Source organism: Trifolium pratense, linkage group LG2 (genome assembly GCF_020283565.1).
Source record: "Trifolium pratense cultivar HEN17-A07 linkage group LG2, ARS_RC_1.1, whole genome shotgun sequence".
NCBI lineage: Eukaryota > Viridiplantae > Streptophyta > Magnoliopsida > Fabales > Fabaceae > Trifolium > Trifolium pratense.
This window is the reverse complement of record NC_060060.1, coordinates 17,728,451-17,872,629: the sequence shown is the minus strand read 5'-3', so window position 1 is coordinate 17,872,629 and position 144,179 is coordinate 17,728,451. Positions and strand designations below refer to the sequence as shown.

The 144,179-nt window shown below is 31.7% G+C and overlaps 10 protein-coding genes and 1 non-coding gene across 31 annotated transcripts; 8 read left to right on the top strand and 3 right to left on the bottom strand.

Annotated features, from left to right (window-relative positions):
• Positions 1-16,121: 16,121 nt before the first annotated feature.
• LOC123904295 lies at positions 16,122-17,870 on the bottom strand. Its single transcript, XM_045953979.1, has 4 exons — positions 17,334-17,870; positions 16,720-16,828; positions 16,185-16,559; positions 16,122-16,138 (listed from the first exon to the last, which is right to left on the bottom strand). Exons 1-4 carry the CDS (start codon positions 17,868-17,870, stop codon positions 16,122-16,124), a joined length of 1,038 nt encoding a protein of 345 aa, XP_045809935.1.
• Positions 17,871-22,693: 4,823 nt separating this feature from the next.
• LOC123903738 (E3 ubiquitin-protein ligase WAVH1-like) lies at positions 22,694-25,519 on the top strand. Of its 2 annotated transcripts, XM_045953334.1 has the most exons (3): positions 22,710-23,250; positions 23,293-23,379; positions 23,490-25,519. In XM_045953334.1, the coding sequence occupies exons 1-3, from the start codon at positions 22,999-23,001 to the stop codon at positions 25,221-25,223; spliced, it is 2,073 nt and encodes a 690-aa protein (XP_045809290.1). In that variant the 5' UTR covers positions 22,710-22,998; the 3' UTR covers positions 25,224-25,519. The 2 variants fall into 2 exon arrangements, with proteins under 2 accessions (XP_045809289.1, XP_045809290.1); XM_045953333.1 differs by having other exon boundaries at positions 22,694-23,379.
• Positions 25,520-34,753: 9,234 nt separating this feature from the next.
• On the bottom strand, positions 34,754-41,779 carry LOC123903737 (protein argonaute 5-like). Of its 17 annotated transcripts, XM_045953322.1 has the most exons (18): positions 41,086-41,411; positions 40,627-40,676; positions 40,492-40,535; positions 40,366-40,390; positions 40,177-40,285; positions 39,517-39,627; positions 39,253-39,421; positions 39,057-39,178; positions 38,834-38,966; positions 38,575-38,716; positions 38,335-38,395; positions 38,123-38,241; positions 37,774-37,959; positions 37,467-37,671; positions 37,317-37,373; positions 36,742-36,851; positions 36,264-36,513; positions 34,754-35,221 (listed from the first exon to the last, which is right to left on the bottom strand). In XM_045953322.1, exons 1-9 carry the CDS (start codon positions 41,338-41,340, stop codon positions 38,889-38,891), a joined length of 963 nt encoding a protein of 320 aa, XP_045809278.1. In that variant the 5' UTR covers positions 41,341-41,411; the 3' UTR covers positions 34,754-35,221; positions 36,264-36,513; positions 36,742-36,851; positions 37,317-37,373; positions 37,467-37,671; positions 37,774-37,959; positions 38,123-38,241; positions 38,335-38,395; positions 38,575-38,716; positions 38,834-38,888. The 17 variants fall into 17 exon arrangements, with proteins under 17 accessions (XP_045809278.1, XP_045809288.1, XP_045809280.1 ...); XM_045953332.1 differs by lacking the exon at positions 37,467-37,671 and having other exon boundaries at positions 38,091-38,241; positions 40,177-40,228; positions 41,086-41,779; XM_045953324.1 differs by lacking the exon at positions 37,467-37,671 and having other exon boundaries at positions 38,575-38,707; positions 41,086-41,414.
• Positions 41,780-52,414: 10,635 nt separating this feature from the next.
• On the top strand, positions 52,415-60,528 carry LOC123903736 (phosphoenolpyruvate carboxykinase (ATP) 1-like). Its single transcript, XM_045953314.1, has 13 exons — positions 52,415-52,834; positions 53,381-53,650; positions 55,382-55,554; positions 55,761-55,914; positions 56,044-56,128; positions 57,456-57,556; positions 57,788-58,086; positions 58,260-58,433; positions 58,554-58,619; positions 59,248-59,426; positions 59,629-59,798; positions 59,888-60,056; positions 60,151-60,528. Exons 2-13 carry the CDS (start codon positions 53,403-53,405, stop codon positions 60,295-60,297), a joined length of 1,965 nt encoding a protein of 654 aa, XP_045809270.1. The 5' UTR covers positions 52,415-52,834; positions 53,381-53,402; the 3' UTR covers positions 60,298-60,528.
• Positions 60,529-63,746: 3,218 nt separating this feature from the next.
• On the top strand, positions 63,747-69,130 carry LOC123903735 (protein spt2-like). The gene is made up of 10 exons (XM_045953312.1): positions 63,747-63,934; positions 64,564-64,633; positions 64,774-65,012; positions 65,435-65,552; positions 66,654-66,728; positions 66,812-66,935; positions 67,037-67,485; positions 67,605-67,744; positions 67,930-68,016; positions 68,750-69,130. The coding sequence occupies exons 2-10, from the start codon at positions 64,583-64,585 to the stop codon at positions 68,850-68,852; spliced, it is 1,386 nt and encodes a 461-aa protein (XP_045809268.1). The 5' UTR covers positions 63,747-63,934; positions 64,564-64,582; the 3' UTR covers positions 68,853-69,130.
• Positions 69,131-76,652: 7,522 nt separating this feature from the next.
• On the top strand, positions 76,653-90,419 carry LOC123904935 (probable starch synthase 4, chloroplastic/amyloplastic). 3 transcript variants are annotated; one of them, XM_045954537.1, is made up of 20 exons: positions 76,653-76,985; positions 77,390-77,425; positions 77,515-77,548; positions 77,867-77,936; positions 78,021-78,143; positions 78,324-78,528; positions 78,663-78,797; positions 79,007-79,111; positions 79,325-79,423; positions 80,005-80,134; positions 80,789-80,839; positions 81,068-81,178; positions 81,304-81,413; positions 81,812-81,980; positions 82,076-82,159; positions 84,436-84,507; positions 88,924-89,040; positions 89,206-89,267; positions 89,345-89,459; positions 89,649-90,419. In XM_045954537.1, exons 1-20 carry the CDS (start codon positions 76,906-76,908, stop codon positions 89,766-89,768), a joined length of 2,028 nt encoding a protein of 675 aa, XP_045810493.1. In that variant the 5' UTR covers positions 76,653-76,905; the 3' UTR covers positions 89,769-90,419. The 3 variants fall into 3 exon arrangements, with proteins under 3 accessions (XP_045810493.1, XP_045810494.1, XP_045810495.1); XM_045954538.1 differs by lacking the exon at positions 76,653-76,985 and adding an exon at positions 76,988-77,119; XM_045954539.1 differs by lacking the exons at positions 76,653-76,985; positions 77,867-77,936 and adding an exon at positions 76,995-77,119.
• Positions 83,428-83,507, bottom strand: TRNAL-UAG. The gene has a single exon. It is a non-coding gene; the product is annotated as a tRNA-Leu (tRNA).
• A 621-nt stretch (positions 90,420-91,040) lies between the features above and the next one.
• LOC123904936 (probable sphingolipid transporter spinster homolog 2) lies at positions 91,041-100,572 on the top strand. 2 transcript variants are annotated; one of them, XM_045954540.1, is made up of 16 exons: positions 91,041-91,287; positions 91,394-91,525; positions 91,643-91,744; positions 91,997-92,101; positions 92,197-92,272; positions 92,375-92,449; positions 93,502-93,604; positions 93,726-93,791; positions 94,617-94,662; positions 95,519-95,610; positions 95,830-95,906; positions 96,175-96,288; positions 98,042-98,161; positions 98,928-99,056; positions 99,630-99,708; positions 100,067-100,572. In XM_045954540.1, the coding sequence occupies exons 1-16, from the start codon at positions 91,235-91,237 to the stop codon at positions 100,186-100,188; spliced, it is 1,491 nt and encodes a 496-aa protein (XP_045810496.1). In that variant the 5' UTR covers positions 91,041-91,234; the 3' UTR covers positions 100,189-100,572. The 2 variants fall into 2 exon arrangements, with proteins under 2 accessions (XP_045810496.1, XP_045810497.1); XM_045954541.1 differs by lacking the exons at positions 98,042-98,161; positions 98,928-99,056; positions 99,630-99,708; positions 100,067-100,572 and adding an exon at positions 97,835-98,035 and having other exon boundaries at positions 91,109-91,287.
• Positions 100,573-103,328: 2,756 nt separating this feature from the next.
• On the top strand, positions 103,329-107,784 carry LOC123910279 (mitochondrial carnitine/acylcarnitine carrier-like protein). Its single transcript, XM_045961377.1, has 3 exons — positions 103,329-103,553; positions 105,364-105,755; positions 107,084-107,784. The coding sequence occupies exons 2-3, from the start codon at positions 105,364-105,366 to the stop codon at positions 107,583-107,585; spliced, it is 894 nt and encodes a 297-aa protein (XP_045817333.1). The 5' UTR covers positions 103,329-103,553; the 3' UTR covers positions 107,586-107,784.
• Positions 107,785-109,155: 1,371 nt separating this feature from the next.
• On the top strand, positions 109,156-111,924 carry LOC123904294. Its single transcript, XM_045953978.1, has 4 exons — positions 109,156-109,233; positions 109,340-109,471; positions 110,257-110,451; positions 111,754-111,924. The coding sequence occupies exons 1-4, from the start codon at positions 109,156-109,158 to the stop codon at positions 111,922-111,924; spliced, it is 576 nt and encodes a 191-aa protein (XP_045809934.1).
• An 11,239-nt stretch (positions 111,925-123,163) lies between these two features.
• On the top strand, positions 123,164-124,375 carry LOC123910871 (abscisic acid receptor PYL1). The gene has a single exon (XM_045962153.1). It carries the CDS (start codon positions 123,383-123,385, stop codon positions 124,022-124,024), a length of 642 nt encoding a protein of 213 aa, XP_045818109.1. The 5' UTR covers positions 123,164-123,382; the 3' UTR covers positions 124,025-124,375.
• The last annotated feature ends 19,804 nt before the right edge of the window (positions 124,376-144,179 follow it).

The following is a 144,179-nucleotide window of genomic DNA, read 5'->3' as shown; positions in this document are numbered from 1 at the left end:
TTTAAACAGGAAAGAATAGAGGACATGACTTTGTTTAAGGATCAATTTTAAAATTACATATAAATATACATTTGAAGAATTTGTATAAAAGTCAGAGATAATAATATAATTTTGATACAAGAAGAATGAGAATGGTTCCGAAACTATTTTTTCTTGGATTATCATGATATTGATATGAAATTTTCACCGACGTTAGCAATAACTAATCTTCGTGGGGTATACAAGGTGGGTTCTACCCTCTCAACCAAATTTTTTCCAGACGCATGAGCCAGAAATCAAATCTCTGACCACATGCTTAAGAAAACCAAGATCCTTATCATTTGTACTAATTCATTGTTGGTGGTTCCAAATGACTATTAGTATCCCCATTAACCATATTATGTTAACATTGGGAAAAATCGTAACCTAAATTCAATCAATTAATATTTTCCTTGTCAAAATTGAACCGGGTTGGGGTGGTACCCACATGTACAAATTTAGCCTGAAATAAATCTTTAAGACTTATGCTCTGTTTGAAAGAAAAAAAATAACAAATGACCAAGAAGTTAATTTATAGTGAATAACTTTTGCCTAATTTGTATTTGCGGTGCTCGCTAAAAAAATTATATTTAATTTTTTTAAGTAAGATAATTGAGGTAGAATTGAAAGTAAAAATTCATAAGTTATAAGCTAGTAAGTTAAATGCCAAATTTATGATTTGTATAAGTTAATTTACTAGTCTACTTTCTTCACATTATTATTTATCTCTCTTGTTGTGGTTTGGTTAAAGTTAAAAACTCCTATTCACCATTATGGTGTTATCTTATTTATTTGTTTGGAGAGAAAGTGCGTTTAGACCTTGGAGTAGTAGTGCCTAAGAGATATAATTATCCAAATCAAGAATCTTAAAAGAGAATTTAGAGATACAATCCAGAATCTTAAAATGAAAGTGTTGGTTGGTTTAATTGCAATCATTACCTAATATAGTGGAGAAAAGCTGTATTGGAGGTTAAGTGTCAATTATATAATTGATTCATGGAAGTTGGACTTGGATACAAAGTTACAAAGTTTCATGTTTTACCAAGTTTCGTGTTTCTTGGTATATATGACTATTTAACCCTGATTTAATATATCCCTATATTTTTTTCCCACCAAATGTTTATTACTCCTTTTTAGAATGTCAATGGGGCAGGAATAAGCGGGAAGTATTTTACCAAATAATTTTCTACCATTTAAAATAATTTCTATTTCTGTCCTTATTCTCCGTTTTAGAAAGTATTTTTCTTTCATCCCCATTTCTACAGATATTCACAGTTTTCGCAGGAATCTATCAACATTAAAAAAAAGTGTTAAATTGTATTATTTTCGATCAAACTGGTTATAATTTTTTTTATCATAAAATAAATAAAAAAATTAAGATATTATTGTGAGTTGTAAGTTGTAACAATAATAAACATCGCGTAATTGTTCTACTATTCCATTTAAAAATAATTGTTGATTTGGCCTATAAAAATGTATCAAAATAAGTATTATTTTGCTTTTTTAAATGTTACATCAATAATAACTTATTTTTTCACCAATTTCTTTTTTACTATTTTATTTATATATTATAACAATTATTAATAAAAATAAAAAGTTTGCACCCCTGACTTAGGGTCCTGGATCCGTCACTGGTTGTAACAATAATAAACATCACATAAAAATAAATTTATGTACACATTTGGAGAAAATATAAATAAATATAACATATAAAATACTTAAATATACACATATAAAAATTATTTTGATAAAGTGTTCGGAGACAGAGTCTACACGGAACGGGGGGATAAAATCTCATCCTCATTCCCAAACCTCCTTTTGGGGGACTTTTTCCTTTGTCTCCATCTCCACAGAAAAAAATTCTCCATCTTCGAATCTCCAAACAGAGCAATCCCTACGAAATTTTTTATTTACAGATCAAATTGACAAATCTACTCTTCAATTTTTGACTTTTTATATGAGATATATGGTCAATAAAATTTAATATATTAGTTTATATCGAATACAACAATTTTTATTGATGCATATATATATAAAAGACTAGAGCTAGCTAGTAAAAATTTAAGACTAACAAAAATAATAAGGACTAATCAAAATCCATATGCACATAATCATGAGTTGCACTACAAAATGAGATGCAGGTAATGCTTAGTTTTTTATTAACCTTGATGTGATAAGATAGTGTGGAGACTTCAATGTGTGGATGATAATAACATATGACCAAACCATATGTAATTATACTTCGTGAAGAAATTTGAATTTTGTCAATGATATGATATGGAATAGAATTCATCTAAGAAAAAGAAAATATATATAATATTATTTTCCATTACATACAATTCACTTCCTATAATAGGAGTTTCAACTCAGAAGGTGTTTGAGATCCATATATAGTGAGTGACAAATTCAGTGGCAATCAATGTTCATATACTATTTTAATTTGAAAAGTTAATAAGTTGGATTTAATTAATGACACAAGATTTTGTTTCCTTACATATATTCAAAAGCATCATAATTTTGATATTAAAAAAAAAAAAAAAAACAGCATAATTTAATAGCAGCACTTTGTACCTGTCGGAAAGTGATGGCCTTATGCAAAATGTTAGAAACAAAGAATTTTTAACAACAAAATCATTAATTCCAGGAATAAACTATCTTGTGTAAATCACACAATGAATTATGCTAAGCGACACTAATAAATTAGGAGTACTATGAATTGTTAACAAATAGGCTCGGGTTCGGACCTAAATGTGCTAATTGCTAAAGTAACAAAATTACGATGTTACATGCATTAATCACTTTTGACCGTTGATTTAAGGTAATACAGTTTATATTATACTTTTATATACATTAAAACAATTTTGACCATTCAATTTTATAAAATCAACGTGTAAGACCATTAGAACTATTTTCAGTTATAAATTCATGTTCAGACTTTATCTTGTTTAATACAAAATTCTTAACACACTTCCTAACATGTAAAAACGAACATTTGAAACATGATCTAAGTGGCTTAACTGCGGTCACCTTATAGCCGATAACCCTAATACCATAACATGCATGTAGATGAGATCATAACATCAATATCATAAAATGTTTCATTCTTATGGCCTACGTTGCCACATTGCACAAACAAATTAATTGATGCAACAACCGTTAATTAAGCTAAGGCAGCAAATATATCTTTCCCTACCATACCTTTAAATTCTTCAATAATTATTGTACGCGTTTCTTCAACCACTCCCCATGGAATGTCATGTATATATTTGAAGCACATGTCACTTCTACACAGTCACCATTATAAAAAATTAAATACATGTACACAACAATATTCATTGTTTTGATGTAGTAGATCAAATTCAATGGATTGAATCAATGTCATATAGTTTAATTGAAGAGAACCCGTTCTTATTGTTTACATATATGAGTACATGGTACATATACTATCTCTATCGAAATATATAGGATAGGACTTACACATATAAAAGGATATTGGCACGTAATAAGTAATAATTCGGAAATTCAATTTTGACACCATAGTAGTAATTAATTAGTAAATGGGGGGGAAGAGCAAATTGAAGGAACCAAATGGCTTTCAAATGCTTTTTGGCCCATTTTTGTGTGTATAAAATTGGCTATACATCAAGTGTCTAGAAGATTTATTCATCAACCCACATAGGGTTATATAAGTAACAAAAACTCACAAGAATTTTGTATATTAATCTGAACTCAAAATTTACTATATCAACCCACAGTTTGTTTAAGCTTTTTAATCAAAAAATACATGCGAGGTATTTTTTATATCTTAAATTGTAAGTCACTTTGTTAATTTTACACAAATAAAAAAATGATAGTTAATATATATATATATATATATATATATATATATATATATATATATATATATATATATATATATAGTATAAAGAGTAATAGAAATTGAATGATCCTTCTATAGAAAATATAATATTAATATTATTTCATTGATGTTATCAAATAATTTATAATTTTTTTTTGGGTTATGCTAACCGGTGCCCCCGGAGCACTGGTTACGAAAACCAAAAAAGGAAATTTTAAAATTGAAAATAATATTTTTTAGACTTTCAAGGCGTTGAGTGCACAAAGTTCAATGTCATATTACTATATTTACTTCCTTAAACAATGCTCCGGAGGTACTGTTTAGCATTTTCCTTTTTTTTTACAATAAAATAATTTAGAATGAGAGGAGTACTGTATAATTCATGACGGCACATGGCAATATATCCCTTGAATGGTCAATTATAAGCAATTTGAGATTAATTAATTAATTGGTTGGCAAGGATCCTAGCATTTATGAGTCATGGCCTGTACCCCAATAATGGTGGCCACACAACCAATCATCATCCTTTAATATGGTATCTATCTACAATGAAAAGAAATGAGAGTAAAGGAAATTATGTAAATCAATGTATGAATTTAGACTAATGAGCCTTAAAGAAATCTTTTCATTGTACAAATATTAAAATTTTATTTTGCCCTCAGGATATTCAGTGCAACCTAGCTAACTAGCCATGTTCTTTCACCCTCCCTATATTTTAATTTCAATTTTAAACCTCTTATATTTAAGAAAATATTAGACTCTGATAATTTAAAAATAATCAACAAAAGTAAATAAAATTCGAACAATAAATATTTTAAAGTCATATTAAAGACATTAATTGACCTCTACCAAAAAAAGACATTAATTATCTTATAAAAAAAGACATTAATTAACCATATAAAAATATTTAAAAAAAAATTATGTTGAAAATAATTAATTTTTTAAAAATCGGATACACCACTTTTTTAAGTTAATTTTTTTATTGCTTCAATAGAAGAATAATTTTTTTATATTTACTTTCTTAACACTCAATCTTGTACATGTATCATGTATGAATTCATATTAGTAGATAACAATTAATTGACAGTTTATGGGAATATTAATACTAATTTTTTATATTAAGTTATTAACAACACTAACTGTTAATTATGTGCACTCTAATTGAAACAAAATAAATTGATTGTCCCCATAAATATAGCTCAAATGATAGTTATCAGAGACATTATTGGAGTGGTCGTTATTCGAATCTTAAATTCTACATTTCTCCACGTTTAAATGTGTGAGTCTAGCCTTTTGACTACTTGATAAAATAAAATAAATAATAACAGTTAAATGAAAGTTTATAGAAATATTAGTACTAATTTATATTAGCAACACTAACCGTTAATCATGTGCACTCTAATGGAAACAAAATAAAAGGGTCAAGGGAAGAACAATAGTATTATGTATCTCTCGTATGTTAATTAGTTAGACATGTCAGGTCAAGCAATTTGTTTGGTCCTATCATTGGTGTCTGTCGTTTTTGGAGGTATCTCTTGGACGGTACAACCAATATTGTATTGTATGAATGAATGATTGGATTGATGGATTCCTTTAAATTTTTCACTCTTATAATGGTGCCAAAATGCTTTCAACATGCAAGTTTTTTTTTTTTTGACAGTAACATGCAAGTTGAAACATAATGACAATGTAAATTAAACAAACTTTGACATTTTTCTCTTTGTGTATAAAGAAAAGCAAATGCTAAATAGTGCATCAGGGGCACTTGTTAAGGATTCAAATTTAGAAAATTTTACTTAAAAATAGTGTAGTCAATACAATAAAAGTCTATATTTTGATATTTTACATGCATAACTTTTATTTTATTTCTTCTTTTGGTTTCTTAACTAATGTCCCGGTGGCACTGGTTAGCAAGATTCATAAAGAAAATATATGAAGATTTTGTTGTGTTAATTAGATTTTGAGGTTCCTAATTGTCCTTAAAATATAATTTAATAATGAAAGTCTATAAGGGGTGGAAATATGCTTCATCCTTTGTGAATACCTCTTAGTCATATAGCAAAAGATCGTTTACTCAAGTCTTGCAAAGATTCAATGAAATTACAGAAAAAAATCTTGGTCTTCTAAAAATAATATTCAACGGGTTAGTCATACATATGAGGTTGTCCCACTTTTCTTAATGGAAGAAGGTTTTCCTTGTCATTATTAAAATAAATAAATGCTAATCCTCATGTCATGTTCTTGGGTTTAAGTGTGATTGACTATGAATATATTAAATATTAGATACACAAAAAGAAAATAAAAAATCAGACACTCAATCTTATGGTTTGTTTGGTTGGAAGGAGAAAAAATGGAAAGGAAAGAAAATACGAAAACTGAGCATTGAATTTAAACTAAATTTCACAAATATATATAATATATTGTCCGATTTTCGTGTTTTACTTCCTTGACCCTTTTTTTTTTCATTTAAATCAAACGGACCCTTAAATTTTTTTTATTTTTTTTGCATTAGTTCTATGGTTCTTATGGTTTCATGTGTATTTACCTGGGTCTCAGTAATTCAGAGTTCAACCTCAATGTTTTAGAGTGTATTTAAATGATGAATTCTTTGTAGAAGTGTGACTTTAGAGGGAATACACAAATACGTCATGTAAATTTTATTATTCAAAATGAAAATAAAATAAAATTGTGAGGTATTCGAGTGAAGCAATATCAGAAAAAGGTTTTTAATCCATTGCTAGCAATGTCTCCCTGTTATAAGAGATAATCATATATTTTATGAAAATGGAAGAAGTGTGTCCTCCTAGTATTTTTGTAATCCCATGGAAATGATAATCATATATTGTTAGCGGATTAACATATTATAATTAATTTATTGAAATTGATGTAAGGTGTGCTGTGAAATTATGTCGATAACTAAAGAGCTTTTGGAGAAAATCAGATGTGATTTTCGATATGTTGAAATTTTTAGAGTGATTTAGTTTCAAATGAAATATACTCATATATAACAGTTGTTTTAAACTATGAATTGTCATTATCGACAAAAAAAAAAAACTATGAATTGTCGATCTAGATAATGGAGCAAAAGACGTATGAATTTCAATCAAGGTGAAGAGCGATAAATGAAATGAATTAATTTTGAGAGTTGTAAGTACAATTCATGTTTTTGGATAAATATAATCTATTCTTGCCAATGTGCATGGGAATATCGTTAATTAGCCAATGAGCTACTATAGGATAAATAATTGAATGACATATATTTTAGAGGCTCAAGTTCTTCACTTAAGACCTTTTTAACATATGAAACCCTAGCATGCATGAAAAGTGTAATTGGAGTTTTCCCTCAAGTTATGAACCTTTTCCACACAAAATATCTGCGATACAAGAAATTATTTTTTTAATGAAGAAGATTTGACAAACTACAAGTCTACAACATAAGAACATTTGGTACAGTTGGTCATCTTAACATCCAAACTACATTCACCCAAAATTCAATCAAGCCAAAAAAAAATGTTAGATTTTCATAGCTCTAATAATACAGAGTATGAGAAGAACAAATATGATTTGTGAGATTTTTTTTCATCAAAGCACAATATGGTGGGACTATATATGTTCAAAAATAATTGGCACACGATTTTTTTTTTTTGTATAATAAAAAATAATTCATCTTTGAAATAACAATATTTCTTTTTTAAGAAAATCCCCCAACTCTATAAATTTCAATGTGTTTCTTCATTTTAGTAAACTATTATAATAACACCAAAATTGTCATTAACAAGGACAAAGTTCAGGCCACATATCAGATTAGTAAAAGCTTACACTGCTTGGAAGGTCTTAGCCCCACCATAAGCATACCAATTATTATAGGCCTAAGCTAAATAGCTAAGGCATTCATTTTTTACCTTAAAAACAATCGATAGATTTGAATAATTAATTAAAGACATCTCAATATAACTGACCCTATATGCTGGTTGATTACCCTCAAAGTCCTTTTCACTCATTATGAGATTTTTTGGCCACATACCTTTACCGATTCTTAGGGGGTGTAATCCTATAAATAAACATGTATTTATATCAAAGAAAGAGTAGTAACTTTAGAGAATATTTGTTTTGAGGGGAAAAATAAGTAAAAGAAAAGAAAATTTTTACTTACAAGTTACAACCCTTTTTAAACCCCCAAATATAGTAGTAGAAGATATATATGGTGAACAAATTAAGATGCATTGCACATAATTGAATGGAATAGAGGATTTGACAAAGACACATATCCGGTTAAGCTAGTTCAAGAACATGTATGTGATTCTATGTATCATAAATTCTCTTTATCTATAAAGAAAAGTTTAGGTAAGTTGTGTCATGTGACTCATCAGAATCGAACAATTTATAAGAAATTTACATATTTGATTATCCTTCAATAAAAAAATTGCACCGATAAAGGGAGTTAATTAATTCTGGTTTTCACTCTTATCTTCTTCTCAAAGCCGCCACCCCCTCCTCCCTCAATCCTAATTTTTTTCTTTTGTTCATTTACCAAGGAGATGTGGTTTTAGGATCAATTTTTTATCCAAAATCACCCCTCTAAATTGTTTTTTCTTTCCTTTTCATTCAAATAAGTGATTATCCACACAGATTTGCTTTTTCTTTTTTGTTTCTTAAGTTTGTCATCGTCTTGTGTGGTGTTGTGTTTGGCGTCCACTTGTGCGGCATTGTGTTTGGCGTCGTCTTGTGCGGCGTTGTGTATGGCGTCGTCTTGTGCGAGTGTTTGTTGGTGGTTCATTTTAGTACGATATTTCGTTGATTTAAATTGACATATCTACTTCAACTCATTACAAATCTGATGAAGACTTGGACGTCAACGTTGCAGATCCGGAAGTATGAAGATTCCGGTTACTTTTATGTTGTCATATTTGTAGGTACTTTCATGATGTTGTTGTACGCTATTAACCTAGGTACTGCAAGATTGTTTGTAAATTCACCTTTTTTAGTTTTTAGCAATTTTGAATTTGTAATTATCGATGTAATTTCAATTTGAGTGAATGAATCCATATTTTTTAGTAAAAAAAATAAAAAATCTTTAATCGCTGTTTGACATATTTATAGGCAGATATATATGCCAATTCTTTTTTATTTATAAAATATAATTTTCAAATACAAATACCTTAACTTTATATATCATGCTGATTTGTTTATCGAAAGGGTTTAATCTTTCACATTACGAACCAAATTTTTTTCAAATAGCCCTAAAACAAAAAAATACTCCACTTTCTAAGAATATTACTGAACTATCCTACTTTATGGTGGGACAAGGTTTTGATATAACTCTTAACAACCGACTTGTTTTACCTACAATTCTTTTGGCCTAACACTCGAACAAAGCGAAGACGCAAATGGTCGGAATTGGATCAAACTTAAGGGGTTGTAGTTTTTACCAATTTGACGATTTTTGACCTGAAATCGACAAAGATTGACTGATGCTTAGACCTAAAATTTGCTAATTTCTTGCAGATTTTGCCACTCTTAAGCAATTTTATGTGAATCATGCTTGTTCAAGAATTCTCGCAAGTAACTTTTACTTTTGTTGAGACATTTTTTGTGGAATCTTTTTTATATTACTTGCAGAATTACCTGGGGTTTTGTTTTTAAATTTACTTCATAAACTTTTTTGCTTAATTTTGAATTCAAACCTGGCTTTGGCTAACATGCACAAATGCATCATATGGTGCATGATACACAAGTTAGCAATTCCATTATAACGAATACGAATTTTAAAAAATCCACCGTTGGATTGAAATTTTATATAATATAGATCATTCATAAAAAAATTTAAAAAAATTAAAAATCATTTGATATGTTATTGAGACTTATAAAGATTAACGGTATTTTAAAAAAATTATAAACCGTTAATTTTGCGATAACATGTCAAATGATTTTCAATTTTTTCAAAAAAAATTATAGATGATCTATATGATATAAACTTTCAATCAAACGGTAGATTTTGTAAAATTCGTATTCGTTATAATGGAACTTGTGCATCATGCATCATTTGGTGCACTTTTGCATGTTAGAACTTACCAACAAACATTATGATTAAGATTAAAAAAATATTAAAATTAAAATAGTTTATTAAACTTTCTTTTCTTTCCTTCCAACCAAATTATTTTCACGTGAAAGAATCATGAATCGAACCTCTAATCAACCGGTTAATTAAGGGCCTAAAACCCCTTGCCACTTCGTCAATTCATTGTTAGTTTTATAAAAACAATATGTTATTAGCTATAATTATTATCTGCTGAAATTATTTTATGCGAATTATTTTATAAAAACAATATGTTATCAGCTGAATGCACAAATTTCTTGAGAGTTTTTTTTTTCAATGAAAAATAATTTCAAGCATGAAGGTATTTGGACACCAAAATCTGAAAAACAATCCTCATGAAGGTTTATTCTACCAAATTTTCACTAAAATTCGCAAGAAATTAGCAAATTTCTAGTTAGCAGCCACTTTCCACAAACCATAAATTCCTGAAAAACTATCAGTTATCTAAATTCAACAGACATGTAAATAAATAAACATAGCTTATTAAAAAATAATCAACACAAAATAGTTTATGAATAATCAAAATGGTTATGATCATCCCTACTAATTAAAAATAGTGTCTGGTGTATAAATCCTAGTTGGTATATAAATTCTAGCTTAACTGACAAAATTGTTAAGTCGACATCATGACTTGAGTTCGATGTGACAACATCATTACTCACATTAATATACAGCTTCACATTGACCTTTTTTTTCCACAATAGGTCTATCCACTTTGACCTTCGTCATACGGTTCCCTTTCTTGGGTTGAAGTTTGTTATAGACGACAATCGATGACCAATGTTAAAACAATTGGTGCAGAAATCAGGTAAACACTCATAAACTAAGTCAACATAAAATGCATACTTGTATCATTCTACTAAAACCTCGTAAAATATATGTGCTAAAGTGAATTCATAATAACCGCGTCCAAGGGGGGCAATCTTCCATGGATCAAAATTCTGTCACAATACTTGCAACTTGAGCGATAAATCGTGAGTGGTAAGTGGCTTTATCTGTTGGGATTAATTGTAATGTAAGTCCCACATTGCTAATGAAGGAAAAAATGTCAAGAAAATTATATTTGAGAAGTCTCACATTGCTTAAAAAAGTGAAGAGTGGAGAAGTTCAATGCTATATATAGAGACCTCAAGTTCCTTATTTCAACACACCAAGCAGTAACACTTATAAACATTTTAAGTTTATATTTGTGTCTTTTTCTTTTCTCTTATATTCTTGTTTAAAAGTATTTGAAATGTAGTTCAAATATTTACTTTGAAGAGTGTGGATGTACTGGACATGAAGTGATTGAGAGTGAAATCTTTTTTTATAAATTTGTGATTTTAGGATTAATTAGGAACACTTTGGAGCACTTGTTAGTAATGAAGTCTCTTATCTTTAAGGTAAATTTTTTTTTTTTTGGGTAAAAGGTAAAATTTTAACTATTTATATACTTGACAAACAAGATAAAAAAAAATAACATAGTTGACTCATTGTCAAATTAAGGTCCAATTATACCGTCCAAAGAAAAATCAAGGTCCAATTAATCAACTTTATTGTTATTATATTTATATGTATGATTTTTTTTAAACTAAAGTATTTTCCACGCGTAACTATAGAGACTAATCCTCTCGAGGTAATTGTCTATTTAAAGGGTTAACCTCCCCCAACAAATGTTTCTCAATGCACATCTGTCGGGAATCGAACTCAAACCAAATGGTTAAGAAACTCAAGTATTTACTCTACCATTTGTGTCACACTATATTGGTTATGTACGATGTCTTAATCACAGAGATTATGTTTTTTTTTTTAAACTATATTTTTACCTTTTATGTTTTCTTTATTATATTTTTGTTTACTTGTTCCAAAATATAAGTGTTGTTTCAATTTTTGTAAATGCAAAATTCATTAATTAATTCCAATTTTACTCTCAATTTATACTGTCTTTACATCACATTAATCCCTGTTTTTTTTTTTTAATGAGATCATAAACTTCTTTTTATAAATCTGAGACCTTATCTGGTGCCTACATATAGCTTATCTTGTTCTGCTTATGATCAGACATCATTTTTGTATTTATATATAGAAGTTGAAAGACAATAGCATAAATTTAAATCAAATCACAAAAGAAAAAGTTTGATGGTGATGGAAACTTTACAGAGAAATCAGAGTTCAAAATTTACACAGTGATGCAAGGCCTGCCCTCATAGGTAAGTCAGCATTTCCTAAAATGTACTCAGCATTTCCTAAAATGTACTCAGCATTTCCTCAATTAACATTCAGACTTCCATAGCAGTGATAGCACCATCTTGGTGAAAGGTCAATATTTCATTGTTCCTAAAAATATTGGATTGAACTATTGAAGTTTTATATATTATCCTATTAAAATCATATATTATTTTTATTCCAAAAGAATTTTGATGACAATTGTAAAATACTTTATCTGTTTTTTTGGACAAATGTTTTAATATAAATGTTGTTTAAGATTTTAGGAAATAAATTAAGAAACACATAATATAATATTGTTAAAAAAATATAACAATTTTACTTTTTTTTTTTTTACGGAAAATTTTTACTTAACTAACCATTTTCCATTATTTTTTGGGATAAATGAGGGCCTAAGCTAATCCCAAAGAAGAGAGACTACAATGGAATTATTTGAAGCCTAGCGTACACTTACTTATTATTATTATTGGTGTAAAATTTTAAAAGTAATGCACAAAATTAATTGGAAAGTACAATTGAAACTTAAGAAGTATAAATGCCATTTATTTTAAAATATATTTTTTCATTAAAGTGACATTTATTTTAAAATAATACTTTTTAAGGTAGAACTTAAAAGTTATTTAACAATTTTTAATGTTGTATGATGTTCGGTGGATATAATACTTTAATTTTTGTTAAAGTAATAATACACAATATAAATATTAAGGGTTTGTTCGTACGTACATTTCTGACATTTGTCGTTGTACGATATGAACTATCAATTTATCATAATGTGATCGTTGTTTCGAGATAAACCTGAATTCGAATATAGGTTGATGTATAGTGTGCTCCACAAACGATTATTCTTTTGTCGGATGTATTGTTGTGAATTCGATTAAATCTCACCAATAACCTTGATGTGTGGAGCAAATACGATTAAGTAATCAAATAAGCGAATGACAATAATAGTCACAATATAATCGATAAACGGCGAGAAAGAAAATGACATAATCACTGACGGAACTAGGGGTGGCTGAGGTGGGCCACGGCCCACCCCCACTCTAGAAAAATATATTTTTTTATAAGTATAAAGTATTAGTTTAAGTGTATTATTAATGATTTTAATTTATTCGGTATATATATATATATATTAGTACAAATATTAATGAAAATATCAGTTCAGAGTTTATTATTGATTATTGTAAGTCATTCGGTACACATATTAGTTCAAGTGCAAGTGAAAATATTAGTTCATAAGCTATATATAAACTAGTAAGCTATAAGTTCATGAAAAAATGTTACAATTTTATTTATTTTTTCAATACGAACTTATAAACTATAAGCCATAAATTTTTTAGCGGCCCACCCAGTAAACTTTTCTTGGTTCCGCCACTGGACATAATAAAATTGTTTACCTAGTTCGGTCAATGTGACCTACTCTGGGACATCAGAGAGCAGCTCTTCAATCCACTATCAAACTTGAAGTACTTGTCAAAAAGAAATTCTCCAAAAGAGTTACAAGAATTAGTCTTGATCCTAATTCTACCCTAAGCCCGAATTTCTTCCTGTGTCCAAGAAATTCAATATGAAAGTGTTTCCCAAGGTGATAGAATGATTACTCAACCCTAGAGTCTTCACAAGATGTTTCTCTTATAACCCTAGTCTATATATTGGCCTCAGAAACCCTAAAAACTTCTTGCAAACAACAGAAAATGTGACACATATATATATATTTCTGTGTGTTTTTCCGCCCGAGGCGCCATTTCTTCCGCCTGGGGCGCCAATATAGTAAGTCAGGCCTGTTCTGCTAAAAAGTTGTGCCTGGGGCGCCATTCCTTCCGCCTAGGACGCCAAAACAGAAACTTCTGTCTTCCTCTTTTTCAAGGCAATTTCCGACATGTATTGTGGTTGGCCTAAAAGAATGATAGAAGTCTTCAATATATATTTGCTTCATATGATGAAATGTTGACTTTGACTTCCTATTTCCTAATTATCTTTGTTGTCTAGTTATGGTTGATCATCTGTCTAGATGATGACTTGAGAAATGGTCACACGAACATAATCTTCTACTTATCTTCAATTGATGTCTAGATGATGGATAAAGCGAATACTTAGACTTTGACTTTGTTGGGTGGATTTGATGGTGATCCTGAACCATCACTGCATGCATGTCTTTCTTTTGTGGAAGTATTAGAGTGTAATTAAAATTATCAACAAAACGTTAACCTTTTTTTATATATAAGCAAAGAAAATTGAATTATAAGGGGTACTCAACCCTTACAATTCAAAAAAACACCATTATGTGCTCTCGATACAAGCTATAAGTGAAGGAGAATAGCGTGTATAAAAGAGATTAAAACGCAGCGGAATTAAAATTTCCTTCACTGAATCCTTGCGAATGGGCATGATCAGGGTTAAACGTTATACCTTTGTAGAACTGAAACAACAAACTCTTTGCTTCTCTTATTGATCACAAGCACCACACGACGGCAGCACCTCTAGCTAGTCCACATGAACAGGTTTTCAACTTTCAGTGCTAGCTGCTACAAGATGAAGGCTTAGGAAGTGCGGTTAGGGTTTCAGAGTTTTAGGGTTTCTCTGAAAACGAATTGTGAAAAAGCAAAAAACAAATTGAACTACACAAGCTTCTATTTATAGAGTTTCTTGTGTGGTCAGTTGGGTCAAACGGTGTTTGGTCTTCTTAAGCCCAAAACTGTTTTTCACTAATCGCACCCTCAAAACAAGTCTTACTTATTTCTTCCATATCGACTGTCCTTATGTGTGTGACCCTGTAGGTTCTTATGACGTTGGCAATAATATTAATCTTAATATTATAAACAGTGAGCGGTATCTAGCAACACATCACTGCTACCCAAGTCACAAGAATGTCACGTGATCTGACAAACCTTTCCGTGATAAAACTCATGTGTATAATTACCCTTTTACCCTTATGTCTATATTGAACACAAGGCATAGTACGTCACCCTTGTTAAGTTCAATATTGGGCCCATAGACATATCTCCTGTTATGTAGGAGGGGTAAATTCCATCTAGGTCACTCATGTCCCTTAGCATGATTCGTGGAATACCCATAAACCAACTTTATAGTCATCCTGTTATGGATAACTTTGAATGGCGACAAAGTACTACACTCCTACATCTAGGGAACATAGTGGTTTCAGGTCGAAGGGTGGAATACACCACTTATCACTATGAGAATATCTTATGACATTTCATAACATACTATGTAGTATTCTCATGGTGGGTCAATCCGATATAAATATTACTCTTAATATTTATATCTATGTGAAGACTTGATAACCGTTTATCTATGATCCGTGAGATGTGATCATCAGTCTACCAACATAATAGTCTCTATGTTTTGATGTTATCCCAATTCACAGTAAAGCTCGACTACGGATGTTTTAAGAATAGTGTTCTCATGTGTAATGAATTCTCACGATTAAGTCACACTTAACGTTTCATTCAATGAACTTACTATTCTAGGGACTCTATTATTATTTAACACATAAACATAATAAAGAAAAACCTTTATTTAATAAGTAAATTATCCAATACAAGTATCATGCAATTATAAATAATTGGCCTATAGGGCTTACACCAACAATAAGATCACTGCACCAATCAACAAATATAAAAGATGTTGATTTCCTACTACGACCAATAAGCCAAAACCAGGAAATATATTTTATTTGGTCCACAATGTCAGAAATCCCGATAATCTCTCCTCTAAAAATAATTTTATTCCTTGATCTTCAAATACTCCAATTAGTTGCTAGCCAAATTAAATGTTTAATGCTATCAAATTTCTTAGTCTTTACCAAAGCTCCAAAAGATAAGAAATGATTGCATATGGTGTCGAACGGAATAAAATTCACCTTCAACCATTTGAAAATGCTCTGCCAAACGTGAGTAGAGAATCGACAATTGAAAAATAAATGCTTCATTTCTTCATGCTCCCTAAAACAAATAACGCAGCATAAGTCATGAGGGCTAACAAGAATACCTTTCTTAGCCAACGCCGCTCTCGTGGGGAGTCTTGCTAGTAAGAATTTCCATCCAAATATGCTAATCTTCGACGGAACATTATTCCTCCAAAGCCTCCAAATTGCATCAACTAAAAACTCATCATTAATCCTCCTTTTGCCACGACTCAGCAATGACGAATATGCCGAATTGACCGAGAATTCGCCGGATTGATTAGGAATCCACCTCCTCCCATCAGGCTTGTTCTTAGGCTGCACATCAAATAACAAAAGCTGCAAGTCTGCAGCTGCTTGTTGCTGCTCTATTGGTAATTCTTCGGACCATAAAAAATTCCACACCCATCTTTCATTTAGCCAAAATCCCATGTCAGCAATGGAACCATTAGGATATAGAGCTAAAGTAAATAATTCTGGGTATACAAATTACATAGCCTCCGTTCCCAACCATTTATCATGCCAGAAGCTCAAATTTACACCATTGCCTAATATATTGCTAACATTTGATTGAAACCAACCATCATTCTCGTCATTACCGATTGACAATATATTGCTAACATTTGTTTGTGTCCCAAGTTACCAAACAATTTTTCTTCGAATCTGAACCTCCACCCCATAAAACTTTTTTTTGTATAGCCACCAAATCTTGTAATACACATTTAGGTGCCTTGAAAAAAGAAAATAAAAATAAAGGGGTAAGCTAGAAAGTACCGAATTTATGAGTGTGACACGTCCTCCAATAGAGAAATTGTGACCATTCCACTTATTGAGACGATTCTTTTGGGAAGACAAATTGTGTCCCAACTTACCCAACAATTTTTCTTCGAATCTGAACCTCCACCCCATAATTTTATTTTTTTTGTATAGCCACCAAATCTTGTAATACACATTTAGGTGCCTTGAAAAAAGAAAATAAAAATAAAGGGGTAAGCTAGAAAGTACCGAATTTATGAGTGTGACACGTCCTCCAATAGAGAAATTGTGACCATTCCACCTATTGAGACGATTCTTTTGGGAAGACAAATTGTGTCCCAACTTACCCAACAATTTTTCTTCGAATCCGAACCTCCACCCCATAAATTTTTTTTTTTTTGTATAGCCACCAAATCTTGTAATACACATTTAGGTGCCTTGAAAAAAGAAAAAAAATAAAGGGGTAAGCTAGAAAGTACCGAATTTATGAGTGTGACACGTCCTCCAATAGAGAAATTGTGACCATTCCACCTATTGAGACGATTCTTCATAGATTCCAATATGGGTGACCACGTCGACCTTCTTCTAGGATTTGCACCAACTAGGATACCAAGAAATCGGAACGGAATAATATCCACCTCACAGTGAAGGAAGGCAGAGGCAGTAGACAAGAAACTATCATCTAAATTGATGCCGTAAAGTTTGCTTTTGAAAAAATTGATATTCAACCCTGATACTATTTCGAAACTCTGCAAAACCGTTTTTAAGGCCCACAAATTGTCCCAATTCCCCTCTCCTACAATAACAGTATCATCCGCAAATTGGAGAGTATGAAAATGCAAATCATTAGTGACCTTGAAACCAGTGAATCTGCCGATATCAACTGCCTTCCTCATCAGACGAGATAACCCTTTGACCACTAGCAGGAATAAGAATGGGGACAATGGATCACCTTGTCTCAAGCCTTTACCAATAACAAAGTCCTCTGTGGGACTGCCGTTTACTAGCATTGACATGGAGCTGTTAAAAATGCAAACGCGCGTCCATTTTAACCAATTATTTGCGAAACCCATTCGCCTCATCATATAATCCAAAAAATTTCAATTAACCGTATCATACGCTCTTTCAAAGTCCACCTTCAATATCATACAATTGTCCTTACGTCTCTTTGATAAGTCTATAAGTTCAATACAAAACGTTAACCTTGATTTCATTCTCCTCTTTCGTGTTAGTTTAGATAATTAAAGTTTTCCATAGCTTAATTATATTGTGTTAAGGATCATGAGAACTTATGAACATTTCTACTACCCTTGTTTCTCATACCACATTTAAATTTACATGCCGTTAAATAAATTGTTTCTTTTCATAAATTAAATATTTGTCATTATCGTAATTTTTAATGAACGATATTACTTGGAACTTATTTTGTCTCAACACAATTGTGAAGGATGAAGTATACTAAGTACTACAGTATCTAAATTTGGAGGAAGTTATGAGTCCCATTAAATAAAAGCTGCGGAGTCAAATAAGAAATTAAATAAAAGCTGCACAGAATACGACTGCGTTATTGTGTCATCAATATCCCTAGGTGTAATTTTCAACAATAACCAGTCTAAAAAGTAGCTTATGTGCTGCAACAGTGGCCTCAACAATTTCATAATCTCCCTCATGAATTAATTTTGACGTTAAAAATACGATGGAGTAGTATAGGGTAAGACAAAAATATTATAGTTACAACTTGCAAGTGTTTTAAAAGTAAGTGGGAATAACATCTAAAAAATATTATATTTATTTTATTATAAAAGAAATTAAAAATTATTGTCAAAATGCATTATTTTTTATTCATTTTATAATATTTGAGCACTACTAGCATTTTTTTCAACAAGAAATAAGGTCAATTTTATTGTTTTTGTTTTGTAAAATAAGGTCAATTTACTAGTACCGCAGAGAGAGATAGACACAAGAAAAAAATAGTGGGGTCCACAAATTAGTGAGACTCACTTTTAATGGGTCCCATTAGTTCTTAATGTGTCTATCTCTCTTCAAATGAAGAATAAATAAAGGGATAATAAATGGAGAAAACCCAAACTCCGCGTTTAGTACATCTCCTAGGGATCGATGTGCAATTAGAAAACACCAAAAAACACCCATCTTATGGCCGTTATTCTATTCAATTAATCTCGACGACTAAAACACAAATATCAATAATTTTATTCTCGTAGTAAATGAATTGCAGATATGAAATCACCATTACACCCTTCCCGTGAGAAGAACTAGTCTAGTACTACTATCCGGTTAGTAAAATTTCTGAACATTACTACAAGTTCCCACATAACTTTGTTTTTTTAGACTTATTATATCCGGTTAGTGACGACTAATATGAAGGACATGGTAAGTTAATTGGAGTTTTTTTTTTAAAAAATTAGTTTAGTAGCTAACAATTTCATCCTTAAAGTGAATGAGTGAGATGACCGAAGTTCGAATCACGATCCCCTATGATAGAAAGATAAATCATATCAAGCTAAGAAACTAGAGTTCTACATTAAACTAAGTAAACTAAGTAAAAGACATTAAAAATTACTCTAAGAAAATAAAAGACAACAAAAGATAATAATTCTTCATTTTTCATTAATCTGTTTAATGTGAAAGACAAAGGGTGCGTCCGTTACTTGGTTTGGTTGGCAACCACTTGAAACATATGAAAGCTTCGTAATCTAGTTATTTTCAAAGGAGTAATTCCGGATGCATCGTCGGTTGTAGATGCAATCAAGCTTTCTTCTTGGGTGTGGTTTACTAATCGTTATGGTCGTAAATCTTGTTATCCATTTTCTACTTGGTGTTTAGATCCTTTGTCTTATATTCAAAACTCTTGATTTTGTGTGTTTTATTGTAAGGATTTGAGTACCCCCTTGTACTCCCTTATAATATATTTTGCTTATAAAAAAAAAAAAACTACAAATATATAGTGCTAACAGTGAATAGTAACTTAAATGAGTCAAATGGTTAAAAGCCTAACAATTAAAATAAAACCTAAAATATAAATATCAATATTATTGACTTAGTTCTATTAATCTCCATGATCCTATCATCCTGCATATATAAAATAATATCCCTATCAATTGAACTAATCGCATAGGACAATTAAAGACTCATTTAAAATGATAATTTTGTTAAATGTGTCTTAGGAACAAAATTTAAGAATATAAATATAATAACATTCTAAAAAATTGTGTATTATTCGATAAATATTAAATTACTGTATAATATCATTAAATACAATTTTTTTTTATTTAAAAGGCATAATGTTAACATAACCTTGTTTTATGTATAGACCTACCTAAAATATAATGTAGCCATAGCATCATAATTTGAACTTAAAAGCTTAAAAAAAAAAAATTAATTTCTAGTCTTCACTTCTAATTCTAAACCAACCCATGTCAATTTTCCAAATAATATGATGACAATTGGCAACGAAATGGAGCCCACTTACGAACGAAGCATGTCATAGGTATCAAAATTTGGCTGAGCTAGAAATGCTAGTAGTACCATCACACAGTACAATTACCTTACATACAGCTCATTGAAATTTCAATTTTGGTCAGTCATGTATGCAGGTTTTCCCATCAATCAATTTAATTACTAGTACCATAAATTTTGAAATTAAATTAAAAATATTATATTACTAGAGGAAAGAATCTGAATCATAATCCTTGATGTTGATTTTTGCTTAGTGGGAAAAAGGAAAACTGACGAAGATTAAGGCGAAAGGGATGAATCATGGTGTAAGGTAAACTTAAACTATGTAGTAGTATGATCTAAAAATAAAAAAGATGAATTTGAAGATGTTATGTTATGTGTTACTAGTTACTACTACTACTTGCATGGGTCGGTGGTGACCATAACGTGGGAATAGGATAGTGATGTCTAATTCCAAGACAAAAGAGCGTTGACTTGTTATTATTTTACTTTTATGACCTCCATTTGCCAGTTACTTATGTTAATCCCAATGTTCATATTTTCACTTTACCCGGATACTAATATTGCCAACTTGTATTGGGTAAAAGGATGGTGTTTTCTAGATTTTAACAATGCTTATTGTTGTTAATTATACACAAGATAAATTGTCTTCATTATTTTTGTCTAAACCAGATTCTCATTGCACAATTATTGAGACCAACTCTTCTTCTTAAGTTGAAGGAGTAGAAGTACATAGATGGCAAATCTCTCTTTAAGTAGTATGTGTTCATGGTGGTAAACATTGACTTTGTAAATTAATTTATAATCCCTAATTAAAATGGGATAGAATGTAAAGAATTAATTTGCTTTAAAATACATAATACTTCTAATCTTATTTTGACCGGAACGGACGTGGTGGATGATGCTCCTCTCCGCTAGAGTTGTGTGAAGAAAGTCGTAGCTACAGATATTTTGACGTTCAAGTCATTATTTGTATGAAGTTGAGGTTTTAGATTAAAAATAAGAATGATTATTATATGATTTTTATGCATGAGAAAGATATATATAGTTTTCAACATGGAACAAGACAAATATGAGAAATATGACTTTGTCAAAATAATAGCTGAAAAAATTATAATTGATAGATAGTAACTATCAATTATTTCAACGTCGGCCGTTACACAAGTGTTAGCTTCGTCATTTGAGTAGAGTCACGTGGCTTCGGGTTAGTGTACTTTTGGGATGAGCTCAATGCCGAATTGAACGTACATCCAATCCAAAACAACTTCAAAAAAGTGAATTAAACTATAGTACTATGATTGTGTTAGGTTAAATTTTGTATTTGGAGAAATCGTGATGCTTAGTGCTACAACATCATAGTAGTTCATTGTGAAAAATTTAGAAGTGAAGAATCCATATGAAATGTTTCAATTTACTATGTATTGTGTTTAATTTTGGGTCCAAATTAATGTTTCAATCCATATGAAATCTTCATCATCTTATGAATGATGCTTGTATTATTAATTAATGAAATGAGAGGATAATTTGTGGGCTGAAAACTACAAACTATCCTCACATTTTCCTCTGCCATATTTGTAAGGAACTTAGAGCAATTCTAGCTCTGTTGATCAAAGAGATGAAGTTGATGCTTCTAATTATGGTTGCTCGTGCATACCATAATGTGACGTGTTTGCAAGTTCAAGACAAAAATTCTAATTGACAGTAGGTGTGGAAAATTGAATCCCTTGATAATAATGCTTGCTAGTTTGTACAATTGCATCAATTATGTGGAGACATCTTATTGAATCGAATTATTGGGGTAGCTTTTTAGTCACCCCTATTACTCAATGGATTGAGCTTATTTTTCATAAGCATATTGGACATTGCAAGGAGTTGAGCATTTTGGTTTGGTTAGACTTGATATCATGAACATGGATTCTTGTAGTCACAAATCAATGACTACATTCGATTAATAAATTTAAGGCAGTTTAATCAAGATAAGACGATCGTGATTTATAATTAAAATTTAATATTGAACCAAAAATAGAAAATTGTCTTTTAATTTTTTTTTTACGGAAAAATGGCCTTTATGTAAGAACCATCCGATTTGAATTTTATGATCATGATAAACTGACTGCAATCGATTGCATCGACTACACTTAATTAGAATTTTTGTTATCACCTGGAATGGATTTTGTGCAAACTACAAAGTATAATTTTACAAAATTAAATTATTTTTGTAAAACTAACCATGTGATACCAAATTAATTCTAGTGTATATTTTTAAAATCAATAAATTAAAAAATACCTACCATTTCATCCAATGGTGTGGCCTTGGCCTAGGGGTAAAGTGTTAAATTTGGAAGCAACCCAAAAGGCTTTTTTCATTGGGGTAGTGTTTTTGGGGGTCTCAAAACAGAAATATAGAAAAATAGACCTAAGTCAAGACATAGATAAATAGATGGTAGGGAACTGAAATAGAAAGAAGAAAAAGAGAAACATGAAAAGCCTCTCTCAATCTAATCCATTTCTTCTCATCACCCTCCTTATAACTACTCTCTAAACCATTATATCATCATCTCTTCACCTTCAATATCCAAAATCCCAAATTTCTCTTAAAACTCCAAAACTTCAAAACAAAACAAAACAAAACCCATTTGAAATTAATCACTTTAGAGTGGAGTGAAAATGGTTGTTGGGTGGAGAAAAGCATTTTGCACATCAATTCCAAGAGACAAAAATACTGAACCAAAAACAATAACAGAGAAAAAAAAACAACCACATTGTGAAAATTCATCAACCAATCATAGTCCTAGAATCAGTTCCAAGTTTGGTTTTTTCTCAAATCCATCAACACCAAGATGTCAATCTCAACCTTCTTCAACCGGTTCATCTACTCTTCGTTGTAAAACCTCAATAGCAACAACAACTTGTTCTGTTCCCACTAGTCCAAAACTCCAATGCAACAATAACCTCAAAACACCCAAATCATTCAGCCTCTCTAATCCCTCTTCACCAAAATCACCTTCCAGCTTCTCATTTCTCAAAGCCACTTTGCGCTTATCCAAAGTACGCAAAACTTAAATCCTAATTCTATCTTAATCTTAAATTAAATTAATCGTACCATATTTATTAACTTATGATAACTTATGATACTAATTAATTTTTTGATTATGCAGAATCGATGTGGAATATGTACACAGAGTGTGAAAAGTGGACAAGGAACTGCAATTTTTACTGCAGAATGCTCCCATACTTTTCATTTTCCTTGCATATCAACTCACGTGACGAAGCAACCGTTGCACGTGTGTCCAGTTTGTGGTACGAACTGGAAGCAACTTCCGGTGCTTGCGAAGAAAACTGAAAACAGAGATTCAAGAAATTTCAAAGTATACAACGATGATGAACCTCTTCTTTCACCTGCTTCACTCTCTCGATTCAATCCTATTCCTGAATCGGAGAATGAAACTGAAGATGAAGATGAAAATGAAAGTGTTGTTGAATTTCAAGGATTTAATGTTAATCCTGTTCGAAGCGTTTCGTCTTCTCCGGCGGTGATTAGGAGGAACCTTGAAGTGTCTTTGTTGCCGGAAACTGCTGTTGTTGCTGCTAATAGGAATTATGAGACGTATGTTGTTGTTTTGAAGTTGAAGCCTCCGGCGCCGGTACCGGCACCGGTGGCGGTGTCTCAGAAGGTTTCGCGGCGTCCTCCGGTGGATGTTGTTATTGTTCTTGACGTCGGTGGTGCTATGTCCGGTCAGAAGCTACGTTTGATGAAGAATGCTATGAGACTTGTGATTTCATCGATGAATGCTACCGATCGTCTCTCAATTGTAGCATTCTCCGGTGGATCGAAGAGGTTGTTACCGTTGAAGAGAATGACCGGCGGTGGTCAGAGATCTGCGCGTCGGATTGTGGAAGCACTTGCCGCGATTGATCAATCAAGAGAAGGCGTTCCGGCGAAGAACGATGCATTGAAAAAATCAGCAAAAGTTCTTGAGGATCGCCGTGAAAAAAATTCCGTCGCCTGTATCGTTGTTCTATCTGACATCGTCGATTCACGCGCCGTCAGTGCTTCGTTTCAGAAAATCTCTCTGGTTTCATCCACTCGTCTTTCAAACCTCGAAGTTCCAATTCACGCGGTTCGTTTTCCTAAAGATAGCGAGTGTAACAACGCGCCGCCTGATGAGTTACTGGCAAAATCAATTAACAGTTTATTAACCGTGGTAGCTCAAGATGTCAGGATTCAGTTAAAAATAGTTTCACGCGCGCGCCCGGTTGAGATTGCAGCAGTGTACTCACTCGCGGGTCGACCTGCACCACTCGGATCCGGTTCGATCCGAATAGGAGATTTATACGCTGAAGAAGAAAGAGAATTATTATTGGAGCTGAAAGTGCCAGCTGTTTCAGCTGGGTCCCATCATGTTTTAACTGTTTTATCTTCTTACCGTGACACAGTTACAAGTGAGATTCTGAATCCAGTTGAGCAGGCAATGCTAATTCCTCGGCCCCACACCGTTCGATCATCGAAAATCGAAGGGTTGAGAAACCTCCATGTCACCGTTCGAGCGGTAGCTGAGTCCTACCGGCTCGCTGATCATAGTGATATTGCGGGAGCACATCATTTACTTTCCTCGGCCCGAGCTCTTCTCTTGCAATCTAGCAAGCCGGTCGAGGAAGAGTATTTGCGTTGGCTTGAAGCCGAGCAAGCTGAGCTTCAGAAGCGCCGGCAGCAACAACGGGCCCAAAGTCAAAATCAAAGGCCGAGAACTACTTGCGCCGAAGAGAAATTGGAGCCACTTACGCCGACTTCGGCTTGGAGAGCAGCTGAGAGATTAGCTAAAGTTGCCATAATGAGAAAATCTATGAATAGAGTTAGTGATTTACATGGCTTTGAAAATGCAAGATTTTAGAATTAGAAGAAACTAATTGTAATTTTTATTTTTTTAATCTTGTGGATAGGAAAAAATATTATTAATAGAGAATTTTCTTATTTTTTAGATGAACCAACTCAATTTTCTATAATAGCGACAAGAGGTAGGAGACGGTTATACCCTTTTTCTCTGTATAGGATTAATGAGTGATGGCAGAGTGAACCCACATGAAGTTGATTGGGGCTATGAGATTTTGTTTTTTTCTCTTTTGTCCTTTTAGTATTTTGCTTTTATAATTTACGAAAAATCCCAGAATTTATTATGCTATTAATTAATTTATAGATCAATCCAAAGAGTATTCTGTTCAAAGAATAGGTAGATATATTAAATTGGGAATCCTAAGTTGATTTTTTGTACTAAAATATCAAATAATAATACTGGCTGCTGTTCATGGGTCTAAATCAATGACTGTGATTGTGAATAAAAAATGGGTGTTTGATTAGTTAAGTTAAGAAGACGGTTAGATTAGTTATAAACACAAAATTAATGACAATTGCTAAGGTTTAATATTATTTTAAGGATTTAGGGTGGAAGGGGGCAATTTTTCTTTCTTTCTTATCTTATCCAAGGACAATGCATGTGAAATTCTGGTTTTGGGTTTTAATCTGACACCACATCAATATTATCCTATCATAAGGTTAAGAATAATGGTCAATGAAGAGGTTGTCTAGATTTACATATAGTGTTCTTCATTTGTAGAGAGCACTTAGCACTATAAAGTGGGGTTGGGGTTGGGTTTGCTTCCATGGTGTTAAACAAGAACAATTGTCATGTTTGAAAAGTAGGATTATGCCAAAAAGAACTTCCAAAATGCTAAAGTTGTATAGTGAGATGATGATGATGAGTGCTAAAAAGTAAAATAAACTACCCTACTAATGTTGAATCCAAAGAGAATAGTATAATATTTATGAAATACAAGCAATTATTAATCATTGTTTTAATGTCTATGAAAAGTTTAAGGAAGTTTTATTTCATGATAGGAAAAATGAATTTATTTAACCAAATGTTAGTTGGTTTAGTGGTGATTGACACTGAATTTGGTAGAGAGGATCACGGTTCGATCCCCGCAACTGCATTTGGAATGGACTGAAACCACTTGATGCCAGAACTCGCCCCGAACTCTGGACTACTAGGACCTCCTTCTCCTAGGAACCAGAGAGAAAACAAAAAAAAAAGAATTTATTTAAAATAAAATAGTAGATCACATATCTAAAGTAGACACGAGACGTTGAACTCCGACTATGTTATCCGATCTAACAATTTCGACATTATTTTCAGTTGAGTCTATAAAAAATAATAACAAAAGTCGACTTACTGAATTATTTGTACAACATATTTTTCTTTAATAATGATGAATTCCCTTGTTTTCTTATGTAAATTCATTCATGTAATGTAACATAACTTTCAATGTAAAGTCATCAAGTTTGGATTTATGTTGGGTTGTGGCACAAGTAGAATATCCTATTTTAGAGAAAGGAGTAAAAGTGTATGTAACAAACAAAATAGTGAGATGGTGCGTCCAATCATCGATGCTATGCTGTCCGTAACGAATTTTTGTTGGTGAACTCATGGCTTTTCTGGATACATGCATATAGTTGACAAAAAACTTTCTCAGATGGTGCTAAAGTATACAATAACATTTTTAGGAGAAATGATATCAAAGATATGATATTTAATAATGTTTTTTAAGGGCTATTAAAAGTATTTAATCATTAAAAGTTTTTTTAACCACTATTATAATTTTTTAAAAAAAATCGGTATCCAATTCAAAGACCGATTAATATGAGTGAACCAATTAATCTCGCCGTCCACTTTATTGTCTAATATGGATTTGTGAGATTGTGACTCCTAGAATATAGAGTTGGGTCTAACTCATCCTTACAAAACCGGCTTTGTAATGATGAGCTAGACTCAACTTCCAATTCTAAGATCTACGATCCGTTAGGTCACCTGTTATCAGGTTTTCACGATCGGACCACCCACCGTTTATATCCACGCCCCAAACCCAATATTGTTGGGCGTGAGAGGGTGTGTTTAGAGTCTCACGTCGATTGCGAGATGACCTGAATGTGAGTTTATAAGCAAGAGACAATCTTCATCTTACAAGTTGGTTTTGTATGAATGAATTAGGTCAAACTCCCGATTCTAAGAGTTACTATGGAATAAAATAAGTTCTTCAAAATTTTTAGGCCAAATGCATTATGAGATTTTTAAGTTCGCCTTTGTAACAGATAAGTTTTTTAAGTAACACATAAAATCTTTAAGTTTTTTTTTGGTTTTCACCCTCTGGTTTCTAGGGGAACGAGATCCTAGTAGTTCAGAGTTCGGGGTGAGTTATGACATCAAGTGGTTCCAATTCTCTCCCAAGTGCAGTTGCGAGGGATCAAACAGCGGTCCTCCTTACCAAGTTCAGCGCCAATCACCACTGAACCAACTAGCATTTGTTAAATCTTTAAGTTTTTTGGTAACAAAAAGATCTTTAAGTTTTACATTTCTAGCATTGTTACCCTTCCAGCTTTCGTTCCAAAAGCATAGACATAACTATTAACTTAGTGAGGTGGTACTGAACGCTACTTCTTGTTATTTGAAAGTCAAAACACAGTGTTCACTATCACCTCACTACGTTACTTCTGCATTTTTGAAACGGAAAATAACTTAAAAGGTAACGGTGCAATAAATTAAAAACTTACGAGATTTATATGTTATAAATGTAAAATTTAAAGAATATCTGAATCTATTTAACCAATTTTTTTATTATGGATACTATTTATTTTTTAAGGGAAGGACCACAATTAGTTAGACCAACAAATAATGGTCCACAAAGGACTATCACGTTAAATTAGTTCTTATCTTGTTTTCAAATACATAATAATTAGTGGACTTAGGATTGATAGTCTATCTTTCTAAAAAATTTCATTCGTAAGATTTAGGATTCTGACCAAAAACTTTTGATTAAAAATTAAGGGAAACACTAAATGAGATAAATAAAATTTTAATAGAGATAAAATAAAAATAAACAAACTTTCTCTATTTTTTTTATAGACGAACAAAATCATTAACAACTCACACACATAAGATGAAGGGACCGAATTTGAACCTCGGTCATGACGTCCAATATTAACAATTTTTTGAACTAGGATTTATGGACATTTCTCTTTCATTTTTTACCATACATCAAAGTATCTTTTGTTTTTTACGGTCAATATAAGCATTTTCCATTTGTAACAAAAAAAAACAGTCAATAAGCAATTCCTTTCTCATTTTACGTAGTATAATCATTTTATTTTGGAAAATCAAAATATTCTCCGCATGCAAATGAATGATTAAAATCTCAAAGTAATAAAGGTCCCAATGAAGATAGAAGAAAAAAGAGAGAAGAAAGAAAAATACGAAAACAAATAAAGAATTTAGATTAAAATTAGTCCAAATTCATTAATTGATTTTCATAATTTTTCTTTCTTTTTACTTTCTTTCCCTCAAACCAGATACACCTTAAAAAATTAACTTATTCCTATAAATATTTCACTATATACACCTATAAAGGATAGAACTCACCAAATGGTTAAAAGATCTAAAGTCTAAACATTTATAAGTTGTGTCACATGTGATTGATAACATAAACAACTTTGTATCTTCTATTTTTTGTTGTAGATCTTATCACCATTTTTTTTCTATAAGAAGATCTTATAACCACTTAAATAGTAAATATAATAAAACTTTTGTACATTTATATTTATATTATCTACATTTCAAACTCCATTATTATATTTTTTTTTAATGGAAAAACTCCATTATTATATAGAAGTGTGCTCTAGTACTGGCCTCTACATTAAATGTGAGAAATCCATTTATACACTAGAGACAATGGATTTGAAAAGTATAGATCTACAATATAAATTGATGTGTTTATTTATTATATACTTATTATATATCATTTAACGGCCATCATATGTGTGTTCTTGTGGGTCAAAGTTGTGTGTTTCTTTAATTGCACTTTTATTTTTTATTTTTTTTTATAATAATTACACTTTTATTTTAAAAGATAACAGTCCACCTATGAATCATTTCTGAATAGGGTTTGGACTCAATAATTCGGAGCTTAGTTCTTTTTGACGCACTTTTGGAGCTTAGTTTTCGGTTAGGAAGTTAAAAAGAGATAAAAAAAAAAGGAAAAAAAATTAAAAAAAAAAAAAAGAAGGTTCAAATTGCGTCATTCTTAGAAGATCTTGAAAGTTTTTTTTGGAGGAGAAGCATGAGTCAATAAGTCGGCATCTGAGGAGGCTCCAAATTTAGCAAAAAAATCTGCACATTAATTCTCTTCTTTAAGTATGTGATAAAGAAAAATTTTCTATTAAAAAGAACATTTTTTATATTTTTAAAAGATGAAATACACAAATTCAAAAATCATTTTACTATATTCAACTTCTTAACTAGAGGAACACTAGTTGAATTTATTTTTTTTTGGTACATAAAGCGGCAATGTCCCATATGCATAGTTGGTATTTTTTATTTTTTTTGGAAAATCCTTAATTTTAGGATTTTTTATTTTTTTTTATAAACAGATCACTCATAACAATATGGATGAAGTAGTAAAATAGATTTCAACTCAACATTATTCACCTTGTAGTCATGACCCTGCTCAACATGCTCATCATTAGTTCTGGCTTCCCAATGCTACCAAAACTACTGGTCCTAACAAATACTATACACAGCTGAAAATTAAAACAAACAAATAAATAAATAAAATAAAGCAAACTCTTGATACAACCAAGATTTTAGCACATTTTAGGCTTTTGAATAATTTACTATACAATATTTCTAATAACATACTACTTGTTCTAAACATAATTCATAGTTCGAGAAGTACTTATAATGATGATAGATCGACGGAAGGAATGCACCGTGAATAAAAGTGAAAGACGAAATTTAAGATAAAAATAACAGCGATAGAGACACGTGTACTTGCAAATACTCTAAGATCCAAGTCACTATAAGTTTCACATGAAAGAGAGATTAAAAATGAAGCATACCTAAAACCATGTTTATATTAGTGGTATTGTGCCTATAAACGTGACATTAAATTTGGTCCAACCTATCTCGTGAGCTTAGCTCAATTGGTTGGACATTGCATTATATATGCATGGGAGGTTCGAGCTCCAGTCATCCCACTTATCTACTTTAAGGGTGGAATTTTTATCCATTAGGTTACTTGACAAAAAAAATTGATCCAACCTAAAATACTAATTCAAACACTACTATATTCGATTATTACTTAACAATATACCCTTAACACACTCTTATTGAAATTCAACCACAATGTAGTGGTATTATATTTTTATTACTACTAGTAATAGTGAAATTTGTGAAAGATAGAGAAAATATACTATTTAGCAAGATATGGAGGCAATATCTGCATGAAATAGAGAAAAAGGAATATTGAGAAATTGACAATGAACTTTTTAAGCCACGAAGAGGTCCCATTGAACACAGTCATAATTTTAATCTTTTTGGCTGGACCAAAGGCCATTTCTTTCACTTTTGAGGAATATTGAGGAATTTCCCCTAATTTGCTCCCACTTTTAGAACCCTTTTGGTTGGTGCTGCTCATAAGTGTGGAACTACTTTTTCTTTTCAATAAAAATATTAAATTTTATAATTTGTAAATCCCAATAATAAAGACAAATTCATTCTAAAGCATCTACATCTTCATCTAAGCATAAATGTATTGCCACGAGGGTGGTCCAAATGTGAGAGTATGATAGATTGTTTCTTGTTATGCAAATAAATTTAATTTGGTCTAACTTTTAGTAGACAAAATTCATGCATGTTCATCCCGTGAGATCCAAAAAATGAAAAAGAGAACTTGGCTTAAGTTTGCATGGATGAAATGCTTGTAAATTTTTCAAGAGAATACTTAATAAACAAATTATAGTAGATGAGAGCATGAGGGAAATATGATTGTGTTTTCTTCATTCATATGCTCATTTATTTTAATGTAAGATCTCTCTCAAGTTTCATGCCTCCATTACTCAAGCTAGATTAGGCTTTCAATCTGTAAGGTCTCCACGGATTTGTTTTCTCTACCTTTGATCTATACTTTTCCTAAAGTCCAATGCATTGTATTTGCATGTTTTGAATTTCGAACACAATCCTAGACACATTGTAACTTCAATCTAAGCGGGTTGACCAATTTTGTGGTGCATAAATGGCTAGAATTTAACCTTCTATAATCAATGTCAGTGAGCCTAATAAGATTTGAAATTTGATTCCTACATATTATATGGAATATTTCTACCAATTTAACTATATTTACGGAAGATTGATACAAAACTATTTCACTTGTATAATTGTACTAGTCAAAACTATTGTGGTTGGTTATTTCTCCTTTCCACCTTATGTTTTCACCATTATGCTAGAGAACTTCTTTTCCACACCACTTACACTTTGAAAACATACATTAAGAAAATCAGTTGTTATGCCTTTCGCCATAGAGCTTATTTGAATTGACTTATTTTTAATTACATTGTATTTACTTTACTTTCTGGTGTAATTTTGCTTCTTGTAAAATACCTACCATTCTAAAATCAAAATACACTTCAATTTCTAGAAATTCACATTTTAGTGGGGCACGAGAGGATTGTGTGTGTGTGTGTGTGGGGGGGGGGGGGGGGGGGGGGATCCTCTATGTTTCCTATTCATTCTATTTCCTTCATTATTATATAGTTTTAAAAATATAAAATAAATATAAAAGTGTGACACTCCAAAATATTTAAAAAGTGACACTTATTCATCTTGTGCAGCTCTATCAGATCCCTTTGGAACTTAGTTCGTGCGTGGATTGACATTCCACCGGTGGATTCTACTACCTTGCGTGATTGCTTTATCTAGTTTACACCTTCGTTAGGTGGACCTCGAGGGCGCCGATATTTTTTACAGCTCATTTGGTTTACTTGCGTTTGAGTTGTGTGGCCGGAAAGAAATCATTGACTGTTCAGAGGCTCAACATGCACTACCCATAATTTGTTGGACAAGATCAAGCTATTTTCATACAGGTGGTTGAAGACGACGAGTGTTACTTTAGCTTCAAACTACCATAGTTGGTGGTCTAGTCCTTTGTTGTGTTTGAGCCTTGTATGACTTGTTTTTTATTCTTTTTCCCTGACTCTTTGTAAACTTTGTAGTCGACCTCGGTGCGTCTTGTGCTGGGGAGGCTATTTCAGTTAATATATCTTATTTTGACTTGTTAAAAAAAAAGAAATGGAAAGAATAGGAATAGAGATCCTAACTCGGGGAGGAGGGTGGGTGGGGGTGGGGGGCATCTGGATAGAAATATTTTTATTCATTTATTGGTTTTGCCTTTGATCTATTAGCCCATAATTAATAGGCTCGGGTTCAAGCTCGGTGATATGGGCTACAAATGTAGGCTAAACTAAACCACCATAAATAAGGTTTACATTTTGAAAAAATGAAAAATGAAAAAAATTTGGAAATAATTTCATTTTTTATTTCAATTATCTTAAATTATATTATTATTATTTATAAAATTAATATATTTTAATTAAAAATATTATTATTGAAGTGAGTGACTGAAGTTAAAAAAAAAATTGTCAAATAGTTTTACAGTTAAAAATTCACCATTAAAAAGTTGACTCCACAATTTTTGTAGCAAATATTTCAACATTTTATTTCTTAGCAGGTGAGATCTGTAGTTATTTTGTCCTTCTCCTATGTGACCTAGCTATTTTCACTCCTTATTGGAGCTTTAAGGAAATAGACAGTGTGAGCAGGTTTTTTTTTTTCCTTCTGTCCAAATAAAAACGAATTAGGCTTCAAATAATCGGTGTGTTATCCTCGTTAACAATGTTGCTAAATTGATTGATGAGAATCTTAGATTTTGTGAAAGAAAAAAAAAAACTTTAGCTAACAACTGGGTACTAACTTTAGATGCTTCAAAAATAAGGGAAATTCTACTATGGGCACAAGCCTAAATAAATTTAGTTTAGACACACTCACAATCAAGATTAAAAATTAAAGTTAAAATAATTAAATTGATATTAATTGATGTGACAATTCTACTATTACCTTTGTGACTATAAAAGAATACCTCTTGCTCACGAGTACTCTCAAACCTGCTAGGACATTGGCCTTATGTACTGTCCTTCATCAACACTAGCTTCACCTGATGGGAAATGCAACCTAACTTGAACTTGGAGTTAACATCATCAACTCCCTCTCTAATTCTACCTCTTTCGGTGATCTCAAAACCGTATCAGACAATTGCAAGTTTATATCCCAAAGTATCTAAGCAATGCACATCAATTAGTATCAAGCAATATATTTGAGAAGTTTTGGGATTTTTCAAAATTTGATAAACTAGCGGCTGCCCGTGCGTTGCACGGGTTCGCCGGAACGTGATTTATATACCAATCATGGTTGCTATGTGCTGAGATAATTAGTCATGAGCATATGTAAATTCCTTAGGAGGTATCATTTATATACCAATCATGGATACTATTAGCCGAAAAAGTTAGTCATGAACATGCGGAAATTATCAAAGGGGGACATCATTTACGTCGCAATTGGAATAGTATCATGTCGCAATTAAAACAAAGTAAATGAAGTACAGATTCATATCAGAAAACAACAAAAACAAATTAAAGGTCAATTGGATCACAAAAAACTGGGACCAACACGGGCACTCTTCTTGCGGTGGACAATTTGGTCGTGCATTAGTTTATTGTACTTGGCTTGTTGAATAGCAATATATGACCCCCAAACAATAGCTTCTTGTGAACAATGTTGTTTCCATTGAACACACATTGGAGGTATCGGACAACCATCCTTCAACTTGACATAGACATAATGACCGGGAATAGCTCCAACACAAATAACCAGCGAATAAGTGTCGGATGATGGAACACCGCGCAATGGAAAAAATGTCTCGGATGCTCCTTGTTTCGTCAACTCCACTTTACCCAAAATAGAAGCTACAATGTGTCCCATATCCGGAAAGGTTAACCATTTGTCGATCAATGCAACACCGCGTCTCCTAGACTTTCTCTTTGATGGCAAGAGTGCATCTGTGAATGTGATGTAAGCCAAACGCTTCTCACACCCATATATTTCCAAATAGTCATGCTTATGGAGCCGCAGCTCATCAAGACCACTCTAAAGATAGGATACTTAACCTCCTCACTACATATATACTTATACTTCAAGCATCTCTATTAAACCCGTAGTTTTAGCGATTATCTTAAAAATTTAGAACCTGTTATTAAAGCCTAATATTTAAGTGCTCGGTAGAAATTGATAATTTTTTCAAGATTTAAGTGCTGGTTTTATCTTTTGTCAAAAAAAAAAATGTGCTAGTTACAGGATAGTAAATCATTCCATGGTCTTTCTTAAATTAACTTCACCATGACAGAAGGTATTATGGGAACATCAAACATCATATCCATTCAACATTACTATCAAAATAAAATATGACACTACTATCAAAAGTCACGTAATAACGAAGAGCAAAAGCCATCTTGCAAAAGTTTAACCAAGTACATAGCTTAACCATTCAACATTACTATCAAAATAAAACATGACACTACCATCAAAATTCACATAATAAACCATGAATTCATACATATGAATCAAAAAAGACAACATAACTCCGAACAATTCAAATCATGGTGTGACCGCAAAGAATTGTGCCACGACCATAGAAGGAACAAACTTTCCATCTATCACTTGCTGCACCAAAGTAGCTCGCATGGAAAAATCAGTAGCAACCTTAACATAAATAACTTGGTAGTCAAGGCGTTTGGTGCATCCCTTCAACCAATCTACGTGTTCTACAAAAAGCAACCCATCCACCATTGTAGGCATTCATAGTAGCAGTGTCCACTAACATCAGGTTCACTAACATCAGATGATACCTTCTTGTTCTGCTTACTGTACATGCTTTAAAAGCTCAGCACGTTGTTCAGCTGTCATTAAATGATTAGATGCCCATGACCGGAAGCGGAAAACATAACAAAGTTAAAAGAAAAATAATTATCTTCAAAGTGATCCTTAGAGTGTAGACTAACATCACATAACCAAAACACTAATGCAAGATATAGGTCAGTAAAGTATATTTTCCATAGTTAACTGGCTTGAAGACTTCAACCACTAAAAAAGGCCGTGGAAAGGCCCCATATATATTTGTGTATTATTACCATATTTTTCCGATACACCAAAAAGTCTCGCATTACTTAGGAATAAAGACTAAGAATAGTTTATAAACACTCACTCTTTTCAACTCACTGAGGCACCTTTTACCTAATGACAAAACCGTGAGAACTCAAATAAAATCCAAAGCGGACAATATGTCAGAAAAGCAATGCAGCCGACTTGAGGTCAGAACACGTATCAGCTTCCTATGTCATGCTCTTATGTAATCATAAAAAGCAGGCTTGGTAATGAAATGCAGCCAACTTTCTTTCTGTTTTTCACTTGTTTCATTGGCTCACTCACTTCTAATTCTCTCAAACAGTATCAATAAACTTAAAAATACAACATTGAACTAAAAAGTCTAATATCAAATGAGATATGTTTCAATCAACTTCTCCCAATCCCTCCCACACCAATGTACCCTAACAATTTCTAAATTGAAACTATAAACATCATCCTACTGAATTATACCAACAGAATGAGATTTCATAACTCACCTTTACAATGTCACCAGGACCACGAAGAATATTAGAAACTTAATAGAACATTCATATTGCCCAGCCCTCTAAAATAAAAAAAAAATATAACTTGCAGGGGGAATTATTTTGATTCAGTTCACATTCAGCAATACCTTCACCAGTTTGTGCCAAAGGAACTTCAACTATGTTCCCCACAAGAATATCCAAAACAGATTGAGCAGAAAATCATAAACTAAAGTATTTCCACAAATCATGAGTAAACCAAAAATAATGAAAAATTGAAAAGATCCACATTATTTCTGGAAGCATAACAGTTCTATACATTTAAATTAGGTACCTCAATTTATACTTGGAAGCATAGGAATATATGAAAGATCCACTGATTGTTCCTTCTCCTCTTGCTTTCCTTTGCTCCAAATATGCCTAAGAAACTCCCGATTTGATCCTTTACTTGAAACTGATATGTCCAATTCCATTTAGGAGGAATCGGACAATTAGTACCAAGAATTCCGTCTTGCCACAAGTTTCTCCGCATTTGAATACCAGGCATACCACAAAATTCTTTGTCAAGTCTGTTAGATTGCAAACTATACGAACAATAACTATGTTATTTGAACATTAAAATACATTGTAGCTGACACGTAAGTGTTTATATCCATCTCGCTTACTTTTTATACAGCTTATACACATTTCAAAAATACATAAAAATCAAAGAAATTGCATTAGACATCATAATTTCAATTTCAAAAAATCATTTTTCAATGAACAATGTAAAAATACAGCAAAACATTGCAATGTAACAGTGATATACTAACCATGTAATGAAAAGATCTTCATCCAACTTATTGAACACATTCAAAGTTAGATGGTTATTGGTTGTAACATTGATCAAAGGTCCTGGAAATTGTCCATTAATAGCTATAACCTGCAATCAGATTTAAGACAAATTATCATCTAAATCAACAATATACTATAGGAACCTTTCAAACTTATAATTATACAGTTATTATTATATTATCATTAAATCACATTTGTGAAGAAAATAAGCTTCAATTAAAAAATTTAGGGCACATCAAACTACTAAAAAATTAGTTAAAAAGGTATTTATACTATACTATATATAAACTGTTACTCATTTCCTATATAGATATACGATATACTCTTTTTAGTCTGGAAAAAAGGAAATTAAGAAACAATGTTGCACGCCAAAGTAATTTTAGTGAAATAATACAAATCCTCTATACTTCCCCTCAAGTTGACAAAATAAATGTTTATCATTCTTAGCTTATGTGTATAATGTTCGAGATAATTAGTTCACTGTCTAGCTTTTCTTTGATAAAATGTTGGTCAATCTATATAAAATATGATTAGCATAATAAGAATAACTTACAAGCTCTGATTTGACAGGGTGATCATTTGGTTGAACCCCAATTGCACCTCAATTTCACTGCAAAAAATGAATAATAGTAAATTAAGTTGGAATGAATAATTAAACATGAAGTTGCAATTGCAATTAGATAATGATGATGATGATGATTACATGTGAGGAGGGTGGAAGTGATTTTGGAGAGGAGGAAGAGAGATTGAGCACGTTGAAGAGGTGGAATTTGGGAGAGAATTTGAGGGTTTATGAGGTAAAAATTGTTCAAAATTTGAACGCAATTCATGAAAATTGGAGAGTGTGGTGTTGACTGAATCCATAACTGATTCAGTTCTAGTTTTAATCATGTTTTGAGTATTTTGCACTTCACTTCATAATATTTAATATCAAATTAATCAAACCAAAACATGGCATAATAATATAAAGTATGCTCAAATAATTAATATTATGTTTATGCATTTTATACCTGTATCATTGTCTAAGGAGAGATATCACACCTGTCCATCTGTAGAGGTAGTAAAATGTTCCTGGGACAACATTATGCTGAAATTATCTTCAAAAGATCCTTTAGACATAGCTGCTTCAGCTGAATGATAATAAGCAGTTATGATTGCTGCAATGAAAAGAAGAATGGAAAATGAAGGATAGGACCCTACATTCATTTTGATTTTGGTTAGGAAGAGAATGAAGGGTGGAAAAAAAAAGGCTAGAATAAAACATACAAAGCAGAAAACAACAGGAAAAAAATCAAATAAATAGAGTATAGAAAGTAACATATCGAACCAGAGTAAAGAAGGAGAAAAAGGTTTCATCACCTCCATCGCCAAGCACCGCGATGTCACTGCGAACTGCCACCGCAACTCTCTCGGTAGGAACTCTCTTCCTCGCCGGTATAAATACTATATACATGTTATTACATTTTTTTCAATCAAACCTGTAAATCAAACCAGTAGCCAATAGTAAGTAATCTGAACTGTAAATCTAAAAACCAAATTAGAGATATAAAGAGATGCAAGAAGAGAACTACCTCTTATAACAGATGATCAAAACCTTCAATCTAGATCAAAATCCACCCCCTCTGGTGTATCCTAAATTCCACAACATACAGTCATTTCAATCATCTTAAGGGCTTGTTTAAATCATTAATTAGTTCAATTATAGAGTTATCCTAATTAATCCTAAAATCATATGTTGACATGTATCATGAATTTGGGGGAAAGCTAATAAAGCTACTCTATTAAGTGAGAGTTTACCTAATGGAACCCACCTGATTTAATAGCAGAGGACGTTATTCCGCAAGCCTAAAACCATTTGTTTGTGCCGCTTGAGTACCCAAACTCGTAGTCCTCAAAACACCATTTTTACAGCTTCAGTACCTCAACTTCAGAAGCGTCCCCAGACTTCATTTCCTAACCAAAAATTATGAAATTGGTGTCACAATGACCGGAATTGAGTTAGCTAACCACAGAAACAAACGGCATTTCAATTAGACATTTCAATTAGAGTTAGGAGGAGTGAGAATTTACCTTTTTAGTGCAGCCCTGTCCTAGAACACGGGTTTAACCCACACTTCTTCAAAAATCACATTGACCAATTAGCAATTACAAGTGGAATTCTTCTCTCAAATGCATCATTCAGCAGAGTGTTACGACCACCAACCTAGCCAAACAACGAAAGATATGTTTAAAACCTAAGAGCAATCAGATCAAAATATTGAAACAAATAGAATATTTATTGTATAACTTGGACCTTGACATTAATCTTCAAAGCCAGATTTTCAAGATACTGCTTATTCAACTTTTGCGCTTGCCTTGGCTGACAATATTGAGAAACAATTCCCAGTTCAGTTTCACAGACACGCTTTATTTTATCTGCAAAACAAAACAACTCAATTCAATAAATTAAAACCAAAACTTAAGAATTTTGGACTTGATAGAAAACTTACCATAAGTCCTCACAACCTTGAAATCAGGCATAATTATTATCAGCAATTGAAGCATCTGCTGTTTGCTTTCAAGTATTGCCTTGCACTTCTTGTTAAAATTCTCAAGCTCTCTCTCAATATGAGTAGGATTGCTTTGGGAAAGAGGTACCACAGGATCTCGGTTGAAAATCTGGGATAAGCACCAAAGAAAGAGGTAAAAGAAGTTGTCAAAAACTACAAGGGGCAGATAATTATTTCAAGAAATGGTTCAAACATACACCATACCAGTCCATTGGCTTGACACATAGTAACCAACTCTTGGCAAAACAGAGTTGGGTCCATTCTTGCAAAGCAAAGGCAACCCCAAAATTGAACCTTGCCACCATCAACCATTTTCTACAAAATATGAGGTTTACACTACTCAGAAATCTAACCATTAGCAGGGGAAAGAAAACTATCTATCAATCTTTTATGCCGAAGCTTATGAAATTTAAGTTTTGGTCAAAGCTTGTAGAATAGGATTGCAAAGCAGCTTTTGGTTTTTCACCAAAATGGAATGGTGCAAAGATGGAGAAAGAAAGCAACAACGTGTGGGAAGGAAAATAAAAGAAGGAAACCACGCTGCTTTGGAATAACAAATAAAACAAATTAAAATTGAAGCAAATCAAATAAAAAAAAATACAAAATCTAAAAAAAGAAAATCTAAAATTTAACAAAAACAAATCAGTCATATTGTATTTGAGAAAACCATCTAAATCCCACTAACAACTCCTAAAAAGTAGTGATTATTATTAACTAAAACATAGAAACAAATCCTAATAAATATGACAACTAAGCAACAATAATTTCAAAACAAAAAAATTAAAAATAGAGAGAGGATTATAAAATCAGATATAAGAAACACAATTGAAGAAAAATAGGGAATTCAAATAAAAAAAGACATACCTTTTTCTTCAAATTCATGAACAACAATCTCTGATAATTGATTTCTGAAACACTATATTCCATTTTCTGATAATCAAAACAAACCCAAGTTTTCTGATAAAATTGAATTCTGAAACTAAAACTTACTCAAATCCCAAACATCAGCTAAATATTACTCAAATACAATCAAATAAAGTTTAGAAAACTTACACAATCAAACCGTAATTTTGTGAACCTGAACAAACAATAAAATTCGCAAAAAAGAAATCAGAATATGAAATGAAATATATGAAATAAGGAAGGGATTTCAATTATATCTTCATGGGTTTCACATACCTTGCTTTTTGAGAAGCTCTTTAAACATTCCTTTATGAGGATACCTGCATGTCAATTGACCAAAGAAAACACAGAACTCATTAAACACAACAATGGTGTGAAACCCATGAAATCCAAAGCCAAGAAAAACAATACCTTAATTCCAAATCTTCATCGATCTCTTTGTAGTTGCTGGGTTTGTAAATCTGAACAAACAATAATTTCATGTATCAAATGCATTTCAAGAGAAAATAGATATATAAATGCACATGTGTGTGCTAAGCCTGACCCTGCTGTACCTTCTACCATAAAATCATGAGTAGTTTGTCGGTATGAACCATGAAACCATTTACAAATATGAACAAAATATTCACAATCACAAAAACTATCATCTATCCAAAAGATATTAATGGCTTAAAGTGGGAAATAAAATCAAAAGTAAGAACATTATTTGTGACATAAGATTAATAGAGCAATTGATCAAAAAGCCCAATATTACGTAATTTGGTAGTTTTCTTCCTAAAATTATTCCAACACTAACCCAATTTCAAACATGCAAGATCTAAATTTGAGGAATTGAAATTTGGGGGTTAGGGTTGATGATTTTCAGCCTACCTGAGAGGAAGAATAACGTGATTCTGATGACGGCGGCATCACCGGAAGCGGAGAGGACGTTCTGATTCGGAGATCGATTTGTAGGTGGTGGTGGAGGTTGTGGTGGATGCGGTGGTGGAGGAGGAGATGAGGCAGGGAGGAGAGATGAAAGTGATGGTGAGAAAAGAGAGAGGTACGAGAGAGAGGGGGAGAGAAGAGAGAGAAAAAAACATTACAAATGAAAAAAATTTGGGAAAAGAGAAATACATATGTCATTGGACTCAATGCATCTGTTACATATTGCTTCTAGTTACCTCCTCAGCATCACAACCAACACACTTGTCATGTGAAGCTTTGCATGTGTGACATATAGATGGTTTCAAAGTTGTATGTGGAACATGATCATTGGGCCAAGACAAGCACATGGTGGCATAATACAATTAGATATGAGGCAAATGTGTTAAGCACTAATTGGTTACCTAATTAGGGTTTTCAATTAGGGTTGCAAAGTTTATCAACCTTTATATATATATAGATATATAGATTAGGGTATATTGAGAATTTAGGGATTTTGATTTTTGAAGATGATGAATATGTTTAAGTTTAAGGTTTATGGAAGATGATTTTGATTTGTTTCGGTTAATAAATTTTGACAACAGTGTTTTTAAAATTTTTGGGATTTTGATGAAAATGATGAACATGTGGTGATGAAGATATGAACACAATTGAAGAAAATGATGAAGACATTAAATTATTATTTTTTTAAAAAATATTTAATTAAAAAAATTAGCAATGATTTGTATAATAAATTTGTCTACTCGGCTCTGTCACATCATCAATAACAAAGCCACATAAGCAAAATTGATTTCAAAATGGAATGGGGATTAAAACTTTGAAAAAATTAAAATTGGGGGACCAAAAAATTGATTTTTAAAATAGGGGGACCAAAACTTTATTTTTTTGAAAATATGGAGACCAAAAGTGCATTTAAGGCAATATTATATTAAATTATGGAGTGAAATAAAACAGAAAAAAGCGGGGTTAACCAGATGAAACAAAAATAAATAATTGGAAAGACAAGAATATATAAATATTCAATACGTGATGGGATTATGTGAAAATAAAATAATAAAAAGCCAATAAAAACGTAATAACTTGCATCAAGCGGGATTCGAAGGACGGTTACCACCGTATCAACTATCAAGAAGCGAGAAAGTCAAGTTAAAGTTGATATTTTGGTTTATTTCAAAGTTAGTTTTAATTTTATTCATAAAAAATAAGTGTCTTTTAATTTTAAGAACTTCAATGAAATACTGTTTAGCCATACTTTTACTTTAAAGAAAAGATAAGTCAAAATTAAGTAGACTCGGAACATTTGTGACCAAGTGCTAGTATAAATAATCTACGTAAAAATATAAATCGATGAATTGTTGCGCATGAGGAAGTGCGACATTAGAACGTGCACTACTCATATACCTAATCACAGTGAGAAACCACCCCTAATATATAACTATAAGAGTTGGTCTAGTGTTTAAAAAATAGATCATGGATTGAGATATTTTTCTTATAATGAGTGTAAAACCTAATTCAATCCTACAAAATTAACTTGTAAGGTGATGATATGTTGTCTCTATTTTATAAAACCATGTCGAGATCATCTTACATTCAACGTAGACTTCTTGACTTGGTATGTGGAAATAAACAATGGGTGACCTGATAGCAGAAATCTAATAGCAGATTGGCTTAACGAATCTTAAAGATACTCAGATACCATCATAAAATTGAAAATATGACCTAACCTAACTCATGTTCAGAACATCTCACATCTAATGTGAAACTTTTTAAACTTATGAGTTTAAGTTTTTGTCTTTAAATAAATTTAAATGTAAAATCCGGTTGTGTGTTTTTTAAAGCCTTCTGGGGAGGACCTAGCCATAACATTCTAGTGTGGCTAAAAAAAATTAAGCACAACTGAATTTTTTTTATTCTGATAATTCAATTAAACAACAAACAATATATGAAATTACCACTAATACAACATGTATATATAAAAAAAGAACAACAAACCAGAAAATATTTATTCAAAATAAGAAACCAACAAACTATATCTAAAACACCACCAAATTTCTATTCGGAAAAAAAGAAAGGACTATAATTTATTGAATATATGTTAAATCATGCATATCACTTGTTTAATTCAATTAGTTTATAACTTATTATTTTTTATTCCAATTTTACTCGTATTATCTTACTTAAAAAAAATTAAATATTAATTAAACATTTTTTCTATGTCATATCATATTTATATGCTAGTTCAATTGCTAATTTTATCCAATACTATGAATTCAATTAGTTGTCCACTGTTTTTTGACAAATAAAGTCAAGTTGATTATTATAAAATTAAACTATATAACTTAAAATAATACTCTATGTATAACGAAAGACTTGAAATATAATCATCAATAATAGACTATGAACTAATATTTGCACAAATAAATTGTTGTGAACGCTGTTAAAGAGAAGAGCGTAATTCGCAGAAGTTGGGGCTGTATCACTCGGCGCTGCAAAACTTTCCTCCAGAACAACCCTAATTCGTCGATAGAATGGGTTCCAAGGAAGAAGAATCGGACCGCTCATGAAATAGCAATTTGGGCAGAATCAGAACCCAACAAAGAATGGATTGATAACATCCCACCTTGTATTCTGCCCTTTATCCAAAAAGATAAAGGCAATATTACTCCTGTTTCAGTTTTTGTTTAATAAAGCTTTTTCCCCTTCAAAAAAAAAAAATATTTGCACAAATACTTAAACTAATATGTATACGAGAGATTTACAGTTATTAATAATAAACTCTAAACTAATATTTACATTAATATTTGTACGAATATATATACAAAATGACTTAAAATTATTTATAAAATTTTTATTTTTTATTTTTAGAGAAATTTGGGTTGGACTGGTGTGACTATAGCCACACCAAGCATGAACAGGTCCGCCCATAGTTCTTGACAGTGACATTGTCTCCATATCCAAAATTGTAGAAAAATGATATTCGAACGTCAAAAATTTGATGCCAAATTTATTGTCGAGTGTTTTTATCATGTATCTTAAAATGTGTGAAATATATAAACAATAAGAAAGAGTATATATATATTAGTATCAAGTAAAACATGCCTCAAATTTTTTTTATTTTTTTTACCAAACCTCAAAATATATATTGGACTCTGGATTCATCAATCCATAATATGTCACGAGAATGGTGAAAATGAAAGGAAACAAAGAAAATAAACGTGAGAGTCACAACTCACGACGCAGCCTCTACCACATATCCCCTCCCCCAGTTTTCAACTCGATCAATCCATTACTATTAATGCAACCTTGTTGATTTACTAAATCTCCACTTTCTTAGTTACTTTTTATATACTTTTTTCAGTATATATAACATCATCAGAGCCATTAATCCAATTTTAGTGTGCATTCACGTGAAATATGTCATGTCTGCTTCCAAAAATTAGTACCACTAATCATCCAACTAACCTCATTTACAGCTGTGATCCAATCCAAACATGAGTGTCAACATTAAGAAAAGTTTTTTTTTTTTCTCTTTCTTTTTTAACGAAACGTAGTAGGGTGATCGTATCCGAACTAATTCAAAAGTAAAATCGCAAACCGAACCAAACCGAAAAAACCGCATTTGGTTTGGATGTATTTGGATGACTTTCTTATTGAATCGCAAAACCGCAAACCGCAAAAACCGCGGATACCGCAATAACCACATTAAGTTACTATTATATATTTGGCTAAATTGCAGTTTTGGTCCGTCACGTTTTCTAATTGTGCGATTTTGGTCCCCCTAGTTTCAAACGAGCGGTTTTGGTCCCTCACGTTTCTTAATTGTTTGATTTTGGTCCCCTAATTTCAAATGAGCAATTTTTGTCCTCTACATTTGCCTCCTTTTACATTTTTTGGTCCTGATAACTATTTTGACAAAAAAACTGTTGATTCTAGTCCTGATAGATGATCTTACGCTGTATACCATAAAATCCTGAAAGTTTAAAAAACAGAAATAATAATTTAATCATCTCTTCTATGGCCCTGATAGATGATCCTGCACTGTTTACCATAAAATCCTTGTAAAATTGATTGAGAAGAATATGAGAGTGAACTAATTAATCTCTTACTAGAGTGTATATATGAGTCTAAGAATGAACTACCCTATTTGAACAACAGAGGTTTAAATCAAAATAAGTACCTCAACAATAAGCAATTGTGTATGACTATAAGATGTATGAATAATACCTCAACAATGCAAAAATCATACTAGACGTGTGACTGGTAATATCATTGATGGACTCTAAGTCTTCTCAATAGCGAACTACTATTCCACCGTCTGAATCACCAAATACCAACCATTGAGATTCCACGAGTGTGATAATCCATAGCAGTTACAGGCAAGACTCACCAACATGTTGGATGAAGGTAATCATGGTTTTGGGTATCGGAGTTGAGAATTGCAGACCCAATCAATGCAAAAGAGGGCAAATGTGAGGGACTAAAATCGCTCGTTTGAAACTAGGGGGACCAAAATCGCACAATTATGAAACGTGGGGGACCAAAATCGCTCGTTTCAAACTACGGGGACCAAAATCGCAAAATTAGGAAACGTGGGGGACCAAAACTGCAATTTAGCCTATATATTTATATTTCAATATCCGTAAAAAAATATATTTATATTCCAATATACATGCGCAATTACCAATTTAGTCGACCAAATTAATGAAACTTCAAGTTGTTTTCATTTTTTGTACTGAAATTTTATTTTGGTGTTGTAATGTTATTTTAAATAAACAAATTTTATTGGTACTATTATGTTATTTTGGAAATTCAAGTTTTTTTTTATATTTTAAAAAATTGTAAGTTACTATAATGTTATTTTGGATAAACAATTTTTGTTGATACTACAATGTTATTTTGTAACTTCAGTTTTATTTTTTTTATATTTAAAATTGTTTAGTACAAATGTTATGTCGTAAACCGCACCAACCGAACCGATTCAAACCGCTTTGGTTTGAATGACTTTTTAAAAATCAACCGAACCAAACCAAGCCGTATGCATTTTTATCTCGCGATTAGGATGACTTTTATGCTCAAAACCGAACCAAGTCGCACCGCAATCACCCACCCACGTAGTAATAACATGATAGAAATAAATGAAAGCAAAATATGTTTTATCAGGGAGAAAGGAAAATAACTGTTGAACTATGTGATAAATATAAATGGTTATAAAAATATTTTAAATTAATATTTTTCTTTCAATTAAGATAATGAGAGTGATTTTACGTAATTGAAAATGAATGTCCAAACTTGAACGATATGAGCTTGTCGATCGAGGTAGATGTGGAGATATTATCTATAAATATTTTGACATTCAAATTAGTAAAAGAATGAAGAATGAGAGATTTTTGTGATTAAAATTGTGTATCTTGCAACATACGTAGTTGATGGTCGTTTTTAAAAGCACTGAGAAGGAGCCTTAAAGGATTGGACCTTTGTACAACGGACTTTGAGATATATGGTGAATTGAACATTTGGCCAATCCAAATTATGAGAGAGAAATTAAAATGATAAATCTGATCTTAATATCTTATATATTTGAAATACTACTTAAAATAACATATAAAAAATAATATAAATTTATAAGACATTACTATAAGCTCGTGGAAAAATAAAAGTTAGCAAACAATCACAAAGGAACTTATACAATATAAGATATTCACTCTAACCTATTCAGTAAATATGGATAGGAATAGATATCCATAGTTGGGATTTGGATATACGGTTGACATACTAGGTGTAAGTACAAACAAAGTACAAAACTTTTTTTATGAAGAAAATAGTATACAAAGTACAAACATAGTCAATGCTAATAAAACTACTAACCATGCCACCGCTTAATCAATTGAAATTTGAAAACCATTTATTGTTATTGAAATTTGAAAACCATTTAAAGAGTCGTGTTATTTTAAGGGTCTTGTTAAGATATACCAAAATAGAAATTCAACATTTAATAATACAAAAAATTTAATGCTTCAAAAGTCAAAATGCACAAATTAACATTTAATAATTTCTATTTTGGCTTCCTTAACATGTGTCTTAAGGGCACAAGTTAACATTCTCCTTATTTTAATATACAATATTAAAAAAAAGTATTTTAATATACAAATTTTACATTAAATAATGTGAAGAATTTAATGTACAAATTTTAACAAATAATTTTTATATGCTTTATTAATATGTGCCCTAATTAAAGACACATGTTTACCTTCTCTTTATTTAAAAGCTATTTTCATCTTTCTTGAAATGTTTTCAAAAAATTGACGCTGCACCACAAAAAAATCTTTTTTTTACAAAAATATTTTTTGCAATTGTTTCTTTTTGAGAAGAATCAACCATATAATTTGCAAGTGTTATGCTTGGAAACCAAGCCCTATATCTCAGAAGTCTTCTTTTTCTTTTGTCACAATTGTTAATCATCATTTCAGTAAGATTTACCCCTTTCTATTTGAGTGTTAAACTCTTGAACATTGTCATTTTGTGAAATTAAATCTTATTTGTGTCTTGAAAACCTCAAAACTTTTGTTTCATTCATCAAGTCTCTATTGTGCCATTGTTAGTCAATCCCTAATTGAGATATTTTCCCTTTCGTTATTTGTGACTCATTTTTAAATAATACTTTCACAAAGTTAAGGAAGATTGGAGAATAATTTGAAGACATGTGAAATTTAATGATCCATCATTCATGTGTGGAGCAAGTCCTGAAAAATTATTCTTCAATCTTCCTTAACTTTGTGACTTTAGGTAAAAAAAAAGAAGAGAAAGTATAAAATTATAAATAAATTTTAGAGAAAAAATAAAAGGAGAGAGATAGAGACAAAATCACATGACTTTCTCTAAAAAAAAGTTAGAGAATATTGATCCGTCAAGTCCTACCGAAAGCAATATTACTCGTCCTATTTTCTTTTGAACGTTTGGACTGAGTAGTAATTTGAGCTTAATAAGGGGAGAATGATATACTGTAAAAAAAAAAGGGGAGATAGAGATATAGTGATAGTGTGACATGGTAAATATTTGTCTCAATAACTATTTGGTTCAACTTCGATTTCTGATGAGTGTGTATAAAAAAAATATATGTTGGAAGAGATAAATTGTTTGGATAAATTTTAGTGACATAGGGCCTGTTTGGTAAGACCACCGAACTGACTTATAACTTATGTCTTTTAATTTAGCTTATAATAAGCTAAAAGACATGTCCGGTAACAGTCCTTTTAACTTGAGCTTATAACTTAATTTACTGACTTATAGTTTGTTTTTTAGACGCTATTTCAAGTAGATTATGAGCTTATAACTTACCGCTTATTATCTTTTCTTCCATTTGTACCTTTATTATTTTATCTAAAATCTGATAAAAAGGATTAACTTGTGTATGTTTTGATAGATAATTGATCTAAATGAGACATAAAGATGTGTTACAAATAAATAAGATAAATTATTTTTAGTGTAATTTTTCTTGTAAATTATTATCTTGGTTAAGAATGTCCATTTTTATCTTTTTTCATTTATTAGATAGTTTAAACGCTAATTTTACCAAACACTTCAATTAGCTTATTAGTTATAATATCAGTCATCAGCCATAAGCTATAAGCTATCAGTTAAAAGACCCAAATATTTACCATTTATACCACATGTTGTTAGTAAAATCCAACCTTTTTAGAAGCCTTAGTAGTGTAACATATGCAACCTTAATGACTTATTGAGAAAAAATTGGAGAGGATCAAAATAAGTCTATAGCGTGCAATGAAGAATTTCGATCCTCTCCAATTTTTTTTCTCATGTTGTCTCTCGTTTTCTTAGGGGGGTGTATTGGATTGGGATTTCATGAGACAATTTTGGCAAAAAAAGTCTTGATGATTTTATGAGATTTTGTTGGACTATATTAATTTTGTGAGATTTTAAAGACTTTTTTACAGAGACTTTTTTACAATCAAGATTTTTAACACATGATTTGAATGGATTTTGAGAGATTTTTTTCAAAAAACTTTTTACAATCAAGATTTCATAATACTTTATATATTAAGAAACTTTTGTATATTAGGCAAATTTTAAAAGAATCAATAAATTTTAATAAAAGAAATTATATTTTTTTGGGAATCCAAATTTTTAAACAAAAAAAAAGCCTTACATTTTTTTCACGTATATGTTTCTAATCACAAATAAAAACCATTATCACCATTGATGGGAAAAGAAGCAGATGAAGGTAACGAAAAAAAATTTGCCGTAAAAAGTTGTATTGAATCAAAAGTTTGTAAAAAAGATGTAGAATTTGTTAAAATATTTTTTTGCAAAAAAACATATTTGATAGAAGAAGAAGAAGAAGAAGAAGAAGAAGAACTGATATAATGATGATGAAAGTAAAAAATCTTGGAGAGTTTGAAAAAGTCTCAAGTCTTTTGGTGAGATTCTTGAACAAGTGAACAAAGAAAAGAAGAAGGAGTGCAGTGATGATGAACTATGAAAAAATAAAGAAAAAAAAATTTGATACAGTGATGATGAAAATAAAAAGTCTTGGAGATTTCAAAAAAGTCTCAAGGCTTTTGGTGAGATTGTTGAAAAAGTCTATCAAGTGTATTTTCAACTAAAAAGTCTTTCAAAATCCATTCCATAGAAGAATCCATCAAAATCGGTAGACTTTTGAATACCAGTAGACATTTTAAAAGTAGTACCAAATCTCAATTGAATACCAACGGATTTTATTGCCCTGAAAAAAAAATCATGTTTGTCTTAGGGGGGTGTATTGGATTGGGATTTCATGAGACAATTTTGGCAAAAAAAGGCTTGATGATTTTATGAGATTTTGTTGGACTATATTGATTTTGTGAGATTTTAAAGACTTTTTTACAGAGACTTTTTTACAATCAAGATTTTTAAAACATGATTTGAATGGATTTTGAGAGATTTTTTTCAAAAAACTTTTTACAATCAAGATTTCATAATACTTTATATATTAAGAAACTTTTGTATATTAGGCAAATTTTAAAAGAATCAATAAATTTTAATAAAAGAAATTATATTTTTTTGGGAATCCAAATTTTTAAACAAAAAAAAAGCCTTACATTTTTTTCACGTATATGTTTCTAATCACAAATAAAAACCATTATCACCATTGATGGGAAAAGAAGCAGATGAAGGTAACGAAAAAAAATTGGCGTAAAAAGTTGTATTGAATCAAAAGTTTGTAAAAAAGATGTAGAATTTGTTAAAATATTTTTTTGCAAAGAAGAAGAAGAAGAAGAAGAAGAAGAAGAAGAAGAAGAACTGATATAATGATGATGAAAGTAAAAAATCTTGGAGAGTTTGAAAAAGTCTCAAGTCTTTTGGTGAGATTCTTGAACAAGTGAACAAAGAAAAGAAGAAGGAGTGCAGTGATGATGAACTATGAAAAAATAAAGAAAAAAAAATTTGATACAGTGATGGTGAAAATAAAAAGTCTTGGAGATTTCAAAAAAGTCTCAAGGCTTTTGGTGAGATTGTTGAAAAAGTCTATCAAGTGTATTTTCAACTAAAAAGTCTCTCAAAATCATTCCATAGAAGAATCCATCAAAATCGGTAGACTTTTGAATACCAGTAGACATTTTAAAAGTAGTACCAAATCTCAATTGAATACCAACGGATTTTATTGCCCTGAAAAAAAAATCATGTTTGTCTTAATTGAATACCACAAGATTTATTTAACTTTTGTAAAAGTCTTGATTGAATACCTCAAGATTTTTTTGTCATAAAAAAGTCTTTTAAAATCCCATGAAATCTCAATCCAATACACCCTCCTTAATTGAATACCACAAGATTTATTTAACTTTTGTAAAAGTCTTGATTGAATACCTCAAGATTTTTTTGTCATAAAAAAGTCTTTTAAAATCTCATGAAATCTCAATCCAATACACCCTCCTTAATTCAGTGGTTGGTAAATCACAAAAAGCAAAAAAACAATTAAGATGGGAGAGAAAAAAAAAGAATGAATGATTAAGATTAGTTTCTTTTGGTTCTTGTACTTTGACTCTTTTGTAATCTTTCTTAGTCTTTTTTGACATGTTTTGTGCTGAGAAGACTATTTTGTTTATATATATATATATATATATATATATATATATATATATATATATATATATATATATATATATATCATTTTGGCTTGTTCAAAAAAAAACATGAGATAAAAAATTGGAGAGTATATATCCAAATACGACAATGAGATATCTAATTGACCGTTTCACGCATGCTAATACATAATTTTGACCATTAATATATTTAATTGTGAAATATTAAAAATTATAAAAAGTTAATATTTTGAAAATATTCATTGAAACAAATCCAACATCTTATATGTTAATATTTTTTTTAATATTAGTACAAAATATGATTAAAATAAGATATATAAATAGTGCACATCATCAAATTAAATCATTTTAAAACGAAAAGAGAATATTATTCTCACTTCAAGCGATAACCATCTCTACATTTTCAAATTATTGTCTTATAAATTAATTAATTTTTATATAAAAAAATGTTTCAATAAAATAGGTCTTAAATAATATATACTCCCTCCGTCCCAAATTATAAGGGAAAAAAACCCATTTTTTTGTCCCAAATTATAAGAGAAAAAATTATTTTCAAAAATGTTTTTTTTCTTCTTATTTTCATAAAATTAAATACAAATTAATTTCTTCTCTCTCTCATTTTCTCAATAAACAACAACCCATAAAAATTGTTTTTAAATCTTCCTATGCAACTTATTCCAAGGAAAACCCACAAAAATATACTTCAAATTATCAATGTTTTACTTTTTCTTAATAAGTGTGATTTTTTTTATTTTTCCTTATAATTTGGGACGGAGGGAGTACATCATAACATTAACATCTCATTTTTTTTGGTCAGGTCATTAACATCTCATTTATGTACTTTAAAGATGGAATTTCTAACCAATAGACTGCTTAACAAAATAAAATCATATCATAACTAATTTATTTCAATTTGTCAACTAATTTCAAAGAAAAATTCACAAGTACTTCAATTTTTAAAACAAAAAAAAGTTTATAGATGTTGAGTATTTAAAGTCCTTTAAGGTATTATTCATTTAATGTTTTAGATAAGTACGGAGTATAAGAAATATTGATCCGTAGTTATTGACAAAGTTTCCAAGTGTTAATAAACAAATAAAGAATTTTAGTCAAAAATTAACAAATAAAGAAAGAATTTTTTTATATAGTAACATGAGTATTTAAAAAATAAATACATTGTAACATGAGTTGTGAATGAGTGTATGCTACGTTGGTTGGATAAGAGAAACAGAGGATTAAGTCTCCTTTCGTTAATTCACATTCATAGTTCATCCATAACCAGCTGCCCTTTTCCGATTCCCGAATAATATTGAGTCCAGTCTTGACCGCTGAGTGGGAGAGGAGAGGGATAGATAGGATTTAACTATGGTTAACCCTTAACCTTAACCACGGTTAATTATTTAACTATAGTTAAGTTGAGGCTATTACTACACCCTATAAAAAGGACATTACATACTTGCAAATTCCCATCATCCATTTGTTTGTTTTTCCCATTACATCATTAATACACCAACGTTGAATTTTTGATATTTTTCTTTGTTTCTCTTTAGCCTTTTCATTTTCCAGATTTCCTCTGCATCAATCTTGCTACAATTCTGGTCCGTTCTGTTTTTTTGTACAATGTTGTTGTCTTTGTAATTAAGGTTACATATTCTTATATTGTTTACATTTGATGTGGTTATTATTAATCACTAATCAATTCTGTTAAACAATTTGATAAAATCAAAATATTGAATGTAATCACGGTGTCATTGCCGCGTCTATAGTCGAATACTGAATACTAAACACACATTTTCAATCTAAAGTGTCAGTTTTATACGTAGCTACCTACGTAATGAACTTTTTGTGTGCATGTTAGTCTTATCTCGATAGTTCCATTCGACAAAGTGCGTGTTTGATATAATGATAAAATTATCAAAATTATGGTTGCTTGTTTGTCAAATCAAGGTGAATCATAACTCACCGTTATTTTGACAAATTCATCAACATATCAAACATGCATAAAATCACGATGATTTTACAGAAGCTATATTATACTCTAGTGTTCGAACAAAAGTTACAGTGTCACCATGATTTTGTTAAACTTACGTGACATTAGAAATGTATTAATGATCTTCTTTATTATACTTATATTGTTTTTGCAGAGAAAAAGATTGAATTAAGAAAATGGCAGAAAACGGTAACGGGAATGTTGCAACTGAGAATGGGAACGGACTTGGAAAAATTCAAACGAAACATCATAACGGGATTTGTCACGATGATAGTGGTCCAACTGTGAAAGCATCAACAATAGATGAACTTCATTCATTGCAGAAGAAGAAATCAGCACCAACAACACCTAATTCTGGAATTACAACTCCATTTACAAATCTCACTGATGAAGAACGCCAGAAAATGCAGCTTCAATCTATTAGGTATACTATTCTTGTCACATTTTTTTAATTAATCAAAAATTAAATTAGTTCAATATTTGTCACATTTTTTAATTAATCAAAAAATAAATTAGAACAATATTTGTCACATTTTTATTACTACAAAACAAATGTTTAGATATCCATAAAAAACGGGTAGTACCTGGTGATGGTAAAGTGTGGTAAAGCGGTGAGGTAGTTAGATTTTATTAAATTTTGTGCCATTATTTATTTCACTTTTATGTGTATGCAAGAAAAAGTTTACACGTTTATAGAAATATTTTAAATTTTTGTGAATGTAAGAAAAAGTTTACACGTTTTAGTCAAAGTCTCAAAGAACGAGCAAAAATTATATTATCATATTTATAGAAATATTTTAAAAAGTCATAATATTATATTGTAAAAAAATTAAATTTAATACCAATTTTTTTTTGGCACTAAAATATTAGTACTTTTTATGTAATATCTTTATTTATTTTTAATGGCACACGATATGTTTTGAAAATTTTTATTAATATATTTTGGATTTTTTTAAATGTTAACAAGTTTTTTTTACCTAAAAAAGCTAACAAGTGTAATCTTAATTCATGTTAAAATATGGATAAAAAAATATAATGTTAAAATTAACACTGTGAATCGATTATAAATAGTTTAAAATAATCAATAATATCAATAATTGACTCATTTGATAAAAAAAAAGTTAACTCATATATCGTAAGAATTTAAGTTCAATACATACCATTGTGTGAGTCTGTTAATTCGTATACGGTAAAGATGTAAGTTCAACTCATACTGCTATGGCTGGTGAGTTCCGCAGCTCAAATTACCTAAACTTTTTCCATCCAAAATTAATTTTTTTGACTTAAAAAACAAAATTATTTATGTGCAACTCACTAAATTTTATTTTTTATTAGAAAAAAAAATGTCAATATATGATGAGCGGAAAATCCGTTTAGGCAATCTAAAGTTATTGGAGCAAAAAGGGGGGTTTGTGGGTCCATTTTTTTTTTTTTATAACTTGGTTCCCAGGGAAAGAGATTTTAGTAGTCTAGAGTTCAACCGCGAGATAAGTAAAGTCTAATCAATAAATTGTTCTATCCAAGGATCGAACTCAGATTCTCCCAAAATCCGTTTTTTTTTTTTTTTGTGAAACTTATTAACAACTTGAGCACAATCACTTGGTTGGTCATTTTTATATTTAGTACATATGCATGTTTTATGTGACGCCTTTACTACGAAACTGAGATGTATCTGACGGTGCCAAATATTCTAATTCTCTCTTGTTGCTTGCGTGACACCAAATCAGCTGTCTCACAAACACGTTTTGCATATAGAATCAGTTTTTTTTTCTGCTAAAATAAAATTTAATTATTGGAAATTTGTTTTTTACACAATTATTGGTAATTTTTATTTTGTTGATTTTTTGTCTATAAGAGTTACTCTAAGAATTTTTAGCTAATTACAAATTTATCCTTAAATATAAAATTGAGTTTAAAGTTTTTACAACTTAATCCTTCGATTTTCAAGAAAAAAAAGAGCTCTCTAATAATGCAATATTACACCGGAAGTAAAACCTACTTTATATGATTCAAATATGAATTTCTCTGAATGATTTCTCTTTTACTTCAATCAATTGGTTAATCAACTTTGGACTAGATTTTTTTAAGCAACATTGGACTAAATAAATTGTGAATGAATATTATATAACTTTTTTTCTTTGTTTTGTTGAAATAGTGCATCTCTTGCGTCATTGACAAGAGAAACTGGACCAAAGGTGGTGAAGGGAGATCCAGCTAAGAGCCAAAAGGTAGCTCATGTAACTCACCACCATCATGTTGCTCCAACCATTGCTGTTAGTGACAGTGCTTTGAAATTTACACATGTTCTCTACAATCTCTCCCCAGCTGGTACTACTATACTCTCTTCATATGTTTAAATATTAAATCATTATGCATCCTATTAGTATAATTTTATTTATTTTTTAAATGTCACTTTCTTACATTATTATTTATCATAATGCATGCATAACAAATATCTAATATAATTGGTTGAGATGATTAATATGGAATTATATAATTGATTTTGTTTTTTCTTTTTATCCGATTTGGTGTAGAATTGTATGAGCAGGCGATCAAATATGAGAAAGGATCTTTCGTCACATCTAGTGGAGCACTGGCAACACTTTCAGGGGCCAAGACGGGTCGTTCTCCAAGAGACAAGCGTGTCGTTAAGGATGAAGTTACCGAAAGTGAACTTTGGTGGGGAAAGTAAGTAAATAATCACAAATAATTAATTATTATTTTTGATTTGATAGTTCTATCTCTATCTTTCAATTTTATTAGATCTTATTCCTATTTGATGCTATGATAATATTGTGCACATATTCTAATTTGTAGGGGTTCTCCTAACATTGAGATGGATGAGCAGACTTTCTTGGTGAATAGAGAAAGAGCAGTTGATTACTTGAATTCTTTGGACAAGGTGATAATTTTCTCTTATTTTCTTTTATTTTTCGATAAAAAAATGTGATTATAATAATCTATACCTACATATAAAAAATATAAAATTATTTGTAAATAATCGAATAAAATGTTGTAATTTTTATTAAAAAAACAAAAACTAATTGATTGTTTGTTTGCATGCTAGTATAATAATATAATAAAATTTATTGAAAAAAGTGATAATATAACATCACTTTCACACAAAAAGGGTGATAACATTTTTAAATAATGTATCTCATTAATTTCATGGGTCTTAAGATAGTGACTTAGATATGGTGCCATTGTTGTCATTTTGTACAAGTGGGTTTTGCTTGTAACACGACACTATCTTCAAATCTTCATGATGTATTGATGTTGAAATGTCAATTGCTTGCAAATGGATTAAGTTTTCTGTGGTGCTTTGAATTTTAGTATAGATATGGAGATATTTTTTTGTCACCTTTTTGCATATTGCTAAGTGATACAAGATTGTGTCCATTCCATTCGTTAAGAAAATCATCACATAGCCTCAGAATTCATGCAGAGGGAATAAGTATATATGCTTTTAATTTCCTTTCACAGTATAGAGCACCATGCCTCTATGGTGTGCTAAAGTTATGTCCCTTTGTGTGTGGTTGTGATGACTAAGGAATTGATTACCTCCATTAGAAAATCATCTAGTTGTTCCTTAATTTGTCTTAATCCTCGGATTCTAAGAGAAAGAGGGCTCTGATAATTTAGAGTTTGGTCGAAAATAAACAAAGTTCGAATTTGGGTTATCTGATTCCTTAATCTAAGTTAAGATAGTGACGTAGAAATGGTCCCTATGATTTTGTTTCTATTATATGTATTTCCTCTTATTTCAATTAAAAAATTAATTATTCAATGAATGGTAAATATTGTTATCTTTTTTATTTTCTTGAAACATTGTTGAAGGATATATGCTGTTGCTACAAAGAGACTGAGTAGTTTTGTTCCTTTTTATAATTAAGGGTGACTACATGCTGAGTTGGATTAATATAGTTTTGGATAAGAAAAAAATTTATTAAACTTATTTGGGTTGAGGCTTTATTTTGTTGTCATTTATTTATTAATTCAAACTAATTCATTCCAATTGGACAAGTTTGAGAGGTCAAGTTGATTTTTTTCACAAATATAGTGGCATAGGTCAGACAATACAGACTAGTGCATTCCTTGAAATTTTGCTTGATACAAGAATGTTTCAAATATTTACATAAAAACGAAAGTGACTTATGCGAATGCACGATTATTTTACTAGTAAGAGTAATTAATAAATAATAACAATTTTGGTGACTAATTAATTGTAGGTGTTTGTGAATGACCAATTCTTGAATTGGGATCCAGAGAACAGAATCAAAGTCAGAATTGTCTCAGCTAGAGCATACCATTCATTGTTCATGCACAACATGTAAGTAAAAATTAAAGAATACTTTACAAAATTGGCAACACTAGTTGTTTGGTTTTCATCTCTTGTTCCTTCAAGCCGGAAAAAGGTAGGTATATAAGCTCCGCCAGATAAGTACATTATATCGTTGAAAGCCTTATAATAATTTTAAATAAAATGATATATAAAATCATCACTGTAATAATGCAAGACATCCCAACTATGTAAAATGGTCGATAACTGGGTTGGTTACAGGTGTATCCGACCCAGTCCTGAAGAGCTGGAGAATTTTGGTACTCCGGACTTCACTATATACAATGCCGGAAAGTTTCCATGTAACCGTTTCACTCACTACATGACATCTTCCACTAGCATTGATCTTAATCTTGCTAGAAGGGAAATGGTTATCCTCGGCACACAATACGCCGGGGAAATGAAGAAAGGTCTTTTCAGTGTCATGCATTATCTCATGCCTAAGCGCCAAATTCTCTCCTTACACTCTGGTTCCAATATGGGCAAAGATGGTGATGTTGCTCTCTTCTTTGGACTCTCAGGTATAGTACTTAGTGTGGCTACCACCCCCAACCGGCCGTGCGCCTCCCGATATATTCCCTTCCTTGTCCTACACTCCACTAGTTATATACTTAGCCATCAATATTAGTTATGGCTTTTGTTCTCGTTTTCCATAAATTCTAATGGATATTTTTATTTATTTTGTTCAAAATAGGTACCGGAAAGACTACTCTTTCAACTGATCATAATAGGTATTTGATCGGAGATGATGAACATTGTTGGAGTGAGAACGGTGTCTCCAACATCGAAGGTGGCTGTTATGCAAAATGCATTGATCTCTCCCACGAGAAAGAGCCTGATATCTGGAATGCAATTAGGTTTGGCACAGGTATATGCTTATTTTTGACTAATTAATTTAACACATTTCGTGGCGCAATCAATATCGTAGTTGCATTTTTTTTTAAACATTGAAATATATTTTTAATTTTTCTTTCTTTTGCATTTCCAGTGTTGGAAAACGTGGTGTTTGATGAGCATACTAGAGAAGTTGATTACACTGACAAATCAGTTACAGGTAAACAATGATTTTTTAATTATGACTAAGATTAGTATTTGGATTTTGTTAATTATATTTTTTAATGGTTGACTTCATCAATTTGTTTGTGTAATGACTAAGATGGTTACATTTAAAATCATTTTTCAATAGTAAACAACATAAAGAGGACTAAGTTGTTACTTGTTACTTTGTGTTGACAATTAAGAGTTGACTTCGTACATCCTTACAACATGTACTTCATAAGTTACAACTTACAAGTAATCTATATATATTATTCTAAAAGGTCACTTTGTATTTAAATGTAAATTTTAAAAATTAAAATATAAAAATATGAACCTCCTGTTATTCAGCACAAGGGATAAGGATGACATTAAATAAAGACACAAACGTTTTGATTTATAAGATAAACAAGTCAAACCTCTACTTGCCAGCTGCATAATTTTTTATTGAATTTGTAAAGTTGTAAATTATAATCATCCATTATAAGAAATCTTTGTAGGACTGACACTTCTGATTAAAAGCGTGTAAGGTTGACACAAAACCCACACATATAATCAATAATGTGTTTAGTGTCTGTGTCAGTGTTTCATAGCAAGGAATCTCTGCTAATAGTTACATACTTACATATGGTAATTTTTTATTGCAGAAAATACTCGCGCAGCCTATCCTATTGAGTACATTCCAAATGCAAAGTTACCATGTGTTGGACCTCATCCAAAGAATGTTATTCTTTTGGCATGTGATGCATTTGGTGTGCTACCACCTGTGAGTAAACTAAGCTTGGCGCAGACCATGTACCATTTCATCAGTGGATATACTGCTTTGGTAAAATTTCATACTATTGAATTTAAATTTGTCACAGTCACAAATTCACGCAATCAACACATTAGTGATCGCTGAATTGAGATCAGACAATGCAGAAAACGTTCGATCTTGATCCAACTGTCATTGGTGTGCTGACTTTGTGAAATGTTGCTTCAATTGTATAATTCTAACCATTTTTTTTAATAAATGAAAAAAAATGTAGGTGGCTGGTACTGAGGATGGTATTAAGGAGCCACAAGCAACATTTTCAGCTTGTTTTGGTGCAGCATTTATAATGTTGCACCCTACAAAATATGCTGCAATGCTTGCTGAAAAGATGGAGACTCATGGTGCAACAGGGTGGCTAGTTAACACTGGTTGGTCTGGTGGCAGGTATAGAATTTATCCGTAAATACTATTATCGTGTGATTGTGTCATAGAAAATCTAAAATATTGTTATTTTCTGTGTTAAATTGATGCAGCTATGGTACCGGAAATCGTATCAAACTAAACTATACTAGAAAAATTATTGATGCTATTCACAATGGAAGCCTCTTAAAGGCAGAATACAAGAAGAGTGAAATTTTTGGCCTGGAGACTCCAACTGAAGTGGAGGGTGTACCTTCAGAAATTCTTGATCCTGTGAATGCGGTAAGTTATCATATAGTCGATCAATATACTTTTAATAAAACACAGTTCGTTAACAAACGAGATATTAATAATCGGTGTTTTTCATGGATTGCAGTGGTCGGACAAAGATTCCTACAATGAGACATTGTTGAAGCTGGCTGGATTGTTCAAGAAGAATTTTGAAACCTTCACCAACTACAAAATTGGAACGGGTAATGACAACCTCACCGAAGAGATTCTCGCTGCTGGTCCAAACTTTTGAAGCAATGTTGTATTGTGTGTTTGTTCAAAAAAAATGTTGTGTTGTGTGTGGGATAGGGCTTGTTAGGCTGGTAGAATAAATGTGGCCTTAGAATAATATTGGTTGGGGGTGAGATTGATATTTCAAGTTATTATTTGTGTAATAATTTTGTCATATGTGCCGGTCTTTATATTTTTTGTCTCACATTTTTATGTCCTTATAATGAAAATGTCATCTCCTTGATTTTTTTAACTTTCTTTTATCAACAATTTGCTACTTTAAATCGTCTCGAATTCCTGAGTTTTAACACTGATTGATACAATTCTTAACCACTCGAATATCAAATTACTAGAATCCTTTCATTTAGGAACAAGAAGGCTAGTTAAGACGAAAAAATTTCGCAATGTCAAAGATCATGATCTAACTATAACCACTATCACAATTTAAAATTTAGGTCTGCACCATACCTTTCTCTGCATGATAACATTTGTTTTTGTTCTACTTTCTCAACCAAAAAATCATAGGCACATGCTTAATCTAAATTTAACACAACTCAATTATTTTATCCTTTGTAAACAAAATATTATAGAACTTTTTTAAAAAACAAAAAATATTAGAGAGAGCACCTAATTTTTTGAACAAGAGAAAGAGCACCTAGTTGTTTTTGTTAGAGATGTATATGAAATTTTTTGCTTAAAATTTAGGGTCATGCTACTTGAAATAGTAATTAAGTCTTGGTTAAAACAATATTTGACTTGTAAAGTTATAAAATACACAAGTTTCTATACAAAATTACTATCTTTGCACACAAACAAGTACTTTAAGGGCACATGTTACCTTTTCACTAAAACTTATAATTGATATTTGTGGGGCTCATCTAACTATTTGAATGACATGAAACATGTTACTGCTTTTCCTTAAATGAATCAAGCCAGATAAAAATCCAGCACAAAGAGTAAAGAGTTATAGGGTGATTGAGGTTCATCTTGTGTCTTTCATCTTAAAAATAACCAATTCAGTTTTTGAAGTATCACTTTGCCTTTCATTTAGTACCTAGAGTATATTTTTCATAATAGTATCTAAAGTATATAGATATAATAAATAATATTTCTTTTTTAGCAAATTATTTGTAAAAAAAAATACATCTCTATCTACATCAATATAGATTAGAAAAGAACAAGTATAATGCATTCTATTCCCGGATTAATTCTCAATTCTCAAGCCATTTATCTCACGTAGGTTTGAGCATCTTGGATAATCCAAAATATCCGTCCATAACCAATCCACAACAATTTGTTATAATCAGACCTTTTTTTTTTTTGAAAACTTGGTATCCGGCCTTAGGACCGACTAATCCAAGGAGACCAATCCCACCGCCCACTTGCAGAACCCCATTTAAAGCCAGAGTTTTTTTTTCCTCTGTATGGACTTAGCCAACCGAAATTGACATCAGGGGGAATCGAACCTGAGACCTTGAGAGGAAGATATTCCAATGACCCAAGCCAGCACCACTAGATCAACCCCAAGTGAGTTATGTTATAATCAGACATTAAAACTAAATATCACAACCAGTTTGGTTTTCACAAAACCGGTTATGTCCATAACCACTTTTATAACCAATTTTTGATTTAATAATTTTTTTTTCACAACTGGTTTTATCAATAATTCCACAATCCTAATATATTCCTTTGCACACCCCAATTTTTATACTTCATCAATATCCCATTATAAATAATATAGTGGTTTATCAATAATGCAAAATACCAACAACTTGAAAATGTTTAATATAATATCATATTTCCATAAACATATCTTGACAGAAGTCAGTAATTTTGGGCAAAAGCTCTGCAAAATATTATTTGTACTGCATTTAAAAGTATTATATATCATTATGTTGTAATTGCAATAGCATTGTCAATATTAATATGAACACAACCTTAGGAAAAATCACCACTGAAAAACAATCACTATTGGAAATAAACTGGATTGATGAAAGGAAGCACAGGGAAGGAAAAACTAGGCATGGCCGGAAAGATACATACAAAGTGGCCATAAAAATAATTAGTGTGGAAGCCAACACTACCACCACAAATTTCAAAATACATAATGTAAAACATCAATATTTATTTAACAAACATATGTTTGAAAGCTTCAAACATCTAAAATAAATTCGTTTTGAATCGTAGAGTACCTAATACCTTAGAAATCATTTTTCATGAGCAATTACTTGTTTTTTTTTTTTTAAATAAAACTTTGACGCACACAAATAATATAAGGTATTGCAATAGGAACATTCTGAATGAATCCAAAGTTCCAAAAAGATAAGAGGAAGAAGCAGCTCATACCTAGAACCAATCACAGTTCAATAGGTTGTTGAGAAAGCTAAATCCATTAAGGTCAACTATTCCCTCAAATGAGCATGACTAGCTAGCTATCAAACTTTCCTTCTCCTCAAACATTCTATTGCAAGTATAAATATCAAATGGTGTCAGATTTATGCTGCATTCCTCGGGAATTTTGTAAGTTCCCACATCCCATAGTCGAAGTCCCAGCCACTTCATATGTGATGTGGTCAAGTGAGCAGCATCGTATGACATGGTTTCAGAGCCACATTTGTAGATATGAAAAATGTGAAACCCGGATGGATTTGAATCCATCAAAGCAACCGCTGGAAATTTGAGTTCCACACTCAATCTCTTTGCGACCATCCTAGTGTTCACATCTGGATACCCCTTCGCAGTGGTATACACAGAATACTGTCAAAGAAGCGATCCTCATATAGCCAGAAAAAAGAAACTTGTTTTTCAATAACAATATCAAATAAAACATTGCTATCTAAACCTCTCAAACCCCTTAAATTGGGGATCACTTGAGATAGGAAATTGCTATCTAAACCTCTCAAACATTGGATGATCTAAATGATATAAACTTTCAATCCAACGGTGGATTTTGTAAAATTTGTATTCGTTGAAGCGTTATTGAGCGGTGTAACATTACTCAAATGTTACACCGGTGTAATTTGAACCCTCCCCATATATATAGATTAGAAAAGAACAAGTATTATTAGGTATTTTGCTGAGGTGTCAAGACTGGATGCAATCTACTCCCAAATTAATTCTCAAGTCATTTATACGTAGGGTTGAGCATGTTGGATAATCCAAAATATCTGTCCATAACCAATCCATAACCATTTGTTATAGCCGGACATTAAAACCAAATATCACAACCGATTTAATTGTCACAAAACAGGTTATAAAATCAATTATGTCTATAACCACTCTTGTAATCGATTTTTAATTTTAAATAAAAACCGGTTTTTGATTTAATAACTGGTTTCAAAAACCGTTACCGACCGAACTACCAAGTGATCTATGACAAAAGAAGCCCAAGTACAATTGTGGGCTGTGAACCTATAACTATATAAGGGCCCAAATACAGTTGTAACAATTATTTATATATTTTCCGAATCTTTTACATTAGACTCCGAGGGGGAAAAGATTTGATGGAAAATTCTGGAACAACAACATCAACAAAATAAATAAAAACACTATTCCCCTTCCAATATATTTCTTCCCCCTTTTTCCTTTACAACCCTATTCTCGCACGATTTTCATTCATTCATTCCACCGCTGCTCAATTTTCACTTCCAATCATCAAGGTACTACTTTCTTCCTCAATTTTCATTCTTTTTCTTCTACCTGTAACACCCATTACATCTTTTCTTCACATCATCGATTCAATTTTGTTTTTTTCCCCTTTTTTGTTTTCGCGATTTTTTTCAATTTTCCCCCAAATTCCCACTTGATTCGGGTTCTAAACATTGTATAACTGTTGTTTTGATTGTTTTTTGATATGTGTGGCTTCAATTTCGTACTGTGATCATCTTGGTGTATAACAATTTGGGGAAAATAAATTCTAGCGTAATTATTGAAAACCCTAATTTTACTATTTTTCTGAAATTTTTCATTCGTTTTTGTTTCTGGGGTGTTTAATTTTTGTGTAATTCAGTTATTTTTAACTCTGTCAGTTACTTTTGCTGAGCAATTCAGCGTTGAATATAATGTTAATTGCTTTGAATAATCAAGGGTATATTTTTGAAACCCTAATTTTGATACTTTTTTGTTTTGGGAATTTTTGGTGGAATTTAGTTTTTTTTAACACTGTCAGTTAATTTGGCTGAGAAATCCAGTTTTCAATGTAATGTTGATTGCATTGCTATGTGTATCAATTGAGCAGGATTTTTTCTTCAATTGGATTCTGATTTGTTTTTTAACTATTTTGTAACAGTTGATTTGATTCTGTAGTCATGGTTGAAACCGCAATGCGGGGCTATGATAGAGATGGCTATGATAGAGATGTAAGCATTCTCAACTTTAAGGATTGAGAATTTGAGATTTTAACATTGTTTATTCTTGTTTTTTATTTTTATTTTTTATGAATTGAATGTGATTTTCTGATGACTTTACTTTGTTTTCGTGTCTGGTTTCTTGTTTTCAGGAATATGAGGGTTACGATGATTATGAGGATGATGAACAACTGGAGGAAGGGGAGGAATATGAAGAGGAGGGAGTGGAAGAATATGTGGTTGAAGAACCTCGGAAACCTACTAAGGAAGAACTGGAATACCTTGAGTTGAGGCAGAAATTGAAAGAATCAATTAGAAACAAGATGAAGAAGGAGAATAGTACTTCCCTTGCAAATTCCGGTTCTAGAAAGAAGCAAATTCATCAGGATAAGTGAGTATCCATCTTTTAACCATACACATGGTCATATTATGTGTTTGAAGTTCTTTTAACATTATTAGTTTTGATGTGACTAAATTCCTAAGATAATCAGGGAATATGGATCTGGTTTATGAGTGCAATACGATTTTATTTTACTCATTTGTTACTTGATAGTAAGTCCTATTGCTACCCACCACTGTATGTCATTGCCCTGGGGCATGGTAGCAGTCAATTTACACTACAATGTTGTTTTTTTGCTTGTCATCTTTATTAAGTCAGTTATTTCAGGAATATAAACTAATTTTATTATTTGCTTCACTTTTGGAGGTTTCTTTTCTGACATATATTTGCGACCTTTCTCCATACAATATGTGAAATATGTCAATAGGAATAATTTTGAAATACTTGTCTTTAATCTTCGTTTGTTGCTGCAGTTATGGGTCTTTTTTTGGTCCTTCTCAACCGGTTATTGCACAGCGAGTAATCCAGGAGAGCAAATCATTGCTAGAAAATGGTCATTTGGTGCCCAGGCCTTCTAACTCACCTCAAATTGTATGTATTCACCACCTTTGCTTTTCCACATTCCTTTTAATACTGGTTTATCAGTTCATGTGTGATGTCATTTGTCAATATTCATTTGCAGTTTTTATTATTAATTTATACTGTGAAAATTTTTAAATGTGAACTTGTGGTAAATTAAATGCATTGTTTCTTTTGTGGTAATCCAATAAAAAATTAAGCTAATAAATGATGCGTTGCCTTTTTTCCATTTGTTGGGGTCAGCTACATGATGGATCAAACAATGAATATATCTTCTAAACAATTTTTCTTTATGGTTTGGTCTATTGTTATATTGTCGACTTCTCTCTACTTATTAACTATTGAACCTAATTAGTTTAGTCAACTCTCTTCATCGTTGTTTCTGTGAATGTTCTGATATTCTCTTAATTTGTTTAGTCAACTATTTAAGTTGAGAGTCCACAAATCTTTTCTACAGCGGAAACTATCCTAGTTTAACGACTCATCCATAGTATAATTCTCATATCTTCTTCGTTGAGTTTAACTTCCTAATGGTCATTACTGCCTATCATTTAGCTGGCGTTTCGAGCAACTATTTGGGTTTATCATTTACTGTGTGTTTGGAGTAACTTATTTGGGCTTTATCTTATTACATAAGAATATGTGTATGCATTGTAATGGCTTATAAAATATCTTATGAGATGTTCATTATCTGTTTTCAGCTTATTTTGAAAAGCTCACTACAGTTTATAGAAACAAATTATGGTGTGGTTATGATGTATAGTTAACCCGCATAACCTCTTCTCATGGATGTCATATATTTAATTATTTATTTCACTTTGATATTTAGTTCCTTAAGCTTCACTTCCTATTGTAAAGTTCTCTTAGGAGTCAGGAGTGATTCATGACGTGTAAGATTGGGCAGAAATATGACAATTCTGTTTGTGCATGTGATGTGACTGAATGAATAATTTGTTAAATTTTGTTTTTGTGTGTTAATCTTTTAGCATTATTGTAATTGATTGATGATTGATGTTTATTTTTTTCTCAATGCTGTTTACCTGCTGTTACTTGGGATATGCTATCCCATTGCTTTGATGTTATGTAACTTTCTCATAATAATCCTGTGTACAGAACAAAAGTACAAATAAAGTTACTAATGGTGTATTGAAGTCTTCAGCTCATAAGCAGCCACCCAGAGTCAGTGAGGTATTGTAGCTGCTGTGTAAATTTTTTTTGGGTAACATTCTAGTCATTACGTTCTAATATGATGAACTACTGTGTTTTAGCAGAAGCTAGTTAAAGCTGAGAAGCTCAAGGTTACTAGAGATTACTCATTTCTTTTGTCTGATGATGCGGAGATTCCTGCTCCATCAAAAGAGCCTCCATCTAGGAATACATCTATGCGCAGTTCTGGTATGTTGCTGTTTGCATGTGCTGTGTGGTGTTTAATTGTGGGGTTTTTTACATTTTACTGTGATTAAGAAACTTATACAGGGTTTTTGCTGATGTTAAAGTGGGACAAGCAGCTCAAGTTCCAGGAAAGAGTAAACAGTCTTTTAGCAATGGTGGCAAGCTCGTTCGTAGTACTGGTGAGAACCGGAAACCTGTTGCCGGTGCTAGTCATTTAGCTCCTAAACCACGATCCAATTATAAATTAAGTTCTACCAGTCAGGCCAGTAAGGCATCCACAGATTCTAGAAAACAGCTTGGCAGTAACATTGCGAATGGACCAGGCCGGCCGATGTTGCCAAAAGGTATACCTTCAAAGATGCCTGTTAATAAGATGGGGAGTAAATCAGTCACACCTGGCATGAGAAATCCTGTGAATGGTGTACAGAGGCCACCCCCTTCAAAGGTTTCGTCTTCTCTTCCGAAGCATGGTGTGGACCAAAGAAAAGATGTACGAGAACAGTACAAACCCAAAGTATTACCGAGACAACCAGTTGCACCATCAAAAGCTCAGGTATAATGATATATACATATGCACATATATACACAATTTCAAGGACCCCCTTACCCAGAAAGAAACCATGAACTTGATTCACTGCTACTAATCATGGTATATGTTCAATTGCTTGACAGGTAAGTAAGCCACCGCTTAAACAAATTCCAAAGCGACCTGATTTGCATAATCAGCGCCCCAAGAATAATGTTAGGAAACGACACCTTGATGAGCCTGAGGATGAAATGGATTATCGCAGTGCGATCAGATCAATGTTTCGGTAAGTTTTCTATTTTAAAGTCCCCTTTTTTCTAGTTATTGGTACTTGATTTCTGTGTAGTGTATTGAAATTGAAAACTTCCAAATGGGCGAGACTTGTTTTAATGACTGAACATCCTCCATCGTCTTTTCATTTTGTATGATTTATTTTAGTTGATATTGATACTTTTGTTGGTTTTTTTGCAGTTACAACCCTAACAACTTTGTAGATGACGACGATGATCCTAATATGGAAGTAGGCTTTGATCAAATCGCTAAGGAGGAAAGGAGAAGGTAGAAACCAACCTGTTCCCATTCCTTCTATAAAGCATAAACTATGATATTTACGTAGTTCTTCCATCATATTTTTCCTTTTTCATTTAGAAGAGTGTGAAACCTAGTACTTGACAATAAAACCTTCCGTTTTTTCTGAAAATGGGCCTTCGGCTGAATTTTGTGTGCACGCTTATAAAAAAAACCCTCTATCTATTTTTTGTTTTTTTAATTACGTGTATTTTTCCTGTTAATGCACACCGAGGAAACAAAGGACAGTCGACACACTTTTTTGGATAATACACTTTGCTTAGTAATAATTAGGAAAAGAGTTATAGCTACAAACTGTAACAGACTAACACACTTCTCAACACACTCTTTTCAATTAACAGAAGATAGTGTATTAGAAAGTCTGGTGGTAGCATTTACAGTTAGAAAGGATTATAATTAAAAGCTGTTGTGTGAGAGTCTTCTTTCATTTTCCAGATGTCTTTGATTGCCTTGTAAATGGTGATGATAACTTCCTTTACTTATATTCTCATACTTAGGGTGGTTTTGTTTGGTTTTAGAGAATGTTATTTATATATTTTTTGTTTTTATTGATGCAATTTCACCGTTTTCTATATAATGTTGGACAAAATAAGTATTAACCTAAAACATAAAAACATGTTTGTAGTTATGTAAAAATATAAAATATTTTCTAAAACATGCTATGAAGTTAGTATGCTGATGATTGTGTATTGCATGCATGCAGTGCTAAAATTGCTAGAGAGGAGGATGAGCGGGAACTGAGGTTGATAGAGGAGGAGGAGGAAAGAGAGCGCAGACGAAGAAAGAAGCTTAGAGTTGGCCAGTAGTAAACATCAAAGATCTTACTTAGCTTTCAAATTATGGGGTTTGATTGTTATGAAATCTGAATTACTAAATTCAGTCCAATGGTGAAAAATATATTGCACCTATGATCAATCAAATTTGGGCATTCAATCCAACGGTGATGAAATTAAGCAAGTGATGTTTTTGTCAAGCTCGTTTGTATTATATTTTGTAATTTGTAATAATGCTAATCATACAACCAATGATTGCAATTTTTTTTTATTGTTACAAAGGAGGCAATTGATGTGGAGTTAGTTTGATAGATTTGGCCTTCAACCGTAAATTTTATTTTGGATAACATTGTTTAGATGAGATGATTTTTTACATTAATAATCAAGTTTTTTTTTTTATTTTTTTATTTTGTTGACATAAGTTTAATACTCTGGTCCTTTTTATAATTAACACCGTCTCTCCTCGTTGGGTCATATAATTGAATCACAAATATTTTACTCCCGATAATAAGAAAGGAGCTAGGGTAATTCTAAATTTAATAACTTCCATATTGTTTAGATGAGATTGATTATGTGTCAAATAGATATATTTGTAGACATTTTAGAAATTAATTTGATTGAGTATATAACATAGGAATCCGACTCTTTTAAAGTGTGTTTCACTTTAGAGTGTAAAGTGAGTAATATTAACTTTTAATTAATAATAAAATTAAAAGTATATATCATCGGTATATCTTATGTGGACTTTATCCTTTGAGTCTTCATTCCCCTACCGTCTCCAAGACAGAGGCAACACTAGCACACAATTCGCCACATCACAATGTTTAATTTCTTTGAGTCTGCCTTCAAATTTGCAAGGTGGAGTTGTCTATTCAAACAAAGTTGTCATAATGTCATGTATTCATCCAAAGCACGCAAATGTTCATGGGTTAGTATGATGTTGTAGTAACATTTTAGCATTTTTCATATCTTGTTTAAAGTCTGATAAAGGTTTATTGCTCTTTTTCTTGGAAATCAATATTAACTTTAAGTAATGAGGAAAAAAAAACTTTTAAGTTGTTAGCATAGAAAACGTTCTGGTTAATAAAGATATTGGTTGATTATTTAAAAACAATGCACTTCACTAACATGTCCATAAACTGTTTTCAACCTATTTCTATAAGCTCTCCAAGATAGTTTATGAAAACAGTTTGATTTTATTTTTCGTTATAAAAAACAGTTTATATATACATAAGCATTTCTATGCTAACAACTTAAAAGTTTTTTTTTGGTCATTACTTAGTACTATGGAGAAATGACATGGCCTAAATCATTAATTAGGTTATTTAATCAAATCCGACAAGCGATTAATTAGGTTATTTAATCAAACATGGCCTATTCATTAGTACTATGGAGAATGACATTTGTTTGCAGGAACAAGTTGACCGTAGCTCCTTATGGATTTGAGAAATCATTTTCCCTAGAAACCATTACTTTCCACCCCTGTCTTAAACACAAATCTAACACCAAACACCACCCACACCACCAAATCTTCAATTCATAAGCCTACTAGAATTGCTAAGATGACATTTGTGATTGTTCATTGTTGAGGATAAGGATATTTAAAGGGAGTGTATTGTCACCGGAATTAAGTATTAGATTATTAGTTTGTTTTAAATATTAAGATGACATTTGTGATTGTTCATATTTTGATACTTTAGTTGGATTTTATGCGGTTACAACCCCAACAAATTTGTAGATGACGAAGATGATAATATGGAGGTAGCCTTTCATCAAATCTGTATGGAGGAAAAGAGAAGGTAGAAACCTAATAAAATAATAGAATTCAATATGAAACTTTTTGTATTTCCTTGAATTGATATGCTGAACCAATTACACGTATAAATAGTTACAAGCAGTAGCGGAGCCAGGGGTGGCCAGGCAGGGCCATGGCCCACCCCAAACTCACTGGAAATTACTAAAATACCCATGGTATTCTAATAAAATTACACAAATATACTATATATTATTAACACGTGTAATATAATGAAGATTCTTGCAAACAGCTCAGCGGCTAGTTAGTGATCATGGGATTGGAAGTATGTTGGTTCAACGCCTGCCTCCTGCATTTTTACTCCTTTTCCTGTTTATTTTTTAAAATTTGCTTCTTTTTTTTTGTTTTAATTTTTTAAAAAATCAATTTTATATGTATAAATAGATTAAATGATTAAAAATTTCAATGTGTCAATACACTTGATGTTTAAGGTATTTAATTAAATTTTTGATAATTAATTTTATGTTTATTATAATTTAAATTTTTATATTTAATTTATATAATATTTTAGTGTTTTCCTTTCAAAAAATAAAAAATTTAGTGGCCCATCCGAGTTTTTTTTCCTGGCTCCGCCACTGGTTACAAGAGCAACTAATTGATCCTAAAATCATGCTAAACTAATATATACAAATAATACATGATTATGATATTAAACAGAATCAAACAATCATGGGATTGTGATTGGCATGTTGACTCATGATGTTAACTAACATTAATTAGTATCAATATTTTCTTCTATTACTCCCCCTCAAGTTGGAGAGTGAGGATTGTGAACTCCCAACTTGCTTTGCAAGTCATGAAACGTTTTCCCTCCTAAGGACTTGGTGAAGATGTCAGCCTGTTGTTGTTTTGTTGGTACATATGCAGTAGAAATGGCCTTGGACTGTATGTGTTCTCGAATGAAATGACAATCCACTTCTATGTGTTTTGTTCTCTCATGATAAACTGGATTGGCAGCTAGATGTAATGCAGCTTGATTATCACAGTAAAGTAGTGTAGGTGAATCACACTGAACTTGTAAACAAGCTAGCAAATTACGTAACCAAATGATCTCACTTGCAGCATGTGCCATTGCACGATATTCGGCCTCACTAGAAGAGCGAGATACAGTAACTTGTTTTTTAGTTTTCCAAGAGACAGGAGCTTCTCCGAGCTTCATCAAGTATCCTGAGGTTGATCGTCTTGTAAGTGGACAAGATGCCCAATCCGAGTCGCAAAAACCAACAAGTTCCAAGTTATTCTCTCTTGGCAATATGATCCCTTGTCCCGGTGAAGACTTTAAATATCGAAGAACTCGCATGACTGCTTCCCAATGCGCTTGTAAAGGTTCTTGCATGAACTGACTAAGTATATGGACCGCATAAGTTATTTCGGGTCGAGTGATTGTCAAATAAATAAGTCTCCCCACTAGTCTTCTGTACTTTGATGGATCAGAAAAGGAAGGTCCTGTAGCTAGTGCTAATCTGTGATTTTGCTCCATTGGAAAAGATGAGGGTTTGCAAGCAAGCATCCCACATTCATCTAGGATGTCCAAGGTGTATTTTTGCTGACACATGAACATTCCAGATGATCCGCGAGCTAATTCGAGACCTAAAAAATACTTGAGAACACCAAGGTCTTTCATGTGGAAACAATTACTCAAGTATTCTTTAAATTTGGCGCAAGAAAATGAGTCATTCCCAGCAATGACTAGATCATCAACGTACACTAAATGGCGAGAAAAACATAACCATCTGCGTAGGTGAAAAGACTGTGATCTGCTTGACATTCCTTCAAACCGTATGACAAAAGGGATTGGGAGAGCTTGAAATACCAATTCCGTGAGGCTTGTTTCAAACCATATAAAGACTTCTTTAAACGACAAACTAGCCCCTCCTTCAATGCTTTGTAGCCTTGTGGGATATTCATGTATACCTCTTCATCTAGTTCTCCATGTAGGAAAGCATTGCTTACATCCATTTGATGGAGCTCCCACCCTCTTGCTACTGCAACGGTGAGTAAGCAACGAATGGTAGTCATCTTTGTCACTGGTGCAAAAGTTTCACCATAGTCCTCACCTTCTACTTGTGTGAAACCCTTTGCCACTTGGTGTTCTATTGATTAAATGGGTTGCAGCAAGTATGCATTCCCCCCAAAAACGAATTGGAAGGTTAGCTTCAAATCTCAAGGCTCTTGCTACATTCAGTATGTGTCTATGCTTACGTTCAACACGGCCATTTTGTTGAGGCGTTGCAACACAAGATGTCTCTTGTAGGATACCTTCTTGTAGGAGGAACTTCTGAAATGCAGAATTGATGAATTCTGTGCCATTGTCGCTTCTAATACGTCTCACATTGACATTAAATTGTCTTGTAACCATATTGCAAAAATTGATAAGATTTGGCACGGTTTCTGTTTTTTCTTTCATTAAATAAACCCATGTACATCGTGTGTAATCATCCACGATTGTTAAAAAATAGTGTGCACCATTGTGTGACGCTGTGTGATATCTTCCCCAAACATCACAGTGAATGAGATTGAAAGGAGCATCAACTTTATTATTACTAACGGGAAAAGGAGATCTACAATGTTTAGACTTATGACATATGTCACAACAGTCAAACTTATTCAAATTGAAATTACAATTTAGAAAGCTAGATAAATGTTGAAGAGCTTGAGTTGAAGGGTGCCCCAATCTTGAATGCCAAAGCTTGTCTGTGTTCTCTTGAGCAGCAGCAAATGAATGTCCTTGTATTGGTCCTTTGAACACATAAACCCCATCATGTAGATCACCTAATCCAATCTTCCTCTTCGAGGCTAGGTCCTGCATCACACAATAGTTTTTATCATAAGTTACAGTGCAATCTAAGTCCCGTGTTAATTTATGGATTGAGATGAGATTGCAATTAAAATCTGGAATAAACAAAACATCTTTCAAAATTATATTTTTATCAAGGGTTATATTTCCCATTGATTCAACTAGCACTGCATTCCCCGTTGGTGTTATTATGGAAAAAGGTTTCTCAATTCTACGAAGTTTGTTAAAGAGAGATAACAAGGGAGTCATGTGATGCGAGGCACCGCTATCTAGCACCCATCGTATCTCTCTGCAATTACCAGCCATGTTGGAAGCTTCTTTGTTGGCGGGATAACCATATATTTCAAAACATCTAGCCTTGATATGGCCCACTTTGCCACAGTGGTCGCATTTATCTTTGAGTTTGTGTCCTTTTGAGGAGTGAAAGGCTGCTCCTGACTCAATCTTTACTTCTCTCTCCTTTTCAGCCGCAAGTCTTGACTCTTCTCTTTGAATGTGATTGAAAACACGCCGAAGAGAGGGCATTGGTTCAGAGTTGAGGATGGTTGCCTTGACATGCGCATATTCCTCATTGTCAAAGCCTCCAAGAAATAAGTGAACTCGGCGATCTTCCTCTCTTTGGATCAAAAGTTTTGAAGTTCCACAACTACATTCTGGAAGTGGTTGAAGTTCATCCAGTTCATCAAGAATACTTTTGAACTGGGTATAAAATTCAGTGACAGTAACATCTGATTGTTTTTGCATCAGACATAGAGTTCGCCATAACTGGTGGATACGTGGTGCGTTTGTTTGTGCAAAACGCTCCTCTAAGTCAAGCCACACATCCTTAGCTGTTGACGCATGTGAAATGCTCCCATGGAGATTGGGATCTGTTGAATTGATGATCCAAGCCATCACCATGGAATCTGCCTTTTCCCACAGATAATAATCTTCATCGTGTGATGCTGGTTTTTTGACAGTGTCGTCAATAAAACCGAGTTTTGTCTTCGCACGTAGGGCTGTTCTCATTGAACGAGACCACGTTCGGTAATTGTTGCCTTTGAGCAACGCAATAACAAGAGGAGTTCCTGGGTTATCTGAAGAACTCAAATGATATGCAGGATTAGGAGTGATATTTGTTTCCTTGACATTGGAAACGTGATCCTCATGTTTTTTGCCGGCAGCGGAATCCCGGTTTTTTCCGTCATCGGAATTGACCAGCTCTGATACCATAATAAAATAATAGAATTCAATATGAAACTTTTTGTATTTCCTTGAATTGATATGCTGAACCAATTACACGTATAAATAGTTACAAGAGCAACTAATTGATCCTAAAATTATGCTAAACTGATATATACAAATAATACATGATTATGATATTAAACATAATCAAACAATCATGGGATTGTGATTGGCATGTTGACTCATGATGTTAACTAACATTAATTAGTATCAATATTTTCTTCTATTAAAACCAACCTGTTCCCATTCCTTCTATAAAGCATAAACTATGATATTTATGTAGTTCTTCCATCATATTTTTCCTTTTTCATTTAGAAGAGTGTGAAACCAAGTACTAGACGATAAAACCTAGTAAGTTTGCTGATGATTGTGTATTACAATTTACATGTATACAGAGCTAAAATTGATAGAGAGGAGGATGAGCGGGAAATGAGGTTGATAGAGGAGGAGATGGAAAGAGAGCTCGCAGATGAAGAAAGTGTCAGAACTTTGGTTGGGGGAGTTTGTTGCGAATACATGAACAAGAAGAAGATGAACATAAATTCCAAAAGCGTGTGTGAATACACTAAACTTTAGGTTCGATTTGCCCCAACCAGTTTATACAAACCGGATGCAAATTGGATAACCAGTGAATCCCCTTCAAGATACTTTTGAAACCATGATATGAATTGCACGCTCATATCAAACATATTGATTAATGATAGTTTACAAAATAAAGTTTTCCTCAAGGACTCTTGTGTACTAGAGAAATGAAGAAATGACTTAGAAATATTTTAGACAAAATTTAGACTCATATCATGAACATGATTGAATGTATTTTTCTGTTTCATGAGTATCTCTTTTTATAAAGAAACTTATATCATTTGATGAAGAGAATTTTGGAAATTCAGAAAGTAGCGTAGGGTTAGCCAGCAGTATCATCAAAGATCATACTTCGCATTCAAATTATCGGGTTTGATTGTTACAAAGGAGGCAATTGCTTAGCTTGATGGATTTGGCCTTCAACCATACATTTTATTTTGGATAACATTGTTTAGATGACATGATTTGAGTTTAATAATGAAGATTTTTTTTTGTGACATAAGTTTAATAATAAAGATGGATTTTGGTTTCTCATGAGCTCGTATGAAACACTGTCCAGCAGAGGCAGAAGCTCGCAAAAATATCACCACTACAATTTTTTTTAACTGATTTTTCGTTGTCTTACATCGTCTAATATATTGGATTTGCCACTAAATGTCACTAAACTTAGATTATACCCAATGCCTTCATCTCATTAAACCTCATGTCTTAATTAGATCATATAATTGAATCTCAATATTTCACTAATGAGAATAAGACAGATTAATAAACTTCATTAGTAAAATATTGCCTATTTATTAATCTGTCTTATTTTACTAATGTGTATGTTTGAATCTTGTTCTATCTCTTTTTTTTTTCTTTATAAAAGTTTTATACTTTTAAATTTTCTTTGGTGAAGTTTTAAATGAAACAACTTCTCATGCGAAAGGGTTCTCTCTGGTGGGAATTCCACTGGATTCCCTGTGGTGGACATCTTATCCTTTCAAAATTGCTTTTAATTAAATAAACAAACAAATAAAAAAAATGAATAGTTAGGATTGCACCGGAAAAATAACCTCACTGAAGACAATCTCATTCCCTTCTTAGGCTTTGAGTTTTAATCTAGTCCCTTCAAAGTTTTGTTATATCTTTATTCTCTCCTTTTATTTAATTTATTTCATTCGAGTAAGATGATTTTTTTAGAGTGACAATATAGTTGGATATTTTAGTTAACTCTATTTTTATCTTTATAAAAAAAAATTACTCTCTCCGATTCTATATATAAGAAAAAATGTACTTTTTAGATTCATTAAGAATCTAATGTATCGATTCATAATATAGTTCAAATACATTAAATTTTTAATGAATCTAAAAAGTAAATTTTCTACCGGCAAAGATACGGAACACCAACATTCCTCGTGAGTTCACCTGAACTTTTGATTTTTGTTTTTGGTGAAATTAATGAGGTCTCTTTCTTAACCAATGTTTTTAGTAACACTTTGATTTTGATTGGACACGTGTTGTGTAGTATATGCAAGTTGTCTTGTGCTTTTTGGCCTTATTGTAGTTTCCAAACGAAACATTGTCAACAATATTTGTTGATATTTTGCAATATTATTTTATGATGATGATAGTAATTTCACTCTTCACTTAGCTGAAACCAGTTCAGTTCAGTTCAGTTCAACTCAACTATGCCAATTTTGGGTTTTTCTTCTCATTTTCTTTTTCATCTTCCAAAACCCATTTCACTTCCTCCTCTTACTTGTTACAGGTCACACTCTTCACACTTTCATCAATTCCTGTACTTTACATTCTTACTTTTAAAAGGGTGTCCTTAGATTCCATCTTTGAAAGCTCCTAAACTAAAAAGTTGTCCTTTTTTCTTTTGCATGGATCATTCATAAGGTAGATTATGAATTTCTTTAGAAAATATAAAATTGAGGTTTATTAGAATTACCAGAAAATTTTAAACAATATTTTAAAGTTGAAATTAGCTTTTAATTGAAGTTGTGTTGTTTTTTTAAGCACGTTTTAATTTATAAGGGATTTTATATAAATGAATAATCATATAAATGTATTTTAATGGAAAGCTGTTATAAACTTTAAGCTAATTTAACTTGATTTTAGATAATTCTTCTTGTTTCATTTTTGTATAATGTGTTTTTCACTTTTCAGGAATAAAGGAGATGTCAATAGTTTCCATGAACAGAGGTAACCTTCATTTCTTTTTAATTGTATATATTAGCATGTTTCACACATGAGGCTATAGTTGGAAACTAATCTAAGATTCTGTATCTTAGGTTAGAGGATAATAAAAATGATGACATGTCAAAGGTATGTTGCTTTTGTTTCACATATGTTGACACCGATAAACACGGACACCGGATACGACACAGACACTAACATGTCGACACCGATAATAATTTGAAAAGTGACATAATTCAATGTAATCATGAGTGTCAGTGTCATATCGGTGTCCAACACCGGAACATGCCTAATCTGAGGAGTGTCCGTGCTTCATAGCCAGAGGATTAAGACCAGAAAATACGCTGTGTTTTTTACATTCCCCTTTTACTCTTTCTATCCTAATTTCTCAAGTGTTTCATTTCATTGTTTTCTTATTGTTGTTTTTATCCCTCTTTTTTATTTTAGTCATTATCTCATGATGACAAGAATGTGAAACATGATAATATTTGGCAATTGTTCAAAGAAGCTCAGCAGAGTTAGTTCTTTCACCTCAGTCATACTTGTTCTTTTGTAGAAGAATGTTTAGTAATTTTTGGTGTTTTTTTCTTATTTCATGCAGACATACTATACTTAAACAATCAACGCCTTAGTGCCATCGAGGAACTCAACAAAACAAAGAAAGAAAAACAGTCCCTACTCGATAAGATAAAGAAATTGGAAGCAGAAAAAGATGAGACTGCTGGTAAAAGTGATTGTAGATTAATGCTTGTTATTGCTAAATTGAACTATATATCATTTTTCATATCTTTGCTGACAGAAATTTAAAATTAATTTGATTTTAGCAATAATATGTTATAAGTATACAATTCATCACTATGATGATTAATTGAACTATTGTTTCTGTTTGTATTTTGTAAACCAGATAATCTATCAATTTGTTCCGAATTGCTGCTTCGAATAGACTCGATGGTCCTTGGCAGCGTGATTAACCCTGCAGAGGCATCTAACTTTAGAAGTTTGGTGTTAAGCCACAAACTGAGTGTGGCTGATATCTTTAATGTCATCTCACATAAAAGAGATTCTGATCTTCTCCGAGAACTTCGTCACTTTTCAGATCAAAGCAAAAAGTAAATCATTCCTGCTGTTAAGTTTATTTTTTCACATATAAATGCCTTCGTTAAGTTTTCTCGCTCTTCATTTTTGCTTTCATTGATCGACTTTTTAAAATCTGATTGTTATTCTTTGTATCAACTTCATTCAGGAATGGTTTTCATGTTATTCACATTTGCACAGAAATGACACCATTGGTCTCTAGAGGATCTGTAGCATCATATGTAACCGGCATATCTCGCGCACTTCAAAGAAAAGGCCACCTTGCGGAGGTTATATTGCCCAAGTAATTAAGAAATTAGTGCCTTTTATCAGTTTCCTTGCTTCTTCTTCGATTTCTTTCAATTAAATATCAACCAAAGTATGCATGAGAATTGAGATACCTAAGCTATTTGTGGTCTTTATGAATGACTTTTATTCTATATTTCTATATTAGTCTAATAGTTCCATGATATTTATAATTCTTAAATTTAGCTGTATCTAACTACCATGTAGGTATACATGTTTAAACCTAGATGAAGTGCAAGGGTTGCGTGAAGTTAATGTGGAGGCTTACTCGTATTTTAACGGTCAATTACATGGAAACAAAATTTGGACCGGGTTAGTGTGGCTTTCTTTTCCGATTTAAGTACCGTTGGTCTGCATATAAAATAAATGTCAAATAATATGTACTAGTGGTTATAAAAGAATTAACGAACTTTGTAAAAAAAAAAAAATTAACAAACGTAGTTAAAGATAAAGTTTTATGTCTTGTTTCTTGTTTAAAATCTACTGATGTTGCTTTCCTTTATACTTACCCTTAGTGTATGACAGTGTTGTTTATGGCATTGGAATCACTTTGATCGAGCCATTGGACTATTCATCCTTTTTCAGCCGTGAGATGATATATGGTTACCCGGATGATTTTGAAAGGTAAATGAAATCCTTCTTCAAAAGTGTTTTTTTTAGCTTGACAATATATACTTTGAGTGATGCTACTGCTGCAATAAAATGGAATGAATTGGTTCACAAATTTCAAAGGTGAAAAGAAAGAAAGAATTTTTTTTGTTGATAATATCAACATGTGGAGGGATCAAATTACGTTGGTGTATAAGACGTTAATCATGACGTACCTCAATGATATATGAAATGATTTTATGTTTTTGTAAGAATCTACAAAGATGGTATATATGATATAATCTATCAATCCAATGTTGAGTTTTGTAATACAAGTATCCGGTAGAAAGTTATTGGGTGATGTAACAATACTCAAGTAATACACCATGTAACTTTATCGCTTTTCTATCAAGATACTATTTTAGAACTCATTATGACCATCTATTTTGTGAACTAAAATTGTGTTCAAAAAGCGAAACAGAAAGGATATTCTGATTAGCTGGTATATATTCTGATGAGTGAGTGGAATGTAAAATCTGATCAAATTACAGTTTTTCCTCTATAAATTATGTATACAAAATTGTCAACAATCTTGATGTGAAATCTTCTTCTGTCAGGTTCTCTTACTTTTGTCGCGCCTCACTGGATTATATAGTAAAATGTGGGAAGCAGCCTGACATACTGCATTTACATAACTGGGAAACTGCCATTGTTGGGCCCCTTTTCTGGGATATATTTGTTAACAAGGTATCAGTTCTTAATTTCTTAATTTTCATAATTTTAATCTGTAAATCTTTCAATTGTTATTTTCTATGAAGTTCAGTTTTTAGTTTAATCTTAGAATGTCATGTCATTGGCTACTTGCTTTCTGGAAAAGCCATTGATGTAATGAATAAGTTCATATCATTGACTCCATTTCACCTTTTCTTGGTATTGTCTTGGAGCTTATCTTCTGCATATTTATTAGAATCAATTGATTTGTGGTTTGGATCATATGGTTTGATACTGTCAACTAGCTAGCATGTAATGAAGACTTTGAATTTTGCGATACATGTATGAATCAGTACAATTGTATCACTAATATGAATCGATGATTTGTTATTTATTTTCTTTCATGCTTTTCTTTCATCAATTCTCACTCATCAAAGAATTTAAAAGTCTATTGAGCTTAAATTGAAATGACAACTTTTTGTCTTTTGTTGAAAATAAAATCTGTAAAGTTTATTGTACCAAAAAAAAACTGTGAAGTTTATAATGTTGCATTCAGTGAGTAGGGACAATTTAAATAATGAAGATTAGGGTATTGTCACATAAATCTATATCGCCACTTATTCTTCTGTTTCTGGTTACACTTATAAAAGAAACAAAACTTACAATATTCTCAATCATATGTTTGTTTAGGGACTTGGAGGAACCAGAATATTACTGACATGCCATGACTTCAATTCACAGGTTAGTTGCACATGTTTCCATATTGGATATGCTCATATGCACTCTGTATTGAGTTTTCGTAATCTTGACACCTCTTCCAGCTGATTTTTTTTTTGAAGAAGCTCTTCCAGTTCCAGCTGGAATTTGCTTCTAATTTGAAGGAAAATTCCATTTAGTTTGTTTCGGAGTTAATGTTTACATTTGATAGTGTGACTGTTGTAATTATTGGATGTGCTATATATGTTATAGGGTATTGAGAAACCAAATAAATTGGCCTTATGTGGACTTGATCCTTCGAGTCTTCATCGCCCTGACCGTCTCCAAGACAACACTAACACACAATTTATCAATATTTTAAAGGTGTTCTCTTACTCTTACTCTTCTATTCTTCTTCGCTCCTCATGATTCGGCATTTACTTGTTCGATAACACTATTTGCCGCATCGCAATGTTTTTATTTCTTTGAGTCTGCCTTCAAATTTGCAGGGTGGAGTTGTCTATTCAAACAGGGTTGTCATAATGTCATCTATCCATCCAAAGCACTCAATTGTTCGTAATTTGAGTCATGAACTGAAACCTACTTTAAATGATCATGAGTAAGTATGACGCTGTAACATTTTAGCGTTTTTCATATCTTGTTTAAATGTTTGATAAAGGGTTATTTCTCTTTTTCTTGAAAATCAATATTAACACGGTGTTATACTACAAGAGCCTGTTTGGGAGAACTTATGAAAACAACTTATGACATGTCCATAAACTGTTTTCAACCTATTTACACAAACTCTCCAGGATAGTTTATGAAAATAGCTTATAGTTTATGTGAAAACAGTTTGGTTTTATTTTTAGTTATAAAAATAGTTTATACATAAGCTTTTATATGACAAGTTCTTATGCTCTAAGGAATTAATTAAATTATTTAACCAAACATGGCCTAAATCCTTTTCCCTCTGACTTTTCATTAGTATTTAAAATGGAGAATGACATTTGGTTGCAGGGACAAGTTGACCTTAGCTCCTTATGGATTTGAGAAAACAACATGGGATCCTTCGACGGACTATTTTCTTCCAGAAAATTTTAATGCTGAAAATATAAATGGAAAAGCTGTTTGCAAAGTTGCATTGCTGCAGCGGCTAGGGTTATCTGGACATTCTTCTATTATTCTTGTAAGTGGCCCAATCTATTTGAAACTATAACTTTTACCAAAAATTTGCATGGTTTTTTACTTAGCTTGTCTGTTCATTATTCAAATTTTTATCAGGTTGGATGCAATTTTCCAGAAGGAGCTGATATTGATGAGAAAAAGATGAAGGATATCGTTTTGAATACTAAGCAGCATGTCCAGGTTTCCATCTCTACTAAACTTATAGTTACAATGCTTATAAGTTATAATTAAACTTCCTCATTTACTGATATAATATAAAAAGAGAAGCTCTAAAAACATAGCAGTGTGCATATGAAATTTTAACCGAGGGAAAACATGATTCTTATTGGTCTTCAATGTGGTGAATAGTAAAAGTTCGATTTGGTGGAGAGATTTAAATGCCATAGTAAGTTTTTCGAGCCAAGGGAGAGGGAGATGGTTTGAGGAAGATTTAGTTAGGATGGTGGGGGAATGGTAGAAAAACTTTATTTTGGAAGGACCCGTGGGTAGATGGAGATATTTTGAGTAACCTTTTTAGGCTTTATGACTTGTCTATTGATAAAGAAAATAAGGTAGCTGATATGCTGGTTGAGGAGGAGGGAGTTAGGAGGGTTAATTGGAGATGGAGAAGAAATTTATTTCAATGGGAGGAGGAGATGGCAGAGGTATGCAGTGGTTTAGTTCTTAGTGTAGACAGCAAAGAAGAGGATGAAGATATATGGCTTTGGGGTGGGGAGAGATATTCAGTGAAAAATGCATATCTCTATCTTACGGAAGGCGAAAAGGAGGATCAGGGATGGGCTAAAGAGGTGTGGAGTTCAATGATTCCGACGAGAATGTCGATTCTTGTGTGGCGGTTATTTCAAAACAGATTGCCTACTAAGGAGAATTTAAGGAAGAGAGGGATTATCGTTAACTCGTTTTTATTATGTGTAGGAGGTTGTGTTAATGCTGAAACTGAAAACAATCTATTTTTTAAAAATCCTATTCAGTTTCAAAAAAATTGGCTTTGTTTTAATAAAATTGGCCCTCCTTTGCTGTTGCAAAAAAAAAAAATAATAAAGAGGAAAAAAATGTAAGGAAGCCACTTGTGAAAAGGTAAAAGTTCATATGGACATTGAAAAAAAATATGGTTTCCTTATAAGCCATATAAAAAGTGAATAAAAGGTTAATATTTGAAGAACCAACGGTGCAATATGAGAGTGCTAATGTTATGCTAACAAGTGACACCAACGACATAAGCCGAAATTAGTTAGGTAATTTGGTGTCCATATTTTTTCCATGCACAAAGCTCAAACCAGCCGAGACCTTACTTAAGGGATTCGAGTTGAGTTCCACTTGGACCAATGTAATGTTTGGTTTGTGAGTTTTTTTTTTTTTTTTGAGGAAAAAAATGGTTGGTTAATCAGTTTGGTAGTTTCACTATATAGGAAGCACAAAAAACAATTAATTTAAAAAAAATAAAAAATTGACAGCTGTGGGATTTGAACCCACGCCCTTTCGGACCAGAGCCTAAATCTGGCGCCTTAGACCACTCGGCCAAACTGTCTTTGTTGATAATGTTCTGTGCCATAATATAGATATATACTAAATAAAACGCTTTTCAATTGTTTTTTTGTTTAACACAGGAAAAAAATTAGATGTGAAATCTTTTATGGTATAGTTATTAATAAATGTAAAGGAAGTCTCTCACTCTATTCACTTCTTAATTTGAATGTATGATGTCCTTAAGATAATCACTTTTAATACGTCTCCCTTTCACATTTTATATGTCTAACTCGTAGTTTGGTCATTTTATTATGAGCATTGCTATATGTCCCGAAAAATGAATTCCCGAATATCACGAATTGACTATTAATTGGATTGAAATCCTAAAACACGCTTAAGTAATACTCCGTACTAAATTTGCCACTCTCACTTTATTTTGTTTCCACTTTCCACCAACCTTCTGCAACCTTCTCTCCTTAAAACCAACCTCTCTGCTTGTTCTCTAATCCATTCTAGAAAATAAAATGCTTCCATGCTAAATTTGTTTTTTATGTTCAAAGCAATAGAATACCCTAAAAGAATTTCTATGATTTATTTGTGTTTTACCAGAAAAGAGTTTCTATGATTAACCATAGTTATAGAGAAAGACATAGCCCAAATTCTCCAGTATTAAACAAGTTCTATAAAATATTTTTTGCATCCCCTAGACTGACATAGGAACTAAGAAGTGCATGGTGAGTGTGTTGGGAGAGATGATTTTTGCATCTAACAAATTGTGGATGAGGATTAATTGTTTTCGGTGGATCCCATAGTGTGACGGTATGTGAACTGTGTAGACATTTTGCTGTGTTTACTGTCAGAGGGACCAAACACGCAATTCGTGAGTTTTCGGGAAAATAATTTCGGGACATCTAGCATTTCCGTTTTATTATTCCAGAGGATTTTTTTGTTTAGAACCAGTTTTGAATGATTAATACTTTTTTCTGCAGTTTATATTTATGGAGACCAGTGAAAGACCAACCTTGAATCAGGCACTAGAATCACTTCAGAAGGAACTCAAGGTTGCCCCTACACTATCTTAATTTTCATTATTTTTTTAAATTCCTAGCGACTGGTTGCATGCCTGCACAGGCATCTAGTATTGATAACTTCGGCGAATCATGTTATTTCTGTCATTGTTACTTAGAACGAACATTTCAATTTAAAACATCTCGTCATAAAGATGCATTATTGTGATAAATATTACGAAGTTTTTTTTTTTTTATTGACAGTAAAAGGCCTATCTCATTTCATTCAAAATAACATCGGAAATACATGTTGATATATTGATAAAATTATGGAAACTAGCTAGAGATGTAGCCACGGGCAAGTTTATGGGCGACTTCATTCGTTTGTCTCCTAATGAACTTAACATGAGAGTTCACAAGACTTGTAGCTAACATAGTCCTACAATCACTTAAAATATGGCCAAGGTCAGAGTTGTAGGTTCTGCTACTGTCCACTACTCTTTTGCAATCCATCTCAAAATCCATGTCTGTTATTTGTATTTCACTCACCCAATTCAAAGCTCTCAACAACCCCATAGCTTCCCCCCACTTTGTTGCACATTAGAGAGAACGAAGCGTCGATGTTACATTTGTACCATCCGAAACTTGGTTTCTCCCAATTCACCTGCAGGGGCACCGATTGTGTGTTACTAACATGAGGTCGTTACTAACATGAGGTCGAACCTGCTGTGCTTGACGCCAGCTCGTTATTAAATGTCGAGCTCGTTCACACACAGTTCAGTTTGAGTCTTTAGTGTTTTCCCACACTTGATTATTGCGACGTTTCCAAATGCTCCAAACCATAACACCGAACATCTCTTGTTGTTCTCGGTTAAGTCTCTGCAAAATGGATAACAAGTTGTCTGTGATGTTATTATTAATATTCAGGCCTGCACTGATTTGATTCCATAAATCCACTTGCTGCCAATAGTCGATACTACGCGGACAAAGAAAAAGCACATGTGCGCTGTCTTCTTCACTGTTGTTGCAAACAGCACATTGCAGTGGCCATTGCACTCCCCGGCTGATCAGTTTAGGTCGCGTGGTTAGCACATTACGGCCTATCGTCCACAATAAGTTCTTCACTTTCGGCGGAATTTTAGCTTGCCATATGAGTTTCCAATTTCCTGCGGTACCGGATAAATTTTGACTGCCAATATTATTTATGCAGAACGTATACACGCTACGTACCGAGAAATTGCCGTCATGTTCAAGTTTCCAAACTAATTTGTCATTACGCACAGATGCAAACAGAGGGGTGTTAATAATATGTCTGGCAGTACTGCTATCAAAGATACCATTGATCTTAGCAGTGTCTGCATTATTGATGGATTAGGAATGGAGATACCTTTATTAAGCCAATTTTGCTCCCATAAATTGATATGTTCTACTATACCAATACTCCACTTACACCCACCTTGGACAACAAACTTAAGAGTTCCAAATACTCCTCAACACATAACTTGGGTTATGTCCAATTCTTGCCTCGACGAAATCACAATTAGGAAAATATCTAGATTTGAATAATTTTGTGATTAGGCTCCCTGGCTTTGTGACTAAATTCCAAGCTTGTTTACTGAGCAAAGCAAGATTGAAGGCATGGACTTGGAGGTTTTTAAATCCCATTCCACCATGGTCTTTGCTCACGGAGAGACGCTCCCAAGATAGCCAATGGAGAGCGCGTCCATTGTTATTGCTATGACCCCACCAAAATGAATTGAGCATTTTTTCTATCTCTTCAATTAGAGTGTTTGGAATAAGAAAGATGCTCATGACATAAGTCGGGATGGATTGCAATATTGATTTTATCATTACTTCTCTGCCGGCTTGAGAAAGATGTCTGCTACTCCAGGAATTGATTTTTTCCAAATTCTATCCTTTATAAAAAAAATTGTTTGACAATCCTATCCTTTATAAATTTAAAATTAGCTCTTTTGCTCCTTCCTATCATAGATGGGATACCAAGATACTTACCAGTTCCAAGGACCTGAGTTACGCTGAGTTGGTTTGCTATAGATTCCCGTACCTCTGCTGGGACGTTTCTACTACAGTAAAACTCTGACTTTTGGAGATTAATAGCCTGCCCCGAAGCTGATTCGTAGACAGAGAAGATGTTCTTTAAAACAGTTGCTTCAGTTTTCGTTGCTTTGAAGAACAAAAAGCAATCATCTGCGAACAAGAGGTGAGAAATTATAGGAGCATTCCTGCAGATCTTAACTCCATGTAAGTCCCCTCTATTTTCAGCTTGTTTGATGAGCGCCGACAATCCTTCTGCACATATGATAAACAGGTACGGTGATAGCGGATCACCCTGCCGTAAGCCTCCGCCTGGGACAATTGGGCCAACCTTTTGGCCATTGAAAATTACTGAGTAATCCACCATTTCGGCACATAACATAATCCAATCAATCCACTTTTGAGAGAAACCCATTTTAATCATCATGTCTTTCAGGAAAGTCCAATCCATGCGATCATATGCCTTGCTAATGTCCAGTTTGAGAGTTGCTTCCCCTTTCTTGCCTCTGGTTTTGGATTTCATGAAATGAATGATTTCAATGGCTGTCATGGCGTTATCGAGAATAGATCTTCCCAGGACAAAGGCTGATTGATTGTCTGATATACACTTCGTAAGTATCGGCTTCAGTCTGTTTGCAAGAACCTTTGCGACAATTTTATAAAGAATATTGCACAATGAAATTGGTCTCCAGTCTTTCATTGTTACTTGAACCTCTCCATTTGGGATAAGGGCAATATTTGTGGAATTAAGTTTCGGAGGGAAAGATCCTCACTCTAACCAAGAACAACCAGATTCGTAGATTTTATAACCACATAGGTCCCAAAAATGTTGATAAAATCCGGGGTTGAAGCCATCGGGCCCTGGACATTTATCCGCTTCCATCGAGAAAATTGCTTCTTTAAATTCCGCCATGGTAAAAGGGACAGTGAGAACATTGTTATCCTCTTGAGTAATACTCGGGTTAACTGCATTGAGTACCATCGTGCGCTCACCTCTTTGTTGCTGGAATAAATTAAAAAAATAGTCTTTACCTATCACTTGCATTGCCTTCTTGAGAGTTGCAGACATTGCCATGCGAATCCTCTAAGTGCACAATCAGATTCTTCTTTTTTCTTGCTGATGCAGTAGCATGATAAAAGCGCGTATTCAGATCACCATCTCGATACCAAAAGGTTTTTGCTCGCTGCTTCCAAAAAAGATCGTCCTTAACGAGAAGAAAGTCAAGCTTCTTACAAATTTCGTTGTAGTAATGAAAATTTGTCTCGTCAACATAACTTCTTGCTGCCTCCAGCTTGCGTCTATACTTCTCTATATCTTTTCGTGTTCTATGACAGTTTTCTGCACTCCACTTCGACATCCCGTCTGCACAATTATTCAGTTTCTGCATCACTGTTTGATCTTCACTAGAGTTACACTGCTGATGCTTGAGTTGCTTGAAGTTTGGTTCAAGAAGCCAAGCTTGCTCAAATTTGCGTTCCCAGCTAAGAAGTAATGGGTTAGTGGTCCGATGCTGTAGTTGTAAGGCACTCTAGCTTTGCATCTATAAACAGGTTACACCAGTCAACATTTGCCTAGGCTCTGTCTAATTTTTCTTCAATTGCTCTAGCTGTTCTGAGGCTTTTAAACCAAGTGAAAGGATAGCCAGTCAACTCTATGTCGATCAGACCTGCATCTGTAACGGCTTCTCGGAAGCCATGAATAAGCCATTCTGGGCGATCAGTGCGTCCACGCTTCTCATCCAAGGAAAGGATGTCATTGAAATCACCTATTATGCTCCAAGGGAGCTGAGATGTTTGAGATAAATGATGGAAAAAATTCCATGAAGCTCTCCTCCGACCTCCTTCAGGGAAGCCATAAAAACCAGTAATTCTCCAGTTGCCCCTAAGATCATCCACTATTTCAATGTCAACATGGTTCAAAGAATAATTCATGATTTGGCACTTCAAAGTGTTTTTCCAAAGAATAGCAACACCACCTCCTCTACCTTCTCTATCAACAGTAAAACAAAAATCAAACCCCAACACATTTTAATTCTTCTATTTTATTAGCATTTGTCATAGTCTCATACAAGATTATTGCATCCGGTTTATAAGTCCGGGCTAGGTATTTTAAATTAGGAACTGTGCTTGGGCTACCTAAACCCCGACAGTTACTGCTAACTAGACTCATTTTTGGGCAGGCCTGGTGTCCAGGTCCCGCCATTTCAGCAACCCCTGTAGCAGCATGTTCAGTGTCCACTTGCATATCATTCATGTTAGAAACCTTGCATGTGACATCATCTTCGTGTTCCAGCCCTTCTTTATCTTTTCTTGGTCTTTTTTTAGGTATTACGAAGTATGTTATTGGAAGCTCAATTGATAATATTTATTTAGCCTTGTGCACCACTAAGACTGCCATTCCATTCAAATTTTCAGGATGATGATAATATTAAATTTGTGCGTGCATATGATGAAGCTCTATTGCATCTATTATTCGCAGGATCTGACATTATACTGTGTCAATCATTTCTTGATCCTACAGATGAAACCCCTGTAAGTCAATGGTTTGGCTATCAACACAATTTACGATATATATCACTATGACGTCCTTGATTAATATAGTCGATTCCACCTAATGGAATAAGACTCAGTTGTTGTTTTTGTTCAATGACATGTAAATTGAATCATAAATTTTTTTTTTAAAAATTGAATATGTAGCTCAAAGCTTTAAGGTATGGAGCAGCTCCAATAGCAATTGGCCCCGAGGCTCACACAAACAGGTAAAAGTCCATAAAAATATTTGTGACTGCATTTTTGTCCATACTTGTATAACACTAACATCATTGATATTTTCTAGGGTGATATCTTTTGATAGGAACTTCATACACCATGACCAAGAGGCCACTAAGTACTCAAAGTTAATCAACAATACCTTTGGAAACATGTCACTTGACCTTGCCATTGATGAAATTGTATGTAATTTCTTGTGCTTTTTCTAATTTCAGTTTTAGTCTATGCTTTAGAGAACTCATTTTGCTCAAATGATCTACGTATCACTGTCACTTTAGTTGAAGTCATGTCTAGTGTCTGACATGTGTCGGTGTCTGATACATACTTGTGGTGACATTGATGATTTAAATATCGATTTTGATATGATGCAGAGGAGTAATCCATCAAAGTGGAAGAGAAGAATAATGGACGCAATGGCACATGATTTATCATGGGATGGTGAATGCTATGAAGTTCATGTGGCAGCTTACTCAGCTATAAAGAATATGTGAAGTGGTTGTCGTAAGTCATTACCTAGCTCCGGTTGAGGCTCCAATATAGGGGTGTAAAGTATACTTCCCAGCAAGATTGGGAGAGCATATTAAGAAGTCCTAATTAGCACTAAGAAACAACTCACAAGTGCAACCAGTGCTTGAATTTGTTTGTGGCGAGTGAGTGAATTTGTCTGTGGCGAATGACTCTTGTTAGCATATTAGTTATTCATTCTTCAAAAGGGTTATCCTTTTGAAAGAAATCTCTCCAGATTCTAGCGACTCTACAACTATCAGCTCTACCACTGTCGGCCCTAAACCTTTTGGCTTTACATTTACACAATCACCTCTACTCTACACCAACCAGTCAACTCATTATGGTGAGTCAACACCATCTTTTACGGTCTCTATAACTTCTGTTGTTACTTGTGGTGTTTCTGGTCTATATGTTTTTGCTACTTATGTACCACTTATCTCTACAACAACTATTGTAAAACATGTCCAACACACCTTCTCCTCAACCTCAACAATAACAATGTAAAACATGTCCAACACACCTTCTCCCCATCAAACAAATAGTGTATAAACAAAGCCTATTTTTTTCAGATATTTTTAGAAAAAAAATAAATATGTTAGGGTGTTTTAGAGTGTATCTGCACCTAAGTAGCTGAACAAAGATATTTTTGTAAATTCATAGAGTGTGCGAGAAAATGAATAAGATGACAATAAAAAAATCATTTTTTTAAGGACTAAAATAAAAAATTAAATTCGTTAAATATTAATATTAATTATTTGATAATAAAAAGTTGTTAGACTTTTGAAGTGAACGATTGTACATGTATCTTGAAAGTTTGGAACCGATGAAAATGTTAAAAGTTTGTTTTCTTTATTGAGTTAACTATTTAGTGACTAGACCGAAGCAATTTAAGCGTCAGAAAATGAAAGAATTATTTTTTTTTTTTTATAGTACTTCCTCTGACCTTAATTATTACTCTATTGCTCCTTTTTATTTATCGTTTGGGAATCATGCGCACTACTCATATAATCTAATTTGATCGTAATTTTTTACTAATATATAAAAATAAATGTTAACATATAAGATGATTAATTTGTCTCGACGAATATTTTTAAATTATAAAAATTTTATAATTCTTTTATAAAATATAATTAAAGATATTAGTGAGTGTAGAAATTTAAAACGACAAATAAAAAGTAAAGAGATAACCAAATTATCACTTTTGATTGGATAATTAATATAACTAGTTTATAATTAATTTAGTAGATAGCTGCCAATGATTCCCGCATATTCGATGTATGGACTTCAAATCAAATTTACAAATTGGAGCGGTGTGGTCTGTGGTGTGTGGGTAGAGACTCATGATTGCGTAACGATAGAAACAAACAAACTTAAATTCAACACTTACTTCAAACTATTTATTGCTTTTTTTTTTTTTTTGTTTCAATTCTAAATATCTCTGCCAACCAAAATGGTTCCCAAATCTGGTCAACCTTCCAATCCTTCTTGGTTTACCCCCAAAAGGTCCCTTCTTCTTCCTTACCCTAACTTTTCCTTTTCAATTCATTTCTATCTTTACAATTTCCAATAATAATAATAATAATAATAATTAATCTAATCGTGATTTCAGGCTTCTTATAATATTTTGTGTCATAAACTTGATTAATTATGTGGATCGTGGAGCTATAGCTAGTAATGGTGTAAATGGAACTCTTGCAACTTGTACTGATTCTGGTGTTTGTACTGCCGGTTCTGGAATTCAGTATGTTTCACTATTATTACTCTCTAATTTTGTACTATTTACTTGCTGTAATTATATTTTAACATTGTAATTAATTAACTAATCTATCTTATTATGGAAAAAAAAATCACATTTCAGGGGAGATTTTAACTTGAACAATTTTCAAGATGGAGTTTTGTCATCTGCATTTATGGTTGGACTTTTAATTGCTTCTCCAATCTTTGCTTCTCTTGCCAAAAGGTTAATTAATTGCTTCATTCTTGCATTTTGCATAAGCTGCTACATGCTTTCGACCGTGACGTCTAAATGTCTATATGATATTTTGTTTTTACATTGTTTGATAGTAGAGGTTAATATTTGTGTTGAGTCGGTCAATACAGAGCAAAATATTCTAAAATAAAGCATAGGTAGCTTAGAATGAGATTAAATAGTTGTAAACTCCGTGTTTCGCTTTTAATTGAATGATGATCTGATGCGTTATTGTGTTTTCAGTCATAATCCATTCCGGCTTATTGGTGTTGGATTGTCTGTTTGGACATTGGCAGTAGCTGGATGTGGCAGTTCGTTTGATTTTTGGTCTATTGCAATATGCCGAATGTAAGGGGATATTTTAGTGCTTTCGACTTTTGAATGCCTTCACCATTTTCTTATTTTATATGATGAGTCGAGATTGACAGCATTTTCTTTCACAGGCTAGTTGGTGTAGGTGAGGCTTCCTTCATAAGTCTTGCAGCACCATTCATCGATGACAATGCTCCTGTTGCACAGGTTTGACTTATTTCTCCACTCCCGTTCTGAATTAGTTAAAGATGTCTCTTTATGAATATTGAACGCAGAGTTTCAGCTGTATATTGTTTTTATTGATGACAGAAAACTGCATGGCTTGCTACATTTTACATGTGCATACCAGCTGGAACTGCGTTGGGCTATGTTTATGGTGGATTGGTAAGATTACTCGCACAGTTTAGCTGTGTTAAGATGTTTTTTATTGTTTTTTATTGTTTATTTTGGTTGGTGGTGTGACTTAATTGTTTTCTTTCTGTCATTAACTCGTGGCAGTTTTTACTATACCTGTTAGCTGTGCAGTCTCATTTCCTTGACTGTGTGTGTATATCTATATGTCTATATCTTTAGATATGCGTATGACCTTGTCATAGAATCCCAGTTTTAGCAAATGGGTTGGATCATCCCACCCATTTGCTAAAAGAAAATGAGATTTTTGGGTTGCCTTGCCACATTAGCATTTAGCATCCCCATCCATTTGCTCTTGATAATCTGATGTCAAAGGGAATAACATCCCAAGGGAAATTGGCATAACAATTTACTTGCCAAAGCAATGTTCTATTAAACCAATTTGTGAAGACCCAAACCCCCTTCTTTCTCAGGATAACATCATATCTCCCAATTCACCATGTGGTCATGTTTCATATCTGCAACACCTGACAAAAAGAGTAATGTTCGTAAAGCTGAAACAGAAAGAGAGAGAGATAAATCAGAAATCTCCTCTTCCTTTTTCTAAAAGTGAAATTGTGCCCCTAGCAAACTGTGAATGAAAGAAAACAACCTCTTTCAAACCCATCACTTTAACTCTTTCAGTGGACCTGTATTGCAAATGCAAATGAAACTGCTCTAGAAATTGAATGGCTAAGTACATCCATGGCATACTTGATTGAAAAAGAAAGGACATAGCTTGAACCATTTAAAAAATAGCCGGGTTATCCAGGATTAACTATAAAGAATGGAATTCTGCATGAGAACTATTGAGTACATTATCCACGTTTTTGAATTTATTATGTAAAAGGAAGGATATTCGTGAAAATGTTTTCAGAAGAAACTATTGTTTTACCCTTATATAAGCTACTGGCAAGTTGCGAGCTCAATGCTCATGCTCAGCTCGTTTATTATTACATAAGAAGGCTCTATGTATAGTCAACAGTACCTTACCTTGAACATTATTTACTGCAATAACGAGCCAAGCTTCAAATAATGTTGTATAGGTTGGAAGCATATTTAACTGGCGGGTTGCATTCTGGTCTGAGGCAATTTTGATGCTTCCTTTTCCCATATTGGGTTTTTTAATAAAGCCTTTGCAGTTGAAAGGTAACCATTTATTCCGTTTGATGTGTTTCAGAATGCACTTAATCTTTGTACCCAAAAAAAAGAATGCACTTAATCTTACTAATCCTTGTAAAGTAACTCACTATCTAATTTTTAATAATAGGTTTTGGTCCCACAGAATCCAAGCAGACACTAACATCTATTGAAGCAAATGTTTCAGAAAATGGAGGTATCTCTAAATCTTACATGGACCACTACTTTGTTAATTTATGTTATATATTTTCATGGGTATCGTTTTGAAATTACGGGGAACAAAGGAATTTAGGGCAAATTCGGTTTCTGTTTTCATTTTCAATACACAAGTGCTACCATGTTTTATATTTTTTATGTTTTGTATGAGAAACAGTGAATTTTTTTCAGTCCCTGTTCAAATATTTGAATACAAAAAACAATGTGAAAATAAGGGGGTATTTTTGCAATTAAGAAATGAACAGATAGTGGAAATATAAACCAAACAGACTCATGAGAAAATTCAAAGGCTGGACAAAATTCGCTAAGATAAATTTAAATTTTGAAAAAATAGTAAATACTAACCAAGATAAGAGGATAGGGTGTTCTTCTTCATATAAAAATAAGCGAACATCTTACATTTTTTGCAGCTGGGTGTATCTGTTACTATTTGAATTTCTTTTGTTGAATGTATAGGGATTGTAGGCTGAAATCAAGTTTTGCAATATGTCTGGTTTTCAGTCAAAATCTGTAATTGCAGTGAATGCAAGAAAATGCATTGCTTTTATAGTACTTATATGATATGTTGTTAAATGCGGCCATCGTGGCCGCTATCGCGTAGGTTTTTAATGCTATTTTTCATCTTCAAGGAAGATGTAATGTGTTAGGAAATCATTCAAAAATTAGAATAATTGTATGTATTTTTAATATTTAAAAACTTTTTGTTGCTTGCCATCTTATCTTTGTTTGCCGTTGTATGGTCAGTTTTTCTTGTGTTACTAAATAATTTATATTCTCAAAGTTAAAGGTTTCCCTTAATATATAGATGATGGCATGCGTGCTGAAGATCAAGCCTCTATCAGAGAATCTGGGTGAGTTGTTCTGTTTCCTTTGATTTTCTGATTTTATCAATGCTTCTTGCTTCTGATGTCAAACAGAGGAAAACCCAAAGACCTAAGCAATTTTCTTTATAATGCACAAAGAGAGGAAAACCAAAATAAAATTAGCAGCAGAATTCAACTCTCATTACACTAAATTCAATTGTTTACTTAGTGAGATAGTGATCACTGTCACTCGAAGCTACCAGTGTGTACTTCGTTGTTTATTTAATCTTCGGCGAATAGTCAATGGCCTAAAGTTTCTTTGAGCTTATAGTGCAATTAACATAACTTTTTAACTTCGAAACAGTAAATAATATGGCTATATTTATAAAATTAAAACATTTCACACAAAGCAGTTATGGCAGTGACACTATTACGGATTGATAACCTTGTCAAGACTCAGGTCAGACTGAAAATGATAGTATGCAGGCAGACGTACACGTACAGTTAGAGAAAAAAAAATACACATGCACAGATATATATATATGCATACTCACATGCATGACATACTGGAAATGGGATTCTCTCCTATTAGACCAATGCATTGCTCTTGCTCTTAATATTGCTGAAAAGAGCTTGGTGTCATTACATATTAATCACAAATGCCCTCACTTTCACCCAATCCTACTTTCTAATAGATTTTTTTTTTTAAATGTTTTTGCATATTATGGTTAGAAGTCCGTTTTACACTCATGATGAGTGCCCCTTCTAAAGTTCGAGTAAATTTGAGACCTCCTTTATGATTATGGTCAAAATAGATCGGTGATCCTGTTTTCATTATGTGATCCAAGTGATTAATCAAAACATTTTTTCCCTCCATAATTTTGTTAACCTATGATTGTTTCAGGTTAAAATCCAAATTGTGGAATCAGTTCGCCAGATTCTCAAAAGATATGAAGGAGCTTTTGCATGACAGTGTGTATGTTGTAAATGTTTTAGGTACTTGTGCCTTTCCCTTAGCTTCAGATAATAAACTTTCTCTATTTGTTTCTGGAACTTGGCTTATTATATAAAATAATGGAAACATTATCGTGATAGTTTTACTGACCATAAATCCCAATAAATTGAATAAACTTTCAATTTTGAGCATTTCAAGATGGCATTGTCAATTCCAAACCATGTTATTTTGTTCTTACTTAAGAATTCAATCATTGCCAGGGTATATTGCATACAATTTTGTCATTGGAGCTTACTCTTACTGGGGGCCAAAAGCAGGATATAGTATTTATCATATGGTACTTTTATATGTTTCCTTCAATAATTTTATCATATTAAATAAATATTGTGAGAAATTATTACAAAAAAACCTGAATCCAAATTATTATTTTTTTTAAAAATTTGGTTTTTGAGAGTACAATGGAGTTGATTTATCTATCTACACAACCACAATTAGTGGAATCAGACTTGGTTGTTGCTTAATATTATTTGTGTTAATGTTACCTTTAGTTTTGTACAATTCCGGCATTACATTTGGGAATGCACTTGACAGTTCTTTTTTAACAGAGTAATGCTGACTTGGTGTTTGGAGGTGTTACAATTGTTTGTGGGATTTTGGGGACTTTAGCTGGAGGCGTGATTCTTGATAAGATGAATTCAACAATCCCAAATGCTTTCAAGGTAAACATTGTTCATGACATTTACATACAATGTAACAAGTCAAATAACTCATGAATCACCCTGTTTGTTCTCTGTTAATTGATTGAAAACCTAGACTTACAAAGGTGGCATATTGCTTGGATTTAATCATTTAAAATATATCTCCGTTCTTGATTCCTGAATTTAATTTCATCAGTTGTAGCAATTTTTTTACCTTGTACATGAGGCTTAGTCATCCACATTGTATAGACATAATAAACACGTGTGTTTGTGTGTATCTCTTTGATTAAGATAAAACAAAGATAGCTAATGAATTTTTATCCTTATTTATTTTTATGGAAAAGTTCCAAGTTTCTGTAACTGTTATGAAAACATTTATAATTATTTATCTGTTCTTGGAGACTGTATTCTGTTTTATATTTAAATAGTAGTTAATTTTTAAAAAGAAATATCTTGTGCATCCTTGTCTTCCTTCACATAAATATGATTAAGTTTATATATGTAATTACGTTCAAGCGGCATCTGTTTCCTTACAAATGATCATATTCCTAGGAATGATATTCTGGGGAATACCATTAAACTATTATTCCTAGATATAACATACAAATGTGTTTGATAAATACTTATCATTCCGAGGAATGTTATTCAAACTTTCAATTCAAAAAAAAAAAAAGTATAATCAAATCCTAATTTCAAATATGAAATAACTGACAAATTTGAATAAAATTAAATATGATCTAATCCTAAAAATCAATCTTAAAATTTCAAATCTATACCGATCCTAATTCAATAACAATTAAAAGAAAGATAAATATACTAAATGACAAAATTTTGTCCAAAACTTGAGTGGACGCTTGTGTTGTGACAGGAACTAGAACGAGATCCAAATATGTTTCCTTTGAGATGCTCAAGCCATCAGTTATTGTTGGAAGAGTTAAAAAAATAACTTCTACTCCATGGAAATATGAGATTTCCACCCGCTATCATGAGAATAGAAAGTGGGAAAAACATTGGTAAACTAGATTCATTGACAAATAAGATTTTTTTTGTTTTTTGTGGAAAATGCTAACATGTGCCCTTACAGAACTGCATATAGTAATTCTGTCTCAAAAATCGTGTAATCAATTTCTTAAAAGTACAAAAGTTACTTTTATCAATGCAAAATTTCTACTTTTGAATTCTTTAACATGTGTCCTTAGGGCACAAGTTAGCAAGCCCCGTATTTTGTTACAACTTGTACCAAACATGGGAATCCTCAAACTCTGTCTGAAAATAATTTTAAATTCCTTGTAAAAAACACACTCCAAGTTCCTTTGTAGTTTTGTATAGTATTTTGCTATGTCCCATACTTGGCATAACTGTTAGAGTTGTTGCCGTATAACCGGAGGTCGCGAGTTCAATTTGTGGGTTTAGCCTCTTTCTAAATGCAATGTTGGGCTGCTTGCAGTAAATCTTTTATAGGTTTAACTAGTGTTGTCAATTGCAGATAGCAGAAAATAGTGGTTGTTTAAATTCCATTATGCAATAGTGTTGTAGCCGCTATCTGACAACATTTTGTACTAAACAGTGTATCGCAGGACAAAAGCAATTTGTTAAAATTCAGCTATGCTATAGCATCTCTGGCCACTGTTTAACAACATTATTTAACCCTTCCTCGGATCTCACCATGGAGAGATCATTATGGCACCGGATTGTTCTTTTTCAATCTTACATGGTAATTTTATTCTATGTTGTTTAATTCATTTCTTCTTTTGTTTTCTTGTTACAATTGCAGCTTCTTTCTGGAGCAACATTTCTAGGGGCAATCTTTTGCTTGATTGCTTTCCTTTTCAAGGGCTTGGCTGGTTTCATTGTCTTCTTTTCTGTGGGTGAACTGCTGATATTCGCCACCCAGGTACTTTTATGAATCTAATTGCTGGATTACATTTTTTATCTCTTAAAGTGTTTGCCCGCTTTTTTATTTGTATGAAAGTTGGTTTTGTATTGGATATTCTGTTGAGATTAGTGCATACTTTTCACTTCATGGATGAGTTTACGGACAATTCACTTATCCGTTGCATGAATAGACTAAATAAAATTGCAACTATAGTCCAAACAAATCTGTTTAGTCTATTTTGGAGTTCTTTCCTTAAATTGTCCATTGCCTTAATTTGGACTTGGTTATTGCTTTAAGGGTGAGAGAGACTATATAATTTCTTTCGAGAGGTTGCAGACGATCTATAGCACAATTGTATCTTGGCTTTAGACAGACATCTTACTTTAGATTGCTTGATTCACTCCACACTGTGGAATATGTGTGCATTGTTTAATTAGGCCTGTCGCTCTGTCATTGCATGGACTAAAAACAATAGTAACATTCATTTCTCATACCTTTTAAAAAAATTATTCATTTCTCATACAATTATTTGAAAACAGGAAGTAAATAGAAAATGTTACAGTTTTTGTATTTAATAATGAAAACACTGTATGTCTACTAACCAAATGCATTCTCATTTGTTGGATATGCTGCTTCCAGATTTCCTATAATGGGATAATCATTGTTTGATAGAGATCTCAATCATCTGTTCATGAATTGATATTATTTTTCTGGATTCTATTCTTATTTTATTGATAGTCTCTCTAGTTAATACTTGGTTGATGATATAGTACTATTTTTGCAGGCTCCAGTAAATTATGTTTCTCTCCGTTGCGTAAAACCAAGTTTGAGGCCACTGTCTATGGCAATCTCTACTGTTTCAATCCATATATTTGGCGATGTCCCTTCCGCACCACTCGTTGGGGTCCTGCAGGTTGCACCTAATTTCCTGATATTTTTGTCATGTTTTGGTTAATTTTTAACTGGATACTACAGATAACTACCAGCTAGTATACATGAGTTTTATAAGATGATTATTTTCATTCATAGTGCTCTGGTGAAGTTCACCTAATCTACTCTGAAATCTGGCTTTAGTATGATATGTAATCAGACATGAGTTTTGCTTTTTCTATTGACGTTTTATTATCAATCCCATCCCATGTAAGTTGTAGGATACGTGTTACACCTGCTTTAATTTCTCATAATACTGTTCTTTTAGCCGTGTCTTTCCCTACATACCTCTCCTGTTGATGTGAAGGAGTTTCGAGTCTTAGTTTGCTAAAGTAGAAGATAACTAGTAATTTTTCCCTTTGAAGAACTATTGCGTTGCAATGATGTTGGAAAAATTAGTTGCGAGAACCACACTGATTTCTGTTTGGCATTGTGATTTAGCCATCATCCTGTTTTGCGGACTTAATATTCTTGCCATTATTAAGCCTTTTGCCTTTATTTATAGTTTAATTTTAAGTATTATCTCAACTCTAAGCACCTTATTTTTCCTGCGCAGGATCATATCAATGACTGGAGGAAAACATCTCTTTCTCTAACATCAATTTTCTTCATAGCTGCCGTAATATGGTTCATAGGTAAGTGCCATCATATTCATCCCTTTCTTTATTGCACGAGAGAAGCTATACGTCATTAATGGAAAGAAATGCCAACCCTGGCCACTCTTTGATGAGCACACTTTGTAATTAACATGAAGATTGAACTTTGTTCCAAACTTATGTGTTACAGTAGAGATCAAAGGTGATGTGCAGGTATATATACCCCTAGCTTGGTATATAAATTTGCTTGAAAACTGATCATTGTTGGTTGGCCACACCAACAATTTGACAGTGACATCAAGAAAACTCGCTACTAATCACTTGAAGAAAGTTTATTATACTGTTGAGAATTGACATATAGCTGGATTATAATTGCTTAATCGTATGAATTCTACAGGAACCTTTTTGAAAAGTGAGGATCTGTTTAACAAAGATGATGAAGACGAATCAACCACTGCTCTAATAGGGAAAACGAAGCCATTGCTTGAAGGGAGCAGTGAAGCTTCCAGTCACGCCTAATTTCTCGCCACTTTTATGACTAAGCTTACAATTTGCAAATGAAAGAAAGTATCCTGGTTTATTTATCTTTTGAAGAGGTAAAATCAGTAGCACTTTTTCATAATCAGACTTATAGAAAATTGTCGATGCTGCTTTTGATACTTGTTGGTAAAAAGGATATTGGATAACTTTTACACGTCTGGAGGAGTCTGCAGAATTATTTTCAAGTCTTGTAACCACTAATCATGATCAAATTGTTTGCATGTAAGTATTGTAATTCTCAAGTCTTGCCATGAAAAAGAAACTAGTAGTGGATATTTGTTATTTCATTCCATGTAATTATTGTAATTAAGTACTGACTTCAGAGAAAATGAAAAACTAGCACCAGATATTTTCTGCTGGAAATGTGTACTTGCTCAAAGTTTCTTGTTTTCTATACAATTCTCCAAGCTTTCAAGAACAATCAAAATGCTTTCTTATTTTTTTCCGTCCAAGGTTAAAAAGTGCACGAATATGTTACTCGAGCCATGCCATGAGCAACCATGGAACACATGGAAGAGCATGTCATTGCACATCAATTCTTTTAAGAAAAACAGTTTAAAAAACAATTCTATTCTAAAAATATACCATCATCATTTTCTCAAGTGAGGAATGAACTTCAAAATCTGAAGAATTATGGAATAAACATGTCATGAATATAGTAGGAAGGTTAATTTTTATTGAACGTTGTTAAACGAAATTATGTTTGTATTGTTTCGTAACAACGTTTTTGTATTGAAACATCTTTATGAAGTGATTGAAAACAAAATTTGGAATATTTCTGAGGACTAAAACCTTAATTAACTCATAAAAAAAATATGTTATGTACTTAAGTGTATACATATATCTACATAGGTGATTAAAAATTAGAAAAAATTATACTCAGCTCTCCAAACCAAAGTCTACTAAAATGACACTGACACTCCTAATTTTAAACTTTGAACTAATCTCCTTTAAATTTACATTAAACACTTTTCTTTTCTATTAACACCATTAACTTTTTTAGAGTATTTTTCATTAACATTTAATGGGAAATCTTAAATTACTGGTGGAATGGCAAAAGACAAACCTTTGTTGTTGAATATGCCATTGATAGCTAATCCACTAATGTCATCAACCAAATCCAAATATGAGCAATCTTGCATAACAATGTAATCTTGCATAATAATAGACAGACAGCTATAACACCATATTCAAGATATTTTATATGTAATCTTGCATAACTATGTAACATGCATATGTAGAATTGTACGTGTAATAAGTGCAATTAACACTATTATTCATTTACGGTCAATGCCAATTTGAATGAATTGTCATTTTAGAGAGCGTGAAGCTTCAACAACAACCAGGCTTCTAATTATATTAATCTACATTACACCATTCAGAGCTAAGCATATATACCTAAATAATTGAAGTAGCATCCCTAATTTCTTAAAAGTTACAAGTAAAGATTTGTTCAAATGCCTTCCTCATATTATTAACTTGATCACATTAGTGGACTAACTACCAATGGTGCATTTATAGGAAGATTGTCTTTTCACATTAGTGGACTAACTACCAGTGGTAATTTTTTTTTTTAGAAATTTATTTTGAATTTCATACATACTAATAAACGATCATTATACCACTATGTCATCTTATGCAATTTATATACATTTTGTTTCAATGGTATAAAAAATAAGGTATCCCATATTATGTTATTTATTTTTTATGTTATCTATTTTTTCAAGTCAAGTCTCCAATCATAAAAGAGTTGATGGAATTCACTCAAGACACTTTCATTAGTAAATTTTTTTTTGTTATAATAATCATCAAAATATTAATGTACTGGGCGAGTTCCCTGATCCAATTGGCCCCACCACACACCCCAATAGGGTTAAGACGATCACCCCGGAACGGATAAGTCCAATCTAGGGGTTGAGCCAATGGATATGTTCCCTTTTATAGGCCACATGGGCCAAATATTAAGGAAAGCGGGCTCAATCACTCCTCCTATTAAGGTCAAACAGGTAGACAAAAGGGTCTATATATATATATATATATATAGACCTATAGCAATTAGGTTAAACACTTCTACATACACAATATACTAAACTCTAGCTTATTATTTTTGTTGACTAGACATTCTCGTAAATAATCTTATAAAGAACAATTAACATTATAATTCTTTTTACATAAAAAGTTAGATATATTTTCCTTTAAAAACAAAAAGAAACGTGAAAGTCATTTTGGGGCTCTAAAAAAAGAAAAGGCATTGCGTTTGATATTGAAATTGGTAAACCAGAAAGAAAAGAAAATAAAAACACAAAAAGGGTTATAGACATAGTTGGAGCCGTCACTGTAGCCTAAGTACCTAACATAACACACTTTTTTAGTTGTGTTATTTGAAAAGTAACATGTATGTAGTCTATATTTGTACCATATACATGTCTTTTTTTTTTTTATTTTATATATATATTAATTAATTATAAATAGGGCTTTCAGCCTTTCACCCGAATATACATTTAAATTTTTGTTGCCCTATTATAATTATGAAATTTCACCGTATTAATTGTAATTAATTTCTGTTGAATTTTTTTTACATGAACAAGATTTAGAAATATAACACTTTTTTTAGGCAACCATCTAAATCAATTCTTTATTGGCTATATTAATATATAATATTTTATTTCTGTTTTTATCCCTTTTATTTTTTATTCTCAACATTTTTAGGAATTAAAAGCACTCTACCGCACTATTAAGGTTCATTGAATAATAACCTATACATTCATAAGTCATAAACATCAATCGTTCAATGAATTTTAAAAAAAAAAATCTATTATTATAATTTCTATAATTATAATAATATAATAAGAGAAAAAAAAATATGTACTGATAGTGTAAAATTATTTTACACTGACAACCAATAACAACCATATATTCGGCCACATCACCCTCCACATTCATCGTATAACATGAAAGATTGATGATTTCATACTTGATCATCGTGTAAAATTATTTTACACCGTCTAATTAAATTCATATAATAATTAGCTGATCATTTATTTTCTCCCTAAACACACGTTGTGATAGGCACATCAGATGATATGATATAAAACAAAACAAGGTTGGTCGAATTCACAAACATTATACATTGGTGACGTTTGTTTCCGCTCTGTGTGTGTCCAGTGTCCACTATAAGTTAACACACACTCTCATTTGCTCACAAATCCTCTGTGTCTGTGTCTGTGTTTCGATTCACCAAATATTGTTCTCTTTCAACCACTCTCTCTCTCTCTCTCTGTTTCATCCTTCTGCTATAATACATTACCCTGTGATTCTTCTTCTGTCCATTTCGATAAAACAAGGTAACATTCGTTTTCCTACAAATTAATTCACATGTCAATAATCATCAGATTCATAATTACATACTTTATCATATTATTATTATTATTATTATAGCTTCTAATGTTTGATTGAAAAAAAAATGATATTTGTTTGTTTGGATCTAATTTGTGTAGATGATCACTGCTTTTATTGTTTCATTTCCACCCTTTTGTTTGAATTCTTGTTATTAAAAAAAAAATTGTATTTTGTTATGTCTTGATTTTATTGAGTGAGTAATACTTAAGTTATGCCCACCATTTGTTTGTTGATTTCTTCCTCTAGATTTATAATTATAATGGGGATGTTGATTTTAAGTGTGTAAGAATTTTTGCTATTCAAATTAATTGAATTTTAATTTTTAAGCAATCTGTGGTTATTTAGTGAAACAAATTAGAGTGGAAGATGTAGTGTACTGTTGCTTTCTTTCACCTGTTGCAATCTGAACCACCATTTACTATAATCAACTTTGAAATTCTTATCATCTATTGTTGTTGTACCTATTTGTTTGTGTATATGTGTATCAACAATAGCAGCGGTATCGTGTAGTAGAATTCGAACAAATTGCTATTGTTCCCCGGTATGCGATTTAGTATGTCAAATTTGAACAAATTCCTATTTTTCATGATCTGTGATTCACAACACTGATGAGTATATTGTATATTCTCTAAAATGGTTAATGGCTCTTCGTCATCAAGTATATGAATATGATACATGTGCTAAAAGGGCTGTGAATGCCATATTCTGCTTTACCTGTGGTTGGTTGATAAAAAGCATTTGTTTTTCAGACTTCAGTTAATTTTGTTGATCCTAAGATGCATTTGCTTTGTTTCACGGAATCCCTCTTAGTTTCCTTTATTTTAATTTTCAAATTTGAATAACATCTCCTAACGCTATGTTTTGATCTTAATACCTGCTGCATTTTTTACCTTACCGAAGTACTCCCTCTCTGGTCCTTATTAGGTTCGTAGAATGTTTGATGTATCTGATCTATAATATGGACTAGATACGTCAATTTTTTATGAACCTAAAAAGTAAACTTTTTCTTATAATAAGGATCGGAGAGAGTAACAACTAAAAAATATCTCAGCTTTTAAGAATTGAAGTACAAAATAATGAAGAGTAGTTTTGAGCTAATTAAACAACTATACCAATTATCTCTGTTATGCTCATGTAAGGCTTGTAACATATAATCATAAACTTAAAAAACTCAATTTTGCTTATTGCTAAACAGAGATTTGATTGCCAATTAGAAGGTTATCCCCTCAGCCTATAATTTTTTTGGAACTGTGTCCATATGACTCTTGTTCTAGATACAAGAATGGTTTGTTAGTTATCTTCATTGCCTAAAGGCACATTTCTTGCGTTTGTGATAGTGCTTCCTACCTGCATAAGCTTGAAATTATCACCTTTAAATTTTTTCAAGACTTGTTATGTATTCTTATTTCTGCTTTCAGTTGCTACGTCTTTCTGTTTTCAGTTGCTACGTCTTTCTGTTTTCAGTTGCTACATCTCAAAATTGTTTTCCAAAACAAAGCAAAGTACTTATTTTGTTTTAACTTTTTCGAGCATTATCTTTTGAACGTCGTTGTTAGGTGTGTTTGTGTGTATTTTTAGTTTGAAATTTATATGAAAATAGTTTGATCTTAGTTTATCTTTTGTTATAGAAATAGCTTATACATAAGCACTTATATGATAAAAACTTATGCTACAAGAGCTTAATTAAATTGTTTATCCAAACAGACTCTTCATCCTTTTATTTAAAATCTCACTACAACAATTGTTTTTTTCCAGATGGGAGATGTGGCTAAGGACCTTACTGCTGGGACTATTGGAGGGGCAGCACAGCTGATAGTCGGACACCCATTTGACACCATAAAGGTCAAGCTCCAAAGCCAGCCGACACCACTTCCTGGCCAAGTTCCGAAATATTCTGGTGCAATTGATGCTGTCAAGAAGACAATAGCAGCTGAAGGTCCAGGCGGCTTATACAAAGGTATGGGAGCCCCGCTTGCTACAGTAGCTGCCTTCAATGCTGTCTTGTTTACAGTTAGAGGCCAAATGGAAACATTGTTGAAGTCACATCCTGGTGATGTCCTTACAATAAATCAGCAGGTCGTTTGTGGAGCGGCAGCTGGACTTTCTGTTTCCTTTCTAGCTTGCCCTACTGAACTTATCAAATGCAGGTTAGATGCCACTGATGGTGTATCAATTTTCATGATTTAGTCGCATTTTATTTGCAATTCTTTCTATCAATTTGTTTATGATTATTGGCAGAGAGTTTGACATAATCACTATATGTCACCATGATTTTGGCCAAGACTTTGGTGCTTCGACAAAATCATGGTGTCCCCGTAATTTTGTTGAACTCACCATTGTTGAACTCACCGTGATTCCAAACATGGATTTTGTCATGTAAATTTTGCTTAGATTTTTTACCTTTTTGAAAAACAGACTTTCATAGTTGGAACCAACTTTTTTTATTCTTGTTCTTTGTTAATTAAGATCTTTGTTACTAAGCCACGCAAATTTGTCTATACTTCCGATGCCCAGGAGTTAGTATTGTCAAATTTCAGCCATGGCGGCGCCATGATGGATATCAGTGGCAGATTTGTGGAAAACCTACATGGTCAATTTGCGAGGGATGGTGGTGCCACAGCGCAATTTTGGCTTTCCACCATCCGCCATCAATAACATTACCAGGCATAAGAGGTGTGTTGCAATCCCAATATCAACTAGAGATATAGTCAAATTAGTCCCTACATGGTGTGGACATTCCTACCTTCTTGAACTAGCTTTCGGGGTTGAGTTAGGCTTAATTTCAAATTATCTGTTTCTCTTATGATGCATCTATTTAACTTCTTATTTTAAATAAGTGTAATCATTTCTCTCATGGTTGACATGTGTTGAGAATCTCACATTGACTAGAGATATCATTAAGACCTATGAAGTGCATTATAATGCTTGGCCAAACCTTACCTTACAAACCGGGTTTGTAGGGTTGAGTTAGGCCCAACCCAAATTTTTAGATGATATCAGAGCCTATCCTAGATATCTTATTGGGCTAAGATCTCTATCATTCCACCTAGGACTGTTCACAGTTCAATTCAGACAGAAACCTGAACTGTACCAAACCATAACAGTTCAAAAGAACCAAACAGAACTTTATCGTCTTCCGTCGACCTATGTGGTTCATGTTATTCCACCTGCATTAATGTCCAGTGTTGAGCGTGATGGGATATGTGAGAGTCCAACATCGAATAGAGATATGGCCTATGTAATGCTTATAAAGTTTGGACAGTCCTTACTTTTCAAGCTTGTCTTGTAGGATTGAGTTAGGCACAACCTAGATTGATTTTAAGAACATGAAATCAATGCCATGAGAATAAGTCTAACTTGCTGATCAGTCTTGATTAACTTTTCCTGAATTGACTTTTCAAATTATTATTTTAACAGTTGTATTCATTATGTATTATTCTTCTAACTAAATATTTTGCTACTTGATGAATACCAGATTACAAGCACAAAGTGCACTAGCTGGTTCAGGAACAGCAACATTGGCAGTGAAATATGGCGGTCCAATGGATGTGGCCAGGCATGTTCTCAGGTCAGAAGGTGGCGTAAAAGGTCTTTTCAAGGGCTTGGTTCCCACTATGGCGCGTGAAATACCTGGAAATGCTGCAATGTTTGGTGTATATGAAGCAACTAAGCAATTAATTGCCGGAGGCACCGATACGTCTAAACTTGGTAGAGGTTCTCTGATGGCTGCCGGAGGCTTGGCTGGTGCTTCTTTTTGGTTAATGGTTTATCCGACCGATGTTGTTAAGAGTGTGCTTCAAGTTGATGATTACAAAAATCCAAAGTTTTCTGGTTCAATTGATGCTTTCAGAAGGATAAAAGCTACCGAGGGAGTTAAAGGCCTGTATAAAGGTTTTGGTCCTGCAATGTTCAGAAGTGTTCCTGCCAATGCAGCATGCTTCTTGGCGTATGAGATGACGAGATCAGCTTTGGGATGATTAATTTATAAGAAAGACAGATATCATTGAGTACCATGAGTGCTCATTTTCATTTTTAGATTTATTTTAAATTTTCAAATCCTACAACATTATTATTTCACGCATTTGCAATATTGCCACAATGGCTCACATCTATTGTTACTTCAAGGAATCATTCTTTTACCAGTGGTAATATACAAGCAACCTTTTTTTATTTGAAGATTGTGTTTAGAAGCTTGGATACATGGTACAATACTGATATAGGAAATTTTAAAAATTTAGCATGCGACATGATTAGGATACGAGATGTGTCAAAGATACGAAATACATAATGTTTGTAGAGAGACATTTACGTTGTCGAACAACAGCTTTTCAAGTTTGAACTTTGAAAAACCCACTTGGGGTTGGTCTAGTGGTGTTGACTTGTGTCCTTGAAGTATGCTCCTCTCAAGGTTTCAAGTTCGATTACCCCTGGTGCCAATTTCGGTAGGCCATACAGAGCAAAAAAACTCTGGCTTTAAATGGGGGCCCTGCAAGTGGACGGTGGGATTGGTCCCCTTTGATTAGTCGGTCATAGAACTGGATACCAAGTTTTCAAAAAAAAAGTTTGAACTTTGAAAAGAGGAGTATTCAAGTTTCAAACATACATTCAACTTTCAAACCAATGTGCACAGATTTAAAATTTGTTGTTCTGCAATTTAGTAGCATGTAACTGCATATGATTATTTGGAAAGGATCAATTTCATGTAGCTATCGTTCCTCTAAAATGGTCCAAGTTAGAAGAAAATATAACTTATTTTGCAAAATATACAACTTTTTCCTATTTTGACAAAATCACTTTTGTACTCATTAGCATTTTTTTCATTGATATATTTTTAACACATGGTGCTGCAATTTGGTTCATATTCACCCAAAATGGAAGATCTAGGAGAAGGGATCCTGTAATCCAGAATTCGGCCGTGAGGTAAGTAAAATCTAATCAAAAATAGTTCACACCTAAAACCAAACTCGGATTTTCCCGAACTATTTGTTCTAGGGGGAGCCCATACTCAAAACTCATCTTTAGTTTAACATAAGTATTTGTATTCAACTCAAACTCGACTCAATTCAAATTAATAAACGGCTCGATTCAGCTCCTCGCCTAGTTAGATCTTGAACATTTTTATGATTTTTTCTCTTCCCACCCCATGTTTCTTTTCTACTTCAAAACACGTAGAAAATTTTGGAAAACGTTATTTATACAAAGAAAATTAATAAACATAAGCTTTTAGCCATAATAAGCCCATAATGAGTCTTGATGATCATATTAGTCATTGACAAAAAAAAAAAGTGACACCTTATTCACATAAATATAGAAAAAGAAATTGTCTTTGCCACATAATATTAACAACATAACAAACTAACTAATGTAAGTATGAGACTAATGATGTGTACTCAAAAATCTCGTTACTCCAACAATAATCTCGCTAAGAAATTATCATTTTTTTTATGAGTAATAATTTATCATGAAATTGAAAAATAAATCACTACATATATAATCTATAATAATAACATAACACATAATTTTTTATCTAACACAAGCATTTCCAAAATGGAAGATCCCAAACTACCATCAAATGATTCCTCTTCCATTCCTCTCATTGCTAGACTTGATCACTTGGAATTCATTGTGAGCTTATTTCTAATTCTCATAATGAAATCAATTTTAATTGTCACAATTTAAATTTTGTGACAAATTAATTTTTGATGTGTATTTTTGTGCTTGTTTGTGACAGATGAAATATTTAGAAAGAAAACAAAGATGTGGAAGCAATGCTGTTGTTACCACTAATGATAAACAATCTGCTGAATACTTCAAAGGAACATTAATGGAACGTGTAGCCTCTCTTGAAAATAGGCTTTTTCAGGTTTAATATTATTTTATTCTATCACTCAATTACAGTACTAATTGAATGGAATAAGCATTGGTTTTTTTTTTTTATATAATTCAACCAAATCATTTTCCATAATTAGACACAAAACTATATCAATAGCATGTTGTCTATGTCTTGATTACTAACTAGCATGCTTCATTGTATGATAATCATATAATTGTGTAAAATGACTACTACATCGTTACAGAGTCAGAATGTGAATCGTTCCGTATTTTAAATTGGTAACTGTGAATTTAGATTTAGATCCTATGATATCAAGAAGCCACAAAATCATCGATGAATTTACGTAACGAAACGAATCATTTGTGTACTGGCATCTTCCTCTTAAAAGTAAAGACGGAGTGAAATTCAATGTTGTAAATCAAGGGATTATGTGATTACTTGACAACAAGAAATCAAGAGATTTGGATTATGTACCGTAATAATACCACAATATATATTCATGTGATTAATTTAATACGATTTCGACCACTGATTAAGATCAGATGATTGAGATCAACAACTACTTAAGACAACTATTCGTGAGAATCTGAAATCTAGATCTCACACAATAAGAGTCACACTTATATTGGTTAGAACTTAGAAGCATTATTCCGTGGAAAAACATTATCTTAACATTATCAATTATATTATTTGAACATCAAAATATTGACGTATGTGACACCGTATGCATTTATCTCTATCTATCTTTTTCCTATTTTTTACTTTATACACTTTACCATGTAAATGTATATTGACATGTTAATTTGCTCATGTAGCTTTGTGTAGAGATGGATTCAAGTGGAAGCTCAAATCCTTTGTCTCGTGCTTCCACAATAGCTTCTGGAGAGTCTTCATCCAGCCAAGGATCTAAGGGAGGAGAAATAAGTTACTCATTTCCAACATTCAACAATGTCCCAAACCAAAATGGAGACATTGAAATAATGCCTCAGAATCATCATAACACATACAAGGTAACATAAACAAATTCATTAGTCTAATAGAAGAGTAGTGGAAATTAAACTTCTAACTCTACCTATAGTTTATACTTTATAGGCTTCTAATCTAATTATAAAACCCAATTTAGTGGAAATTAAACTTCTAAAAAACTTGTGTAACTTTTTTTTTTTATTATACTCTCTCTCAGTCTCTCACCACAAACTAGTCAAACTAAATTTCATGCACTGTTTCATATTAAACTAACTAAAACTCAATTTAGTCCCACATGCGACCTAATTCAATCTTTGACAAAAAATAATACTTAAATTAATCTCTGACATTTTTATGTATGACTAAATTAATTCTTCTATTATAAATTTATAATGAATGAAAAATTAATAGAGTTATTGCATGCATCAATGTACGAAAATGTTAGAGTCTAATTTAAATATTATATTTTGTAAAAAAAAATGAAATGGACCAAAAATAAATGGTGAGGACCATGTTAGGTCTATAGTCTAAAACTAGATTCTTGTGGTATTGGTACTATGAGTTCTTGGAGTATTTAACATTGGATCTTTGTCCTGTTAAGGCAATTATACTACAAATAGTAAGTTATTGTGGTACATGAGAAAAAACAGCACTGTGTCTCTTTCACACAAAAGATTATACCCTATTGGCCAATTTCAATTTCACTAAGATATTTAGAATTTAGTATACTATATATAGTTTGAGTTTGGGTCCAAGACTTACATAACATGAAAATTTATTGGGATCATGTGCATCATGAAGGGAGCTTTCAAGTATTTTATATCTTTACCATTTCCTTTTTAAGTTGTATCTATATAAATTATTCATAAGGCCCTACAACCAATTAGTTTATGATAAAAAAGAAAAAGGATATACTTTGCTAGAAACTTCATATACTATATTACTAAATATGTCATTGTAGCCTTTCTAATTTACCTTGATCGATATCTTATGTAACATATTATTTAAATAATGAGTGGTTATATATTTTTACCTTACACCAACACATCTGATAAAAGATGTGTCTTTTTTTTTTTTTGATAAGCTGATAAAAGATGTGTCTAATATTCGGCACATGCATGTATTGAATACCGACACATTAAATTACTTTTAAATTATTATCAGTATTGATTGTATCATATACGGTGTTTTTATGACTGTGTTAGAATTTGATAATTATTTTATCTTCAACAAAAAGAGGCCATCATAGATATGGCTAAAGAAGCTGGAAATTATTATTGAAACGAATCTAAGAATCAATGTTAATACTTAATATGTGATATAATTAATTAAATTGATTGATGCAGGAAAAAGCAGAGATTGTGCAGGCTCACACAAAAACCAGCTGTTCTACTAATAAGCAACAACAAGTTGTGGTGGCAAAGAATAAAGGCAAGAAGAGTGAAAAGAAACGCAAAGGTGAAAAGAAAACGGTGCCTCCTATTAGTTGGCCACATTTAAAACTACTAGGTTGTTAATTAACTGATTAATTTATGGTTTTAATATTGATTTATAATTTTTTTTACTACTTTTGGTTTTGCTATTGACATTAATTATTATTATTATTAGACATATATGTTTGCTATTTGAACTTTGTGGTTGATTAATTGTTCTATATTAGTAGCACTATTATACCTAAAATAAAGTATGTGAGGTTGGATTTTGGTGGATTCGTTTGTACTAGTATTTGCTTAGTGTGCTTGGGGAAATGAACCATCACAAATTTTATTTTTAAGGGACAGAGAAGACCATGTGAAATTATGAACTGTGTAAGACTCACATTTTCTTCCAGATTCAGACAATCTAATATTTTTAATTATTTTAGTTGAATTATTGGATGAGGGATGCCATCTATGGATCCGGCTTCCATGTAGTCAAAAATTCAAGCTAAGTGTGAAGTATTTACTTAGCTTCACAGTCAAGAAAGAGCATAAACATAGCTTTTTCATCATAAAATTTGAATTAGTTAGAAACCTTACTTAAGGAATCTCAATCTAATTTTGCATAGGCCAACATACCAAGGGTTAAAGAAGTGGATAGGTATTTGAACTAAGCTTAAATAAATTAGAGTATTGGGATTCAAATATCAATCAATGTAAAAGTTAAAAATATTAATCCAACAATTTATTATTAACATTGGTGTTTAAAAAAAGTTTAATTTTAGAAACATCTTATCTACAATTAACCCATATTTGCCTTAAAGCTGTTTGAATCTATTTATAGTAGAACAATACTTAATACTTAGGTTAGAGTTAAAAATTAAAAAAAAATTAAAAAAACTTAACACTTAGGCATGAACTTTGTCCTTTTAATTTGATATATTAAAAAATTATTGTATTTCACATGTCTCATTATAGTGTTAGCTTATAGATAGATTAAAAAATTTCATATTAAAATTATTGTTTGACTTTTTAATATCTTTATCACTTTCATTAGTTCATATATATATATATATATATATATATATATATATATAGGATGGATCAAATTATACCGGTGTAACATTTGAGTAATGTTACATCGCTCAATAACGCTTTAACGAATACAAATTTTACAAAATCCACCGTTTGATCGTAAGTTTATATCATATAGATCATCTATGTTAGAATTTATAAAAATCTAAAATCGTTTGATATATTATTGAGATCGATAAAGATGAATGGTATTCAATAAAAACGCATAAACCATTCATCTTTGTAAAAAAAATTGTAACATATCAAACGATTTTAGATTTTTGTAAAAATTAATATGGATGATCTATATACGATATAAGCTTTCAATCCAACGGTGGATTTTGTAAAATTTGTATTCGTTAAAGCGTTATTGAGCAGTGTAACATTACTCAAATGTTACACCGGTGTAATTTGATTCCTCCCCATATATATATATATATATATATATATAATTTTCTCTCTCATTAATTAAGTAAAGAAATGATCAATTTTAAAAAAAATTAGTAATTAAGTGATATAAATATTAGACCTTTGACTTAAATAGTACTCCTCCTATTCCAAAGTAATTGACTTAGTACTATAACGCAAATATGTACTCCCGTTCCAAAAATAATCAGAGTACATTTTTGGTGTAATTTTTTTTTTTTTATAAATCGGATATCCTCTGCGCGCAACTGTAGGGACTAATTACTCGAGCCTTGTGAGATCCAAATGGGTGGCAAATTCTCCCTAATAATTTTAACACTGCTGAATTCCAAAGTCAAATATCAAACTCAAGACATTGGTTAAGTTAGAAGAAACTCACGTCATCTATCATGCATGCATATTTATGGTGTATTCATAGTTACTATAAACGCAAAGTGGAAGACATAAACTTGAAAAGTTACATATATATTTAAGTCACCTAAACTTCCAATTACCAAAAACAAATGATTTAAAATATATATATATAAAAAGGATCACATATAATTTAGGTGAATGTATCTCAACCTATAACTTTTTCAACTATAATTTTTATATATTTAAATATATTTTTATTAATAATTTTAAATTACATGATATTTTTTATTAATTCTATCTTCGTCCCTAATTATAAGACCTTATTGAGAAAATTGCGGATATATTAAGAAAGAGGGATATGACATTAAATTTTTTGACAATTGTTATTGTTTTGCAATTTTATTCTTCAAGAAAGAGAATGAGTTGTTGTTTTTCTAAAATATTTATTACGGATTGTAAAAAAAATATGCACTTTAATTAGGAGTATGTTGGTAAAGAAATAATTAATACTTTTGAAAATATGAAAAAAGTCTTATAAAAAGGAATAAAAAATGTAAAGAGTGTCTTATATTTAGGGATGGAAGTAGTACAACTATCTTGAAAAACACATGGAGATCATGTCGGCGTTAGGTCGAATTAATTGAGACCAAAATTATTCAATTGATATTGGGTTCTTTTTTTAATGTCGAACTCCTAAAGAAAAATGTTAACCGGTGGCTATAGGGATTAGTTAAGAAATTTAATATAGTAAATTGATTTAGAAATTCGTGTAATTTATCTTTTTAAAATATAGAAAATACTTTTTTAAAGGAAATTTTATCTCTTTTAATTTCTTTAATCTGTACTCCATAGCCACTATAATTAGCATGACTAGTTTAACCAACAGCAACCGTTAGACAGATTGAGTGGATTTTCCATGTTTGAGAAAAGTTACGAAGGATATAGCAAAACCAACCACATGCTCACGTAGTAATGACCAATATAGTAACGAGAATTGTCAATTGCTTAGAATAAAAAGTTTATCCCTCCAATGTTCAAGGCAAAATTTTTTTTTATCTGAAATTCTGTCGTGAGAAGAAAATTATATATTAAGTATTATTTAAATTAGATATCAAACTTAAATACTCGTAATCGATAATTTAATGTTGAACTTAATCTAAAGTTAAATATTTTATGTTTATTTAAAAATTAAAGGGATGTGAATATTAATTAAAGCAAATATTAAAAAAGACGAATATTAGATATGACTAGAATCATGCATTTCAATAACAAAGAACAACAACTATATCTATATCAATGTATATTGTAAAGAATAATATCTCAATTTTTGTAGTGCAGTTAACCAATCTATTTTATACTAAGAAGATTTAGTTACAAGTTATAGTTACACTTTGTAACTAACTCACTCTATCCTCCAAATTCTATATCACATTGAATATCACAAGGTGTATCTATCGTACAAGGTATGTGTCATGAGTGGAGTTTGAGGTCAGATCATCCACATTAGACTTAAAAATAATTATATAAGTGAGTTGAACGTTACATTTTTATTCAAAATTTTAGGCAATTTTAAGCAATTTAAAAATAATCATTTTGAGTTGATCAAAAAAAAAAAAAAAGGGTAAATAGTGTCATACCCCCCTGCAAAATAGGCGAGTTTTGCGTTACCCCCCCTGCAAAATATTTTTTTGAGATTACCCCCCTGCAATGTCAAGATTCCTTGCGTTACCCCCCTGGCTCAACAAGTGGGCATATGACATGGACGAATCTTGACGTGGCATGACACGTGGAAATTAATTTATTTTTTATTTATTTTTAATTGCCAACTCAGTAATTATTTATTTTTTAATTAAAAAAAATGAAAAAAACTTTTTTTTTTAAAGAAACTTTTTTTTTAAAGAAATCTTTTTTTTTTTAAAGAAACTTTTTTTTTTAAAGAAATTTTTTTATTTAAAGAAACTTTTTTTTTTGGTTACTCTATTATTATTAGTTATTATTATTATTATTATTATTAGTTTTTTGGTTACTATTATTATTATTAGTTTTTTTTTCATCTTCATTTTTTTTTTGGTTACTCTATTATTAGTTATTATATATATATATATATATAAGAATTTTTTTATATATATATATAATAACAACTTTTGGTAAAAAAAAAAAAACTTTCTTTTAAGTAAGTTCATAAAAATATAACAACTTTTAAGTTTTTTTTTCATTTTTTTAATTAAAAACCCACATTAATTAATGAGTTGGCAATTAAAAATAAATAAAAAATAAATTAATTTCCATGTGTCATGCCACGTCAAGATTCTTCCATGTCATATGCCCACTTGTTGAGCCAGGGGGGTAACGCAAAAAATCTTGACATTGCAGGGGGGTAATCTCAAAAAAATATTTTGCAGGGGGGGTAACGCAAAACTCGCCTATTTTGCAGGGGGGTATAACACTATTTACCCAAAAAAAAATCATTTTGACAGACATTTCATTGATGAACTCCTCAACTTGATACAATAAACAAATGGTTCATAAGCAATTTTGAAGCAATAGATATACTAATTTATAAATGTGTTTAATTCTTGTGTTATTTTTTTGTCATTGTTACTTATAACCACCATCCATCACTCTATTTTAGATCTTGAAGCAATTAAGATTTCATGTTTAGGGGTTAATCGGAGGGAAATAATCGTTCCAAAATTATAAACCGTTGTGAACGGTAAAAAAAATTGACACCCAAATTTCAAAATCAATCAAATTGGTAACTACAAATGTGACTTTACGTTTAAGAGTTAATATTACATGTCAGCATCATTAATAATCCAAGTTGATGGAAAAACCGATTTGATGTAACTTTACAAATTCAGTGACGTTTTAACTATTTCGAATAATATAATTCAGTAACAAATTTGATTGACCAATGAGATTTCAGGGACAATTTTGTTTATTTCGAATATAACAAAAAATAGGATCATCCATAAAAAAAAGTCTACTCTTTTTAATCTCAATTATAAATATAAAAAAAAATTAATTTTTATTTTGGTCAGATAGCCAAGTGATTAGCATTTCACTTTTAAGGTAAAATAGTAGTGGGAATCAGTTTCGAATTCTGATCCTTGCATTTTAAATACAATATTCCTATCAATTGAGTTATGCTCACGCGGATAATTTTAAAATTTATTTAAATATATCAAATATTATATCATTATTGGTGAATTCTAGAGTGAGGATTCTATCAAGTCCCTTACCGGTGAGATATTTAAAATATACCACAATAGATCAAATGGATGGTTCAGATTTGTTGAAAATAAAATTTAGAGCATTTGCTCATTGTGACATGCAATCCTTCGCCATATATGATCTTCCTCATTTATGTCCACGCTCTAACTCTAAATATGCTCTAACTCTAAATATGCAGAAAATGGTTTTTAACATCAAATTTCCAACCCTATTTTGCTTTTCTTCTTCATCATCCACCAAGGAGGGGTGGTTTTTGGGTCAATTTTTGACCCAAAATCACCCCTCTAAGTTGTTTTTTTTATTTTCTTTCCATTTAAATAAGTGATTTCACATAAATTAAGTTTTGTTTTTCTTGTTTTGTGATTTCGTCGTCTGAGTGCGGCGCTTTGTTGGTGGTCGTCATTGTTACGGCGTTTGTTTGTCCGTCTTGTTGCGGTGTTCGTTTGGTTCATTTTGAAAGGTAGATTTCAATCAATTGCAGATTCGATCAATGATTTGGGCATCATCGTTGCAGATCCGGAAGCATGGACATTCTGGTGACTTTTATCATATTATATTATTTGTAGGCAAATTGCAATTGCCGTTGTATGCTATTAACATGGATGCTGTGAGATTGTTTGCAGTTTCATCCTTTTTGTTTTTAGCTATGTTGAATTTGTATTTGCATGTGATGTACTGTATCAATTATTGGAATGAATGAATATCCTTATTTTGAGTCAAAAAAAACATCAAATTTCCAACCATCATGGATTTGGACATTGAAAAAAATTCAAAACGAAACACAACTGAAAATTTAATATGAGGACAATAACTGCCAACAATTTAAAAGTTATAATAATAGGATGATATTTTCTCACAAATTAACAAATCGATGTTTCAAAACACTTTGTACCAATAATATTGTCATGTTTTTATCTTCAATTTCAGTATAAATTCTGATTAAAAAAAGAGTGGATGTAATCAAAAAGAAATTGTGAAGCACTTAAATGGTGAAATTGTTTTAGGGCTCTTATATCTCTTGCCATGAGAAATTGAAACAAGATTCAAGGTGTTAAAATGTGGAGTTTATCTCCCAAAATTCATTTCATTCGAATCACAAAACTCCATATTTACTTACTGATTTTCTAATGAACAAAGTCTGGTTGTGTTTGTGTGTTTTTTTTTTTTTAAGTTCAGATGAAATTTCATGAATGTAAAGAAAGGTTTTGATCCAGTGTGGTAATGTCTAATTGTATAATATACACTTGATTAATCTAACGGTTAAGTTAAATGGTACACCGGTGAGATACTTGATAAAACCCTCACCCTAGAAGCAGAGACGGACACACTCAGGGGCTGTGTGTGGCTAAAGCCACACCAGATGTTTCATTTTTTTTTTGCTATAAATATATATGTAGTGAAAGAGAAAAATCGTGGGAGTAGTTATGGTGTGGCATTGGTTAGCCCAACAACCATTTTGCATGATTATTTTCATTCTTTATATAATATAAGTCGGTACAAGTTGGATATAGTCTTTTTCATTATTATTATTATTATTATTATTATTATTATTATTCATTAAATACATCATTTATTTTCTTAGGACATATTGTTTGGTAGAATTCGAGTTCGATTTTTAGTGGGAACAATTCTTAGCCAGATTTTTCTAACATCGCGGCCAGACTCTGTATTATAGGACTCCCTTTGCCCGGAAATCAGAGGACTAATGCCAAAAAAAATATATCATTTATTCAATTAGTTTAAAAAGTGAATATTTGATTATAATTAAAGTAGGAGAAAGTAGTTTCTTAAAAAAATATACAATTTTTAGTCATAACGAAAATAATTGTACCACTTTGATTCTTATGTTTGAGAGGACACAAATTTTGCAAATTTAAAAGGACTTTTAGATCTTTGTGCAAAACTTGCGTAAACAAATAAGTGCAACATATATGATTTGGTTTATAAGCTTTTGAAGTTGGCTTTAGTCTTGTCGGTAGCAATTCCAAGTGTGGAACATATTTTTTCAGATATGAATTAATTTAGTAAAGAGTTTGCTATGTAACAAAATGAGTGATAAATGGTTAAATGACCGACTTAAAACTCTTATAGAAAGAGATGTTCTTGCAACAATTGAAAATAATGTCATTTTAGCTCATTTTCAACAAATGAAAGGTAGACAATTTTCGTTGTAAATGTATTGTACTTAACAATATTATATATATTTTATTTTCAGTATAATTTAGTTCATTATTTCTTCATTTTTATATTTCTTTTGTCACATTTTCTTTAAGATTTTAGCCACACTAGATTTTCATGTCTAGATCCGTCCCTGCCTAGAAGCCACCATCATTATTATTCAATAAATTTAAAAATAAAAATAAAAAGTCTTTACTTATATTTGGAAAAAAGAAAAGAAAAAAACTCAACACTGTAGGAACTTCGCGTTGACTTTCAATGCTTCCGTAACATCCAATATTTTATGATTCAACTTGTCTTAAGAATCTTAATTGCCCGCTTACCGTTCATTAAATATAGTGTGAATCTAGTACTATACGGCATCACATATTTTTGGTTGCATATCTAAATAATTGTTTGGTCAAGTATATGTTTTTCTTATTTTAGGTTTTGTTTTAGTTTCGGAAATTACAAATATTTTTTCACTTTAGTTCTTCTCTTAAATCATCATATAAAGCATCTTATATAAAACTCCTAATAATCAACAATTGCATAAATTTTTTAATTTCACATACTATTTTTATAAACTAAAGATATCAGTCGCACATACAATAAAGAATAATCCCTTTAAAATTAGACAAATGTTAACATGTGTCATTATGACACATGTTAAGATGCATTTAATTAACTAGTATCTCACTTAATGTATTTCAAAAATAGTAAGGAAAATGTTAACATGTGCACCAAAGGAAAAATAGTAGTAATAATTAACTTTATTAATTACTCACTCCGTACCACAATATATGTCACTTTGGGCAAATTACACGAATTAAGAAATGTAATTAATGTTGTACTCCCTCCGGTCGTTTTTATAAGAAACATTTTGAAAAAATCACACAGACCAAGGAAACATATTTAACATAGTTATTTTCATTTAATACTCTTATAAATTTAAATTTATTCCATGTATACCCTTATTTAATTACTCTTTATTCAATTAACTTACTTATTTTTAAATTCTCTCTCATAATAAGTAAGGACATAAGTGAAATTGAACATTTAAAATATTTGAAAATTCGTCAAAGTTTCTTATAAAAAATGACCAAATTTTTTGCCCTAAGTTTTCCTTATAAAAAGGACCGGGGGGAGTATATAAAAGAGAAATTATGAATTAGTTTACAAAATTGTCCTTCATTAATGATATAAGAAAGATAAATTGAAGAATTAAAAAAAGAAAGAGTAATAAATAATTAATGGTATAATAAGAAAAATAACATTAAATGCTACATTGATAATGTAAAATGACTTATAATTTGGTACAAATTTTTTTCCCAAATAATTTGGTACGGATGAAGTAAAAAATATGGTCCACTATATTTATTTCTTATTTAAATGAATTTGAAAGGCAAATTATGATATTCTTGCCAAAGATCATGATGATACACGTGCTGGTCCAAAAAATTTTGGTACAGAGTTTTTTTTTTTTTGGTGAATCCTTTTTTTTTAAGCTGAAAAAAAATATATATTATAAGTATTATAAAATTCAAAATATATTAGCAATTCAAAACCCAAAAATAGCACTAACAATTGTTACCATCATAAAATAATACTATAATACTCGGTCCTATTCACCGAAGAAAAAAAATATAGTGGATGCATATAACTTATTAACAAGGCCTGATTGTTAACAAACGAAAAAAAACAGTGGATGTATATAATTTAAAAAGGCCTGATTGTTTTTTTTTTTGGACTCAAAAAAGGCTTGATCGTTGACAAACAAAAAAAAATTGGATGCATATAATTAGTCAGGCGCGTGTATCATCATGATATTTGGCAAGAGTATCATAATTTGTCTTTAAAATTCATTTAAATAATTAATAAATTAATAAATATAGTTGACTATATCTTTTAATTAATAAAGTTGATTATTACTATTTTTGAAATACATTAAGTGAGATACTAGTTAATTAAATGTACCTTATATGTCCTTAGAGCAATGTTAGAGGAATCCTTAAAATAATGATATCCATTTGAGATTAATCACTCTCAATAATTCTTTCATACACATTAATCGTGATTAAAATACTTAAAATATTTATCATTTATACCCCACTATATTAGTTTTTGTGGCTTCTAGGACGAAGGTTCTGTTATGTCTCTCACCGGTGTAACACTAAACTTAACCGTTGGATTAAAAAGGTAATCAGATCTTACAATGTATCACACACACAATACTTTTGCTTCTTTCATCTCTCTTCGTTCAAATCGTCAATCACCTCCCTACTATTCATCTTCTTCCCAAAGCACAATTTACTCCTTTTCTCTTTCTTTGTTTATCCTGAAATTATTGTTGTGATGTGCCATTGAATTTTAAAAGTCTTCAAAAATGTTGATTGAATATTTGGATTCAAAAAATTGGAGTTTTGAAAAAGTTTTGATGTTTAAGGAATTTTTTCCTGTTGAAACTTTGTGACTAGGGAATTGTGTTGGTAATGGCTAAAACAATTAAGAACCCTACATTGTAATCCTCACCTAAACTAATATCATGGATGTTTCTAATAATTTAAATTCTTGAGGTTACCAAACATGAGAGGAAAGAGGGCGAAGGAGGCAAATTCATGAGACAAAGACAATCACAATGTTGTGGAGATAGAGAGCGAGATATGGAAAAGAGAAAAATATCATATGGTCTTTTTTTTTTTTAATCCAATGATTACGTTTAGTGGTTCATCGGTGAGGTACTTAATTGAGTCATCATCTTAGATGCAACCATTAGTTTTGCATGCATTCTTTTGACAAAGGTTATGAAAGCTACTACAAAAAGGGGATACACCCCTTTGAAAGAGATCACCCAAGAACCGAGTATCAAGAAAAACAATTAGAAGATTAAAAAAGAAAAACAGTTAGAAGATTAAAAATGAATTTCTCTATATTTAAAGATATCATAATTTTTTTTAATTAAATATTTTAATAGCAATAGCAATAAGTTCACCTTAAAGTAAATAAATAAAATCTTGAAATTTAAACTCTAAATTTTATATATAAAATATCATGTTATACTCTTAATTGGAGACATTCTTGCATAGGCACAAGATATTTAGGACAAATTTAGGCACACAAACATTAATAAAAAAATTTAAAAGAAAAATAAAATAATCACATCAATTGCTATAAGTTTAATCATATCTTTTTTTTTTAAAAAAAATCATTGTGAGTGTGCCTAAGAATAATTCATTTGGACTTATGTCCATGTTAGCATTTCTCCTTAAGGTGAATAAATAAGGTATTCGAAATTTGAATCTCAATTTCTACATATCAAATGCGATGTTTCCGTCTACTAGACTAAAATCACGGAAACCAATGCGATATATACCAACTAACTTAAACTCACAAAAATTATAAGACGGAAACAAGAAATTGACCAATGCGATATATTCCGTCTATTGGGTCTTATATTAGTGATCACTCTGTTCCAAAATATAAGACCTAATTTACCACTGCATGTATGTCAATCTACAATTTTGATCACTAATATTTTTAATTGTTTATTAGTAAAAATTATAAAAACTTGATATTTTGAAAAGAGTCAGGATCCGTTGACACCAACTAGTTTGACACCAAATGTTACACCTCTCAATAACGTTTTAACCGATATAAATTTTATAAAATCCACCGTTGGATTGAAAGTTTACATCATATAGATCATTTGTGTAAAATTTCAAATAAATCCAAAATCATTTGATATGTTATTGAGATACATCAAAATTAACGGTTTTTGTATTTTTTTAAATGCCGTTAATCTTTATGTGTCTCAATAGCATATCAAATGATTTTGGATTTGTCTGAAATTTTACACAAATGATCTATATGATGTAAACTTTCAATCCAACGGTGGATTTTATAAAATTTATATCGGTTAAAACGTTATTGAGAGGTGTAACATTTGGTGTCAAACTAGTTGGTGTCAACGGATCCTGACTCTTTTGAAAATACTCATTAAAACAAATCAAACAAGAACTTATATGATAATATTTATATCTATATATTATTAAAAAAATATATGAAAACAAGAAAAATGAATAATACATTTAGTCAAATTAGTTCTTTTTAAAATGAGAGGGGAAATATTACTTCTGGTATACCGCATTTCTATATATAGCTAAGCTAACAGAAGAAAAAACAGAATTTCAAAGTGAATTCCCAAAACTACCCTTTTCTCTTCCTCAAATTCTCGTCTCGCAACAGCATTCCCCACTCTCTTTTCCTTCACACAGAGAACTTCGCTTTCTCTCTCTCTCTCTCTCCTCACACGATGGAGAAAGCAGAGTCCTCCACCGCCTCAACCTCCGACCAAGATTCCGACGAAAAACACCGCACAAACCACCACCTAACACTCCCCTCCGATCTAACTCAAAACGAGTTCGACTCACTCATCCCTTTCATCACCGAACACCACACCTACCTCATAGGTCCCGGCCAATGCTCCACTCTACTCACTCAACGCATCCACGCGCCACCGGAAACCGTCTGGTCCGTCGTCAGAAGCTTCGACAAACCACAAATCTACAAACACTTCATCAAAAGCTGCTCCGTCAAAGACGGTTTTCAAATGAAAGTCGGTTGCACTAGAGAAGTCAATGTAATCTCCGGTCTCCCGGCGGCAACTAGCACCGAGAGACTCGACGTTCTTGATGATAACCTCCGCGTTACTGGATTCAGTATAATCGGCGGTGAACACCGGTTAACTAACTACCGTTCCGTTACTTCCGTTCACGGTTTTGATAACGGTGAGATCTGGACCGTTGTTTTGGAATCTTATATTGTTGATGTTCCTGAAGGTAATACAGAAGAGGACACGCGTCTTTTTGCTGATACCGTTGTGAAGCTTAATCTTCAGAAGCTTGCGTCTGTTACAGAAGGAAAGAACCGTGACGGTGACGGTAAGTCACACTAGTAGGGTCCACTGAACTGCAACTTGAAAAAACTTGTTGAAAGTTGAAACTATTGTTCCTTCATGGATACATAAAAAAAGGAGAAGAAAAAAAAAACTGAAAATGGAGTATTTTTTTTGTTTTATTTTGGAATATTCATTTTGTGTGACTTTTTTTTTTTAAGATGATTTTGTGCAACATGTTCAAGTGGATGAATGAATGAATGAATATGCATGTTGAGTTGAACTTGAAAATTGTTAATTGCGCAATGTGTGTAAGGGCATTTATGTCAATGAAGTTGTACAGAAAATGTTGACTTGTTGATGTGAATATGTGATCATTGTTAATATCATTTACTTTTTGTTTAGATTTTATTCTGCGCAGTGATTTTTTAAATTTTTTATAATAATAATAATAATAATAATAATAATAATAATAATATGTATAATTGTCTAAAAATTCTAGTTCAACCGACAAAAATGCTGAAATTGCTAGTGTCAGACGTTAGGATTGGGGTTCGAATTTCGGTCACTCCACTTTATGTGTTTGAGTTTTCAATGACTTTGTTATTTCGTCTATAAAAAAAATGTATAATTAGTACCGATAAATTCACCTCATACAGTAGAGGTGTTGAATACGAATTCTGACCATTCTATTTATTTATTTATTTGTTCTATTTATTTATTTTGAGGGTAGAATTTGTGACGACCGGACTACTTCACCAAAAACATAACTATATAATGAGGATGTTTTTATAGTCTTATGTATTCCATCGAGAGCCGATCTTCTTCAACCCAATTAAAAGATAATTGAATGGTTAGAATGCACATCGGACATTCTTCAATGAATAGTGCATCGGAGAGGATTTGGTCTCGTGTTCCACCACCTAAAATGAAATCAATCATCCGACAATAAAGACATTTGATTTTTTCAGACAAGTGAATTACTTTCGATTTGTTGAACAAGTGGATTACTTTTTAAATAAGGGACTTCAGAAATCAACTCCAAAATATTTGTTAAGAAAATCTTCTATTTTGTTTGACAATTTCTTAAAGTAAGACTGCATTATAGCACCCAAAGGGTATAATTATCCACCTCCTATAGATTTGACTATTACAAAATTTTGGAAGGATAAGTAATTTTCAATACAACTTTATGTCTTTTATTTTGGGTTTTAAAAAAGGTAAACCTCAACTACATTCTATCTTATTTCAAGTAACACTGCTATAATGCAGTCTTACTTCAAGAAATTGTCAAACAAAATAGAAGATGTTTCCTTCTTTGACTATTACAAAATTTTGGAAGGATAAGTAATTTTCAATACAACTTTATGTCTTTTATTTTGGGTTTTAAAAAAGGTAAACCTCAACTATATTCTATCTTATTTCAAGTAACACTGCTATAATGCAGTCTTACTTTAAGAAATTGTCAAACAAAATAGAAGATGTTTCCTTCTTTGACTATTACAAAATTTTGGAAGGATAAGTAATTTTCAATACAACTTTATTATGTCTTTTATTTTGGGTTTTAAAAAAGGTAAACCTCAACTATATTCTATCTTATTTCAAGTAACACTACTTAGATCACCAATGTAGAGAATTTTTATTTATTTTTAGATAGACCGATAAGCTGTTCGAAACTTCACACATTCAAAATGTGAATGGACGAATTTCGAATTCCGGTCAATTTAAACATTTTTATTAGTTGAACTATGATTTATGAATAATACGTAGAGAATTTAAATCCTATAAGAATGAGAAGAACCGTAAATTTTATAATTCTATAAGGTGTCTTTCACATTAGACTCCATCGTAATTACTAGTGGTGAAATATGTATTGTACAATGTACAAAATTTATTTTATTATTGAATTAATGAGTATTATTATTGAATTAAGTGAGATATGTATCTTAATAATCTAATCTAATGATAATAAATACTAGTAGTAATTTTGTACATCATGAAACACTATTTTATTTGTGCACCAATAAATTAGTTTATTTTAGCATCCGTTTTTTTTCCCCTTTACATTGAATTTGGCCATAACCTTCTTATCCATCAACATCCTATCAAAACACTGTAGTACCATACCTAGTTAGTAAGTAGCCTAGTAGGTAGGACTTATGATAGATAGAAATATGTGTGAACCTCAAGTATAGAAGGAAGAAATTTTAAGTCCAGTTAGTATCAAGTGTACTGTTAAGATATAATCTTTTGAAAATAATGTACTTGGTGTGTGTTTGATTTTGATTATCTTGGCCGCTACGGCACGTTTAGTGCTTTATTTGCCGTGGAATTTTGGAGCTCTAATGTCAGTTCTGACATCAAGTGGTTTCAGCCTCATTCGAATCAGATTAAGTGGTCTAGTGAGTCAGATACAGCCGGTGAAAATCAAAAGAAAACAGATAATTTCACCATGCACCCACTGTCAAAATTATGAAACAATTATAGTAAACCAACGTACTACTGAAGTTGGATACCCTGTTTTTGGAAATTGGAATGGCAAATTCGTCGGACCCAATAGAAGAAAGGAATAATAATGAACTATACCACATACCGCCATAGTATATAAAAGGGCAATTTGGATTAGCGTACAATAAGAATAAGAATAATATGTATTTATAGTCTCATATTGGTTAAGTATAGACAATCATCGTTTTATAAGTAGAATTGAGAGTTTCAACTTAAAATTAGTATTAGAGATTTTACTAGAGTCCCATCAAGTTAATAGTATTGGACATTTTGTAGGGTTAATTTAGGTCCAATTCAAAATGTTAAGATAGTCAGCACTTAGAGTTAGAGATAGTCCAAGGTGATAGTTGCGTCAAAATGGGACGATATAAATGTCAAGTTTGGAATCCAATCTAAAAGTGATTAGATTTGAGTGCAGTCGTGAATTTATGACCGTCTAATTAAGATTAGAAAATCCGAATTTCAACTTTAAAATTGTATAATGAACAAAACTTAAAACATTGATTTAACATTTGAACCGTCCCATTAAAATTAGATGATTTTAAAGTGTTAATTGCACTTTGTTAGAAAAAAAATATAAAATCATTGATGTGACTATATTCTAACAGTTTAAATTTTTATGTGATAATCGGTTATTTGATATGGTATCAGAGCCTCTATGACTAAGTGGTCTATGTTGAGACAAAATCCATTTTAGTATTTTAATGACAACAAACCTTATGGAATAAATGTTAAGTTTTATGAATGGTGATCTACTGATGTTTGCACTTGAGTTTTTGTTGAAAGATAGATATTATCAAGTGGACGAGCTAGAGGCTACTCACGTCAACAAGTGCATTTATATACTCAAACAATGAAAGAATTGGAGTATCATCAGATAATTACAACAGTAGTATCACAAGCTTCAAGAAGATTTTTAAAGACTGTTGTTTTGAATCATAAAAAGATTCATCGAAGGATCAAGCAAGAAAGTGAGTTTCATGGATAATTGTCTTCCTCATCACTCAAGGATCACAACAAGTATTGAATAATCAAGGAAGAATTTGAGGATCATAGTTGAAGAATCAGGATGGAAAAACCTGCATCACAAGCTACTCAAGAATATATTGATTTTATGTGACAAGGGTTACAATGAGTTTTTGAGTTATATGCTTTGAGGATTTACTACTACAATTAATATTAATGGGAATGATGCATTCATTGAGGATCTTCAAAACCTACTCAAAGTATCATTTTACTAAAGCTTCTCAAGATGACAACGTTTGAGAATGATGGTCCATGAGATTTTCAAAGGAGCTTATGCACAAGGAATAAAAGTTTTAATCATTCTCAATGATGAGTACTCTCATGTCTCCACTAAAGAATCTTAAAGATCATCAATGAGCAAGCAACCATGTGTGCAAAACATCAAAGAGGAATTGTGGGAAGTTTTGCAGCAGCAAGATTTCAAGTTAATTGATCAAGATCACGTGTCTCCCTCCTTGAAGAAAATCTTGAATGTTGGTTCAAGAATGCTCTAAGAACATTCTACAGTTTATGCTTCATTCTCTCCAAGGACGAGCTTCATAGCAAAAGTACTTATTTCTTTAAGTCAACTCTGTTCAAGACAAGAAAGCACTTTATCTTGGCTTTAACTCACAAGATCACAACAATTCATGAACAATTAAGGCAAGGAATAAATTGGAAGAAAAGTGACTTTCCTCTTTGGACAAAGTTAATGATCAAGCATGTGCAACATGAAAAATTCTCAAGGCATCATCTCATCATGTGGATCAAGAATGTTTAGACAAGGATTACATAGACCAATAAGGATGAGACAACACACATTCAACTCATAGTTGTCATGTACCTTCAAAGACATTATTTAATGAACATTCTCCAAGAGATTAATTATTAATCAAGAAAAGGAAGTACATGGAAAGGACAAGTGAATAGTTATGCAAGGACACCACAGCTGCATTCTCTTCACACTACAGCTGGCCACAGTTCTGCATCATTCTCCATTTGAAGATCAAGTGTAAAATTCGCCCAGATTGGAGAACACTCTCAGAATGATGCTGAGAATGACTGTCCTTTGCTTTTGAAGTTGCAAGCTCATCTACAGCTGGCCAAAACGTGCCTAAATGGTCTATAACAGATATACTTGGTGAGGAAGCAAGTAACAACTATCTACAGCCCATTGCAAGCTGTCATTATGGCCCTTTTGTTTGAAAATATGAAAACAACAGGGAGAACGTTCTGAGAAAGAACAGTCTGATCTTATCCACTCAACAATTCAGCATGAGCTGTCTATTTTGAAGCAACTAGCCGTTGGAAAACTTCCTTTGGGACCAAGGAACTGAAGACTCAAGGTTCAACTATAAAAGGAAGGCTTTGGCAACATTGAAGAGCAAGAGTTAAAGCTACAAATCATCAATCACTTGTTTTTGTCTACAAGTCATGAAACTCTTCTTTTATCACTCACACTCAAGATCTACATTCTCATCATACTTCTGAGTTTAGAGTGTTTTTATTTGCTTCTCAAACTAACCTTTGAGTTTCTAAAAGCAAATAACTCAAGAGACCATTTTTCAACATAACCCATTTTTAAGTGGTTACATCTTTGTCTCTTTATTTAAATCTCTCTCACTCCAAACATTGTAATCTCAATACTAGGATCAGTATATCATTTGAGTGAACTGAGAGTTTTTTCCATTGTAACAAGCTTCTCAATTGTTTGAGTTTTTGTAAAAGCTTGAAAATCCAAACCTTCATCATTTGTAAAAGATTGGCTCAAGTCAATACGTAACTATTGATTGAGTGACACCTTATAAAGTCTGGAGGACTTAGGTAGATCAAGCGAGTGAAGCTTGGAAGATTATGATCTTGGACTAGATCAAGGAAGAAGTGTAATTTGAGATCGGTAGTATCTCATAGTGGATAATCTCACAGGAGCGTGAGGACTGGAGTAGCCCATACTATTAGGGGGTGAACCAGGATAATTGTTTGTGTGTTGTTTCTCTTCCTTATTCTCTTTTATTTACTGTAAACACACATCACACAAAGCACTTCATTATATTTAATTTGAATTGTCACGCAGTAGAGAACGTTCCCAGAACAATCTATTTTATAGTAAAGAACGTTCTCAGACCAAGTTGTTCTATAATTCACTAACATTTATCCAAGTATACACTTGAGATCAATTTTGTAGAATGCAGGATTAATTTTTAAAAAGGGTCACAATTCAAACCCCCCCTTTCTTGTGACTATTTCTTCCACTTCAATTGGCATCAGAGCTCTGCCTCTAAGGTTGGAGCACTTAACAGTGTAAGAGGAAAAGATTCAGGAAGGAAGTGATGTCGAAACCTGCAAATCAAAGTTCGAGCCATAAATGCAAAAGAAGGGATATTCCAAAACTAAATGTCCTAAGAACAAGAAAGTGCAAAGAAAGCTTGCTTCAAAGATGAAATCTACGATGGCAACTAAAGATGACTTTGATGGCTCAAAAATAGAAGAAAAAGCCAACTCATGTTCAATGGTAGATAAAGAGGTAACAACTTTTGAATCTTGTCCTGCATGTAAAGTAATGGAAGTTGGATTTGATAATCTTCTAAAAAGCTCAAACATTATATCTCAAAAGTATACAATTATGGAAAATCGACTATTTGAGATTGAGAAAGAAAATGAGAAATTGCAAATCTTAAATGATAAATATTTTAAAATGATTCAAGAATTGCAATACTCTCATTTGGAAATGTTTGAACAAACAAAGATTCTCAACGAGGAAGAAATCAATAATCATCTTCAAGAATGCTCTATGAATCATGAAGAGAATGATGATTTGAAAGGAAATGTTTTAGAATTGAAAAATGACATTACAAGTTCTGTAAAATCTAGAGAAACTTTTCAAAACATAAAGGAATCACAAGTAGTAATTTTTGACAAAACTTATTTAAGTTGTGGAAATTTTCAAAAACAAAAGTCTTATGAGAATTTTTTTGTTCCTCATAAAGATAAAAAATTACAGAGATACAAATGCTCATATTGTTACAAATATGGACATATTGAATCCTTTTGTTTTAAGAAAAAATTCAAAAGAAAAGAACATTCTCATCAGAAACAAGAACATTCTCAGAAGGTTCTCAAAATGCATTCTTATTCCAAAACTTCCTATAAGAGATCAACTTATCATCATAAGAAGAAATCTTATAAGAGGAATGACACTAACCTTCAAGGACCCAGATCACTATGGGTACCAAAATTATTACTAACTTATGTTGCAGGAACATCTTTAAGCAGTCAAGAAAAAACCTTAAGACTTGGAAAATTGATACTCAAGGAATATGACTTGAGAAAGACAATAATTCCTCATATTTAAAAAAGGATGAATGTGATCTGCAACCTTTGGAATCATTGACAAAAATCAAACCAAAGGTATTTGTATCATTAGTAAAATGATTTTGCATAAATTAAGGATGATTGATATGTTAAAGGTGTAACACATAACTTCTCTAATTTGGTAACATTGGAACTGAAGTTATTTCATATTCATCCTCATGATCATGATTTTTCATTTAAAATCTTTATGTTAATACATAGATGAATTTTAGACCATATCATACTTTAAATGTTTTTGGCATAAAAGAGTTTTGTCAAATATGACAACTATTGCAAATTTATTCAAATTTGGTCTGATAAGATATTTTTCAAAATTGGTTGTGAAAATGATATAATTTGTAAACTTATATTTATTGTATCAAGAAGTTGTCTTCTTTTTCAAAAATACAATTTCAACCAAAAAACTCTTGAACCACTTCATATTGGTTTATTTGTTCTTGTCAAAACTACAAGTCTTATGACTTCTTTATTCTTAATGATTTATTCAATGATCCACTTGAACATTATTTTTAAGAGCATAAGAGTGGTGCCTTAAAAAAAGTTCTTTGAAAAATGGTTCATTTGTTAGAAGCTCAAAAATCATTTTCTATAAGTAGTGATCATGTGGAGATTATGAAAAACTTTCTTTCACAACTTTCTTTAAAAAAAAATGATATTTCAGTTGATTTTTCTTGATTTAGAATTTCAACAAAAATAGAGTTGTTTTAATGGCTAAAATATTTTTAAACGTTGAAAAATACTCTTGAAAGAAACCATAGATATTACATGTTATGTTTTTGAATCATGTTTGTATCTTGAGTAAAACTTCATGCCATTTTGAAAGTATAAAAATTCAATCATATCATGATTTTATATTTTTGATGTTATTACTATTTTTGGCATAGTAAAGAAAACAATTTTTGGGATACTCTCTTTATGCATTTTACTTTTAATAAGTTTGATATGAAGAGAAGATATAATAGTGGTGTTGATGTTAATGAACAACAACGACAAAAATCATGGATCAATAGATTGAAATTATTCGAACATCATCTTTACAAATACATCCAAAGAGTTGAGAGTAGACTTTCCATCATCCTCAAGATGGAACCTTTAAAAGCTCTATTGATATAACAATAACATTCTCCATTAGAATGAACAATGGTATTGGTACACCCCTTTGAAATTGCGAAGAAATGATTTAATTGTAGAGATGTTCAATTTGCAATTGGTGTTAAGATGAATGACTCTCCTTCATCAACTCTCAAGAAGGACTACAAGCTTCTTCACAACATATGTCAACATTGTGTATTTCCTAGAAAATGAAGCAAAGAAAAGGTTTTGGAGAATGACATGTTTGACATGTATCACCTTACTAAGTGATTGAAGCTGAATCTCTCACACATCATCTTGCAACATACGATCAATGCAGCAGAGTCTATAACAAGGAAAGTTACTCTCCCTTATAAGATAATCTTCACCAAGATTATACATATCTACAAGATTGACTTCAAGAAGAAGAAAACAGTCAACTTTTGCACTACCTTTGACTTCAAATGTTTATCAAATGAAAAAGGAGTTTGTTAATCTTGAGGACTCTACTACTGAGGTTGGGAATAAAAAGGGAGATAGGAATTTGGAAAAGAAAATAACTTGGATGATTTACTTAAATTATGTGTTTCATCCAGCAGATCAATCTAAGAAGGTTCTCTCTGCAAAGGCAACAAGTGCCAAAGGCAAATGAGTTCTACTTGAAGATAACCAATCTCAGTCCTACTTTTGTTATCTTGTCACCTCATTGAATTTTAGTTCAAGCATTGACATTGGTCTTGGATTAACCTCTTCTCAAACTGCTGCAATGATATTTGAAGGTTTTACTCTCACAACCAAACCGGTTAATCAATCACTCTTTTCACCATTGATGAATTCTACCCAAGGATCTCTAGAATCCTTTTTCAGTTCTGAATTCTCAAGTAATTTGTTAAAATCACCATTGATGGAATGACAACTAAATTTTCTTTCGAAGAAAATGAAAGATGAATAAGCATGTGGATCTCATTCTTGAAGGATCATAAAGTTCTAAGAACGATCTCAAGGAAAATCAAATGATGAAATCCAAATGTTTCTGATTACAACATTGAGTTATGAGTAATTTGTTCTAAACATGATTTCCTCTTCATCCCTATTACCTAAAGTTACTCTACCAGGATAATTTTTCTTAGAGAATATCTAAGAGGGTGAATTTACTCAACATTGGAGAATGCATCAAAGGATAAATCTTTTCTCCTCAATGTAGATGATTTTTCTTAGAGAATATCTAAGAGGGTAAATTTACTCAACATTGGAGAATGCATCAAAGGATAAATCTTTTCTCCTCCATCATCAATCAAGTGTCCTCTATTTATAATGATGAACATATGGTGGAATTATGAAACAATTCAAGATGCTCTCATCATTAAAATCTCATGAGAAGGAAGTCATTAAAAGAGGTACACAAAATTTTAAATTTAATCACATTTGCATTATAATAAATTTGAATATCTTTATGCAATGTTATTATGTGATTGATTGGATGATATTGAAATATAGAATGCTTTCTGAAATTCAAGTATATCACTCTAAAGCTTAAATTGTACATCAATTTTTTTTGTCATGACTTGCATATATTTGTGCTTTCAAATAGCTTTAATGCAATAAGGTTTGCACTCTTTGTTCATATACTTTTCATGATTTTTGCACACACATTATCTCTTTCAGAATATCATGTTAAGTGTGAAATGCATGAACTTCATTTTTTTGCAATATCATCTTTTTACACCCTTGTAAGCATTTATTTTTCAAATATGCTACTCATATTGCTATTAAAATATTGTTAAGGGTTGTTTAATTTGATCAAGTCATATTGTTTCTATTTTCACAATGATCAAGTTTTAATTTAACATGCCAAAAATCGATTGAATTAACATTTGTCTTAATTCAATTTTTTATGGTCTTGTGGCATATGTTTTAAAAAGTATATTGATTACAGTGCTAATCAACTTTTTATGTGCAAGCTATGTTATGTGCTTAATGAAAAATTGTCCTTAATGATCAATGAATAATTTTTGGAGTTAGCCTCTTAATTATTCTTCATGATAGACCAAAACATTTAGAACAAAAATGACAAAAACTCATAATTTAGATAATCAATATATGTCATATTTTGGTCTTCCATAAGTTTGACTTATAGTACTTTTTCATGAAAAACATTTTTTTCAATAAGTCTTTTATATGTGCACCTTTCTCAATATAAAACTTTGGATGAATCCAATTTTGTTGCACATCTTGATTAACCTATAGTTTGCTTAATTGATGATTAAGTATAACTTTTTGAATATGGCTTCTCAAAAAATTGAGATTTGGTTATGGCTTATGTAAAAGATCCTCCTTCAAAGGTTTTAAATGAATATTCATTTTTTGTTGGATTTATTATTTGAAGGATTTTAACAAGAGAACATATGATTGGTCTTCATGAAAATAATTTGTGTGTCTACTCTCCATAAAATTAGAATTTGGTCTAAGAATAATAGTTCTTGCACATTATATTCTTAAACTTATATTTGACTTTTTATTAACATAAAAATGTTGTTTCTACACTTGCGTGTTAAGTTGTCAAAATAGAATTGTGATCAAATATTTTTTTTTGCAATGGAGTATTCTTTGAATATTTTGCTTTGAAACATAATCATCTTCTTTATGAGAATATTCAAAAAAGAGAGAATTTGTTTTTGACAAGATGTCAATTAACTCTGATTTCGCAGCTTCCTCATATGCGCAATTTTCTCTCTAGTTTTAAAAATCATTGGAAGATTTTCAAAAGATATTTTAGTCTTGTCTATCATTTTCTTATTTTAAGAATGATCATGTTTTAAAAGAATGTACATCTCATAAGACTTAGGGGGAGTTCTCTAAATTTGATAATGTTTGACTTGCATTGTCATTGAGGTCAAAATCACCTTTTCTAAAAATTGAGTGTTTAACATCAATTTTTAAAAATCAAATGATTACAAATGTTTTAGTGTGATTTAATCATTATTCATGTTATGATTGCAATATTGAATGGAATGATTATTGATCGTCATACATGATTTGTGCTTTAATGTTTGATATATGAATGAACTTCTTAATTGCATGATTTCTATATGCAATACATTTCTTCTCTTGATTCCTATCATTGCACTTCATATTTCATATTTTCCCAATACTTTTTGATAGATGACAAAAGGGGGAGAGATATATATGATGGGAGAGAAATGTTAGATCGAACCAATTAATGAAGAATGTTATGAATTAACCTCTTGCATGTATTTAGGGGGAGTTTAATTAGAATGATATAAATTAAACTCTTGCATGTGTTTAGGGGGAGCTTAATTGTATATCTATGAACATTCTTGCATTTATTATTATTTCCATCCATAAAACATAAAATTTATTCAAAAAGTTTGTCATCATCAAAAAGGGGGAGATTGTTGAGGCAAAATCCATTTTAGTATTTTAATGACAACAAACCTTATGGAATAAATGTTAAGTTTTATGAATGGTGATCTACTGATGTTTGCACTTGAGTTTTTGTTGAAAGATAGATATTATCAAGTGGACGAGCTAGAGGCTACTCACGTCAACAAGTGCATTTATATACTCAAACAATGAAAGAATTGGAGTATCATCAGATAATTACAACAGTAGTATCACAAGCTTCAAGAAGATTTTTAAAGACTGTTGTTTTGAATCATAAAAAGATTCATCGAAGGATCAAGCAAGAAAGTGAGTTTCATGGATAATTGTCTTCCTCATCACTCAAGGATCACAACAAGTATTGAATAATCAAGGAAGAATTTGAGGATCATAGTTGAAGAATCAGGATGGAAAAACCTGCATCACAAGCTACTCAAGAATATATTGATTTTATGTGACAAGGGTTACAATGAGTTTTTGAGTTATATGCTTTGAGGATTTACTACTACAATTAATATTAATGGGAATGATGCATTCATTGAGGATCTTCAAAACCTACTCAAAGTATCATTTTACTAAAGCTTCTCAAGATGACAACGTTTGAGAATGATGGTCCATGAGATTTTCAAAGGAGCTTATGCACAAGGAATAAAAGTTTTAATCATTCTCAATGATGAGTACTCTCATGTCTCCACTAAAGAATCTTAAAGATCATCAATGAGCAAGCAACCATGTGTGCAAAACATCAAAGAGGAATTGTGGGAAGTTTTGCAGCAGCAAGATTTCAAGTTAATTGATCAAGATCACGTGTCTCACTCCTTGAAGAAAATCTTGAATGCTGGTTCAAGAATGCTCTGAGAACATTCTACAGTTTATGCTTCATTCTCTCCAAGGACGAGCTTCATAGCAAAAGTACTTATTTCTTTAAGTCAACTCTGTTCAAGACAAGAAAGCACTTTATCTTGGCTTTAACTCACAAGATCACAACAGTTCATGAACAATTAAGGCAAGGAATAAATTGGAAGAAAAGTGACTTTCCTCTTTGGACAAAGTTAATGATCAAGCATGTGCAACATGAAAAATTCTCAAGGCATCATCTCATCATGTGGATCAAGAATGTTTAGACAAGGATTACAAAGACCAATAAGGATGAGACAACACACATTCAACTCATAGTTGTCATGTACCTTCAAAGACATTATTTAATGAACATTCTCCAAGAGATTAATTATTAATCAAGAAAAGGAAGTACATGGAAAGGACAAGTGAATAGTTATGCAAGGACACCACAGCTGCATTCTCTTCACACTACAGCTGGCCACAGTTCTGCATCATTCTCCATTTGAAGATCAAGTGTAAAATTCGCCCAGATTGGAGAACACTCTCAGAATGATGTTGAGAATGACTGTCCTTTGCTTTTGAAGTTGCAAGCTCATCTACAGCTGGCCAAAACGTGCCTAAATGGTCTATAACAGATATACTTGGTGAGGAAGCAAGTAACAACTATCTACAGCCCATTGCAAGCTGTCATTATGGCCCTTTTGTTTGAAAATATGAAAACAACAGGGAGAACGTTCTGAGAAAGAACAGTCTGATCTTATTCACTCAACAATTCAGCATGAGCTGTCTATTTTGAAGCAACTAGCCGTTGGAAAACTTCCTTTGGGACCAAGGAACTGAAGACTCAAGGTTCAACTATAAAAGGAAGGCTTTGGCAACATTGAAGAGCAAGAGTTGAAGCTACAAATCATCAATCACTTGTTTTTGTCTACAAGTCATGAAACTCTTCTTTTATCACTCACACTCAAGATCTACATTCTCATCATACTTCTGAGTTTAGCGTGTTTTTATTTGCTTCTCAAACTAACCTTTGAGTTTCTAAAAGCAAATAACTCAAGAGACCATTTTTCAACATAACCCATTTTTAAGTGGTTACATCTTTGTCTCTTTATTTAAATCTCTCTCACTCCAAACATTGTAATCTCAATACTAGGATCAGTATATCATTTGAGTGAACTGAGAGTTTTTTCCATTGTAACAAGCTTCTCAATTGTTTGAGTTTTTGTAAAAGCTTGAAAATCCAAACCTTCATCATTTGTAAAAGATTGGCTCAAGTCAATACGTAACTATTGATTGAGTGACACCTTATAAAGTCTGGAGGACTTAGGTAGATCAAGCGAGTGAAGCTTGGAAGATTATGATCTTGGACTAGATCAAAGAAGAAGTGTAATTTGAGATCGGTAGTATCTCATAGTGGATAATCTCACAGGAGCGTGAGGACTGGAGTAGCCCATACTATTAGGGGGTGAACCAGGATAATTGTTTGTGTGTTGTTTCTCTTCCTTATTCTCTTTTATTTACTGTAAACACACATCACACAAAGCACTTCATTATATTTAATTTGAATTGTCACGCAGTAGAGAACGTTCCCAGAACAATCTATTTTATAGTAAAGAACGTTCTCAGACCAAGTTGTTCTATAATTCACTAACATTTATCCAAGTATACACTTGAGATCAATTTTGTAGAATGCAGGATTAATTTTTAAAAAGGGTCACAATTCAAACCCCCCCCTTTCTTGTGACTATTTCTTCCACTTCAGTCTAGAGTTCGATCCCCGCTTCCTTCACTTTCTAACTAAAAAGTGGAATTTAAACATATGGTAGGTGAGTCTACGCATTATCCAAGTTTCAAGCCTAAGTGAACTCTTGCGTGAGAGAGCATGTTAGAAATAATATAAAATTATTGATGTGGCTATATCATAACAGTTTAAGATTTTAAAATAATCGGTTATTTGACACACCTGACTGGACCACATATCGAAATACCTAAGAGGGAGGGTAGGTGGTGTGAAAAATGGAGAATAAAGTTGTGGCAATTATTTTGGTGCATGTGGGGAAATCATATCATATATGTATGGAGCAACTTACCCTGACTTATAATATGTATAGAGAGGGAATTTTTAAAATAATGTATATAGAGAGGGAATTTCTAAAAATTTGACAAGAACCTCATTCCACCCCAATTTCTGCCAATAATTTTGGTAGTGTTCCTTCCATTTCAGGCATCTAGTTAAAAATGGCCCATATTTTCCAATTGAAGGCATACATTAAATTCCAATTCACCTCCCCTCACAATTCTATTGCTATGGCCACATATGGGTTTATTTATAAGCAAGGTCTAGTCACACAAGTTGTGATTTTGATGCCTCTTTCATTGTTGAAGGGGCAAATATAAGAGATTTTCTTTTGCCACCTTACTGATTCTGGGCGTACTTTACAAAATTATCATAATATTCTTGTCTGCTACTTAGATCGCAGACATCCCTCAAAACACCTTACCTTAAGTAGCGGAAGTTATTTTTCAAAATTTCTGATTTTTATAACATTCGCTACCTAAGTCGCGGAAGGCAAAAGTAAATCTCCAAATATATTAGGTTTTGTGGACCTCATTTTTCCCATAATAATCTATGCATGGAGTTGGATTTTCTCATATTCACTCAATTATAGATGATCGTTAACCGTACATATCTTTTATATTATAAGCTTGTATACACAAGCAAACCCTAAACCCTAATTTGTTTTCTCTATTCCCTCCATTTTATCTTGCAATTTTTATTAAAAACATAATACAATTTTGTCTTAACTAGGATTCGAACCCGCAACCCTTCAGTGCAAGACAATATTTTCAATCACTATGGCAAGTATACCAATTGTGATTACAATTATGTGCAATAATAGATAAGCACCATCGATTTTCATAGGAAAGATTTCATACAACAATTAAACACCATTAAATTACATTGCACAGTTTAAACAATTAAAAACCGATAATTAGAAATCTAGCAAATCATTAAATCATACATTTTCTTAGTGTTTTATTTTTTGAAAAAATTTACATTTTTTTATCCTAATTCAATATTTTTTACTAATTAACTAAACATGTTAACCATTTTCTTAGTGTTTTATTTTACATAAAGAAAAAAATCATTGGACTTAAAAGTTATTTTTTTTTTAACTAAACATGCTAATAAAAAAATTATGTTTTTCTGAACTTAAAAGTTTGTTCATGTTGAGGAGTATGATTGATCGTATTACTGCAAATATATATATATCAAGGTGATATTTATGCAAATAGTAGTTGACTCCATGTATATATCAACGTGACTATATTATTAATTACGAACAAAATCACTTATTCACATTTGTTTCTTTTGCTAACAATGTATCATAACCTTTCCGGATCAAAGAAGATTGTTTTCTGAATGAGTTTTGGGTGTTGGCGATGAGAAATTGAAGATGACAACGACAATGATTTAGAACTTGGCATTCCATCAGATTTATTGATTTCAAATTCAGGCGATCCTCTTGCTTCTATCGTCGAAAGCACATATCTCCAACTTTTACAAAACATGAACGATATAACGTGTTTCTAAAATAGAGCTATATTAGCTCATAAAAATTCAATAGTCGACACAATAAATGATTATATGTTGGATTTAATTCCTGGTGAAGAAAAAACATATTTGAGTTATGATACTCCACTAGCACAGAACGTAGATGGTCAAACAGTGGATGATGTTCATACTCCCGAATTTTTTACACGATTTCTACGTCGGGACTATCAAATCACAAGTTGAGACTTAAAGCTGCAGTTCCTGTTATGCTATTAACGAATTTGAATAAAAAAATTATGATTATGCAATGGAACAAGACTTATTATTACAAGATTTAAAAAACGTGCTCTTGAAGAAAAAATTATTTCACGAAGTAATATTGGTGATCAGGTTTTCTTAAAATTATTCCTATTGCGATTTTAAGAGTTACTTCTAGAGAAGGATTAAAAATATTGATCATCGACGATGACGGCGAAGATACGACTAAAACTTCGAATGTGGTCTATAAGGAAGTCTTCCGTAATATATCTTCCTTTATATGAATATTTTTCTAAAATTAATGTTGAACTATCGTTTAATGTTATTCAAAAATTTTCATATACCTTATATTATTGCAATTATGATATCGTAATATAATTACATATCTTACAGCTAATTAGACCCGTGCACCGCACAAGTCGATGTTCTAGTTTTTAATATAGATATTGATTTTCTTTATTTTAAATATCAAACTTGAAATCTAGATCATTTATTCTCGATCTAATGATCACTAATGTGACAACTGTATTAATATATGTGAATTACATACCACAGAGACAATCCAACGCTACTATTGTTGATGTACTTTTAGATTGTCACTATTTAGGGATACTGTTACTATCAACGTCTCCATGTTTATGGTTCTTGAATTTTCGGATTGAAACGTATGAGAATGGATTTTTGTTAGGAAGCATATACTCTGACAGGGACAATTATATAGAAGGGACTATATGCCGCTAAGTAGTTGCATTGATCCAGTAAATAATACTATATCATAATAGTTGCATATTTGCGTTGCTTTCGAACGTATCGTAGAAGCTCCCTTATTATATTCGACATTTTTTTTTTTAGGTATTTATATTTAACATTTAACGGTAGGTTTTTTTTTATCATATATATTTTTGACACAGTTTTTATTTATTTATTATATATTGATGAGCAAGTTTTTGCTTATGAGCTTTAAGACTCTTATGAGCTAGCTAGTTTCCAATCCATCCCCATTTCTCATTGATTTTATATTCTATTTTGATAAAATTTCTCACCGAAAAATGAGAAATCACTTTGTATGTGAACAAAATCCTCTTAAACACTTCAGACTTTGGAGTTTTATTCTATTCTTAAAATTTGAGACTCTATAATAAAATGAAAGTGTAATTTAATAATTAGAATTATTTTAAAATAGAGTTTAAAGACTGCACACCGTCGTCAGTGTAAATTAATTTTATACTGACAACCGCAATAAGAATGAAATATTCTTTCACATCATATTAAGAAAGTGAGGTTTAGTGAGATAATGTGGCGAAAAATATGGTTGGTATTGATTGACAATGTAAAATTATTTTATAACCGTCAGTATACATATTCTTTTTTCTCTTCAAAATATTCTTTTTTACCAAATAAAAAACAAAATCCAAACTACTTTATTTAAATTGTAAATTAACATTTCAATACAATTTCAAACTAATATCAATCTTTTTCTTGCATATTAATATCGACACTTTTAACTACTTAAAAAGAGACGTACAATTTTATAATGAACAAGTGAAATATATCTTTCATCATGTTACAAGTTGAATGCAAATTCTATCGTGCCATTTAGTAACTTTTCTAAGGCTTTGCATTCTAATCATTTCTAATTCTAATACTACATTCATTAACCAATTAGTATTTTTATTTTTCATGACAACTGAATATTGATAATAAATAATATCTATAGATCTGTTTGATCAGGAAAATATAAGTACTTGACAGAACAATATAAAATTGTACAAGACATGATAAAAGTTTAAGGTATTGAACAAATTTTAGACAACATGATAAAAAGTTATTCCGTGGTTCAGTTGTAAACAAGAACTTCAGTTTTTATTTTGTTCATTGGCCCCCCAATTTATCTAATACCAAGAAAAGTTTTAAAATAAATTATCATATTCAATTCTTTATTTTTTAGCTGATCAAGCGCACTTATAATTTCATAAATAAATTTTTGAGGATTTATTACATGAGCATCCTTTTGTTGTCAGAAAACAAAATGGCAAACGGCAAACAGTGCCTAAAATTTATACCTACAACCATGAGATTTACTATTTAAACCCAAATAAAAATATTTAATTTAATAATATTGTATTATTACTTGTGCTAAATTTTCAACTAAAACAAAATTAGTTTTAAATTTTAATTACTACTTTCGTGTTAAATGTGTATCCCTTATAATTTTAGTTATATGTACAATATTTTTCCTTTTCATTGAAATTCCTTCTTCCAAAAGAACATAGCACCAGCACGTGAAGAGCACTAACCCACACGATAAGAAAGGTTCAAGATAGCGACATGGCTCCCTTTATGATCAGCCAATTGGGGCACTGTGTTTGATACAAGTTGCCAAGTTGACAACTTGTGTACCAAAGAAAGGTTAAAACTTCAAAGATTGAAAGCGACAATGAGGAATATATAGAAGCTACAATTACAAAGACTACCTTTAGAGCAAGCAAAAATTTATATGATGAATTCCTACTTATACGATTCTATATATTCACGCAGTTAATATGTTGATGATCGTTGAATTGAGATCAGATGATCTTAACCTTAATTGATATTGAGTTTAAAATTTAAACCGTTTAATCTCAATTCAATGATCATATATATATACCATATAAATGCACGCAATTAATGAATGCATGAGATCTTGAAGAAAAAAAACTTGGCGTAAATTGGATATTCTAAAAATGGTTGACAAACTTTTCCTAAAAATTTTAACATTGTTGCATACTCAAGTCAGCAATCGAACACTGGACTTTTAAAATCTAAATTTTTGTATGATATGATTGTGTCAAAAGAATCTTTATAATATATAGTCCAATTAATTTGAAGCATTCCTTTTTCTTTTCATATTGCTACTTCATTATCGGTCCTACTCTTGAGGGCAAAAGTAGAGGCCACAATCACAAGTAAAGGGCCCTCTTAAGACAAATGAAATGAAAATGTAGGGGCCAAAAAATGAAATAGTCCAATCATTTTTCATTATGGTTATTTTGATGCCCCCACTTCCCTAACCATCATTCTCTTACCAAATTGAGCAATGATGCGCATGTCAAAAGAGCTTATTCATTTGTTGATAAGCTACCACCATGGCCACACCCCACACCACTAGCTATACTTCCAAAGTTCCAATATTCAGGAGATAGTAATAATCTCAATTTCTCAAATGCTCATTCGATTCTAAAATAGGATGCTTTCACTTTTGGGGGGCCATTAATCAAAGTTCAACCTTATTGTACTATTTTTTTTTTTTTGTTTTGATAAGCAACCTTATTGTACTATGCTTGCAAATTGCAATATGTTGGTGGAGGCTTGTCCTTTAGTGTGAACATAATGAATGCTTGTTTGTTTTGACATACATCTAAAGCAATATCATACAGTATCTAAAATCTGTTTCTTTCACACAAAAAAGTGATTTATTGTAAAAAAAATTATAAAAAATAAAGAAAACAATAGTAGAAATGTGTTTTTTTAACAGCAAATAACGGTAGTATACTGAGATTGAACCACAACTTATTTATCTCTGTATTTTTTAACTCTTCATCCCAACCACCATCCATTAAGTTAATGTTGTATTCCCTTATACAAATGTGTGTTAATTCAAGACATATTGTATTGGACATCGCATTTTAACCCAAAATCTCAAGACATTAGGTCATGGGTCCTCTTACACCACCTGGTCAGGAAGACTTTCGATACAAGGAGTAAGTCGAACCTTCGTCAAACCATCGACTTTAATATCACCGTTGGGTCATGAGGGGCATTACATTGGACCTTGAACAATCACATGAGTGAGTTTGACACTACATCTTAACCAAAAACTTTAAAGCATTAGGTTTATGTGTCATCTTACTTATAACGTGTTCAACATCTACTTTTCTATCCGATGTAAGACTCAACTCATGCTTAAAATATCAACATATTTATGTCTAAATACTTTTTTATTTTATTAATTGTCTCTAGATACTCTAAAACTCCCTCTGGATATATCATTTCACTTGGGTATAACCCAATCAGAAAAGCAAAATTTCAAACAAATTTTATTAATTCAAATATACATGATATTCATTGATCACAATTTATGTTGAAATATACATCTGAAAATCATGATTAATAACTTTTTCTTCTGAATTTACTCATGTAGACGTGGAAAAAATTGACATCTTT

Excerpts from the sequence above, each read along its gene's own strand:
- LOC123910279 (XM_045961377.1), top strand. The coding sequence starts at position 105,364 with ATGGGAGATGTGGCTAAGGACCTTACTGCTGGGACTATTGGAGGGGCA. Across the intron at positions 105,756-107,083 it reads ACTGAACTTATCAAATGCAG|ATTACAAGCACAAAGTGCAC; the intron begins GTTAGATGCCAC and ends GATGAATACCAG.
- LOC123903735 (XM_045953312.1), top strand. The coding sequence starts at position 64,583 with ATGGTTGAAACCGCAATGCGGGGCTATGATAGAGATGGCTATGATAGA. Across the intron at positions 64,634-64,773 it reads GAGATGGCTATGATAGAGAT|GAATATGAGGGTTACGATGA; the intron begins GTAAGCATTCTC and ends TCTTGTTTTCAG. Across the intron at positions 66,729-66,811 it reads AGCCACCCAGAGTCAGTGAG|AAGCTAGTTAAAGCTGAGAA; the intron begins GTATTGTAGCTG and ends GTGTTTTAGCAG.
- LOC123904935 (XM_045954537.1), top strand. The coding sequence starts at position 76,906 with ATGCCAATTTTGGGTTTTTCTTCTCATTTTCTTTTTCATCTTCCAAAA. Across the intron at positions 81,981-82,075 it reads GACATTCTTCTATTATTCTT|GTTGGATGCAATTTTCCAGA; the intron begins GTAAGTGGCCCA and ends AATTTTTATCAG. Across the intron at positions 89,041-89,205 it reads ATCCTACAGATGAAACCCCT|CTCAAAGCTTTAAGGTATGG; the intron begins GTAAGTCAATGG and ends TTGAATATGTAG.
- LOC123903736 (XM_045953314.1), top strand. The coding sequence starts at position 53,403 with ATGGCAGAAAACGGTAACGGGAATGTTGCAACTGAGAATGGGAACGGA. Across the intron at positions 57,557-57,787 it reads TCATTGTTCATGCACAACAT|GTGTATCCGACCCAGTCCTG; the intron begins GTAAGTAAAAAT and ends GGTTGGTTACAG. Across the intron at positions 59,799-59,887 it reads ACTGGTTGGTCTGGTGGCAG|CTATGGTACCGGAAATCGTA; the intron begins GTATAGAATTTA and ends AAATTGATGCAG.
- LOC123904936 (XM_045954540.1), top strand. The coding sequence starts at position 91,235 with ATGGTTCCCAAATCTGGTCAACCTTCCAATCCTTCTTGGTTTACCCCC. Across the intron at positions 93,792-94,616 it reads AAATGTTTCAGAAAATGGAG|ATGATGGCATGCGTGCTGAA; the intron begins GTATCTCTAAAT and ends CTTAATATATAG. Across the intron at positions 95,611-95,829 it reads GTATGTTGTAAATGTTTTAG|GGTATATTGCATACAATTTT; the intron begins GTACTTGTGCCT and ends AATCATTGCCAG.
- LOC123904295 (XM_045953979.1), bottom strand. The coding sequence starts at position 17,870 with ATGTCAATGCTAGTAAACGGCAGTCCCACAGAGGACTTTGTTATTGGT. Across the intron at positions 16,829-17,333 it reads GTGTCACACTCATAAATTCG|GCACCTAAATGTGTATTACA; the intron begins GTACTTTCTAGC and ends TCTTTTTTCAAG. Across the intron at positions 16,560-16,719 it reads AACTTGGGACACAAACAAAT|CTCTATATCCTAATGGTTCC; the intron begins GTTAGCAATATA and ends TATTTACTTTAG.
- LOC123910871 (XM_045962153.1), top strand. The coding sequence starts at position 123,383 with ATGGAGAAAGCAGAGTCCTCCACCGCCTCAACCTCCGACCAAGATTCC.
- LOC123903738 (XM_045953333.1), top strand. The coding sequence starts at position 22,999 with ATGGTTGTTGGGTGGAGAAAAGCATTTTGCACATCAATTCCAAGAGAC. Across the intron at positions 23,380-23,489 it reads CCACTTTGCGCTTATCCAAA|AATCGATGTGGAATATGTAC; the intron begins GTACGCAAAACT and ends TTGATTATGCAG.
- LOC123904294 (XM_045953978.1), top strand. The coding sequence starts at position 109,156 with ATGGAAGATCCCAAACTACCATCAAATGATTCCTCTTCCATTCCTCTC. Across the intron at positions 109,472-110,256 it reads TTGAAAATAGGCTTTTTCAG|CTTTGTGTAGAGATGGATTC; the intron begins GTTTAATATTAT and ends TTGCTCATGTAG. Across the intron at positions 110,452-111,753 it reads ATCATCATAACACATACAAG|GAAAAAGCAGAGATTGTGCA; the intron begins GTAACATAAACA and ends TGATTGATGCAG.
- LOC123903737 (XM_045953324.1), bottom strand. The coding sequence starts at position 41,340 with ATGACATATGTATTTCTCTTTTCCCAAATTTTTTTCATTTGTAATGTT. Across the intron at positions 40,391-40,491 it reads AGAGCTTCTCAAAAAGCAAG|GTTCACAAAATTACGGTTTG; the intron begins GTATGTGAAACC and ends TTGTTTGTTCAG. Across the intron at positions 40,286-40,365 it reads CAAAATTACGGTTTGATTGT|AATTCAATTTTATCAGAAAA; the intron begins GTAAGTTTTCTA and ends TTTTAGTTTCAG.